Genomic DNA, 121,896 nt, shown 5'->3' on the forward strand with positions numbered 1-121,896 from the left:
AAGTGTGTTTTTGGGATTTTCCCCATTCTTCTAGTATACCTTTGGTGAGCTCAAACACTGATGTTGGACAAGAAGGCCTGGCTCACAGTCTCCACTCTGATTCTTCACAAAGATGTTCAATTGGGCTTAGGTCCAATTAAGCCCACACTAAACCTGCTCATCCATGTGTTTATGGACTTTACTTTGAGCACAATTGACAAGTCATGTTCGTACAAGAAGGGGCCATCCCCACGCTGCCCCCTGACAAAGTTAGGAGCATTGTCCAAAATATCTTAATACCAAAAATGTCCTTTCATTTGGACTAGCAGGTTAGGCCTGGCAATCCCACAACATGATCCAAATTTACACTCAACACAATGCATTCAGGGAAGGGCTGTTCTCCTAAAAGCTGCCAACTCCAGACTTGTCCGTTGGATTGTCATGTAGAGTAGCTTTATTAATCACCTGTGAGAACCTGTCTGCACTGATTTAGAGGCCAGAGGCTGTGAGCTTTACCCTCCTGCATCCAACACTTTGCATTTGTAGATGTAAGTCTTGGATGCAGCTGCATCGCTTTGGAAACTTATTAAAACTTTTCCCTGCACCAATTTTGAAGCTTTTCTGAAGCCCATGTAAAGTTAGCAAGCCTACCACTTTGTGACTGAATTGCTGTCACTTGCATTCACTCCCCATTTTCTTCTTAATACCAGTTGGAGTTGACAGTGGAATATTTAGGTGGCATCCTGGTAACTTTTTGTTTGGTTTTAACAAACAATGTTCATGTGCATACTGTAGACTACATTTTGTGATGACTCTAATTATGTCACAGTGGGAGTTCTCTTATTGGACAAGCTTGACTCAAAACATTGTAGGCGGACTTGAAGAAACATTTTTGATTGCTAAGATGTCATCCGTGCCATCAGAGACGTTAAGCACCCGGCAGACGCCATTTGTACTTTAACAGTACAAAGATCAGAAAGCCCATTTGTGGTTGTAGCTATCTTGACATGTCCATCCAAGAGTCCCAGAATCTTTAACCTCTGAAGCAGAAAAAGGAAATGAATAAGAACCACAGACACATGCTGTTCGTGTTTAATTGCCATGCAGACAGAGGGACTGTGTATGTGCTTATGTCTGTCAGTGTGCGGTATGTGAGCGGGTGAATGGCAGCATGTGTGTGCGTGTGTGTGTTGGTGGGATGGCTAGAAAGAGACAGGCGGGCACATATGGCCTGAACAGTCGGGGATGTAGCTCAGAACTCCCACATGACACAGCAGATAAAAATAAAAATGACAGAGAAAGGCACGTCATGAATGGAGGAGAGAGGGAGTTGTTCTGTGACATGACATAACATGAGGGAAGTGTCATGTGTGCGCATGAGAACATGTGTCCACACTTGTGATGCTTCTGGTGGTGATGGGGATGCTCAAAGAAATGATCAAATGACAATTCTTACATTTGCTTAGACCTTTGCTAATTTGTGTCTGTCAACTGCATTTACAACGCTTTTGAAAACTTGTCTAAATTTTGTCAGAGTACAACCATAAACTACCATGTGTTTCACTGGGACAGCCCAAGAGACAGTAACATGCACATTGAAGGTATGAATAAAATAGTGCATGGTTTTATGTATGTTTTTAAACAAATTAATTTGAAAACCATTTTGTGCATTTTTATTTAGTCAATGTTTCATAAAGCTTTCATTGCAGTACGCACATACAGAAGCTGAAATCTTTGTCCATTCTTCTTACCAAAACAGCTTAAAATCTCTTAGGTTTGATGAAGAATATCTGTAAATATCATTTTTCAAGTCTTTCCTATTTATTTAGGCTCATATCTAGACATTGTGTGAGTTGAATACAAGGACAAATGTGTATTTAAACCACTGTAGAAGAGGAACTTCCATCTCAGTCTAAATGTGCTGTCCCCTCTTATATGTTCTACCAAGATTTTTTTCTACTTAACTCCTTCCACCTTCCCATCAGCTCTGATAAAAGATCCTATACCTGCTGAGGAACAATATCCACACAGCATAATGCTTCCAATGTAACAACATATGATATGATGGTGTTATCTGTGTAATGTGCAGTCTTATTCTTTCACAACCACAACACACAATTTTTGTTTTAAATTCCAGCTTGGCTTCATCTGTCCAAACTAATAAGTTTGGGTATGTCTTCAACATTGCTTATGTGATGTCAAATTTTAAATCCAACTACTTAGGGTTTTCCACAATGACTTTGTCCTTGTCCAATCTTGCATAAAGTTCCAGGATTGAGGAATGTCTGAGTAATGGTTGTCCTGTTGTGGTGGTGTGTGGTAGAGCGAAGAGATATGCACGCTGTTTGTCCTCACAGAAACTGTCTGGGATTCGATACTCAAAGTTGGGTCTTCTTATTATATCTTCTTCCCAACTCTTGGTGCCCATTTCTTGTCTGATCACTGTAAATAAAAGCCACTTGTGCCAGAATAAAGCTCAGGAAATATATTATATATATATATTTAGTTGTTGTCATCTTAAAATCCTCCCACCAGAACTGGGGGTTTAAACGTCTACACCGCTTTCTCCCTGGCCTGTCTGTCGCCTTCCTTGGTCTTTATGGTACTGTTTGTATAATAATGTTCCCCAACAAACTTCTGAGGCCTTCTCTGAAAAGCTCAGCTCACACTGATACTAACTTACATGCATGGATTCTGTTTATTATTTAACTGACTTCCAAAGCGACTGATTGCACGGTGTATTATTTAGGAAACCAGAGTAAAGAGGGTAAAATACATATGCATACCACCCTTTTCAGATTGGCAAAAATGTTTAAAACCATACATTATTTATCTTTCACTTCCTAAATATGCACTAGCTTGAATTGATCTATCACATCAAATATAAATAAAATAGCGTGACAGTGGTGGTTGTAACATGACCAAATGGGGTGATAATATTTTGCACAATGTTGTAGCGCAGACCACCACCTTTGATGAGATATCGACAGTTAAACAGTACTCCATTGTAAATCACACTTAAAAACATTTCTTTAGATTTAAAATGTTTTAATTTTTTTAAATTGCTTGTGAATCAAAGTGTTGAACCATAAGGAATCATAATGTTACCGTAAGAAATTGTTTCTCATGCTGATGTAAATTTTGTGATCTTCATCCATTCACAGAAACAAAGACCAACATCTTTGAAACTCTCATAACTTTCTGTCACTTGCTAAAAGAGTTGAAATGCCTTTTTATTGTAAACTAGTTTGTTCCACTGTAACTTTTATTTTTGACTGGTGTATTATGCAGAATGAATCCATTATGTCTTCAGATAACAACGTGATGGACAGAAGCACATCTTCAACACACTCATCTGATTGTGGGATTTCAGGAAGTACACTCACACATTACCACTCAAATACGCATCCAAACAATTAATCACAGGAACTAACTGACGTAGCTACTCACGCCAGGAGGGTCATCACCTGTCAATAAAAATGAAGAAGATAATTTTCCTACTAAAATCATTCCAGGTGTGATTCAGCAGCCACATAAATATTTCACTGTATACTGTAGATGAGAAAACCTTTCTTAAAATATCTTGCTAATCATTTTTCTGTTATAAAGATATCTACATTCTCAGACGCTGACTCAATGCTGACTGAGATTTGTCATTGAAATGATGCACTTTATGCACTCTGCAGTGATATTTTTAAAAACTTTTCAACTGTGGAAAGAGCTAAAAAAAAAAAATCCCAGTGGAAAGCATTGTCTCTCTCTAGTTGATGGTGAGTCTCAAATTGATAAAAGGGTCAGATAGAATTTACAAATAGCAATGAAATTGTCCAAGTAATAGTAAAAAAAAGAGGCAAAAATAGAGTTATTAACATTCATCTGCAAGCGTTCCAGTGGCCTTTTTGTTTGTTCTGCAGGAACATGTTTTTGTCAAATTCGGTTTTGAAAGGTTTTCCTCAGAAAGAAACGCAAAATGTTCTTCTGTTTCAAGAATGTGCTCAGAGTGAGATCTCTGCCAGAGGAGCCAGGAGAAAATAAGTTTGTAAATTAAAGTGTAGCTTCCTAAAGAAACTCCAAACAAATGCAGCAACTCTTGCCTGTCATCTCTGTATCCACAGTTATGTGTGATGTCTTTTCCTGATATATTGTCCTTTATGAGTTATGATATCGTTTCACGTTTTTATTTCGCAAAATTCCTTCAAGTATGTTTTCTCAAAATGAAGCTTTGTGTTTTGATTTCCTGATTATATTCAAATTATCTGGGATTTATATTCCTTTGGTATATATATTTATATTTGTTATTATATTTATTTTTTACTTTATTCAAAACAGTTTGATTTTTTACTTGATTAATTTATTGATAATCTTTAGTTTCATTATTACCGCTGCGAGTCTATGTATTGTGTATCTGTATTTTGCATCTAGTTAAGTGAATTATTATTATTCTAACAATATAATGTATTTATTCATATGAAAATCTCATTAAGATTCAAATGTAAAGGAAAAACAGAGGTATCTTTGTCATTATTGTATAATAATAATAATAATAATAATAATAATACCTATGCTTTTCTTTATTTTTTATATTTTGCTAAAAATCTCAGTAAAAAGACAAGAAATAAAATAATTTCTACTGGGATTTTTTTTCTTTTCAGTATTTTTTTAAACAACCTTGAGGTTTTTCAGATCAATTTTATCAGGATTTTAATTTTTCTTTTTGTTTGTCCATGTAGTCATTGTGAAAGTGGAATATTTAAAAAATATATATATTTTCCTTTATTTATACTGAAAAGGTCATCTAATTGTCATTGAAATCTGAGGAGAAAATGTATCTATTTATTTATATAAATCGTTTTTCCATGTTGGAATTTTCTCATTTTTAAAACAATTGCCTGCTCTTTCATGGTGCGTGTATTTTCCCAGTTTGCTGTGCGTTGAGCTCTCCGCTCCTGGTATAAACAGAAACGGTGGTAGGTGGAACCGAAGCCCGGTCCTTGAGGAGGTTTCCCCCCTTTACTCTACTCCGGGTTTTCGGGGTGTCCATCAGCGCGGCTTCTCACAGCCGCTCGCTGGTTTTTACTCAACTCTATATCACTCTGCTGGCATGGTGAAGAAGCGGACCTGATTTGATGGTGGCAGCCTGGAGCCACTGACTGCAGACTTCCGCCCCTGGTTCTCATATCCGCGTTTTGCGCCGTCTGTTAAACTCTAGTTGCCTCACAAACGGACTACCGAGGGCGCTTGTGCTCTTTTACCAACTCGGCACCATATTATTCACCGGGATTTCTTTCAAACCAGGAACATATGAGATGCAAGTTCACTGGGAAACTCCGGAGCCTGCTCGGTTTAGACAGCAAAACTTTTTCTCCAAGGACAACAGTGTAGAGCAGCGACAGGACCGTTGCTGCTGCCGCCGCGGCTCCTCTGCGGGACGGTCTGTGTACATATGACCGGAGACTAACCCTTATACTGTCGCTTTATCGCTTTTACCCCCGGAGTTGGTGTTATTGTTTTTGTTAGCAGCGTGGCAGCAGCTGTATTGCTTAATGCAGTTATGAGCTTGTTTTACGTTTCCCTCAGATTGAGCGGTATTTGTGTTGGTTTAGAGCCGGAGACTCGGTCGGTCGCGACTCCTCCGTGGCTGGCAGCCCTTTAAACCCTCGCGGTGTTCGGCCGCCTCGGCTGCTGCTTGTCGCTCGCACCCTCCGGAAGACACGCGCAAGACCGGGAGGACACAGAGAGGTGGAGGTGGCCGGAGGACTCAAGAGGAGGTGGCGGAGGAGAGCCTGACTGGGAGAAAAGTTCTTCCAAAATAGCAGCCCCTCGGCGCGGTGATGGGGGACTTCGCCTCCCCCGCTGTCGGACCCAACGGCAGTATCTGCATCAACAACAGCATGAACCCGGCCAGCGGCAGCGTGGTGCCCGCCGGAGCGGTGGGCATACCTAAGCACAGCACGGTAGTGGAGAGGCTGAGGCAGCGGATAGAGGGCTGCCGGAGACACCACACCATTTGCGAGAACAGGTACCAGCAAGCGCACTCCGAGCAGCTGGAGCTGGAGCGCAGGGACACCGTCAACCTGTACCAGCGGACCCTGGAGCAGAGGGCCAAGAAGTCGGTCGGCGGTGGCGGCAGTAAGCAGCCCCAAATCAAGCAGCAGCAGCAGCAGCAGGACCCGGACTCGGCGTCCTCCACGGAGCAGAGGAACAACACGCTCATAGCGGTAAGGACTTCAGCGTGCAGTCAGTGCAACTCTGTTAAATACTGCACACGCTGTTTAATTTACTCTGCATCTCTTTGCCCTTTTAGAATCCCCACTAACAATCTGCAGCGTTGCAACCTTTTCCATGAGTGTAAACTTGTTGACATGCTCACTGAGCGAAGAGAATTGCTCCCTAAACGCACAGTTTACTTTTTAAAAACAGAACTGCATCAGTTTACACAGCAACATCAGCTCCTTCTCGTTGGGAGAAGACAGCTGATCAGTGGAAAGGCAGTCTGAAAGTTTTGGAAAGCGGTTCTGATTTTTCTTTCTTTCTTTTCTTTTTTTTTTTTACAGCTCAGAAACTTGTTAACAGCGTCTGGAGGAGGGGGTTGACAATTTGCATGAGAAGAGAACTTCTCCTTTTCTGGTTGTTTGTTACGGGGTGGAAGTTGTTCTGCAAGACAGGCCAGCTGCAGGAGGGTTGCAACATTGTTTCCTTGCTCTGAAGCAGCAGTAGTTTACTCCAGCCAGCACTCTCTAACCTTTGTAACATTCTCTCAAAAATCAACAGTTTCCACAGAGTTGAGAGCACTCAATTGCAGCCACCTGTTTGCATCCGAGCTCTGTCACTAACTCTTTTCTTTCAGAATATATCCAATCTTTAGTAAAACATTTTAGGGTATTGTTTTTTTTATTACTGGGAAAACTTTAGATTATTTCATAACATTAGGTTTTTGTCTGTAGGAAATGAATGCAGCAGATCCAATACATTAACGGTGCTACAGTAGTTTCCTGTTGGTAGGGGGCAGTGGTAACATATGGAGGATGGTTGGTGCTGTTTTGGCTCACTGTTTACTGTTGATCAGATCTTTAAGTGATCAGATTTTATTGCCGTGTGTTTGATGGCAGCAGATTGCATGAAAGACACACACTGTGCAGCATTCCCTGTTCACGCCACATCCCCTGTGGGCAAGCTCCAGTTTCCTTTTAGAAAAACACCAAAGGATACACGTTGGGAATGTCAACATTGTCATCCCTTTTGTTGCTGCGATGAGCCCAGTTCCTCCCCTTTTGAAATGCTAAATCAGAGCGTCTTTAATTTTCTGCGCCTGCCTTGGTAAGGTTATTTAAGAACTGAGCAGGACGACCAGTCTCAGCTTGAGAGCATGGCTGTGATTTTTCTTTCTTTCTTTTTCTTTTCTTTTCTTTTTTTCCCCCTCCTAATAGTGCAGGATCTCCCAGCGGCCCTTGTGGACATTATACCGATCCGCCCATTAGATGGCCGGCAACAAATGCTCAGAGAATGGAGGGATTACTGCTTAAAGACACAGCTTCGTCGTCCGCTTTGCTCTGTCCCTTCTCTGCTCCTTTCCCAGTCTCTGATGGCGACAGCTTGTATGCAAACACAACAGTCAATAGCGAAGACACACAGTGCTGCCTGTTGGTACCTCCTTTCTCATTTTTTTTTTTTAATGCTACATTGTGAGTTCTTGGCAGTGTGTGGGTTGTAACGGGGGGGTGAAACGGAGGGAGATGTCTGCAATCCCTTTTCCCGGTTTCCCTCTGAAGAACAGAGCTGCAGCTAGATGGCTGTATGTAGTCACTTCAGAGGCGAGCATTCTAGGAAAGCCAAGTGCGCTGTTGATATCACTACACAGACGTGCATATATAAAAATTCCCCAGAGGCTGGAATCTGGAGGGTCTTTGCTGCAGACAGGTTCTTTGAAGTGTGCAGCTTGTAAGAAGGTGTGTTTGAATGCAGCTTCACCTGCACCTAATCAGTGCAGCAGCAGGAACGATCCAACTGTAGTTGGAGATGTAAAGTTCACAGCGTGAGACTAAAATTACATAAATCCACTCTTAGACTGTGAAATGCAAATAGTTTACTTGTTGTCGGCTGTATAGTTGTATGATTGTTGCAGCGTGTGATCGGGAAAAGAAGTGCATGAAAATTACTGCTTAAAAACTTGTACAGGCAATATTCTCAAACAGTTTCTTAAACTTCTTGTTTCGCTATGTGCATCCCAATACAATGTGCCATGGTCTAATGGTTCTCAGACACACCCACGAAAGGGCAAGCCTGTAATCATGGAAAGTGTGTGTGTTTGTGTTTTATAGACTAAGAATTAGTGAGGCTGGAGAAGACATATGGGAACCCTGTGTCTATTCCCGTCTCCCTTTTTGAGCATTGTAGGAGCTAGCTTAGTCTAGGGACCTGGAAGGGAATGTTCAAGGATGCTCTAGTCTCAGGTGTTGAGCTCAGATGCAGCCGCTTTCTTGATATGTGCATCACTATAACCTCATTATAAGTGGTGGAAGGATTTCACAATTTAAAGGATTGAAAGAAAAACAAGTGATTGGGCGAATTAACCCCCACATGGGTCAAAGCTATATACAGGTTTAAATAAGTGCACACACATCCTCAGGAAGTGGGACCATCCTTTTTATTGTAGGAAAATGAGCTTCCTGCAAAATCTGTACAGCTAATTTAAACTGGATTTTCTGGCTTTTATGCACAGTCCACAATGTGGAGATTGGAAACGTGTCTTTAGCCTGTTTTATCCATTACAAAACTCCCATGTCCTCTTCTTTGTCCTTCAATGACCGCGCTGTGTCCATCTTTCAACCGTCTAGCTGCCGATTTGAGGTGATGTGAATGAAACTGAATGTTTTCCATCTTCACAGATCTATCCACTTTGAGCAGGGACAATCATATGACTGGTATCAAAACAAACCCTCAGCATCATCCTATCATCAACATGCTTGACTGTTGGTACAGTGTTCTTAGATTTGACTTGACTCATCCTGACCCCTTCAGGCATTATAATTAGATAGCTCTGTATACCATTTGACCATAAAACCTTTTGCAAATTGATGTGTTTGACTTGTCCATGTGGGCAGCTAAAAATATTAGTTGAACTTGAAATTGTCGATTGTGGAGCAGGATGTTCTTACTTGCTTGTCACCCTCTTTGTCCACAGTGACGTAAAATTCTCTTCACTGTGGATAGCTTCAAGTTAATGACTGGTTGAGGCTTTGATGGTTTCTGAGTTGTTCTTGAATATTTTAACTATTTTTCCCTTCCTCTGAAAACATTAGTTTGAGTCAGATGGTTGAAACGCAGACGCAGTTTGGTGTTACAGTACGGTGATCTCAAGCACACCTTTGAACTGGTTTCAGATTGGAGGAAGTAAGTTGGCACTAACATTTGAATGACACTAACCTCAACTCTATTGGAAAACTATGCAGTATGTGTAAAACATGGGTCCATAGCTGGACACCAACCAATTTACATGACCAATTTGTGTTTAATTATCTAATCAGAATTATGCAAGAAACTTGTTGACAACAAAAACATGTATAGTCTGGGTGCAGCCAACTAAGGGGGTGTTTATTCAAATGTTATTGGGGCTATATATAAATATATGTCTGCATAATTTTGACCCTTGTTAAACCTAATTCATCTTTTTAAAACCGTTAAATCTGTATGTGAAAGCATAATTCCACCCTGAAATAAGAATCTAAACCATTTTGTTTAAACTTGTTACTAAAGCAGTGTGCTGTTATTGGAAAGGAAGATGATGGAAAGTTTTCTAAGACATGCTATGTCAACAAAGGTTCAAAAAGCAGTTCTAATTTTATCATATTTCTGATGTATATCAACAAAACAAAGAAGCGAGTATTTACCATTTCAGTCGAGGCAAAATAGCTTGTCTGATGGAAATTGTGTCATCTGGCTTTGGTGTATGCAAATCTGATTCACATTGTGAACAGCTGATTATATTGTGCCTGATTACTGATCATTTAGATGTACCTCTTTTGACCAGCGGAGATCTTTCTGGTGAATATTTTTAATTTTATTGTAATCTTTTGTGAGCATGCTCTGGCTCCTTCAACACCCCGTCAGATGGCCACTAACACTGCAGCAGGTTCTGCTGGAGTGTTCTTCCAGTTAATAAAGGGGAATTTTCCACATCCAGTAGAAGTTAGTGCTGAAAATCAATGACTTGGTGCAATCTGCTCGGTTTTCTTATAGAAAACTCTTAAATCAATTGGACTCCTAAACTGAACTCAGCAGCACTGTTTGATAATTATGATCAATTGGAATATACTTGACTTGGATTTTGTCTTTATTATTGAACCAAAAATATTTTTTTACGGTTCTTTGACACCCGTGTTGTGAATTGACGGCATATGAATAACCTGAATTGAATAAAAATGGCTCAGTCTAAAGCCCATCATATTTATTAAGACTGTCCTTACAAAAGATGTTAGTTTGTATTGGTTCTTAAATAATAAGTGGGAGATAAGAGGTGTTGCTACCCATTTTTACACATTTTTTTTTTTGATAGTTTCACCACTATCAGCCAGAGATGTCAATAACGTTTTGCTTGATCTCCTATGAGTAGACTGGGCGACTCATCCAGTAGAGGACTGAATAATTGTCAGATTTTTCAGGATGATGCCTGTGTGATGGCCCGAATTTATGTTTTTCTGTGCGTTAATCTTCCCAGGATGACATTTGACAACCCACAGACAGCAGGTGTGAACTTGTTAATTACATGTGTTGTGGAGAGCGAATTGGTGACGAGAATCCAGCGCTGCTGGTGGAGAGATTAGTTTAGAATTTTTTATTTATTTATTTATCTTAATGAGACCTAGAAGTGAAATTTAAATCATTCTATAGCATTTTTTATCACTAGGATTTCATGTGAAAGTTTTGCATCTGAAAAGATGCATTTTTTAAATTTAAATCAGATACTTGAAGACGCATAAACCTGTCATGTTTTAGTTGTGTGAAGATTACAAAAATTATTTCCATTTACTATCACAATATTGAGACCAAGAATTTTTTTTTTTTTACAGTTTTTTCTTCAATTTCCCTTTTTAGTATGTAGTAGCATTGTCTTTGAAGCCATACTATTTAGGTCTAGCAATTTGCGTGTACTTTTTTGAATTATTTGTCGAGTGTATCTTCAAACTGTTTTAAATTAGCATATTTAAAACATATGCATATTTTCTTCCTGATGTCTTGCCTGATTAGTTTTGATTTTGTTTCACAATGTCAATTAAGGAAACAATGTTTGCCTTAACATATATATCCAAAAGGGACTCTGTTTAACTCAAATGCTGGAAGTAACCCATCTTAATCATATTTCTCTAACTTTAAAGAAAATTGAAAAGATTTCAGCTTTTGTTGTTTTGTTATTCTAGGATTTAACAAATACGAAATAATTTTTGAATTATTTCGTATTTGTCACATTTAGCCTGCTTAAATTCACAGAGAATAAAAAACTTGTCCTTATAGTTAAAGAGCACGTGTAAATATCTGGTTTCAACGTTGTCTGATGCTTCAACAGGAAGGGAATGCCCATTTTCAGAAACTTAAACAATAATAATAAAACTGGCAATGTCTGTTGCCAGGTCGAACTTGTGACCTTTCAGTTACAGGCACGTGTCTCCAAACCCACGACCTACCATGTCGCTTCCAAGCAGTTCCATAAGCTGCCTTTTTTATTTTTTATTTTTTGACAAAACATCCAGTTAGATCTGATTATCTAATCTTCAAGAAGTTTACAGCTGTGAGGACGGCATGCACAGCGAGGGGCTCGTTAGTTCCACTGAAACACGCAAGCCCAGGACGGTCCGTCTTCTGCTCTGTTCGTTCTCTGGCATCCACCTCACGGAGGAATGTCTCTCTCACACACGCACGCACACACACACATGCACACACGAAGGCACTGTTGTCCCACTCAACTCTTGGCAGAGGCCATATGTGGGTGGCTGAGTGTTCATGAAACCAAGGCCTTCCCTCTCCCCTCCCTTCCTCTGTTCAACGCTTCTCCGGTTTCAGCGTTAGCGTGGCGCTAATGTGGCGTGAATGGTCTTCTTGCTAGCTATGGCATTGTTAAAGTCAGCTGGGACTTTTGCCCACTTGCTATATTTAAACCCCTTAGCTGGGGTGAAGCTGACACTCATCAACACGCTTAAACGCACAACGTGTGACGTCGATGCACTCGCGTGACATCAAAAGCGTTCTGTTTTTAACTCGTCACATGCCCGTTTGGCACTCTTTGCCTTGCATCGACGGTGCCTTTCGGACCTTTGCGCATGACATTCAGGTTTCTGCTTCTCTTTTTCTTCCAGTCACCCTCACTTCTCCTTGCACACAACCACACACAAGCTTTGAATGTTTTTGATTTGGGGCGGCTGCGACCACATTCCCTTCCTCCCACGCTTGTTCACATGTTCAACAGGAACACGCACACTTTCAGAGAAGACCCTTGAATGAGAGGGTGAGAAGTTTCCTCATTTGAGCAAGTGAATAACTGTGCTCCTGAAACTGACAGATATGTGGTGGATTGCAAAAAAGTATTCATATATTCAAACGTTCTCGCATTGTATCATGCTACAGCCACAAATGTTCATGTGCCTTCTTTGAAAATGATGTGACAGAGCACAAAATCATGCATAGCTGTAAAGTGGAAGAAGGATACTTGGTCTTATAATCATCACAACTTTTACTAGTTTTGCATATACAGAAACTGAAAGCTTTGCTTCCGATTTGAGATAGAGCTATTTTGCAACACTCAGATGGGATGGAGAGAATGCATAAAAACCAGTTTTCAAGTCTTGCCACAAATTTAATTGTAGCTCTTTTAAGGTTGTTGTATTGCGTGAAGTCAAATGGCTGCCTCCATGACCGCTAACAAATTTTAGCATGACTGCTGACTACTTTTCCTTTCAGTTCACTATAATGTTCTACCTTGGGTTGTTCTACCATGTAAGAGCTCTATAAAAAAATATTTGTAATGTAGCCAATATAAAACTTTGGTAGAAATAGTGTTGCTAGTATGCTGGCTGTGTGTTTTCTGCAAGTTCTCAGGTCTGTGGGACAGTTGGTAGCACTGTTGCTTTGCAGCAAGAAGGTTCTGTGTTTGAATCCTGGCATGGGGTCTTTCTGGGAGTTGCATGTTCTCCCAGTGTGTGCATTGGTTTTTCTCCAGGTACTTCAGCTTCCTTTGACCTGGCACAGATAAGCAGGTAGTGGATGGGTTGAAATTCTCAGTTCACCTGTATTTATTCTGCTTCATCTGCTTTGTTAATAAGAAACTGAAAGCAGCTGCAAATATCTGCCTGTTAATTTTTAGCTTGGTCTTTTGTCCTCAAACATCAGCGTGCAGCAAAGTTTATAATCTTAAGGTACAAAACTTTTTATAGCTAAAAACACTTCCTAAAGTGAGTTTTAAAAGTGGTCATGTGATCTTTATTTTTAATTCCTTTCTGGTTGTATCAAACAAGGGAGTGAAGAGACTGTCTCTGTGTGTGTGGGCGCGTGTGCATGAGTGGCTTAATGATTCAAAACAAAACCAGGCTTCAAAGTTGACTGTTGGCAGAAACCTGTGCTGGAGATTGCAATGGGAAGCTTTGCCATCAGGCAGAGGAAATGGTGATTTACAACAGAGAAAACCATATCTATTCTTCTGTGAGTTAATAAACTCTTTCTCTAACCATTGTACTGTTTTACGTGTGTATTGCGGCAAAGCTGACAAAATGCATTGTCTGGTTTAAACCCATTCAGATTAACTATATACGTGTTTCTCTATTCTGTGATGACCCAATGACATTCTTGGTGGGCCCATATATTTAGTCTGAGACAAATGTTTCCCCATTTGCAGATCTATGTTTTAATCTCTTTGATTGTGGCAGTTCAGATAATGGTTCAGAGTAAGTTTCTAATTGAAAACTCGTTTAAAACCAAATTTCATCCATATTGACAGACTTTAGAAAGTTAATCCCCAGGAAATGACATTGACATTAATTGCACAGAAACTTCTCCTCAAACTGGTTTGCATAAATTATGCCTCTGAAGGACATCAAATGAATAAACAAGTGAGCTGTTATGAGTAGCAGTCATACTGTATTTACACTGTTTGCTCGCCACTCCTACTATGTCACTGGAAACCTTAAAATCTGCTCTTCAGAAAAAGGTGTGTCCTTACCCTCCCAAGTGTCTCCATTACTGGTCATTCCATGCATTAGTTTGGTGTGGAGTGTTTAGATTCCTGCCCACATTAATTTAAATATTTTTGGGAAACAGATTTGTTTTTTGAGTTCATCTTCCATTCACACTTAGCATTTTTGGTGCCAGAGTTTTAAAACCTATGACAGGGGCCACCTTTGTACAGGTCTACTCTCCATTCTTTAAAACCACAAAGACAGTAAAGCCATTTTTTCTGTTTCCTTACTATGGCTGGCTCGTTTGGTCCCAACTCTTTCTGTTAAACTTCAAATGTTGGATAGTGAAGTGAATGACTGGGAGGAAAGGGGGAACTAGAGTGTTTCTCTCCTGACCTGTAGGTGTGACATGCCTTTTTTTTTCAAATGTCTTAAAAATGGATGGAAATCTCCTGTTGTACTTTAATGTAATTTACTTTGACCTTTGAGTTCCTGGTTAACATTACAGGGTCTCCCCCAGTGTAATGTAAGCCTGGCAGGCCACCAGGCTTTTATTGTGCCCCCACCAGGTTTAGCATTGCTTATTTAAGTTTTTTTTTAATGTTTGCATTAAGACTTTATGGTTGGTGTTCAGATATTAATCTTTTCAATCTTTCAATAACATAATTATCAAATTATATTTTCAAATTTCCTGTCAACTTTAAACATTTCTTATCTCAAAAACCTGGCGGGCTGCTGGATGAATGGCTGCCGAGCGTCCCAACCATCGCGCTTAGCAAGTTTTCTGGGAGAAACCTTGCATTGCCATTTTGACCTCTCATGTGGTGCAGCTATAGTAAAAGCCTAATTTGAGAAAATATCACCAAATATTTGATGAGCAGTTTTAGGCTTCTTGAAGGCACCTTTTAGATTCATTTTATTTGGTTTGTTTGAATGAATGGGCAATAAAAATTAGAAAAGAAAATCTTAATATGACTGCTTTTAATTGTGGCTTTTTTATGTTGCCAGATGTCCTCAGCTAACACTGTGATCTTTTTCAAGGTTTGCTGCCTGCTTGATCTTCGCCCCTTATGTTCCATCTTCCTCTTGACCTTTTGTTTGTCTTAGTCCCAATCCCTTGTTTCCTCTCCATCATTCAGATGAACTTGTTCTTACCTTCCACCCTCTCTCCGTCTCACCCACCCCCCACATGTCTGTTGATCTCCGGTTCAGCCTCAGCTAGCAGGCTTAGCGCTCTAAAGCTCTCAGCACAGGTTGGATGGCAGTGAGAAATCCTGTGCTAAGAGGGAGTTACATACAACAAGGACTGAAACGTACAAAGGTTAATTTTCAAGTTTTAATTACGCAGACAGTAATTTTTGTCAAATATTTACATATCTGCATCTGCAGCTGTTTAAACCTGCAACATGTGCCTCTTCCCTTGTTTGCTGGATGACATTTGTTGTTCTTTCTAAGGCTGGCCAGATTCCCCCCCTGCACCTTCCCATTGAGCTGCTGTCATGAATTTTTTATGAATGTTTGTGCATGCGTGTGTGTGTGTGTGAGGGGTGTATGGATGGGGTGGGGGGACGCTGCATCAATAGCCATTAGTGCAGCAGCTGTGGTAATTGTGCCACAGTGGCTGCAGTGCAGGAGGGGGGGAAAATACATTAGCTGATAATACTGCAGAGGGCATAAGGAGGAGAAGATGAAGCGAGGACACAGAGGTACAGCAGGACATGAAGAGGGAGGATATTGACTGTCTGGTGGGGCAGTTAGCCACATGGTTGCTCTGATGTGCACCAGGTGACTCCCTGGTTTGGTTTAGTTTTATGGATTTGACTGCATTCGTCTCACCATTGTTCAGTGAATGCATGTTTGTTTAGATGTGTGGCCACCAGTAAATGTAATATGAGCAGATCAGTATGAATATAATATCTTAAAGTTGCCAAACTACAGAAAAAATGCAAAATGATTCATTTCTTTGGATTTTTGAAAATCCAAGACTTAGTTTTTATTGTTATTTTAGCAGTAGAAATTGTACTATTAGTAACCCAACATTATCAGATTCAAATGAAAGTCAAAAATGTATATTGGGAAACAGCTTGATGCCTAAGATTAAACTGATGCAAGCAAAGATGCATCAGTTTTATTATTTTCCTTTTTGGTTATCTTCAGCAAGATTTTTGTTTGAGTAATCCTTTTGTCTACCTTTGTAATTAAACTACATTTCTTGAGTCTGGTGAAACAGTCTGAGACCAAGTGTAGTTGGACAGTTGTTTTATTATATGTTATTATATATTTTACTATATGTTGGTCCAAAAAGGGGTCATCACAAAATGTAATACAATTTAAATTAAGATTTTTGAGCGATGGATTATCTTCATAGCTTATTCATACACTTAAAGCTGAGGCATTTAACTTTTATTAAAAAAATGTCCCTTGCATCTTTGTCAAAATTAGGATTGTGTTTTAACAGTACAAGACAATCTGTGAAAATAATGGCCTTCTCCATATGGTCTTGCTGTCATCTGAAGAAATACAGTGTTCTATCAGAAACAACTAATCAGAACCAGGAGGAGGGTCTTAGCGCTGTCAATCATGCTCTTGTATACATCACTCACAACCTCCCCCTTGCTTTCTGATGCGCTGCAGTATATTTCTGACAGTACAGCCTGTCATAAATGCCCAGGCTAGAGAGCATGGCCACTGATGATGGCAGATAGATGGTTGTCAGGTTGGTGGACTGGGTCAACTCAAAAGTAATGGGATTTATCTCCAAAGAGTGAAGCATACTTTCAAAGTGCTTTGAGTTTTATCATAGTGAATGTCGGACAAGATGATCAAATTTGCCCAGGCATCAGGAAAAGGGAGGAAAATAACTCAGCAGTCTGATACAATTTCAAACAAAGTTTAAATGTTTCCACCAAAAAAGAAAAACAAAAGCAAACGCAACAGAAGTCTTGTTCTGGTTCCGGATGAGTCTGGCTTGTTTGGTGTAGCTGAGTCCTCCGTCAGCTGCCTGTCTGCAGATCACTTCCTGGATGGTTCCTAAAATAGCTGCTGCAACGATCAGAACCAAGGAAACATGCCAGCTGCGCTCTTTAAGACCACATTCGCTTTTTGCTTTCTCTCCCCTCCTGGTCGGGTATTAAATGGATTTTATCACCAGTGATGCCGGCATTTAACACAGTCAGACACGACTTATAGATCAGTGTTTTGTGTAATGTTGAAAAGGGGAAAATAATCATTTATTAAATACTGGTTAAAGATGTCCCTTTTCAGATATAATCTATGGAATTTTTATGAAACCCCGTGAACCTGCATCTTATTGTTTCATTATATTTTGAATATGACTAAAAAGTTACAATAACTAGAAAAAAAAATACAGATTTCTAAAACATTAGGATATGGAAAAAATATCTACCATTTGTTAAAACTGAAGCTTTTTGCTCATTGATGAACAAGATTCTGTTTTAGAATTGATCCTAATGTAAACAAAATGATAGGTCTCAATCTCTGTTAGAGGTCAGAAGTGTACATACCCCTAAATGCCATGTTTTCAAGATGTAAAAATTAGACCCTAATAAATTACTTGGTCATAATGTAGTTCCCTTTATCCCCTCCTCACCCCATCCCTCAAAAAAAATATCAGAGGGATGAAAACCTCCCTTCCACATGTTTTCCCAATCTGCCATCATACATTTCTTCTGGTGAATCTATTCTTTGTGAATGTAGGTGTTGATTTGACTCAGTTTGATGCTGGATAATGAAATCCTCTCTTATCCTCAGCAACCTGCAGGTTTTAGATCTAAACTTTGCACTGTTAATTTTATGCACCTTGTAAAATCAACTAATGAAAAGTAACCCCACACCACCACAGCTGCCATTGTGGTCTCTTGGTGAGAAGGGTAGTGTATTATTTGTGCCTTTTGGAATTGGGTGTTTTAAGATTCCCATTTGGCTTCATCAGACTGTAACACATCCTTCCCTGTGGTTTTAGGAGACTTTAGTCAGGCGTGGATGTTTTCTTTGAAACAAAGATATTCTTTTTTCCCAGTCCAGGCGTATGGGGAACACACATATACAACCTTTAATGTCACTATGTGCTCTATTGGCAGCCTCATTGACCAGCTTTAGTTTGGTATTTTAATTAGACTGGGAGAAAAGTTTTTGTCATCCAATTGTTGTTTCATGTTTTTCCCACTTCAGGTGACTGAACTCTCACTTTGTCATGATGTTTATATTTAATGTTGTGGAAGTATTATGTTTTCTTCTGATCGATAACTTTTTACAAAGAATTTTTCTTTTGAATCAATATGAACTTTGGCTGTTTGCAAAATGATCCAAACAAACAAGTTTCAGGGAATATCTAGGATAGCTGGAGTTTATTTCTGGTTTATCAAGGTTTACAAAAAATGGATGGCAGGTCTAAATTTAAGAAACCTAAACAGAAAGTTTAGGTTTCTATTGCAATGTTTTATTTTATTTTATTTTATTTTTTTTACATTATTTCTCCTTATTGATTTATTCTGCAGTGGAATTGTACAGAATATACATTTTTGAAAACAACTTCTCTGTATGCCTATTCAGCTGATATGTGCACTTTTTAGAGCAACTTAAAAACATTTGGGTCTTTTAAATATCAGCCATTTCTTTGAAATGAAAAACTTGAATAGAAAACTGCTTCAATTGTCCTCTGCACTAGTAAAGTTCTCTCAGATCTGCTACTTTGTGATTGCAATGTGAAGAATGTAAAAACACATGGATATTTTGTTGCTGCATTCTTTCTGCAAATAGTCAGAATGCTTGGAGTGCAATCGAGACGCTGATGATGTGCAGGTTAGTGTCAATAAAAAAAAAAACATTTACTGGTGGTTATTGCTCATCATGAAAGTTTGGAGCAGGTAGAGAACCATCTGGAGGTTTCTCTGACCTGACTTTTTCTTCTTTCCCCTCAACATTCAGAACAGTTTGACTTCTTCATCTTCTATCAATACTGATTTCTCTCCCTCCATGCATTTGTTCTGCATCTTCACATCTCTCATCTTTTGTGCTCCCTCCGTCTGCCTTTCTATGTTCTTCCTGTCATATCTGGCAGAGACACTGGACTCTACTGAAGAGACAAGACCGAGAGATGTTTACCTTCATTTCTGCCGTCACAAACTGTCTGCCTCACTCTGAAACACCATTCAGTGGAGCACAGCTTGGCAAAAAATAGCCAGGAAGAACTACAATTCCTTGAAGACCTTTTAAAAAAAAATTGGGTCAAATGAGGAGTTGGTAGATTAAACTTGAGCTGAAATTGTTCTAACATTGAACCTGGTATCTCTAAGTTTTAAAGAGAGTTATGATTCTGAAGTATTTTAACATGTTGTCAGCTAAAGAGGCATTACGTTTTTTTAATGGGTCTTTAATGATTGAGGCACAAAAACACTCAGAAAGCCTCTAGAGCGTCTGCACTGGCAGCTAACGGAGGTCCCTGGAGGCACAGAAAAGTCCAAATCTTTGCTATGCACATATGCTAAATATTTTGGATCATTAGCAGTGTGTTTTCCCCACCACTGCTTTTCCAGCTCATTAGATCCATGTGATAAGATTTAAAAGAGCCTCTGTTTTGTTTCTGGACCAGTTTGCTAAGTTTAAAGAGCGTTAACTTTCTTGTTTCTAAAACGGTCCTGGCAACAAAAAAAGAGAGAGTAGTTACTGTGACAGATACATTGTCACATATTACACATGTGAGCGATGTAATCACCCACCATGAAGCAGAGTAGACAATCTTGCCATGTCAGTGTTTTAGAAAGCCACAGTTTCATAACTGCTAAAGGTTTTTCTGTCATACTGTTCCCACAGTTAGACCTTCGTTTCAGCGTCAGAGAAAGTGTCGGACTGACTAGTGTTTTTCTTTTCTCCAGCTGCATGCAGCCTGGGAAACTACAGTTCTGCCCCTCTCCCACATGTTGCTGGGCACTGCTGGTTGAAATAATTCTATGTTTGGCAGACCTGGTTGGTCAGAAACCTTTTTTGACTTCCAAACTAAAGGAGCACAGTTTATCGCTTGTATTAAACCAGCTTTTGAAACTAAACTTGACGAGCTGCAATACACCTGTGTGTATCTACTGTTTGTCCCCACAGATGGCGTCTCGTGACAGACTTGTTTTTGCTAAACACAGAAAGAATCATCATAGCAAAAAGTTAGACTTCAAAGAAGTTACACTTTTGAGTTGTATTAGGAATACACTTCCTCTATATACTCTTATTCTGCTACCAGTTTGTGAATACAGCCAGACTTCATCAGATGTGACATCCACTGACTTAAAAACAAAACAAAATTTAAATAAATGTCCTGGGCCTCAGGTGAAAGTTTTTAAGGTAAGGAGATATTCTTCACACCCAGATTCCATTTAGAAATTGGGCATGTGAAAGTTTATCTGAGGTTGCATTCTGAGAAGCGCTACATGCTGGCTACCTGAGCACACTTAGCTCTTTGCTAAGGCATGGAGCAAAGATTTCTTTTTACAAATGGAGACTAAAAGTGTCTGGTGAAACGAGGTCAAAGTTTGTCTACTATAGCCCTACATTTTGTGGGTTAGCGCTAAGGGTGAGGGAATTTCATTGTATATTTTAGGTACCATAATGGCAGTTCAGATTAAAACAAATGAAGAATTCACTTCAAATGGAATACTAAAGGTTTCAAGATGGCATAAAAATCACCTTTTCGATTAAAAATATTTTAAGCACGTATTTCAGTGGTATTCTGTCATTCAGTGCACATATTATAGCTGGGATTTTAACTAGACTCCCAGACGGTGGTTTCAGGGGCAAAAATGTTGGGCCAAGTTATGGACAGCAATGAACAACCCTTTACAAACTCCCTGGCATGACGCTGATTTATTTACACTCCCATCCTGCTGCAATGGACAACTGTACCCCACAGGAAATCATTCCAGCCTGTGGCCACCAAACTGCAGAACTTCACGCTTCCACAGTCATTCTTTCAATTACGCAGCAGTAATAAAGCAGTTATTATGTACACTGGCCATCGGTTTTTCATTTTATTCCTTCTGCCATATAAATAGTCGGACATGATGACAGACGAGAACGAGAGGCTTTAACTGCAGCTTAAACAAATGCCTCCAAAAAAGTTGTGGAGTAAATGATGATATAAAAACAAACTGAATGTCAGAATAGGACTATTGCTGCTAAATGGTAGTCTTTCAGTAGACAGAGAGGATAAGATTTAGAAAACTGTTACTCTAAAGTATGATTTGAAGTATGTATTGTGGACATTTTGGATGTGTCCAAGTCTGAATCGACACTGGACATGTTGTTCTCCCCTGTGTGCCTTACAGAAGTTTTCTTATAAATGACCCATCACGCCCTCTAACATAAAAAGTTTAAATATATTATCACACATCTGGTAATGGCGTATTACACATTTGGATCATAATAATTTATTAAATTGTAACATTCCTTTTAAAGATCTTCCTCCCCTCCCCTAGTTTGATGCAGTCCAGTTACATTTTCAGACGGGTCCAGGTCAGTTTGGATAAGGCAATCCGAGTCAAGAGGAGAAAGTTCAGACTGTGCTGGCAGTGAGACCTTTCTTCCAGTGTAATTGGACATGAAGACAATGGCCGGGCTAGATTGACGCTAAAATGGATGTTTTGGATGTTTGGGCTCATTTTCTCTCATTTTCAACACAATGAAAACTTTCATGATGACCGGCAAAAATTTATGGAGTGCAACATTTCTTCTGAGTGCTACTTAAAGCAATGAAAGTACCACAAGTAATTCTTCTTCCACAGCTTTGAAAACCAGAGGCTCATAGTTTTATTTAGTCTCCAGTCTTTTATTGTTACCAAGACTTTGTCATGGTTAAATTAACAATAAAAATAAGAAAATATTTATTGTCGTCCATTTTTCTTCAGCTTTGTCTGCTGTCTGTCATGATTACTGGTGCTTGTGTAAATTCTCAGTTATCAATCAGCGTGTCTTTATTTATCGAGCACTTTTCATACACTTAAATTTCCTACGTACTCTAAGTGGGCAATAGACGGGAGGCAATGAAACTTGAAATGAAAAAGAGAGAAGAAAAGATGAGCTAAACAAGATGGAAATGTATAGTTAATGGAGATCATGCTGCCTTGAAAGACTAAAGACACTCAGTCATGTTAATGTTGATGAGTTGACAGCGGTAGCATTTGTGGTCGCTTTATGATGAAAGTGAAATAAGGCTTTTACTCCAAAATAATGGTGAGTATTAAAGAAAAGGTGGCATGTCTCTGAACAAGTAGGTCCTGCACCGTGACAAAGCTGAATCTGTTCACTGATAATGTGTCAGTTTAAAAAAAAAAAAAAAAAAAATCAAAAACTCAAAGACAAAACTGTGTTCTGGTTTGGCTTAAAGACTTTAGTCACTGCTCAGCACGATCTGGGCCCGTTATCACACTTTTTTAAAATAAAAATTTAAACGACCCAGCAGAGTAGAAAAGCAGAAGACTGTGATCTGAACCTGTAGCCCCTCCAAAGCATGCAGTGCCGATTACAGACACTAAAGTCATGTTTGGGATGTTTGTGACATTTGCCTCTTGACGCACGTGACTCTTGGTTTCACAAAGCTACAAAAAGGGAAATGGCTCTGCTCAGTTTGAAGCCTTTATCTTCTCTGGAAAGGGAGCTGAGGATCATGGCACGGAGACGATGCAGCTGCACACACACATTGGGCCTTTCTCTTTCTCTTTGTCTGCCTGCCTCTTCCCTCCACGCCCCTCCCACCCAATGGCAGTTTTTTTGGACGAACCGTTGTCATAGGGACTGTGATGCAGAGAGCCCGAACAGGCTGCCTGTCTGCTCGGATACGTCAAGTGTGTGTGAATGAAAAAAAAAAAAAAAGACCCAACAAAAGCATCAGGGCTCACTCAGCTGAAAGAGGAAACGTTTGGACAATTATGTAATATCCTCTTTTATCCTGGGTGCCCATCTGTTTTAGTAGCTAAAGTGAATGTGAGCTACAGAGCATAATATTACTCTTTAAAATTTAGCAGCAGAAATTTAGTCTTTTCTGGTTTTGACAGCAGAATTCAGTGTTCCAACTCTGTCGGGCAACGCAGGGGTGAAACGAGGCGCTTTCCTGTGTGCAAAGTTTCCACTGAAAATGTAGGCCGTTTGCCAGGAGCCACCACTGTAAACAGGTCGGGGGCAGAGAGGAGGAGGAAGAGGAGGAGTGAAGATGAGAGGATGGGAGGAGAAAGAGGAATTGGGTTGGTTTGAACTCCGAGAGGCGGAGAGAGCGATAGGAGGGGAGGCCGGGTTTAACAAGTGGGAGGTTTCACGAGTCCTTGTGACGCTGCCACTCACCATCCGAGAACCGTGTTATTGGACATCATAAGGGTATCTATAAATAGGACCCGAATCTGCAGAAGGGAGGGCTAAAAATAGAGAGATGCAAACAAGCACAGAGAGGTAGCAGTTTGATTTGTTTTTTCTTTTCTTTTCAAGCTGTGAGCAGAGAAGTTTTAAAGAGATCTTAGAACAGAGAGCTCCTCAGCTCTCGTACACCTCTAATTTGGCCCTAATGTTGCTTTAAGAAGACAACTAGCCGCTGCTGTAGAAAGCACTGCGTGGATTTCAGGATGTAAACACAGAAAGGAGAGCCTTTCCTTTGGAAGTTTAGATAATTTTGATTGAGACTAAACCTCTGTCAAATGTTTATATTCATGTCTTTTAGAAAGAAAGTGAGCTTTTTGAATTCAGAGAGACTTCAAAACCTGTTGCTTTACTTTCCACTGAAGTTTAGGATCTTAACCTAGTGTTGTCAAATTTCTTAGCGGATTTCTTTTTGTAACTTTTGTCCTAATTGAACTTGTCAGATCACCAAGAGGAACTTATTACACAGTATGCTGTAAGAGAGGAACCTATGTAAATCCATAGCCTAAATGAAAAAATACTTTAATTTATTAAAAGGCTATTAAATAAAGTAACTGCCCTGTAAACTAAATAACAGCTGAAGCAACAGCAGCCCTCGAGCTTTTGTGATAGCAGTGACTAGTACTGTAGAGGTACTGTAGAGCTGTAGAGGGAATTTTGTTCACTCTTGTTTACAGAATTGTGCATTCATGCTCAGTATAAGGGATTTCCTGCAAAGTCAGCCCCGTTTACACAGAGTTGGCTTTCAATAAAACCGTAACATTTGTGTTGTGACCCAGCTGCTTGTTTACGTGTCTCCAGTGATCGGATTCCCTAACACCAGTACTTTTTGAAACCAGGTCTGGGATGGAAATTTTTCAGGAACTCTCCCGGTGGAGATGTGAAGTACTCCGCAGGGGCGAAAGTTTGCGCACATGCACAGAACGCCCGTCTGCAGGGTGAGGTGGAGGTTAAGGGTCAAAACCCATGCGTGTTTCGATGACAGGTCAACATCACAGAGCCGTATAGAGCCCTGGCATGACGACTACAGGGGATTTAACGTGTCTTGGTGGTTGTCTAAATGTAGAACTTTTCCCCAAACAACATCCGAAAATGCTAGACATTTCCATAATGCGATCTCTCATTTACAAAGCCTCACATGGAGAACTTTGCCAGTTGTCATATTAAACTGGACCTTACTGCACTGTTTTATATCAGTGATCAAATTGGAATGTATATGATTGAATTGATGATAGATTTCTGTTTGTGAATGTCTTGTAAAGTCCATGGTTTCATCGACTACAGCAAGTTGTCCAGGTCCTGAGGTAGCTAAGCAGCTCCAGACCACCACGTTTGACAGTCATATGTTCTTTTTCATAAAGGTTTTTAGGCCTTTACTGGACAGTAAAGGGACTGGAAATGGGAGGGAGAAGACAGGCAGCAAATGGACTGGGAATCAAACTTGAATTCCATATTGGTTTGATATTAAAGTAATAATAACTCCAGCTGAGGAAAGTGAGGCCTTCTTGGTTTTAGATGTTCTGTGTTCTTTGTGACCTCTTGGTTGAGTCGTCGATGTGCTCTTGCCATAATTTTTGTAGGCCAGCCAGTCTTGGGAAGGTTCACAACTTTTCATGTGTGAATAGTCTCTCACTGATTCCCTGAATCCATAGCTTTGTAACCATTTTCAGACTGATGGAGCTCAATAACAGTGTTGCTGAGTAGCTTTTTGAGACTTTTGAGCCGATTTCAGCTGAAAGGATAAAGAAGTTCTTGGGCTCATCATGTTCAGCACCGGCTTTTTGGCTTTGCTGTTGTTTAGCTGCATGTCATTCAGCTTTCACAGGACATGCTGAACCATCCACCACTTTCTGGTTCTGTGACATATCCTCCTGACAGATGAACCCAGTGACTGCAGAGTCCACACTCAGCTTCTCTTTGTGGCAAGGAGCTGTAATCTGAGGTGTTTATGTTGTGTTTGCTGTCATGCCTGGCTACCGAGAGCCACAGCATGAATTTGATATCTCTCTTGCATGCTTACTGTTTTCATCTTTGAAAATAACCCTTGGTAGTTTTACAATGAAACATTGTTTTTAGTCTAGGCAGCAGATATTTGAATGAGTGAATTATTTTAGTCTTGGGGCCCTGCTTGATGAAACTCCTCTGACAACATTACAGGCAATTAGGCGTTCATTGTGATTGATCGCCCGTGTCAAGCAGGCTCCACATGTCATCCTCTGACATATAAACGCAAGACGGTGCATGACTATACGATGCGTATAAATCCTCTATAAAGTGGACTAGAAACCGCCGTGAGGCAACGGTGGTAAGAAAAAAAAGCGAGAACTACAAGAACTTGTGTGTGAAGTTCCCCCCTGATCTTCAACATATAAGATAAACTTTCTAAACTTCTAATCTCTTCTCTGCCAACCATCCCCCCTTCTCCCCTCTCATTCATAGCTTCCTCAAGTCTTTAATTATGTTCACTTACAGAGGGAGTTGGGCGGGTGGGAGTGTGTGTGTGTACTCTACAGTTGCTTGCATGCTTAAGCCTGTAATTAGTGTTCTTTAAGATGACAAAATTTCTGAGAAAATGTTGGAAAAAAGAAAAAGAGGAGTTGGTCTGAGCATGTGCATGAGCGCAGACCGAGAGGGAAGGCATTCACCGTGGACTTGTTTAAAATTAATCTTTTCCTTCGGTTTTACTGCTTTAGGTTGTGGAAACAAAATTAGAAATTCATAATTTAGCATGAGTCGGTGCACATTTTCATCAGGATATAAGAGGACACCGGCTGGATGGATGCAATGAAGCTGTGAATTCGGCTGTAATGAGTCTATATTTAAAGCTGTGTGTGTGTGTGTGCACGCCTGAGTGTTTAAGAAAGTGACTCATCTTTTGTGTTTGTGCACATACAGTAACCCAACACCCAGACCAGTCAAGCACCAGAGGAACACTTATTATTCTCACCCCCCTCATCGAACCAGCCCATTATTATTCTTGCTCATGATTATGTCCTTCCGTCCGTTTTTTCTTTCCCTGCCCTTTGTTTCAATTTTCTTTTCTTTTTATTCGTATTACTAGCAAACTTTTACCAATCTAATTTTCCCGTGACGTTGCCCTCACACTCAGGTTTTCTCACCACCAGGAGGTTCGCGTTTCATCCTCGACAGGCAGGCAGATTGGATTCACTTCGTCACTTCGCTTTAAGCTTCAAGCCACAGAATGTCTGGGAGGTTTTTCATCAGGAATTAGTTGGAGGAAAGGTCCTAACCTGAAAAAAATGTAACATTTTGAAAATAAAGGACATAGCTGCTGTGTAGCTAATACTCAAATTTTCATGTAAAAGGAGCACGTGGCAGGAAGGTCCTGACTGCTTTCTTTTTCTCTAATGCTGATCTGAGCCCTTTGAAAATTGAGCCTTGACCTGCAGAGTCTCGGTCTAACATCTGAATGTAAAGCTGAGACCTGTTATTAAAATCAATGTCCTGTTTGTAGCTTTACAGCATCTTAGCAAAAACAACTCTTTCCTGCTTGTTTGGCAGCTGGATCTTCTCTTCCTATTGTCACATGGATGTTTGTGTATTAAACAATGTTCTCATCAGGTCTAAGTAGAAGGAAATTTTCTATTTTTGTAGAAAATTAAGCCCGATCATGTCTTTAAAGAATTATTTTAATTTGCTCCATTCATCTAAATAGTAAACTACCAGCAAAATGCCTATTAAACTGTAGACTGCTGCCTATTTAACTAACACAGCTGAACTGTAATTCTGAAGGTTCAGTTAATAATCAACATAAAACAAAAGCACAACACAAGGAATGACTGCGTTTGTAAAATGCTAATTGATCTGTATGAACATTGAACACAACATTACCATATGCTCCTGTGTCGTCTTCCACAGACTTTGTGATCTTGGAGATGCAATTACATGACCTAAATATATTATTAATCACATATGAATATTACTACAGCGGTTTAAAGCGATTCTTCCATAATGGGTGTCTATGTTGATATGCAAATAAGCCATATGCTATGATGAATGCTAGTGCTGCAGTTGACCTGAAACTGTAGGAACTGGGAGCTGAAGATGCCTCAGTGACTCAGATGGTTAACAATCACAATCTGAACCGTGATCTCATAGTTGTGCCTGTATTTAATTTAGTATTTGTTATCTACTAACTTGTAAAAACTTAGTCTTTAAGTTGAAGACTTGTCACCTCTGGTTTTTGAGCACAGTAGGATAACTGGTATTTAGTCAGATAGATACTCTGACAAACATGCAACTTTTGTTTGGTTTCCTCTTCATCCATACTTCCCGCTTTAGGAATCAACCAACTGTGTTTCCTTTTGCTAAGTGGATTTTCCAGCAGCCCTTATTCAAGGGAGATTTGGGAATTGTAAATAAGCGCACAGAGGCCCTCATGTTTTGATCAACACAAATTTTAGTTTGGAATATTGATATTAAAATCGCAACAATGAGAAATCTGAGTAAAAATTGTGAACTAATTTCAAGCCTGATGCATTGCTTTTACATAGTTTTGTTTTGGTATTTTCCAGGTGTGGATAAGTAGGAGAAAATAAATGTGTTGTATTTTCAGACTGTAGTACATATCCTATTCTTTTCTCTTTCTTCTTCCCTTCTTCATTTGTGCATAACTTTCTTTTTTCCTTTCTTTCTTTGTCTTCCCATTCCTCCCCTCTGCCATCATTTTCCTCTTCCTTCTCTTATGGACTTTTATCTCTTTCAATATTTGTCCTTTCTTCCTTCCTTCTGTGCTTCCATTCTTGAGTGGTAGTGTCCTGTCTCCATTTTTTCTTGTGTCCTTTCTTCCTTCCTTGAGTTTATTTGCTACCTCTCCCCTGTGCTTTTTTTCTTCCGTCTTCTTCCTTCTTTCACTATTGTTTCCTTTCTTCCTTCGTATTTTGTTTTCTTCTTTACTTCCTTGTGATCTTTTTCTTTGTCTGTATCCTTCCTTCCATTTTTGTGCCCTACCTTGTTTTCCTCTGTCATTTCATCCCACACTCCCTTCTGTTGCACTTACTATTCTCTTCCCTTGTACAATTCTCTAAATTCATAGTGAATTTTCATGAATGAATGAATGTTGCATGAACCTGTGCAATTATTCACAGTTAATTTTGTTTCCTACTGTTAATAGTTGTTGTTTGTGCTCTAAAAAGAGCAAAACATGCACTGTAGGTACGAGAAAGGCTTTAAGGCTCTTTTATTCAGCGACTGTATCATCAGCACAATGAGGAGTGTCAGAATGGGAACATAGAAAAATGTCCAACAGAAAAGGAACCCATTTGTGAGCAGAGTGTGTGTACACTTTGCTGCTGCTGTAGCCGCTCCACATACTAAAACACCTTTCAAAAATGTGACAATACATTGTGGCACCATGGAGAGTGGGCTCAAGCCCATTTCTTAAACGGGCTTGAGCATTTTTTTATTTGTTTTTTACTCACGCAGCAGCCATTCTTCCAGCTCCCCCTCTGCGTACTCGTCAACAAGGTGAGCTGCAGCTCAACTGAAAACAAGTGCCGGTCTCCAAAATCCATTTAGTGCCTCCTTACTTGAACTACAATATAACAAACTAGAAATAAAGAGAAACAGACAAGAGGAGGATATGTCCAAGTCCTGTGTGATGCTGGTAATGAAATGCATATGATCAATCATCAATGAATATGATCACCTAACTGAAAGGGGGTTTTGTTGTTTTTGAAGGTGTTGTGCGTACAGGTGTGTGTTGACACAGTACCTGGAAGGAAATATTTCAGCAATGACCTTATGGGATAAAAAATGTGAGAAACTTTTAAGGTCCTGCAGAAAACAACCACCTGAAGTCACTGTTTGGCTAAAGGTAGTTTTTCAAGCTGCTGAATTTTGATCTTGATGTTCTCTGCCAAATGTATTTCTGCAGTGTTTCCATGAAATGTGTGAATAAACACTGATCACAAAAAGTTACGGATATTTGGCTTTGGGTGAAATTTCAAGATGAACCTAGAATTCGTGGCTTTTTGGGCAACTTGCTGCTCTCTAACAAGGAACCTTAATGGAAAGCTTCACAACCTGTTTGATCAGAATCTCTACTCTCTTCCTCATGCTGTTCACATTTTGACATCATGAGACCAAAATGACAACAAACAGCAGATCACCAGGACCTCGTCATTGCGAGGCTTCATGCTGGATGTTCTCAGATGGAAGTGTCACAGAGTGTTATCACAGAGAGACTGGAAGAGTGACAGCGGCACAAATGTGGACGTTCTTTGGCCAATTCCCACACTGATGACCGCTTCGTTACGAACAGCGTCCTTTGGAACCAGATGATGAATGCCATTCATCTCTGGCACATTTAATGGTGGTGTCATCAGATCATAAAAAAAAATAAACAAACTTTACACCAGTGTAGCTAGACAACCTCCAAGTGTACCTGAACACACCGCCAGGTGCAGGTATCATCATCTCTTAAGGTCATTTATTCTGGATGAGGGACCAGCGGACCTTCAGGTTGAGCAGAAATGGCCTCGGGACGGCCCTTTGATAAAGCTGGGATGCCCTGCCGCAATATGTCGACCTGTGAACAGCATGAGACGTTGTTGTCAAGGTGTAATTGATGCTCAAGGGCACATGACACATTATTAAGAAACTGGTTTTGTTGTGTGGTAACCAAAAGTTTGAGGAGATTACCATTATATGCTTCTACTTGAATGCTTTCATTAGATAATGTCATTGTCTACATTGTCCATAAATTTCACCCGAAAGGCAAATATCTCAAATATTTTGTGATTTTATTTTTATTTTTTTACTATCTAGTGCACAATAATCCCTGCATTATGCAGTGTGCACTTTAATTAGTATTTGTATTTATAGCTCATTTCTTTTGTTAGTTTTTCTTTATGCTCTAGGATATTTAACTATGGCTGACTTCCTCATTTAAAGGGGTATGTTTTTACATATTTTAGGAAGACATTAATATTTGGGTAATATAGTTAAAATGGAGACACTGCAGAATACTTTATAGGAAACAAGTGGGAGGCTGTATAAGTATTCACTCCTCTCTCGCCAGAGAGGAATTAGTTTGTCTTCACAATGATTGGTCAATGATGAAAATTGTTTAGGACAAGGCTTAGCCTGGATGGCAACTCCTCCTTGTTGTTTACTTTAAAGCAGGCGAGACAACGTGCGAACGTGTGTGTCTCGGTCGGTCTCTGTATCCGTCCTTCTGTTTTCCTTCCGCCTCTTCCTCTCACTCTCTGCCTCACTCTCACTCCCCCCCACCACCACCTCTGAATGTCATTCCACATTTATGACCGGCCTCTGATGTGTACCCAGGACTGACGGGGCCAACAAGATGGCCACTGTTGCCCTGGCAACCGAGTGGAGAGCCAGTGGAGAGATTACTTTTTATTTAGTTTTTCTTTTTAGGTCGGATGTTTAGTTCAGTGGAGAGTCGTGAAAAGTGCGAGTTCCTCTGAAGTTACAGAACTAAATGGCAAAAGATGAAACAAACAAAATAAACAGATATAGACTCTGATCTTGGTTTAGAGTGAGAATAATCTTGTTTTTTGTTCAGCTCCTTGGCTCTGACCCAGAGTTTAACATTTGGCATTGTGGGTCTTTCCAATTCTTGAAGCAGGTGTATGACTGTGTGTGTAAGAGAGCACTGGTTGTGGTCTTTTGCTGTCTTTCTTGATGCCGTGCTGGATTAGAGCAGTTACATAATGCGCTCTGAGCTTCAAGCAGCATACGCTAAGAGGATTACCACAAGTCTACTAAAGACACCAGTCCACAGACACACTTGTGCACACACGTTGCTCCAGAATGTAGTGTCCAATCACTCTGTGCAGCTGTACACACATGCGAGCACGCACGTATAAGAAGTGCAACATGGCACACGAGCTGAGATGTTTGTTTGGGTTCGCACACACCTACTGTGCAGAGAAAGAGGCACAGATGTAGGCTACCTTCTAATGTTGTTATGCAATACTGGTCTTCACATCTCTACCAACTCTGGATTGTATCCACCTTGAACAAAAACACATCGCTCAAATGAAAAAAATAGAAAACCCAAATTACTCAACATCTTAAGGGATCCTTCTTTTTTCTGTGGAGTTTCGTGGAGTAGAGATAAGTAGCGAGTTACTTCAGTGCACTAGAAGGGAAGAAGACATATCTGAGTTTGTAGAATCAGGGAGAACTCCTGCAGGAGTTGGGCAAGTTGTGGATGTGTGCTGTCTTGGGGTGCTTTCACACCAGCCATGTTTGATCCACTTTAGTTGAACTCTGGTTTGTTTGGGAATGTCTTAATACACAATCGAACTCTGATGTGGACTTAACTTCTGTTAAAGTGAACTTGAATGCATATGTGAATGCCAGGCAGAGCAGAGACCACTCCAAAAGCAGGACCCAAACCATAGTACAGGGGATTCTGGGTAAATACAACCAGAACAAATGTGCAAGTCTAAGACTAGCGGGAAAAATGGCTTGTGATGTTTTGCCAAAGACAAAAGAGAAATCCTACAACCTCTAACCACTAATTCTTTGTTTTATATTTTGTGAAGAAGGAAGCTGTGCTCACGGTCTTCTTCAGGTGGTTTCATGTTTTTTCCTTCAGTGGTTCTTGGAGCAGTGTCCCCACAGTTGAGGAGAGGAACAGGTTTTTTAAAGGGTTTAGTTTGTTTGACGGATGTCAGTGTGAACTAAAACTGCACCAGCTGAAAATGTAATTTTGATCCCCAGTCAAACCGAACCTATCTGACTATCAGGTGTCAAAACATCCTTAGACAACTTAGTAAATTTAGTGATTTCTGGAACAAACTTCTTTAGCATAAGAACAAGCTTGCAGCTTATCGCTTTAGGATGGGACATGTTGTTATTGATATTTTCATTAACTGTGACCTTTTTGCAATTCGTCATTTATCCAGCAGCTGCCCAGAGAATGGAGATCCTTACTCTTTACTTTGGAATTTCCAAAATGCTGATATTTCCAAATTTAGTATTTCTTTACATGTTTTAAAGGATTTCTTACAACTTGTTGCTTTCCTGCATTCATTTTATACACCTTACTGATACAGTGAATAGACCTTGGAGTCTTCACTCAGTAACGACATCTACACAACAGAATGTTGTTGTCATTGCAACCTGGTAATTATTTGGTATTGATTTGCTTTATGGATTGCTAAAATGATTGGATTTTTGACTTCCTGACTGGCAGGACACTGATCAGGAGTTTTAGCAAATCCTCTAGTTCTGGTCACTAGCTGATTTCTTCTGTGCACGTCAATGAAAGTTGGTGCTGTTTTTCTTCTCACTAAGTTATTCAGGTTTAGTTTGTGAATCCAGACTCGGACTATACAGTTTTTTGGGGTTTTTTCAGTTGCTTTTTGCAGTGCTGTGTGCACATTAGGGGGAATAATTTAATCAATTTCTGCAACATGATAGGAGTAAAATGTATATGAATGCTATTACACAAACATTTTAGTGAGAGGACTTATAAATTCTTATATAAATTTCTGTTTTTCAGAAAAAACAAATCCACTGCAGGTTGCACAAAGGATATGTTTAGAGGAAAAGATTTGAACTAGAAGCTCTTGGTTCACTGGACCCTTAGCTCAGGGAGTTGTTGCTCATTTCCCTATCCTACTTTCTTATATCAGCTTGTACCTTAAGCTGATATAAGAGAGCAGTTGGCTAAGAAGGTCCTGAGTGTGAATCTATTCCCCATGTAGCTCTTGAATGTTTACGTGCTGCAAGTCAATATTCCGAACAGACATCAGTTTGTGGATGCAGCAACTCCTGCTTCTGTAGCTTCATCACACTCCAAGCAAAATTAGAGGGACATAATAATAATAGTAATACTACTACTAGTAGTAATAATAATGATAATGGTGATAATAATAATAAAAACTTGTGCGGATCTGTGTTTGAAGGAGATTTGAACCAACAACTTCCCCAAAACGGCTCAAGCAGTTCAGTTTTATAGGTGGGTAAAAGGCAATCCTGGCTGAAGTAAGGCCCCCCACCGCCATAGATGTGCATACTCTCCATCTCCATTTCCTGCTTTAATTGACCCATCTCTGTCTTCTCTTCTTTATCCCTGCAATTAGACCATCTTTACCCTCTCTCACACAGTAAAGCAGACACACACACACACACACACTTGGGGAAAATACAATCGATGGCCATTCTTTGACCTGTCACCACATGAGAACAAGAGAGGCAGTGAGTGAGTGGGAGACAAAAGAGAGAAAGAGGAAGTGTGGGGCTGTGTAGGAACTACAGCAGATAAGAGACTTAATTCTCTACAGATTTGTAAATTGTGAGGCTGAGGTGAGCATGTAGGGATTCAATATTGTGGTGGTGGGTTATCATCACCTTACTGAAACAGTGACATATAGGAAGCAGGGATTTTTATTATTTCACTGGCAACTTTATGCAGCTTCTAACTAAGATCAAACTTGCAGGTGTTTTTGTTGTGAAGACTTCGTCCTTCATCATGCCACTGGTTGAAGTAGCATTACTTCAAAAAATAAAATAAAATTCAAAATGGTGGGGGCGTTGCGGTGGCCAGGATTAGAGCGTACAACCCATATACAGAGGCCTCCCCCTTTCCTGTCAGCCTACTTTCATAGTATAAGGGACACTAGAGCCCAAAAAAGACCCCCTGGAGGGGAGAAAAAAAAGCAATTCTACATTAGTGAATATGTGCAGTAAAAATACTAAATGCTGTGTTCTAAACAGCTGTTATTTGGCATTTCAGTGACTCTTTAGACGGTCTCAAAGTACCTTAGCGTAACCGAACAACTTCTCTCCTTCTGACTGCTGAACAGAGACTTTTTTAGTCTTTTTTAGTCTGTTGACTGGTATGTTTTAATATGAGCTGCACTGCAGGATCATATATGGTGGAGTTAACCTGTAGGATTGGATTATAAGTCTGTCGATCACCTTCGACTGACGTGGTTGGTGAATGACCTCTGCAGGAACCATCATTGGAACTTTGAAGTTATCTTTATGGGAATAATCCAGCAGATCTTTTGGTTTTCATAACTATCTTTGAAATGAAGACTTTTTGAAAATAGAATCATGTTCATTAAGCATGTTGATGTGTTTTGCAAATTATTTGAAAATTCCCATAGGAGATATCCATGTATCTGAATAAAGACATGTAGATAGATTAAAAGAACAGTGGAGTACATATTCAGAAAACTGATTTGTTGCCTTGTGCCCTATGTAATGTCACTAGAGACATGTACATGTGGAATCTTGTTTTTGGGAGTCTAGATTTTATCTTGGTCAAATAAAGTTTCATAATGAAAAAGCAGACCAAACAAACAAAAATAAATAAATCTGCCCATGACATGTTTTATAGATTTCAAACTGTGTCAGAGTGAGTTTCAGTGTTTTCACAGAGGAGTCCTGTTTGTAGTTTTAGTAGATTGCGACGTAATCCAGTTTTTGCTGCCAACTTCATGTTTCAGATCAAAGCCATTTTGCTGGTGGAAAATCAGGCCCGAATGATGTGTGTCCTCTTAGAAAATTAAAAGCCATATCCAATTTCTCCTTCTCATCTTGACGATGCAGCAACTTAGCATTCATAAACTTGGAAGACAGATTATATTTTATACATTGGTTGTTTTAATCATTTGTGGACGGTATAAATGTAACAGCTACAAAACTGATACTGCTAACAGGTTTCAAGATAAATGTTTGACTATTTCTTTGCTTATTTGCCTACATGCATGCATGACCCAGAACAAAGGGTCTGATGGAGCAGAGCAAACAGGGAGCAATATTCAGCAAAGGGATTAATTAATTTTGCAACAAGTTTATCATTAACATGTTATAGTGCGAGGCATTGTCGGCAACAGCATGCTACATGGCTGCATTGTTTGCTTCATCATTGGAACATGTAGCTGCAGGTGGGTAGCTATAAGTGTTTGTCTGAGACAGCTGCAGCTCTGTTTGGTCACCGGCATGTCAGGCTGTCTGATCAAAGCCTCCTGTCACCTCTCATCTCCTCTTGAAAGCACACAAATGCTTCTCTGCAACGAACAATGATTGCAGACAGTTGGGTCTTGCCTCTCGGTTTCACCAGCCTGTTTACAACATCTCTAATCTGATCGGAGTCTTGTTATGTTTTCACCACTTGTCTTTCTTTGGACTTGACAGGAAGAGAAAATATAAGTTACAGTGGCTTGCAAAAGTGTTCATAGACCCTTGAACATTTTACGTATTTTATGATGTTAAAGCCACAAACCTCAATGTGTTTTAGCAGAATTGTAGGTGGTTGACCAACACAAAGTTGTACATAACTGTGAAGTGGAAGTAAAAGGATACATGATTTTAAAAATCTGTAAAGTTTAGAGTGTATTTGGATGTGTCCCCCTTTACTCTAGAACCTTTAAATAAAATCTAGTTAGATTCCTTCTGGAGAGAGATTTGGGCATTTGTTGGAGAATATTAGTGAATGAGGTTTGTTCCTTAACAGCTTAAGGGACCTACATTGGTCATGGATAAAGTGTTGAAATACATTTGTTGCAGGGTTTGGATATAAAACAATATCACAACATTTCAGAGTTCTTGTTTAGTCAATTGTCGATCAGAGTATGACACAAAAGCAAAACCTACTAAATCGTAGCTTTGGAGGAGCTTCAAAGATCCACAGTTCAGTTGAGAGAGTTTATAGGACAAGTATTTGTAATGTAATTTGCAAAATTGGTCTTTACAGAAGAGCGACAGGAAGAAAAAAACACAATAAAATGTTCAATTTGCGATAAGTAAATCTTTGGAAAGGGTTTTGATCAAATGTGACAAAAATGGAAATCTTAGACAAACATACAAAACCTGCCGTGTCTTCAAAAGCATCAGTGCAGTATCACAATCCTCATGGGGGCCCAAGATCTTGGCAGAGTCGTGCTCTGGTGATACTTCCTCAGCAGTATCAAGGTGGCTCATCAGTTGACTGGATGTTGAACAGAGCTAGGTACAGGACAATCCTGGAAGAAAATGTATACAAGTCTGCAAAAGAGATGAGAATGAGGTAGAGGTTGACCTATCTAGCAGGACAAAAACTCTTAATATCCAGCCAGAGCTGCACAACTCAGATGAAATTATATTTATGTACTAAAATAGCCCAAAGTCCAGACTGAAATGCTATTGAAAATGTGTGGCAAAACTGGGGATATGATGTTCACCAAGGATCTCAATTCAGTTTGACTGAACTCGAGCTTTTAAATTTAGATGCTAAAAATATGACAAAAGCAATTCTATAAAATGCTGACTCATGGGGCTCCACACAAAGCTGTACCACGTTTTTCTTTGTAATTATATATGCTGTATACTGAAAGCCTTGCATCGTTTCCTTAAGTTTAACTATTATGCCCTATTTTGTGGTGTGTCACGTAAAATCCCAATAAATTGTTTTTTTTACAGTGAAAAATGTGAACAAGTTCAATTGAACAGCGCATGTATACATAGCAGGTGGGGTCATAAATGATGGGAATTTGCTGTTTAGGTGAATAACTTGGTGCTACTTTAATTTTTCCTGCTGTTAAAAATCTCTACTTTCATGCAGCAAGTGAAACCTCCCCTGTCTCCTGTTATTGGCAGTGTTGACAGAGGTTATAAATCTTTCTTCCCCGGGTTTCCATTTCTTCTTGCGGTGTCCATTTTTCTGTCCTCACTCTGTACATCATTCCAAACGCCCCCCGTCTCCCTGCTGCTTGTCGCTAATAAGATGTGCTCTCAGTGTTTTTCCTTTTTAAATGTGGCAAAACAGTCCCGTTTGCCAGAGAGTGGCTTGCTGCTCAGTTTATGACCAGAAGATTCTGGTTTCTGGGAGCAGGAAGGCTCCGAGTGAGAGTGGGTGGGTTGGCGTGTTGAACTTTAGCAGCAGGTAACATTTTGGTTCGCAGGAAACTTTTACTGGAGAGATGCCTCCTGCTCTCTCGGGGTGGATTTCCCAGCTCGTCTTTTAATTTGCTCCGGTTAATCTCCATCTCGCGAGCTTTACTTCCTGCAAATTACCTCTGAGCTTCTCCCTGTCTGTTTCCCAATCTGTGCTGGTCTCTGCGTCTCTCGCTCTGCGCCCAGCCAGCCACAGGAATGCATCTCGAGGAACGCCTGGCGAGACGAGCTGGATCAAACGAGTTCAGAGCAGCTCCGGAGCCCGACTGTCTCTCACACTCTCCCATCCCTTCGCCTCGCTCCCTACTCTTCATCCCCCTCCCGTTCCTCTGTCCGGCCTCTCCTTCTCCGTGTTTTCTCCCCGTCTCCCCCCCCTCTTTCAGGTCCCCCTGTTTCCTCCTTGCTTCCCTGCAAACCCTTTAGCTGCTCTTTTTCTCCTCTTCTCGCTCCTTTTTTTTCCTCCCCTCCTCTATTTCTCTGGCACGAAACGGAGACAAAGAGATCTTTTGAATGCCTCCGTGTGTAGGAGGTGGACCTCAAGGGAGGGGATCATGTGGATGTTTGCCCTGTGTGTGTTAGTCTCTCTTTATGAGCACATATTAGAGCCCTTTAGCCCAGAGCTTTAGCTACACGAGAAGGGAATACAGTTTGATGCAAAGCCACACACACACACACCTTCTCCACATCCGACAGCTCACCGTGTCACGTTCTCCACCCTGTCTGTCAGTCACTCAGGCGGCTCTCATAATTGGCTTATAATGCCCTTGTTACCATTGAGGGACTCTTTTGCCCCGGCCTCCCCCACCTCTGTCTGCTCGCCTGTTTGTAACTCTTCAAAATAGGCCGTCGAAGCACTGGGGGGTGGTCTGTTCGTATCTGTGTTTGTTTGTGTGTGCATTCACGTGGCGTTGGAGGGGTGGGTGCAGAACCGGGTCTCCCCCAGGGAGGGCCACTTGCAACAGGGGATGCACTCCCAGCTTTGTCTGGGGGACAATGGAGCGCCATGTCTGGGTGTGCGTGCATGTTTGTAGACATCCGTAAAACCACTGTTTTTGATCTCTGCAGCTTATGTGTGTGTGTGCGTGCGTGCGTGCGCGATAATTAGTGTCTCATTTGTGCAGTCGACTGTTGACTCCAAGCAGATTCAAGGCCAAAAATCTTTGTCTCATCTTGAGCCGTGCCACATGCTGACTGAGCCGTTCTTCCAAATATTGATGACAGAACTCACAAATTTACAAAAATACTAATTTCAGGATGTCAAGTTGGTAAATATTTATATTGGGAGAAGAGGTGATGTCCCACTGTGTGTAAGAGGAGTCGCTGTCAGCACAGATATTAGTTGATGTTTTAAGCTATCTTCAGCATCCAAATTTAGAAAATTCAAAGATTACCCAGATTATCTAAAGAGCAGTTTTTTAATTATTAAGAAAAAAAGCCATCAAACCAACCTGAAAAAACTACAATGAAACTTTGATTAACCACATTTTGTAGTAAGTTTGGTTTGATTTTACTAGCCACCCAAAAATCAGATCACTGCCTGATTAGTAGAACAAAAATCACTTCATTGGAACTAGTTTGGCAAAAGTGGCTATAAGAGATATAAATCATCACATCCAGACAGACATGCAGTAAAGAACTCCAATGTAAAAAAAAAAGTAAATGAAATCATAATTTAAAACTCCTTTGTCTTTATTAAACATTAATGTGTAGCAGAAAAGCAAAAGACAGGCTGCCATGTGACATAGCATCAAAGCAGGTGCCTTGCTAAATTGAAGTTATTGATCCTCTGCATCCAGTTGTCCAGGATTTGACTTTGTTTTGTATGACTTCTCTTTTCTGCCTCTGCCCATTTCTAGCCCGATAAATGTATTTATTAGTCATTACGAAACTTAGAAAAAAGTACAGGTTAATATTTTTGACAGTGCAATCGCTGAAGCCAATGCTTTATATTGCTCAAGTCTCTCACTTAGATTTAGGTATAACTGGTCAGACAATGTGCTTTGGAAAGGTCTGACTTATGCAGAAAATATAGATGCTGTTGGCCTAGAGTGAGATTTTCTTTTTTCCTGTCCCTCCTCAGTCTGTTTTCATGTTCTTAAATAATTATCCGGTGGCTCTTTAAATCACCTGCATTTTGAAATAAGGAAGTGGTATCCATTTTCTGATTGGCTGATGCAGCGGTCTGTGGGTGGGTCGTAGTCACTGTGACTGAGAAGGGAGTAAACGCCGAGGCAGGCTCTCAGTTTTCACATCTCCCATCTCCCAATGGCACAAAAATAGGAAAATCTGTGTGGGTGAACATGAAGACAGACATTGGAGAGGAAATATTACTCGAGTAAAATAGAAGGGACTGTAGGACTGGATGAAAAGTGAGGGAATAAGGAGGCATAAATAAGCAATTTAAACAAGACAAGAAGCAGAAGATACGGTAGCAGCAGACAAAAATTGTCAAAGGAGATGTCACAAAGTGAAAAACCAGTCAGAAAATGTGTAACAAGGCAAGATGTGCATGTCACAGCCGGAACGAGTGAGGACACAGGAGAGGAGGGGAGAAAATGGTACATGTGATCCGGAAGGAGGAGGGAGGCGTCGAGGTGGGAGGAGAAGAGCGGCGTGTGTAAGCTGGAGAACAATAAGAGGCGTTGATGACATGTCTCCAGGGGTATCTGCTTGGTGTGTTCCTCCTAATAGAAGCTAAAATAATTAATAACTTCCTCTGTTATTTGCCCGCATAATAACACCTGCAGCTCGTCCGACGTGGCGAACACAGTCACTGCAGAGTGACGAGCAACTCGAAGCACACACATCCACGGTGACAAAGGCAGGGAGACTCCTGCTGGAAAGCCTTCTCACAGTCAGCGACGGCTTCAAGAGGCACCAGCATAAGAGAGTTGGGCGTGTGCAGACGGACACATAACTCTTCAGTTTGTGCATGGATGCTTCCTGTTGACCTCAGAACCAGCTCTCCCTGACAAAGCCAATCACTAGTGGTGTTCTGTGTTGGCGGTGTGTGTGTGTGTGTGCGTGCGTGCGTGTTCATAGCATGTGCGTGACATACGGATGTTTATGGCCTGGAGGCAAGAGAGAGAGAGCGAGCATGAGGAGGAGGAGAAAGAGGCAGAACCTAATATAAGGAGGGAGGAGAGGAGAACAAGGAGGACGATGCAGTCATTGAGATGTTGAAAAGCGAGCCGCAGGCAGGCTATGTGCTCCCTCTCTCTTTAATTCTCCCCTCCCCTCTTTTCTTTTCCCCCCTTTTTGTAAACCCAGAGAGCAGATAAAAGCCACCCTCGTCTTGAGGACAATACCGGCCATCACAGCTTTGCAGCAGTTGGCGTCGCCTACCTGCCACCTCTTGTCTACGGAGCTTGAAAGAGTGTCTCCGGCATGAGATTTATGTAAACGCTGCACACCGTCTGTCTACAAAGATGTTGCAGTGCTCCCACCTGAGCTTAGTGTGGCACTAAGCCCCTCAACCCCCCCCCCCCCACACACACACACACACAAGCAGCAGTATCTGAGTATCGGAGCTCGTCTCTCGCTCACACAGAAACACACACTGTAGGTCTCACTCTTTGAAACAGAGCAGATCCAGATGACATGGCATTATAAGGTGAGCACTTTTACCTGCTGCAAAAAGAAACATGGTTCTGTTGTCATTTAGTCTCCTCTGACCTTTCCACTTTACTGTGCGGTACGCACAAAATATTTTGCTGCAGAGATAGAAGTTTACAGGGCCGCTTTTTATTACAATATCTGAATCTATAACAATGTTATAGCACTGTTCCACCACATATCTGAAAACTACCATGGCAACCCATTTGTTAATACCCATTCATTGGAGTGACTGTGGTAGGAGTTCATCCCGTAATCGGTGGGTTGCTGGTTTGATCCACCGCTCCGTCCGCCCTCTGTCGTTGTGTCCTTGGGCAAAACACTTCACCCGCCTCACCTGCTGGTGGTCAGAGGGCTCGGTGGCGCCGGTGGATGGCAGCCTCGCCTCTCTGTCAGACAACCCCAGGGGGACTGTGGCTACAATCCAGTAGCTCAACGGTCGCTCAAAAGATATGCATTGCAATTGAGTTTGTAAAACTGATTTTTTGTTGCAAAGAAGGGGCTAGGAGTTTTACAACAATTAAAACATTAACAGTGGAAGAGTAAAAGTTGTTGAAAAACATTTTGACTAAATTTCAGCCTTTTTTTGAAAAGGAGCAGCGTTGATAAGATCAATGTACTGAGATTGGGAAGTTTGATTTCTTAAGTGCCTGGTGTATCTAGTTAGCATCATTTACATGAGGTGCAATGTTCAAACTAATCACCTGAAATTAATTGTACACCTTTTTTGACGAACACACAAAATATGTTTCCTTCATGTTCAACATGCTGCGCCAATAAACACTTGGAGTCCCAACACTGTGTCATAGGCATGTCGTGTGTTGCTGTACAGGAATAACATGAATATTGTTTCCTCACAGAAACACCAACTGTAGCGGATATGAAGTGGTCATTAATAGAATAATAGGCGCTGTTCTAGGTGTGAACGTTTCACCTTGAGCAGGTTTTTATATTCTCACAGCCTTCTTATACATAAATACACATCTTTCCTTTTTAGTGCACACTGGAGGAGACCACAGTGATTCCTTGAAGTGTTATTGAATTTGGGCTTTCACCTCCTCTTGCTGTCTACTGTGTGTTGTTTCCAGCCACCTCTGCTCCCATCTTTCAGCTTTAACCCAATCAGAGTACAGTTAAGTAGCGGCACAGTATACCATTTGTGAGGTTAATGCCATTTCGTGTTGGGTGCGTGTGGCATGTTGAAGTCTGCTGTGTATGAAAGTGTGTGTAACCTATACATATATATATATATATATATATATATATATATATATATATATATATATATATATATATATATATATATGTGTGTGTGTGTGTGTGTGTCACATTAGCAGCTGTATTTTGCTGGAAGTCATTTATATGGTAATGATGTCATTTACCTCTGAAATGCATCTTCCTCAACTCTGCCAAATAGGGCTTATCCATACTGGCACAGCTTTGCGAGTGTGTGTGTGCGCGCGCGTGTGTGTGTGTGTGTGTCTGGGTTTGGAGGAATGGTGTAGGCCTGCAGCACCTGTAATATATTAAGATGAATTGTATCTGCTCCATTTGTTTGTTTGTGTGGACCCATCTGTATATGTGTGTGTGTATGCACATAGCAGTTTGTTTACCTCATGTTGATAAGAATGTGAAATTGCCACATTTGGAGGGGATGCTGAAGCTATTTGTCCAGAGCGACCGAAGCCCAACCTTCACAAACACTTATGTTTGTATCAAGCGACATGCAGGGCTCATGGATTACATCACCTTTGCTGGGACATGGCATCAGATTCCTCATACATGCATGTTTCTTTGTACACAAGGAGTTGCATGAACTCGAGTTGCTCCGAGTTAACAGGAAATATTCCTCTTGAGGGGAGGGGTTGACCCGATGAGCCGCTCTGCAGACCTCACCTTCATTTGCTCGCCGCCCCACCAAGCCTCCAAACCTGTGTGTGTGTTTGTTCAGGCTGCTGGCCACTTGCTGGTCTCCACAGGCCAGGAATAACCACACAGAGCCTCTCACTATGGCGATGACTATCATTAACATGCTGATTACAGCTCTGAGCATCTTAAAATAACACTTACACACTGGGGTAGTGGATCAATACTTGCATGCTGGGGTAATGAGGGGTCTGCCTGCCCTGCACAGATGAGATGATGTTTTACCCAGGGGTGAGATGGGTAGATGGATGAATGGAGATGTAGTGAGAGGATAGCCACTGGGAATATAAGTAGGGATGGGTGACTTTAGAGAGAGTGGCAAGGAGTTTAGGAGAGAAAAATAGTTTAGAACAGAAGAAAAGAGTTTTTAGGTTTAAAGGTCTGAGTGGGAAAAAATGAGCAAAATCCTGAAATGCATTTAGTGGTGCAATTGGTTACAATTAAATTCTGTTTCAGCAGCAAGCATATTTACTGTCAAATTGTTGAGCAGTGGATTCTACTGCAGCATAACTGTGAGTAAACTACCACAGTATCACAGTAAAAGGCTGGTGATGGCTGGTGTCCGGATACTTTCAACATCACGGTTGTTTTTCTTGCCATGAAATATTTCCAAAAAGCACAATTTATTGTTTCTGTATTCAAGGAAAAAGTTTGAGCTTACTTTCAGCCAGCTGACTGACCATGCACAGCAGCTGATGGGGACAAGAAGGTGCACCATAGAGCAGGAGAAAACTTAAAAGGACTGCAAGCCAGAAAAATTATTTGATGGAGCTGAAGTTCAAGTCAAATAACATATTAGCTAAAGACTACAACTAATACTCAAAATCTATACTATTTTGAAAATCAGGTCTTTAGCAGTAAACGTAGCAATATTTATATGTTTTTTATGTTACAGTTTAACACCTCTTTGTCTCCCTTTTTTTTAATTGTTTGGCATTTTCAACTTGAATCATTTTTGTGCTCGTTGGTGCTTTACCTTGATCAAACCCAATATTTACATTATAATTCTGTTTTAATTTGACGTGAGTAGGAGGAGCAGAATATAAATTTGCTTTGCTGCTTATTGCAGTTCAAGTTGGTTTGTGACATTGGTATTTTACATTTGTTTGCTGTCATATTTCTGTAATATTTTTTATCAGTTTCTCAGCTCATCCTTATCATAGTAGGTGTTCAGTTTGATGGCAACGGGTGATTAAAATTGCATGCAGGTTGACAGACGCACTGCATAAAAAAAATTATTTGTCTCACTGCATCTGGCATTAAATTAGACAAAACCTTTTCTCTTTTTGGTGAGTTAGGATTACCAGAATTATTCCAATTTACTAAATAGTTAGAATAACAGGATTACTTTCTTCTGATACCAAAGTTTACATAGAAGAGCAATAATTATGTCTTTAATGGCACTCGGTGAGAAAGAAGCCATTACTCTACAAGCAAGGTAAAAAAGCCAGACTGTTGAGGACAAAGATGTTAATTTTTGGAGAAGCTAAAATTAAATGTTTGAATAAAGGCAATTATTACTGCGTCTGTGGAAAACTTTTAGAGTAGGAACAAAACCTACAGAGATACACACATTTGGGATTTTTTTATCCCACAGTTTCATTTTTATGACTGCAAAATGACAAGAGAACACATCAAAATAATAATAATAAAAAAAGTCATAAAACCTTGGTCTAAATAGACACAGTCACCTTACTCATGTACTTGTGCTTCCAGACAATGTGGCTGCTCCTTTGTTTTCTTAGTGTTTACACTACTGGCAGATATGAGGAGTAATGTCGTCTGGAGGTTTCCGATGACGTTCGCTTTGGCAAACAGACGAATCTGTCTACCCTCGAACCCTTTCTCTCATGTGACACATTAAGCACTTTCAGGTAACGTTTAGGTGCCTCATAGTCTAACATCACTGGTTAGCAGCTCTCCGTCTGAATCGTCACTACTCCTGCACCATGTTGAAATATAAAAAAAACAAATGAAATCGGCACACGGACATAAATTACCTCCTCCTCCACATTACGAAGGACATAAATTATCTCTGTCTTACTCATTTACCATGTGTGCTTGTTTGTGTACTTGTGCTCTCACTTGGATCTTGCATGCACACACTGCATTGAACTTTGTTCCTTCCAGATCTAGTGGAGATGTGTGTTTACTGTGTAAATACATGTGCACACACATTCAGAGAATCACAGCAACGAAGGGGGAAAAAAACCAGCAGTCTACTACTGCGTGACCTAGATATGCACACAGTGAAATGACAGAAAAGAGCGAGTGAAGACAGGCAGGAAGAGCGGAAAGGAATGACGTTGTTTCATTTTAACAACATCCTGCTGGGCTGGTGTTTAACCAGAGATATGTCAACATAGTAATGGTAATGGGTTTCTTTATTGGCAAGAGATACTAAACCCATCAATGAAACACATGTCTATTACAGACCATGCTTCTTTTTTATTATTTGTCCTTAGAAAGATTAGTACCAAACAAAATAAATTACAGTATTTTACCTGAAACACCAAGAAATCTGATATGCATATGAATTTGTTGCAAATGAATCTGCAGCTTTCTTAATTAACTTTAAATGTCAAATAAGCTCAATAAGTTATCAACATAAAGCTTATTTATTGTATTAATTCAGTTCAAAACCTAAAATGTGTATATATAGGTTCAAAAACGTTGACCTTTAAATTTGGCAGCAGTGGCAAATTTTGAATATAAAGTCTCAACGAGAGACAAAAAGATGACCAAGGACTTGGACATAATGACTCAGGTTCCGGGGCTATGCTCTCTTGTGGCCATTGATCTGCATAACTATAAGGACATCTGGATCGCATGCGGCTTCGTTACTCTCAGAAAGCCTAGGCATGTCCTCTGGTCAACACGTACACACTCGCACACCCATCTACACTGGCCCTTAACACACACAACGCATCCACCCCGATGTGTGGGAGCAGCCAGTGAGATTCGGCCGTCGCTGCCAAGTAGCCATCAGGGCCTTGCTGCTCGCTGCCACAGTGATCTGTTACCATAGCAGCCTGTCTGCCTCTCTGTAGTCTCTGCACTCTCACTCTTCCCCCCTCGGCTCTGAAGCAAGGCTGCAGAGAGTGAAAATGAAGGGGGGGAGGCTGGGAAGGGTGCTGTCATTCCTGCCATGAGAGCATCCATAAATCTCTGTGTGTGTGTGTGCACCAGTCTGCCCTCATGACTGGCTCTAACGGAGGCAGAAGTCGACTTGATTCAGCCAATCGCATTCTCACGTAAATGAGCCAATCAGAGAACCCATACCTAAGCAGTCAGATACTGAAAAACTTGATATTAGCATGTTTGAAACAATCGACTTGACGTAAAGAAACATTCAAATCCATAGATTTTTTTTCCCCTTATAGCTCTTGTCTTCGCTTTGCTTTGGAGTCTCTCAATTTCTCTCTAATGTTCTTTGTTGCTCACATTGAGTTTCATTGTCACTCTTCTGCTGTGTCCGCAGCGGACAGGTGTCGGATGTAGTCTGTCCCGTCTTTTCCTCCTGCACATGTACACACTGAAACCTGCATATAAACTCAAACACAGCTGCTGGACCCCTCGTGTTGACCATCTGGCCAAGAAATGAGGAGCACGACCCCTCCCTTCCTCGTCACTCCCTTCATCCAATGTCAGAATGGTAGCGCTAAAATAATAGAAAATGGCATAAGTTTTGCTTGGATGTAGTCAAATGTTTGAAAACTGTTTATTTATTGAAAACTAATATCTATTTTAAACAGCGTTTATAATAAATAGATATAATAAATCTTGGAAGGTAACTTTTATTTAGCCAAATGTTTGTATCAGGAGATGCTGACAAAGTGACAAGTTAGTACAATTGTACTTCAAATGAAACATCTGTATTCTTATAGACCGCAATTGATCAGTGCATGGATAGTTGAAGTTTTATTATTCAGTCAAGCCATTGCACTTGACAATTTTCCTTTTGACTGCTTGCTTGTAGAAGATATTTTGATTTGTTTGCTGAAAGGTTTTGCTGTAAAAAAAAAAAAAAAAAAGACATCTTACAGATTTCTTGCAGTTTTTGCATTTTTGTCAACCTTAAATATGTATACACAAAAAACATATTTAAATGTAGATTTTATGTATTATAGTGACAAAGCTACCCAAACCAACTTGGTCCATGTGGAGAGTAAAATGCCTCTTTAACCTAATAACTGGTTAATTCAGCTCTGGTGGCAGCAAATCTTTTGTGGACGAATTTCTGTCCACTTTTCTTTACAGAATTGTTTTAATTCAGCTACATTGGTTGGTTGGTTTTCTTTGCATGATAGACCTGTCTAAGTCACACAACAACATCTCAATGAGCTCTAGGTACCTACTTTATGCCATTCAAAACCTTGATTATTTTTGGAGCAATTCATAGTTGAGCTTGCTGACCATTGTCCTGCTTCATAATCAAATTGTTCTTCTGCTTAAAATGTCAAACTGGCGGGCAAACATTTTCTGATGGACTGAAGAATTTGCAAAGCGGCTCTTCACCTTGATACTATCACCAGAACCTTTGACTCATTTCATGGTGTTCATTTTCTAAAATACCATTAGCTTCACCTAAGGATGCAGACACCAGTTGACAGAATATTTTCCCCAAAGTCTTGGGAACCATCAAGCGCATTAAAGCCTTCTGTTGGCTTTGGTCAGCAGTGGTTTTGGATTCTGAACACACCCATGGGTACCATTTTTTTTCCTAGGATCTTAGTTATTATTGTTTTATGAGCACTGGCCTTCAGTGAGATAGTGATGCTTACAGTATTTTAGACGTTGTCGTGGATTCCCCTGTGACCTCCTGGAGGACTTTGGAGAAGCAGCAAGCTAACATTTGACCCCATTCCTTCTTTTATGATAACGTTTTGAAAATTCTGCTCAGAAAATGTTTTATTTCTGGTTCCTAACATTAATGTACATACAAAACTCACAGAAAGAAATGATCTTTTGCTTCATGAGCTAAGTGCTTTCCTTTCAGCATTGTAATTATTAACCACTGGTGTTAATACCAAGCAGTGTGCTGTGCTCAGGTCTCTCCTGCACAGCTGTCAGATGATGACTGAATGAAATTCACTGTAGTTTATTTAAATGGCGCCAATTCACAACAAGTGTCATTTTGAAGCAAAATGAAGGGCAGACTTGATCTGGATCGACTTGCTATTCTGTCCAGATCAAAGCCCAGATTTTGAGAATCTCTGAAATGGACAATATTATAACTCAAAGTAAAAACATCCAAGAGAAATAAAGTCAGATTAAAGTCACAACACTAGGCTATTATGAAGTCCTACATGGACAGCATTGAGGGCACAAGCCTTTCTTTAATCTGAGTTTCTTTGCAGCTTAAATTCAAGAAATATGTGACATGAACTTCTTAATAAGGACATTTTCTAATTTCAGCTTTAAATGTAAAAAAAAAAAGAAAAAAAAGCAATTTCCCTAATTATGCTCTTTAGTCCTTCCTTCTTGCTTTCTCTGCCTCTTTGGTGTTCAGTTGAGTTCGTAGCTGCTGAATGAGGGAGGGAGGGAAGGCAGGAGAGAGAGCAGTGAGAGCAAGAGCAAAGAGAGGGGGTGGATCTGCTCAAGACCAGTCTCCACTCCCACACACCCTCTCACATTTCCTCCCCCTCCCCTCCGGCTCCACCCCCTCCCAGCGTGATGGTGCAGCTCCAGAAACAGGAAGGAGCTGCTGCAGCTCTATAAATAGAGAAGCTGCTCAGCCAGGAACCGCACACAAACACACACACACACACCCACACACACACACACAGTTTCCCCTTCTTTCATCCCCTCATTTTCTCTCTCCTCGTCCTCTTTCTTACTTTATCGCACACGCAGACAGATGCTCGTTCAGACTGGCACGAGCACGCGCTGTCCTCGACCCACTGGAGATAATTAGTTGTGCTTTAAACGCTAATGGTTTGTAAGAGTGACTGGTAGCACACTCCGCTCCTTGTCCTTCCCTGTGTTTCTGTTTCTCTTCCTCCTCTCCTTTTCCCCTCCCCTCCAAACACAAACATATTAAAGTTATTGAGTCAAGGGGTCGGCGATGGATGAAGGAGGAGGTGTTGGGGGGGGGGGGGGAGTGATGGTCCTCTCTCCACTAGCTTTTTTTTGTCAGGTCAGCAGGTTTAAAACTGCTGATGACAGACGGACACGCTCTTCTTTCTCTTTTTGCCCGCGCACACGCACACCAACATGGTGTTAAAATACCCAACAAAGACTGTTTATTTGTGTGTGTTTGGTTCAATAGGTGTGGAGATCGTTTTCCAAGTTCTTGTGTACATCGTCGTCGGCTCCTCGAAGCACAGTGCAAACGCCACCACTTGCACATAGTTTTCCTATTGTTTTTGTGTCTGTGTGCTAAAACGCCAAATAAATGGTGAAATATAATGTAAAGGATCATTGTTCTCTGATTAGATCACTGTGTGTGTGTGTGGGTGTGGGCGTGTGTGTGTGTGTGTGTGTGTTCAAATCAGGCGTGTACAGGCCCCTTGTGTACAGGAGGCAGACTGGCAGGCGCTTTCTCACATGTACATACACCCTTCTCTGGGACGGCAGCCAAATGTTTCTTTGTTTGCACCTTCCTCTTGTCACTCTGGAGTTTTCTGTCCTTCACTCAAGCAGACGCTTTGTTTTCGTGTTCTTTCCACTCACACACTGCTCAGTTTTACAGGGATCTGGAGGCAGGGGAAAGCCGGAAATGCATTCATAGACGGAAAAAAAAAGGTTGATATTCAGGAAGTAAGTCTTTGTAACCCAACAATAATAATTAATGTAATGTGAGGATGTGGTTCAGTAAATGACTGTGGGCATGCTGTCTTTGATAAGATGCTCAAACAAAATTTTCAACTTAAAACTTTCTTTCTTTTCTTGAATGTTGAGGTCAGTTGATTTGCTTAATTTATATGTTTGGTCACTAGTGGCCTTTATTCATGGTAGCCAGACAGGAAGACACTCAGCAAGCCTCCCAAAGTCAGGAATCGAACCCCAGGCGGCTTCTCGCCTCCATATTTGGGGCACCCGCTCTAACTGTACCAGAATCAAATAGCAGTGAGTACTGGTGAATCCTTAATGGTGTTTGAAGTTTATTTGAGTCGGGATGGTCAACTCATACAATTTATTGGCACTCCATTGAAGGAATTATCTGTTCTAGTTTTTTCTTGAATAATTGTCAACAGAGACATATTCATCAGTGATTTCAAATAAAAATAACAAACCATAAAAATGCAATAATCCAGTTAAAGATTCCCTGTGCTGAATGTGGTGGAATCTAGTGGTGTAAATTGCACATTGCAACCAAATCAATAAGATTTCCTCGCCAGAACCACAAGTGGTTGTCTTCCTGTGCTGGTGCTCAGCAGGTTCTTGTGTTTTGGACTTTGGTCAGAAGCCGGAGTTCCCAGAGAGAATGAATGTATGAGAAGGGTATTCAAACTCAATGCAGAGAGGCACCTTTCAGGACTGAATCTGATCACAGGTCAGACATTCATAATAACAGTTTGTCTAGTTGAGCTGTCTCTGAACTTTGACCTTGTCCGAAATTCAGGAAACATCAAAATCAGGATTAAATATTGACCTGAGATGTTTCTACTGACATTTAGCTGGCTATGGAAACCCAAACCAGTTTGTTTATAAAACCAGTAAGTGCTATAACTTGAAAAGGCAGAACTACAGCTGAGTTTTACAGACACGGGATATTCTCTGTCCTGCATGTATTAAACATCTCCCTGCTTCAGTACGCCTGATTCGACTGGTTTGGTCTCGAAAAGAGTTCTGTTTTAACTTTATAAATGCATCAGGAGTTGATTCAGTCATTTCAACCGAGAGTGTTGAAGCAGAGATGCATCTAACTTCACCATGGGGGTTAGTTTGTGAGGGCCTGGATTTGGAAGCACTGTTTTAGAGCAGTTTTTCACTTTGTCTTGAAGATAAAAGTTCTCTGTTTTTTAAAATTTTTTCATTTCCTTTATTTAACCAGGTAAACCCCGTTGAGATCTAGATCTCATTTTCAAGAGGGACCTGGGCAGAAGTCTGCAATACACAGCAACCTGGTTACAAAATAAAACTAATTTTACAAAAGAAAACTAATTTAAACTATGTATCAGTTTTTACCAATTAATGGCTGTATTTTTTTCATACTGGAGCTGGGAAGACCAGAGCTTCCCTCAGCCAGTTAAACTGATTCAGAACCCACTTCAGTTTCCTTTCCAGAACCACAGGTGGTATTTAATACACACCAAATGCAGACGGTGTGTGTGGACTGTTTGCATGAAAGCCCTCATCATCCCTGGTCTCAGTGACTTGCTCAAGGGCACTTGAGCAGGATGGATATCTGCTGACGTAGTATCCTTGAGGTAAAGGACAAACTCCTGATAGTACAGCTGGTTTTTTTTTTGTTCTCAGGCTCCATGTGAGATCACATCGTCACATATCTAAAAGACTTTGTAGGAGAGTTTATTGCAAACAGTAATTTAAAAACAATATCTGATTCTTTGGAAAACCTAAAATAAGCTATTAGTTCTCAAGACCTCACTGGGCTGACATTCTGTTGAAAGTGTGAAAATCTCAACATTGAGGAAGAAGGTTGAGTTTTAGCTCTGTTTTTTTATAACTCCAAGCTTCATATGATGCTCACTTAAAATAAATAATTCAGTTTTAAACCATAATGCAAACTCAAAACCACTTCCGCACATCAGCATCTCAGGACACGTCGTGGGCGTCAAAATGTGGTTATGAACTTGAACTTTGAGCCCCAGTCACTGACATGGCAGTGAGCACATTTACTTAATACAAACCTGTTTGATCTAATTGACTCATTTCATGGTCCACTGGGCCAAACCAGAAACAAATATGCAGACACACACAGTTTTGTACATGCTGGCCAACACCAGGAAGATCTAACTAAAATTGAAATTATGACTCATGTGTGTATTTGCCTGCTTGTGATTGAGAATATTCTTATTTCTGTCAGATAAAATTGTAAAGTTTCTCATTCTTTTTTCTCTTAGTTCATTGAATATAACAAAAAGGAAATAGTTGTTTTGTTTTGGGAACATTATAGTCAAAAGTTGCCAATGCAGAGTTGGGTCACTTCTAAGGCATTTATTTTAAAAACTATTACATATGAGTATATGATTTGCATTTAAATACACACATTTTGCCTATCAGAGGTGAAAAATCATTAGTTGTTTATATAAGGAGCAGAGCTGATGTCTCTTTGTGAGTCACTTAAAAGAAGAAAATGCAAAATAATTACAGAGTTAATATTTTAAACTGAGTTTGTCTTATTTTAATAAGTAAACACAGCCAGCACCATAAAAATGTTGGTACTTACCTTGACTCAAATACTTTCAAATGCCTTGCCTCATTTTCAGATCTAGCATGCTCCATGGTGGTCAGAGGTTGAAAACTTTAATGGAGGAACAAAGCTACTTCTGTACTCCATTCCACCTTCCTGTTGTCTGATGAAAGTCTTGCTCTCTCTCCTGTTCTAGCAAAGGTTTTTTAAACATCTGTAAGAATACTAATTCTATACTGTTAATTTAAAAGAACCAGTGAAAAACTTAAGTTGTTTTGGTGTGGTTAAAAAACAAATTGGTGTCATCAGTATATAAATACATTTTGCCTAATAAATCCAATAAAGTGAGGTTTTTAAGTCTTTCTCTTGTAGAATATGTTGGATCATGTTCTGGATTTTTGCCTTGCTAGTTTGTCTATTACTGTCTGGACTGTTGTGCATTTCTGATTCATTTCAGGAATAATGTTGTTCTTGTCTGATAAATTTTTTTAAAGGGATTTTGTCTTCAAGAAACCTGCAGCTTTGGTTTGCAGGACAGACTGCTGATCAAAATCTTAAGATCAGGAAAGAAATGAGTAGTACTTGCATTTTTCTGTGATTGATTGTAACCGGGTCGCAACTTCAGAATATAGCAAGAAGATACGGTAAAAATAATAATAAGAAGAAATTAAAAGGATCGGTAGTTCAGCAAAAGTTATCGCCGTAACTTTTGCTGATCTCTTGAAAATTTTGTTCAGAAATGTTTGATACGTTTTCTGCAGGCTGGTGTCATAGTTACTCCATGACCAACGCCTTCAGCCATGAGGGATGGTTCTGCAACATCTCCATAGCCAGCTGCACTTTGACAACCTTGCAGAACCTGAAACTCGGCTGTATTGAAATCTTCAACCACTGTAGCGTTGCTCAGCTGTGCTGCCTTGTTATTTTTTTTTTTGCCTTTCATCATCAGGGGGTCCTGAGTGCAAATGACATGAACAGTAGTTTTTTAAAACTTTTCATCAGCTGATGAATAGCCTGTTTGAGTTTGAATGCAATAATTTGCATCCCCAATTTGTTTGGTCTCTTGCTTCTGTTCTTAATTTCTCTTGCTCTTTTGATTAGGATTGTTTTTAATTAGAACATCGATGCGCTCCTTTTAATGTTGAGTTTTGTGTTGCATGTGATGCTCAACCTGCTGGAGGGAGCAATGTAAAGGCAGCAAGGGAAGAGAAGGCGGGGTGTTGTGAGCAAGTGAGGGAAAGAGGAGATGGAGGAAGAAGGGAGGATGCGCCGCACAAAGCAGCAGAGCAGCAGGTTGCTATAACAACAGCACCTTGGTGCCTCCATCTCTCTGCTCTTCCTCTCTGATCACCCTCTCATCGTTTGCTCCCTGCTGTCATTTGGCGCGATATGCCTCTCCATCAAGCCACCTATCCCACTCTTCCACCCCCCGCTCTCCTCAAAACTCCCCATCTCCTCTGCTTCATCTTCATGTTCTGGTTGCTCCCTCGCTCAGAGCGAGGGGGAAAAAAAACAACAACAGAAAAACAGACCATCTGCTGGCAAATAAATCCCCTCTTCCTGTGTCTGTCGGCTTCACCTTTGTTTCCGTGTGTCGTTGTCGTTTGCCGCGTGTCACGGTTAGCAGGCAGAGGAGCAGTCACCAGGTGTTTGTGTCAAAGAAAACGCGCAAGAGAGAAAATAAGCGGCGATCGCTCCTGTCTTTGCTCTTTTACATCCTCTTGTCCTTTTTGCCGTCAAGCTCTTTTCCTCTTTCTCCCTACCTCCACTAATACACTCCAAAGCAAACTTCTTCCCAGTTCTTTGTCTCAGAATCAAAGTCTTATTCTGGCAATCAACTGTTAAACAAATACAAATATTGTCGCCACCCATGAGCAGGGCATGACGGGTGTCTTGCAGTTGTTTTTAGAGGTGTAATTAGGTAGCTAATTGCACTGAAAGAAATGAATGATTAATTAGAGAGTTATTTGAAGGTATTTATTGTAGTTGCTTGCAGTTTTGTCATTCATTCTGTCATGTTTCCTCTGGCTGTGTCACACTGACTCGCGCAGACAAAACCACAATCCCTTTCCGTCAATGCAGTCTGCACTATATCAGCGAGGTTAAATGGATAATGTTGTTTTGTTGGTGGGTGGGTGTGTGTGTGTGTGTGTGCGCGTGCGTCCATGTGGGAGGGTGCCGCGGTTCACACCACCTGGATAATTGTGGGAGTTTTTATAGGTGGGCTTTGAACGGCGAGCCTGTTATTATCAATGTGACTCACTGGCATTTAGGGAAAACCTGAAACACACACGCGCTCACACACACTTTTGTTCAGAAGACTTGAATTATTTAAACCCATTGATTACAGGACCACACATAAAGCAGGGGAAGGAATGGTGTTGGTAGGTGTTCTGGGCTTCTCTGTGGAGGAATCCAAGCCTGAAATCCATACATGTCCACAGCTCAGTGTTATTTCATACATTTATATTAAATCTTTTTAGTACAGAGTCTATGGCCACGGCACAAATTACGAGTGTCTGGGGTTGCCTGACCCAACTAATAAAGGCTAAGACCCCCCATAAAGAGGTAGAAATAACATATTTCATGGTATTTTTATGCAGGCATTTACACTGAAAGCATCAAAAATAAGTGAAGAGTCTTGCATTTCGGGACTACTGCAAGATTTCCAACTTTTTCCCGCCAGGGTATCATTATGCCATAATGCAAAGTCAATTTGAGTGTTAATGCTAACCTTTCTAACATGTTTCTCAATACCTTGCTTATGCATCCGCTTTACATTTTAATGGTTAGAAAAGTAAGACTCTCACATACTCGGGGCTTTCTGTGTGACTCCTCGCACTGTTCACCAACAGCTGAGATTTCATTGTTCAAATGCCTCATTGTTCCAATATCCTCTAGTAAAGTAGAATATAATATAATAGAATAGAATAGAAATATCCTCAAGTAAAGTAGAATATAATATAATAGAATAGAAATATCCTTTAGTGTCCCTCTGTGGAGAAATGTATGAGCCAGCAGCAACTCCAAGGTGAATACAAACATGCATATTCAAACTGTGGTGAACAACATCGCTATAAAAAAATAGAATATGAGATTCTGCAGAAAGGAGCATATTTACAATAAAAGAAAATATTACTGCACATTCAGTAAAATTACTTAACATTAACTCTTATGCAAACTGTTTTCTTGTGTACTGCTTTGTCAACCAGAGAAGTGACATTTTTTTAAATTCTAGAATTTTATAAATGAGGGCTGAATTCTCCCTGATTTACTGGTTTTGTCCTAATTAGGGAAGATAAAATATTGTCATATTATAATTAATCACATTTTTGCTCTAAAATAGAAAGAACCTATTGCCTTTAAAAGTTGTTGGTAATAAGAATTTTGCTTATTATCGACATCGGGTTTGAAATTTTAGTATGGTGGCAACTTTGAACTGAGTTTGAGGACGGCCTTCACTGAGTTTACCAGGCAAATGGTTGTTGAACAATGTTTCCTCTACCAAAGGGAAAAGGGAAACATATGCCAGGATGAAATTGTTTTCTAAAGAACTAAGTTATTTGTTCTAGATTGTGTAGGTACCGAATCAGTGAAAGGAGATTTCTAACTTTGAATGTAAGTACACAGAACATAAGTCAGTTGTAATTTCTTTCCTTTCTGCATTAGCCTTAATTTATATTCTACAATATATATGTGTGTGTATTTCACTCCATCGCTCACAGGCTGTAGTTTTTCCTGTCGATACTAACAGCGTTTATCATTTCATAACGATAATTAGGCTATCTGCCAATCAATGTGCAGAACATGAGGAGGAAACCACCTCCAGCACCTCTGCACCAGTCTTGCGCTCTCATTTACTTTCAGAAAATTCAGAAAAAGGATGGGGTGTTTTTATGGTGTGTGTTTCTGCTAGCTTGAATGGGTCCACCTCCAGGTCAGAATACAATCTGAATATATTTCATCTGCTGTTCTGTCTGAATAACAAAGAGCTAAGTGTGCATTTACACACGTATCAGAAGAGCTTCCTGTGTCCTCCGTCTGTGTTTTTGACTCTTTCACATGTGACAGCTGAGAGTGTAGATTTTACAAAATATTTCCCTGCTTCTGAGTGCCTTTGTTTTACAGCTGCCTGTTTCAAATGTAGATGAGCATGATGGATACGACTTCTGAGTGGCTATTATGAATGTGAACATGTTTGTGAGATTCGGCCTTTATCTTTGTGTGTGTGTGGGGGTGGGGGTGGGGGTGTATGTGTGTGTGTGCTGGGGTTAAAAGGAGCAATGGAGTGATGTTTCAGCAGAAGGGGAAAATTTGTGTCCTGTTTTGCCTGCTTATTACATAGTTATTACTTTTACTGTTGTGCTACTGATCCATTTAAAATATGCAAAATGAAATATTGCAAATCTTAGTGGAGAATCTGTGTGTATAATATCATATCCACAAAGCATCAGCTGGATACACTATTTAGGTCTTCAAAGGTCTCCATAGCGCCCCCTGGTAAAGACCTCAGTGTCCTCAGCGGGTGGTTTGGTCTGACCGTTCCTGTAAAAAATGACTTGTGATACATAAACAGCTAAACAGTGTTATTGTCTTTACTTTAGATTCATATGAAATGTAGGTCTCAAAGTGGTATGTCCAGCTAGTGTGTAAAAAATCTCTTTAATTGAAAAAAGAATGCTTCTGGCTAACTCTAGTGTTTTGCTTTGTTTTTAAGGTTTTTATGGCACTAGTAGCCTTTATGCACCAGGACAGGAAGAGATACAGAAAGAGAAGGGAAAGACATGCAGCAAAAGGCCTGATGCTGGGAATTGAACCTGGGACTGTAGCCTCTGTGTGTGGTGTGTCTGGACTACCACTGATCCATGTGGATCCTGATTCTAATTCTGCTGCTTTGTCACAGAAACAACTTATTTCTAGTTTCCTTAATGACATTTTCTGCTGGACAAACATCACCAGAACCTCACTGGCCTACAGGCCTTGAATGCATTCCTGGTGATACTGGCATTGTGTCTAGTGATAGCAAAATTAGTGACATGTTGTGCAGGATGGAAAACAGTCAGAAGAGTGAAAGTGAGGAAATGTTTTTACAACCGATTGTCATCTTAATATGATACATTAATGATTTTTGAACATTGTGCAGCCCTAACAGAAATTAAACAAGACTTTATCTTGAGAGAAATTAGAAACAGGCACATTTTTTTGCTACCAACATCTTTTTTTTGGATTCATGCAGTAAATTTACTGATAAAGAGGCCTGACCAAGTATTTAGTGCACATACTCTACCAGTACAGGACATACTTTTAATAGGCCAACATTTCGGTTGAATACCTTGCTTTTTTTTTTGTTTTGATCTAAGGTCCACATTACAAATCAGTAATAATGTCATCAGTAGAGCTATAAACCCCATCTCAATGACATTTATTATCAGTTTTGAATCTCAGCACTGCAGTGTAAGCTAACTGGGCTTTAACATTTGAAGGGTGTCTTTTCAGGGAGCAGATCTGTTGATAAAAGGCCAAAGTGGAAAGTTCTTTAAAACTTCTCATGTTGGCGTGAACCCTTTACTTTGTCTCCACGTTCTCTTTTCATGTCTCAGATTTTGTTTACTGTTTGTCTGTGCCTCCTCTCCTCCCTCCTCCAGGTCTATGACAGTGATTACCTTAACCACCAGCCAGGGTTTGTTAGCACCCCGTTGTTATCTAGTCTGTGCTCCGGCTGAGGCAGTGAGACAGTGGAGCTGGAACGGTGCGGTGGCTGCCCACAGTAAGGCTAAGAATGGGCTGCAGATTTCAGAGAGGGAGCTCATTTCCCTATTGGCTGATGTTAATGTTGGGGAGAGCGCAGCTGTTGCTTTGATCTCTCCATTCTATTGAAAACAGGTCTTCCCGTTTTTAACTTGTGTTTCTATACACATGCACATCTTTGTGAAAAAGGCGCCGGAGTGGTTATTATCTTGGAAATACAACTGGTTTATTTTTGCTTCTGATGACTATTTCTGGTGTTAGGAGAGAACAGGTTTCTGTTTTTAATGATTTGTTCAGTCATTAGGCTCCTTAAGAATCTGAAGTTTTGATCGTTGTTCCTCTGTGTTTCTTGCAGCTCCAGGAGACGGTGAAAAGAAAACTGGACAGCGCACGATCACCGCTGAACGGTGACCAGAACGGCATCTGTGATGGCGGCAGCTACTCGCCAACGGGAAAACGGGTCCTAAAGGACATCCCCGGCGGTTTAGACTCTCTAACGGGTCTTCCCAAGAACAACAATAATAATGTGCCACCCATTTCTCCTCTGCATCATCAAATGGACATTAAGCCTATACTGACTGGGCCAAACACGTCTACCGGCAACACTACAAACGGCAACGGCACCCATATGGGCAGGGCGTCCGACGATCTGGGGAAGAACGGCAGCAGCCACCTGCAGGACATGAAGCTGAACAGCTCCCTGGACTTGGAGGACAGTTTCAGCCTCCTCAAGGACCTGAAACAAGAGCCTCTGGACGATGGGGCAGGAATGGAGACCAACGAACCGCAGTCCCTATCTAACCAGAACAAACTATTCTCTGACATCAACCTCAATGACCAGGAGTGGCAGGAGCTGATTGATGAGCTGGCCAACACCGTTCCAGAGGATGACATGCACGACCTCTTCAATGAAGACTTCGAGGAGAAGAAAGAGGCGGAGTTTGGCAGGCCAGCAAACAGTCAGGCCGAAGCCCCGCATGAAGCTGCTGGGAGTACAACACCTGGTGTCGGGGCGGCGTCAACGGGATCCTTGCCTCCTCCTCCGCAGGGGGTCCCACAGGTTCCCATTGGTTCACCACAGGTCAGCATCAAGACTGTAAACATGGCGGCTCCTTTATCCTTAATCTTGTCCATATGAATGTGTGTATAGTTGTCTGTCGTGTGTGTTTCTGAATTGTCCTGTGATAGACTGCAGACCTGTTTCTTGTGCTATGACTACTGGAAATGGGTACCAGCTTCCTGCGACTCTGCATAGATGAATGCAAACGGAGAAGTGGATTTTGCTTCCACTTTGTAATTTTGCACAATTTTGTGTTGGATAATAATAATCCCCCCAGAAAACACCATCTGCCATGGATACAACCAGTCATTTCTGCAGCATTTCTTAAATCATGTTGACTGGATCCAGTGATTTGTACTTGGATCACTTTTAACCTGGAACTAAATAAAATAAACGTAACATTTTTATATGTAATTCATGTAATGTGAGATACAAATTACTCATTACTGTTATGATGAAGTATATTCTTGCTTCGAAATATCTTTGGTTTAGAGCTTTAAGCAAAGTTCTCATTTTGCTACTGCGCAGAATATCCAAAACTGAAGAGCAGCAACATTTTTTTCTTAACATCACTACTGATGCACTACTCCTATCATTTGGACCATAGCTTAATGCTGAAGATCAGCAAGCAGCCAACACTGGTCATGTCTGTTGATGATCAGTTAGCACATGCTTTTATTAGGTGGAACTGAATACGACTGTTTCACCAAAAGTTTTAGTTCTATTTAATGAGTCTTATTGAACTCATTAAATAGAACTGAAACTAACTAGGTGTTTATTTTAGTTTGGTAATTGTTCTAAAAGGTAATGCATTCTGAAATGTGAAAACCACTATCTTAGTGGCACTGTTGATTTTTTTTTTTTTTTTTAATTGACCCTGAATTCATTCTGTTGTCCGGTGCTTCTGGCTGTAGTGGTGCTCACAGACTATGGTAAAGAAATGTTTGTGAAAAACAACATGGTACAGATTAATTTTAAGAACAAGACTCGGAAAATGCATTTTTTATTGTTTTGTATTAAGACAAAGTAAATCTAAATGTGAGCATATAAAACCAATGTCCCGTAAGATAATTTCTGGTGTGTCTGAAATAACTGCTTTGTTTCCTCCCCTCAGGTGCGACCGTCGTCATCGGGGCCACAGTTTGCGACCACCGCCAATGGGACCCCTCCCCAGCAACCCCTGCAGCAGTCTCCAGCTGTTGCTATGCCGTCAGGTTCACCGTTGCACAACTGCGTAGCTCGCTCACCTCAGACTCCAACCCAAGCTCAGACTCAAGCAGTCTCTAGGCCTGGGAATGGTTACATGATGAACCCAGGCCCAGTTAATCAGATGGGGTCAGCAGGGGGCCCAGGAGGGGGTGGTCCAGGTGGGAGTGGCCCAGGTGGGACTGGCCCTGGAGGTCAGCCTGTGGGCCCGGTCACACCTGAACTGTCTCCAGCAGAGCAGCTAAAAGCAATAGCCCAGCATCATGCTCATCACAGCAAGATGATGCAGCATAAGCAGCAGAAACAAGCAGCTAACTGGTCACCAGTGGGTGCTCCAACCAGTCCCTACAATTCTGGTCCCTTTAATCAAGACAAGCCCAACAGCCCCATGATGTATCCATCACAAGTCTTTAACACACCACAAGGCCCTCTGGTGGCTGGGATGGCTTCGAACAATGGGCCGAAAGCCCCCATGAACAACTACCTCCCTCACAACCCCATGGGCATGATGGGACAGCAGCAGCCAAACAGCATAAACCAGAACGCTCTGTCCAAACAACAGACACAACAGCAGCAGCAAACAGCCGCCATGCTGTCCTACAACAACACAAAACCGCTCAGTCACTTCAGCGGCAGCGGCGTGGACCACATGGGTCAGAGGATGACTCCGCCCATGGCAGGGAACAGTCAAGTCAAGAACCCCATGATGCCGCCCTACATGGGAGGTGCCGGAGGAGGTGGTCAGGGACCGGGGCAGACACAGGGGCCGATCCCCGGACAGACAGCCCACCTGGGGGAGGAGCACAAGAGGATCCTGATGATGAAGCAGAAGGTGTTGAACCAGAACATGCCCTACAGCACCATGCAGCCTCATGGCCAGGTAAGGGAACTGCATCGTCTTTATTGCCTTGTGATGCAGCTGAAGTGTGGGTGATTCTGGATTTTTTGGTTCTCTAAAAATTAAACAAAGCAACTTAGTTGTTCCCTGTTCATCTTTCTGGTTGTCTGTCGCGACAAGTTTCTTTCAAATAGCTTATCATTTCTCTTTTTCTCTTACCTGTTTTTTTTTTTTTTTGCGCAGCTCACTGTTACTGAAACTTTGAGTTTCTTCTGTCAGCAACAAGTTCCACACCATGTGTTGTCCATGTCCTTGAAGTGCCCAAGTGTGGTGCATTTACCTACTGGAGAAAAATTTGGTATTTGAGATTTGGAGATATCAGACTCCAGACGTTATGGGAGTTAGGAACCTCAAGGACATACAAATAGCATTTGATACCTTCTTTTTTCTAAAAAAAAAAAAAAAAGAAGTTGATAAACCAGCATGCTACCAAATGTTGGGCCAATGTATAAGACTGTAGACAAATGATTAAAATGTAATAAAATATCTGCATTGACATGGGTATAAGAAAAAGAAACAATCTAAAAAATGTTACTCCAGTCGTCTATTTAGGGTAGAAATGTACATTTACGATAGTCTGATGGAAAAAAAAGATTAGTGAATCAGTAAGCTTTGGCTCTGATTTTAACTCAGAATGCCCACTGCTACGGGTTTAGTATTAAAAATACTTGAGGTTCTTTGATTTTGGGAGTTGTTTCAGATTGCTCTTTTTACAAAAAAATCTTCCAGAGATGTAGCCAGGGAAGTTAAAATGGTGGTAGTTGCCCCAGCAACAAGCCAGAACTGGGAATAGGCATAGGAAAATGGCCTGTCGAGAGTGTATTGATGCCTCTGCAACACCAGCAGCCCTGATAGCCCTCCCCCCAGTGTTCCTTCTCCTTGTCCACACACAAACGTGCACACTCACACACCAAGCAAACACCAGAGCTAAACGGCTCCTTAGCTCATATCCCCAATCTGTCACAGCTGACTGATGGCTGAGATTGGACCACTAAGCCAAGCTAGCTGCTGTCATTACCCAAAGCCCACCCCGGGCAGTTTGTTTCCCAGCGCAGCCCACTCTGAACGCTCCAGCAGCTCAGCCAGGTGTCAGGTGGTCGTAATAATGGTCCAAACAGTGTTGTTACGATGGCGGTGAACTGTACCTTTTTTAAACAACACATTCACTCCTTTTTTGTTGTTGTTGTTTTGTTTCTGGTGCTGCACATTATCCCAGAGCTATTGGTTGCTGACTCTTATTAGAAATTAGTAATGCCTGCTGTAACTGTTTAGCTCTTTTTCCTTCCCGTCTCTTGTCCTTGCTTCCTTGTGAGGATGAAATGGCTACAGTCACTTGGTCACCTCTTCTTCCTCCTCCTCCCCTTCTGGTGATCTCCAATTTTCCTGTCCTGTTCCCCCTTCCTCTGTCTCTGCCAGAGACTCTCAGCACCAATAAAGCAGCAGATTTATTAATATAAGGCCTTTGTGGCTGCTGCCTGGAGGCCTGTGTGTTTGTGCATAAGTGCAACACTGTGTATATGTATGTTGGGATGTTTCATAGATTTAGGAAGGTAGGTGAGTAGATTTATTTGTGCAAGTGGAGGGGATTTGAAGACCTGGAAGAGAGAGAGAGAGAGAGAGAGCAGAAGGTGCAGAAAGGAAATGCCGAAAGGAAAAGATTTATTGAAGAGTGAAGACGGAGCAAAAGATGAGACACGACTGAGCAATGCAGCGTTTGAAATACAAACTAAAATTTTAAATATATTTTGCCCAGTTTAAGAGCAAAATGTTTCAGTAATTGAAATAAATCACATCACTCTTAGTGACATCTTTAAGTGAAAATACAACCCCAGGATTGTAAAATGTTCAAAGTTGCAGTTCCTGGCAAAAATATTCTCACTCCTTTAACTTCTTTACATTGTGACGTGACAATCACAATCTTCAATGATTTTTAATTGGTTGATGGACCAACACAGCGCACTTTGTAGAAGTGAAGCGAAAGAACAATGACACAAGGTTTTCAAACTTTTTTAAAAATGATCATCATAAAAGTGTGGTGTGTATTTGTATTCCGCTCCAAAACGTTTAAGAATCACCTTTTCATGCATTTACAGCTGCACGTTTTTATGAGTGTCTTTATAATGCTTAGTTTTCCACATCCAGACACTGAACTTTTGCCAACTCTTCTTTGGAAAGTAGCTCAAGATCATTGAGATCAAAAACATCTGCTGAGATCCATTCCCAATTTTTGACACAGAGTCAGAGTTGAATATGCTTCGATTCAAACCATTCAGTTGCAGTTTTAGCTCATCGTTTAGGTTTGGTGTTGTGCTTGAAGGTTAACCTCAACTTTGGCTTTCAAGTCTGGCAGCTTCTATCTTTCCTGTCCTTTATGAAGAAAAGCATCCCCCACAGCATAATTCTGCCACCACTATGTTTCAAAATGGGAATGGTATTTACAGGGTTTTTCTCATATATGCTGTATGTGTTTATTTTGGATACTTGGCTTTTTATGTGAGTTTTATTCCCATATGACCAAAGAAGAACCGCTTAGATTCTTCTTTGGTTTTGATTAATGCTTACCTCGCTTGGTCTGTAGGTTTTAGTTAACAGTCAGCTCAGCCTTACTCTTTACATTTCCAGATGAACAATATCCTGGTAGATCTTCAATCCCCAGTCTATTGATTTACAACATAACCGTTCTTTAGGATTCTCCAGAACTTTATCTCTGAACTGTCTGTGCTATTGATCTAAATTATGCTGCTTGTTCTCTAATTAAGCTACACATGAAGTTACATTGACGGGTAACTTCAGAAGGCAGTTGTTTGGAGTTTATTTAGGGACATTGAAGTAAAAGGGGCTGTAAACAAATGCACTCCACACTTTTCAGATGTTTCTTTGTAAGTATGAAAGCATCCATCATTTTTTGCTTCGTCTTTGCACTGAAATTAAACACATTGAAGTTTGTGAGTGTAACGCAACAACATGGGTAAGAGTTAATGGGGAATTAATGCTTTTACAGGGCACTTTGTATGTATGTTTATTTACAAGAGTCTTTCTGAAATCTGTTGTTGATATTTACAAATGAGGATCGTATCAAGTGGTAAAACTGTCTTCTTAAACAGTTTTAAAACCATCTCTTTTCACCAGAAGGCAAAAAAATATGTCCTAACATGATATGCTCAATAATGTGTAAAATTCAGCTTTTAAATGAAGTGCATCTTTCAGAGTGGAAAAATATAAACGCATCAACCAACAGCATATGCTTTGATGCACTGTCTGACTTTCATAAAAATCAAATAAAGGTTGGGGACACAAGCTTTGATACAAAGTAGGAATGATCTCATTATTCCTTAATTTTTTTTTTTTGTTGTTGGATTCTGAACTGTTGGCTTTTTTGTCATTTATGGGTTATAGTCTTAAATAAAATCTGGATCAGTTAAATTCAGAAAGAGCAGGCTCAACCTCAAAGAAAAGCAGGAAATCACGTTGGGCAGGAATCACCAAGTCGCAGCATTTCGAGTTTATATGGCCATGTCAAAAAAATTGTTAAAATAACTTCCAGTTATACAACCAGTACATCTGAATAAATACATTTCAAGGAACTTTCCGTAAAGCTTAAAATAAGGAATGAACTTGAACAATCTACACTTATTCTCACTTAAAAGGGCTAAATTCACACATGGATATAATTATATAAGATCAGAATGATGAAAGAATTGTAGTTTAGCATTCTGAAGGAGGTTTGCTCCTTTTAAACCTCAGACATTTAATTTGACATTCTCCTTATTGCTGAAGTGGGAGTCAATGCCATAGTGAGACCAAAATTTCTGTCTGAGGCCTTGAGAAAGAAGAATGTAGCAGTATTTTAGTATGAAGATCATAACAGCATCTGAAATCAGCTGCTTAACTCTGTGGAAAATAGGGGAACATTTAAAACAATGTTTTAAATGCGCATGTGCTGTGACAGAACATGCGCAGTTCTGTCACAGCAAGTTTATTCACGCAAGAAATTAAACCAAGTCCCTTGAGCACCCAACGTGTCACCATCGGACCTACAGCAAGCTCTTGATGCTGTTGAGGTAAAACTGCATGTCTGTGCAATCTGACAGAGGAAAGCTTTGAAGGCTAGACTAAACTTTCTCAGAGGAACATAAATGTCGAATAGGACGTCTGGAATCATGTTTAGTTAACAATCAAGTCTGAAAATGAATTATTTAAGCAACAGAACACATAGCATGTTTAGCGTAAACCAAATGCAGCTTTTTAGGAAAAGAACCAGTGACCAACTAGGATGTATGGAGGTGGAAGTGTCATGATGTGGGGGAGCTTTGCTGCTGAAGGACCTGGTCAGCTCACTACCATATCTTTAGGAAAAGAAGAAACAGTATTAGATACCATTATGTGACCACGTCCTAATAAAGAACAGAATGTTTAATATCCTATTTTTGTTTTTCAAATGACCCTATGTTCTGATAGGATTTGTTGGGTTTTGACTCAAACCTTTATTTAAATTCAGTTTTCTTCCTGTACAATTCTTGTGTTTACGTGTGCGTGTATTAGCAGTTTTTCTGGGTGCATCTTGTCTCACAGGTGGTGTTTAAAAATGTGCCCATGCCATCCTTTCCCTCTCTGTTTCCGCGTGCGTGTGTGTGTGCACGTGTGTGTGTGTAGGCTAATCCTGTTAGCAGCTGCTCAGGGAAACTTCAGCCTCGCTCCTCCAAAGCTCGTTAGTCAAGCTTTAATTGTTGCTCCCTCGCTTTGCATATTGCCGTGACGCTAATTTATGCCCGTTGTCGCGGTTACCGTCGCCACGGTGGTGAATGTCTGAGAAAGCAGTGGGTGGGGCTGGAGGAAGCCTCGTGCACGATCCGGTGTGTGTCTGTCTGTGCGACACGGCGATGGTGAGACGGATGTGGCTTCTTGCACAAGCAGCTGTGCGAGGCTGGCAGTTTGTAGGCGGGTCTCTGGAGTTATCTGAGTGATGATTGGATGAGAGTCGACTGACAGGCGCTGGCCTCAGTGGAGGGCTGACGGATTGAAGCGGTAGGTTTGACTCTAAATCGGCGTGTGCAGGAAATTGTAGCGCGTGGAAGAGCTGAGGAGCTCGTGCTGCTACAAAGTGGTTGATTTTTAGGTTACAATACATTTTGTACATTTTCCTGAAGCTTGTGACAAAAGAAGAGCAGACCAAGAGCCTCTTGAGTAATAAAATCTGAATCTCAACTCATGCTGTAAAAGTGAAATACAGGAGTTTTGCAGAATACCTTTCAAAAAATGGTCTCTTGTGAACACCTGTCTTCCTTTTCTTTTTAGTGTTTAGCCGACCATCAGCATTTGGTGCCTCCAGAAGTAACTTCATTAGTAAATGAGGTTCACTTTTTGTAATTTAATCTGAGTTTACACATAGGTATCTTTAAAGGCCTCAGAGTATTAGCAGAAAACTAACACTGCACAACACCCTGAACAACCATTATATGAAACATGTTGGTGGTAGAATCATGCTGCGGGGATGTTTTTCTTCAGCAAGGTTGGTCAAGCTGGTCAGAGCTGATGGAGATGGATTGAGCTAAAAACAGGGCAATCTTGAAGGAAAACTGAGAAAGGGTCAAAGGAGGTGGGACTGAAGCAGAGGTTGACTTTAATGGATCCTAAACCAGCCTGAGGTGCAGTTGTCTCATATCACTTAAAATATGTGGAATTAATCAGTTTTTTCCTTTTCCTTTATTTTCTTTTTAAAGAAGAGGTGAAATCTATGATTTTTTTCACTTTAGAATCATCCACCTGGCTGAATCCCATCTCATTCTTACCCCCTTATTCTTCACTCTCAATCCTATGTTGCGAAGGTGTTGGGTGTCCCAGCTGTCTGTGGATCAGGGTAAACGCTGTGGGCTGCTCTCTAGCTTTTAAAAAATGGATCTTTCTCAGCGACCCACTACAGTACAAAGGTGTAGGACCTGTGTTTGAAATGTAATCATCACATGAATATTTGTATTCTAACACATTACGTTTACTTTGCTGTCATTTTATTGTTTATCACCATAAAAAAAAAAAAAAATATATATATATATATATATATATATATATATATATATATATATATATATATATATATATATATATATATAATTATATAATCAGTGGATAAAAAGTCAAACGAAAAAGTATAATCATAATTCTGTTTAAAATACATTGTCGAGCCAAAATCTAAAAATACTTTAGTCTGTATATCTAATTGTAGACAGACTAATCATTAGTATTTTTAATGTGGACAATTTGTAGGACAGTTTTTGTGAGTGTAATGACAATATATTATCACAATCATATTAAACTTTTCTTATTCTGTAAATGAGGCACGTGATATTAAACGGTTTTGTTTTTACTTCACAGGGATAATAAAAGAGTCGAGAGGTGGATGCATTGCAGACGCCATTTTAACCCATACACATTTGTGTAGTAGAAACCCGTGAGAACTGAAGTTTGAGCTTTGTACAGGACTTGGCCATTTTTCAGTTCAGAATTTTAACGACAAACTGAGTTAAGAGAGAGAGGGTGAGGGATAGATGCTGCTTGGAAATGGAATCCAGTCTTGATGTTGTTCAATCACATAAAATTTGATTGGAATACCCCGAAGTTTGCAACGTGATGAGATGTGGGAAGATTCAAGGAGAACGGATACTTTAGCATGGCGTTGTACCATGGAAGACTAACCGATCCCCCGCTTCCCCTAACAGGAGTAGGAGATATTACCTCCCCACCCTCACAAAAACACATTTTATCTCCTGCTCCCTCTGTCACCCCCACCCCTCACCCGCCTGCACATATAGCATCAACCAGAGTGACAAATAAACAAGTGAATGCTGCTCACTCTCCCTCCTCCATCTCTCTCTCTCTCTCAGCCACACGTGTCAGGGCTTGAGCTGAGCCTCCCTAAGATCCTATGGAGAGACTCTGGGGATGTCGAGAGAGACGAAGGAGGGAGGGAGGGACAGAGGCGTGAGGGAGGCGTCTGGGTGGAGTGGAAGGGGCTGACTGCTGTGTTCCTGTGTGTGTTTGCTCTCTGGCTCCTCCAAGATGCTTCATGTTAAGACAAACACAAGACAAACAGCTCTCTCTATGTGCTCCTGCTGTCCATTCCTCTCTTATTTTCTCTCATGGCTTCCTCCTCCCCTCCTTGTGTCGCCTCACCTTTACCTCCCTCCTCCACCTTGCCTCTTTAACTGCCTCTCATGTGCTCAGAGCGGGCGGCTACTGCTGAGCTGCACTGCTCCCAATCAATAGCATGTGTGTGTGTATGTGTCCCTTCTCGTGCATCTTCTGGGTGTGCGTGCTGTTTGCACAAATCTTTTTTTTTGCCTGCTGAACAGTACAGATGCATGACGGTGAGTTTAATATGCAAAGCATCTACTGAGGTGTGTTTGTGTATCCACATGTGCATGTTTGAGCAGCATCAGTAGCAGCAGGAGGGAAAACAATTCCCAGCCTCGACTCGACTCGCCACAACACACAACCACCAAATTTGTTTGGCTTGCTTCGACCGCGGCAGAGAAAACACACCGAGACAGACCATCTCCACCCATTTGACACGCCCCGGAGGTGTGAGCGCTGGCTCCACGAGGAAACATCAATACTCGCCTCCACCAACAGGCTGCCTTTGGAGAGGATTGTCCCGATATGGCGGAGAGCTTATTACCAATGTGTGTGTCTGTAATCAAGCTTTTTTATATATCAACCCCATCTACAGCGATGGCCGACCTGCAGGCCCGAAGGTTCAGAAAACGGGTCTTGATGGAATATTTGTGTGTGTGTGCGCGAGTGGGTGTGTGTGTGTGTGTGTGTGTGTGTGTGTGTGTGTGTGTGTGTGCGTGTGTGTGTGTGTGTGTGCGTGCGCACGCTTGGGGGGTATTCTTATTCTGTGTCTGTGGGCCAAAGGGAGAGAGGAAGGCAAATGCAGTCAGGGGGCTGAATACTAAACAGACTGCCATCACCCTGCCAGCACCTCACTCACACACACACACACCCACACACACGCCCGCTCAAAAATGCATGCATGCTTGGTTGCTCTACCTCTTCCGTACGCAAACGGTGCACACATGAAACAAGAGAAGCGCACGCTCTCTCCTCATGCCAGCGGCTCAAACTTTGGCTGCCTTGCTCGGCTGCCGGTTGCCCTAGCAACCGTTGCCCACAGCACTTCGCAGCCCAATCGAGACGAGGGTAGGCGTGTGTGCTCATGCCCGTTGGTTCGCGTGCGCGTGACAGCCCGTCTCCCTGTCCAAATGTTTCAGGCGGTTGCGATAAATAAAGCTCAGGATCGCACTAGGATCACTGAGCCGGACTTAAAGGGCTAAATGAGCGGTGATGCTGGGGTCGCTGTGGAGATGGAGGAGTAAATAAAGGGCTTGGTTCTCACCTTGATGGTTCTGATGGGTTAAAATGTGTCCACAATGCTAGACGACGCACGTGCAGAAATGTAAAGACACAGATGTCGCCCTGTTCTCATCCCTAAAACAAACCGTCACATGTTTAATAAGATGCTGACGCACACACACACCCCACACACACGCGCACGCCCACCCCGACACACACACACACACATTCTGCCACTCACCATAACACTTCTCTGGTTTCCGTCATGATCTCATTATGCATTTGCTTCTTTTTTTTTTTTTTTTCAAATATCTTGAACCTTTTCAGGTTTTATCACATTAAAAACACAAGAAAATATTTTCTTAAGTGACTGGCCAACAGAAAACATTGCAAAGGCCGAAATCATGAAGTTTCACAATTATTATTGTAAAAACTAATTAATTTTTATTTGGTCTTTTTTACCTGCTCAACAATAACCTTAACATGAAGTATCTCAATGAAACAGAGTCATAAAAGGTGATTGTAAATCATTTTCAGTTCAAAGCATGTTAGGGTCTTATGAAAGTAAAGGCCCTGGAATTTCTGCCATTTTTGTGTTTGCTAGTTTCTTGGTCTTAAAAACTGTTTTGGACTAGAATAGAAATGTCATTTATTGCCCTACAGAGGGACAATTCAGGTGTGACAGCAGCATAAAGGCATGTAGGTTCACACGAAGATTAAAAAATATATCAACACAAACATAATTAGGAACAACATAATACACATTAAGAACATGATTATAGCTTGCATAGTTTGCAGTTATGTCATACTGCGATCCAAAGAATGTGTATTTTTTTAGTGTGTTTTCTGCAACAAGAATGAGAAATAGGTCAGTGTTTTCTGTGGCAATTGTCTCATTAGCATTTAGTTAAGCTGATGCACCTATCTGAGTTAAAGCTGCTGAATAATTACTTTTTATATCTACTGTGTTGTAATTAACAGTTTTCTTTTAAACATCTGTTAAAGCGTCTTATAATCATCATCAGCCTCCAAAGCTGGTGGATTTTGACCACTTTTGATCTGCAGATCTTCAGGTCACACTTCACCCAAAGTTGAGTTTCATTTGGAAGTGGAAGCATTACGGTGTGGGGAGGATTGTCTTCGCAGACAGCAAGGCTGGTCAGAGTTGATGGGAAGATGGATTCAGTTGAATAAAGAGGGAATCCTGCAGGAAAACATGTCGGAGGCTAAACACCTGAGATTGAAGCACGGCAGAAAACTGCTCATAAAGTTAGTCCCACAGATTTATAAGCACTTTGAAAACTGATGTCCATATTTACCCAAGTAGATGGAACAATAAGGGGCTAATATTTCAGTCATAAAGCAGGTTGATACCCTAAACACTTTCTGCTGTAACTGCAGCAAAAGGACGTTATAATAAGTTTCAGCTCATGGTTGCTTTCCAACAATGATCTTTGTTGTGTTGGTCTGTCACGTACATCCCCGTCTACCAACACAAACACACTGCCACAGATAATTGATATGAATTTGGAGTGTGTTTGTGACGTCCTCCAGCAGATTCTCTTTCATTCTGTACCATTCCTTACTCCTTATCATTTGTCTGTGAGAGCTGAAGAAAGCAGGCGTTGGAGAATCAGGCAGGTAAAAGTGAAACAGAGAAGGTAAAACAGACAGGAGTGGGTGCAGGACAAGAGGGGGTGTGCGCCAAGGATTTCAGGATTACTTTGAGAATTTTGACTCTGTCTTACTGAGTAGAAATGAGGAGGTGGCAGCGACGGGGGTAGATTGGCTCCTCGGAGCAATTTACCTCAAATGGCTCCGACACAGCTAATCCGCTCTTAAAGGAGCCTAATCCAGCAGACTTGTACCTGATACTGAGGGAAGACGAGGTGGGAGAGGGGCGGGCAGGCAGGCAGGCAGACGACAAAAAAAACCGAGAGAAGCAGGAAGGAGGCTGTAGAGAGAGGCACACAAGATCAATTTTATCGTGCTCAGACCATAGATGTTCTTCATTTGCAATTGAAATATGATGCAGAATTGAATACAGGCTGAAGCCCTCTGCAGAAAAGCTGGTTATCGAGGCTCTGTCTGCATCTAACTGCACAGAAATTAGAAATCAGAGGCACAAGATTGATAAGTTCTGGGATTTTTTCTGACATTTTACTCAACTCTCACGCAGTGACAAATCTGCTGCATTTAGATGTGGTCCACTTTGTAGCGGCTGCGTTACCTGAATTTTCTATTTCAGACTTAGTAATAGAATTCCATTGTTGTGTTTTTTGTCGGAGAAAGTATTTTAATAAACAAAAATTAGAAAAGAAACTTAAGAACAAACATATGCTAAATTATTCTATTATGCAAGTGATTAGTTTCAGAGCTTGTTCCACACTCAAATCCTTCCATTTTTCCTGTGTATTGGTCCATATTTTAGGATGTTCTAAGTTTTTCCTGTCTGCCATCCTCTGACTTTACGCACCATCTTCAGTTTCTTACCTTATCTGACCTATAAAACCACGTAAACTACTGCTGCAACTTCATAATGGTCTCGTTCGACACTCTCTCTAGCGTTAACAATTTATTTATGTCTCAATTCCCTATAATAAATGTCTACGTGTTTGTCCTAATCTTTGTTCCGTCACCAACAAAGTCTCTACATTCAGTCTGCTGGCCAGTAAACCAGAAAAATCTAAACTGTTCATCCTTTATTTAACTCCTGGTGCCAGAGAACAGCCATGAGTCTTCAGAACTGGCACAGAGCCGGAGAGCTCAAGTATTGCACATCTCTGTATTTCCTTTGTCACTAAGGCTGTTCCACCAAAACCAGCTGAACAAACTCAGCTCAGTCAGCAGAATCATATGAAACCTTATCTAAAAAGACCAATAAATATGGAATACTGGTTATAAAACAAAACAGCCATCTGTTTAAACCCAAACATATGCAAACTTAGACCAACTGTGGGCACCTACCAAAAACATAGTAGTAGGTGTTTTAAGAAGGTAACACTGCAAAAATTCAAAATCTTACCAAGTATTTCTGGTTTAGTTTCTAGTACAAATATCTTAGTACACTTGAAATAAGGCTAAATTAACTTATAAGTATCTTAACAAGGCTTAAGGGCTTGTTTTAAGTCAATTTCTTTGTATTGCTGAAAAAGTAGTAGCTATATTGGCAGATTATTTTAATTATAACATGGCAAAAAGTCTTAAGTGAAATTATCAGCCAGTGGAACAAGTATGTTTTCATCAATATTAAGAAATTACTGATTAAAAACAAGCTCCTAAATCTTGCAGAAATGTTTCTAATAAGTTTGTACGCTTGAAATAAGACAAAGCCAAGATATTTACATTAGAAACTAGACCACAAATACTTGGTAAGATTGCTCTTTAAATTATACATTTATTAATTAAAAAGAAGAATTAATGAATGCATTTCAAAGAATACATTACTGTGTACAGCCATCTTAAATTATGATAAGAATGACTTTGAAGACACTTTTAGTCTATGAAATCTAAAAAGTGAACCAAAAACAACAGCAGCACTAACAGCAGTTAGGTGCCAAATTTTTCACTGTGCATAAAATGCACTGCTACTTTTTAAAATTCGTCTCACAGCCACATGAGGTGACAGCAGATCAAATTGAATGTGAAGTGAATCTCCGGATTTTTGTTATATATTGATTGTGATAATCCCTCTTTTTCTTTTTCCGTTGGCCAGTTCTAGTTTTCTCTGTGGATCCTTTTCCGATTCTTTTCACACTTCTTAGAGTTTTCTCCCTTCATTGTTGCATTTATATATATTCTCAGGTCAAATAGTTTTCAGTCATTTAGCATGTTTGCGGAAAGGTTGTTCATTTTTTTTCTTGCCTCCCTGCACAAATCTTGTGCCTTTCTCCACACACTTCATGTTTTCTTCAACATTTCCCCTCCATGTTGTTTTTTTCCTCTAAAAAATGAAGCAAAATAAACTTAAACCCCAGGAAGGTGATTGATGGCAGCACAGAAACTCGCTCACTCTCCATCATTTTCCTTTTCCCTGTCCTCTCTTTATTCCCACAGTCTGTGCTTCATCCTCCTCCTCCTCCTCAATGTCTCCCACTGGTGCCGTGGCTCCTTCTCATACACGGAGACGGTTTATAAAGTTTGATTAATTATCTGGGTCTGGAGGGTGGAGCCCAGACAAGTAGTTTTTATAAAATAGATACACTAGTGTGATTAGCTCTGAGATTCACTGTCGTTTCAGATGTTGTTAGCTTATTTATTTCTAATTCTGTTTTAAACTGATGCTGTGCAGACACCTACAAAAACACGTCTTTTATCTAAAATATTATAATTATAATAATATTAGTCTTTGGTCATATAGCAGTCATTGAACTTGCATCTCGTAGCCTTCCTCGATCTATGTGCGTCTCCATCCGTTCACAGGTTTGTTTGGCGTGTGACTGTACTGGCTGATCACATCCATCAGTTGCCGTGACAGCTGCGGTGCATGGATCCAGGCTTATCAGGCATGCACAGGACACCTATCACGGGTCCTATTGTCCCAGCTGCCATGATAAGCAACACGGGGGAGGAAGACTGAGGAGGGCTGTTGCAGGAAAATTGTGATGTTGACAAGTGCTGGACTGATTGGGGAACCAAAAAAAAAAAAACGTATGTCTTAATATGAAAATGGAATGGACGGCATGGAAAGCATCTCTGAGAAGAACAAAAAAAGGTGCAAATAAACAAATTTCCACGTGAATCTGAGGATAAAATGCCACCTGTTCTATAAAGATGAACAATCTTGATCTGTCCTCTGAGTTTTCAGCTTTTGCTGATTTAAAATTTGATTACAGAAACCAAAATCAGGACCCTTTACTCCTCTCCAGGGTTATGTGCACAGCCGATTTGTGTGTGTGATCAAGTTCATTTGCAGAGCTCCATCTCTGCTGCTCACTTTGTGTTTCCTAAAGTTCCCAGGATCCTCTCCAACTGTACATGTAAACACACACACACCCTCACTGAGGAACACATCTTTCCTCGATGAGAAAGTTGTGTTGTCAAGCGGATTGCAGGGCACACTGATCCAGACCTGTACTCAAATTTAATGACTTAACACAAACATCTAACGCTGAGTTTCATTCAGGTGCCAGTTTCACTAACGTCAGGTCCTTTGTGGGATGGTTTTACTGTCAAATTCTTTTGTTTGGTGTTAGTTGTTTAGCGCCGTTTGGGTTCTTGTTTTCTTCCTGCTTGGTGAAGTATATGAGTATAAGTATATTGTGACTGTACAATATGTTGATGGTTTGATAATCCTGAGTAAAATTAACATCATAGCAAAAAAGTTAAAACAAGAAACTAAGATCTTAATTGTTTTTATTTAAAATAGAAAGTACAACATAATGATTATAATGGTTATTATAATGTTTAATTTAACTTGCCTATTTGGATTTTGATGCTTCGTTTAGCTAAGTTTTTTTTTTCTGTGCTATGTTCTATTCATTAATTATATCAACAAAAACATGTTTTATAGCTGGGGAAAACATATGGACCACCTTGCACTAATAACTAGTGTTAGTTCTTAGGTTTAGATAACTTCAGTGAGATACTTCCTGCAGCCATCAGTTTGAGGAAAGTTAATACCTTTTCAATTTCAGCTGGGCGATGTTTGAGCAGTTTCCTGCATGTTCAGCCCATTTCATGTCGCCCACCATCATCTCGATGAGATGGAAACCTGGGCTTTCACCTGACCAGGGCCTTTCTATCTCATTCTCTGGCTGATTTATTGGCATGTTTTGCGTCGGTTGCAGGGTCCAGTCCCTTAATTTCTAAGCATCTTATATTGTTTTATTGTAATAAATGTATTGTTTAACCTTTAAGCTTCTCTTTGCTTTTAACTCACTGTTCACCGTTGCCTGAGTTTTACTGAATTCCCAGTTCAGAATGGGTGTTGTTGTTGCTGAACAATGTTAGCAACAACACTTAGTAACATTTGTATTACTGCTAATTTCCTAAAAGTAACAGCGCCACTCAACCTGACCAGATGCATTTCCCAGCTGCAACATTCTGAATCTCGCAACACTCCACAACATAGGAAAATATTAATCAGCTGACTGCTCAGTCTGCTGCTAAATGATGAAACAACAAACAAACCAGTGCGTCCTCCGGTACTGCTGTAGTTGATCTCAAAAGAAATTGTATAGCGCTGCTGCTGAATCAAACAAATTCCTGTTTACAAATATGCCTTGTATGCTCCAGATTCATCTTCGTTTTGAAACACAATTTATTTTAGTGTAGAATTATGTTTTTGTCCCTCAGTTGTAACATTTATTTTGTCAATAACAAGTGTCAGGGAAATGAAATCAAGCACTGAAGATAATCATTTCTAATAAAATAAAGTCACAGCTAAAGACTTCCATGAAGGATATTAAAACTCAATAGAAAGGCCCTTTATTGTCCCACAATGGGAAGATTCAGGTGTGGAAGCAGAAATTTCATGGTGAAAAGAATTGTGCATATTCAATCATTGTGTAAAAAAAAAAAGTAATATATATTTAAAGACAGAAGAGACTGTACAGTAAGGAGCAAATTTACATTTGAAAATAATGATGAACACTTATTAACATTATTTAACATTAATTCTTATAAGTGTTACTGTTTGGCTTAACAGGGAAGTGACATTTTTAAATGGTTTTGATAAAAGGACTGAAAATGTAAAAATGTTATGTTGTAATTAATTATAATTAATCCTATTGTTTGCTGTTAGCAAACACTCCTGTGTCTTCAAAAATAAGCTGCAATGATAATGAAAATAGTCTCAAGTATCAAGTATTTGTCTTGGTATTGGTGTCAAGTTTGAAATTTTAGTATCATGACGACCTTATGAGGTTGTTTTCTTGGACTGCTGTGTTTGGTTCAAGTCAAACATGTCCTCTCTGTAGGTGTCAAAATATTCAGACTCATCTGTCCAAAGAACATTATTTTATTGTGTTGCTAAAATCATCTGTCTGAAGAAGTGAGGAGCATTGCTTTGAGATTTTACAGGATCCACAAACCAGCGATCTAGAAGGGCTTTTCTTTTGTGGTTTTTTTTGCCTGTGAAACAATGCCGACTGAAAAGGAAATTTCTAAATGAAGTCTTTGTCGAAAAGGACATTCAGCCTTGCAGCTTATTCTGATATTTGCACTCTATATGTAAAAAACAAAATGTAGATTTATGGGCAAGCCTTCCTTTTCATTTCTAAACAGTTATTGCTTTCCAGCTCACTAAGCTTCTAACACGGGCCTTTTTGCAGGGAAATGTAAAATCTTCAGAAGAACCTCGTGATTATTTTGTGATCATCATACTGGCATTTCATAACATCCTTAATGTATTTTATGTTTACATTTTATCAGCTGCATCTTTACCACTATGCTAAATGTAACTTGAAAATGCACTTTTATTTTGCTTTCTGGTGTTGATTTTTCACACCACTTAAGGAATTGGAACCTCGGTTGCACAGAGTAAAGATTGCGCTGAGGAACACCTTCATCGAGGTGTCTTCATAGCTTGCTTAAAATAATTATAATAGACTCTGATACTGCGCCAGTTAAATCAATGCAACACCAAATGTTTAAAAATTTAAAGGCACATAATTTATTTCTACATAAGAGTCTGCTATGTGCTGCTGCTGCCACTCCTGAACGGAAGAGAAGTCAAACCTATAAGATGTGACCTTTTGACACAAAAAAGTGAATTTTCTGACCTTCTGCCATTAATCTACAATCATTTTGTTGATGGTAAGCACTAAAACATGTTGTCATTCTCCTTATCTCTCTCTTTTTTTCCTGCCTTTGCGTTCCATCCCCCTCTATCCCAGTATCCCTTATTGAAGCTTTTGCGCAAGAAGGCAGAAAATCTGCTTACCTCACACACACAGGGATGTTTGGCAGCCTCACACCAAGTTCAAACTGCTTGGGAAAGCACAGCTTTACCTGCACTATCAACAGTAAACGTGTGTGTAGATCCTGTATGTGCATATATATCCTCCCCTGTGGTTGTGTATAGCCGGCGTGTGTGCGTGTGTGTATACAGTAAACAATACCAGCACATTTGTGTGTGAGGCTCTGCCTCCCACAAACAGAAAAAAAGCTTCAGCGTTACTGAAGGCACCACTTTAAGTGAAAACATGTAAAGTGACTATTAACACCTTATTTTTCTGTTTGACAAAGTTAATTACCTTTTGTTTTGTTTCACACTGCTACACGGTTTGATTTAAAATAGCCATCATTCATTTTTCACACTTTGTGCAATGCAGAAACACAGAGCTATTCTTTAAGGCAAATTGGAAAGAGATTTCATTTCATTTTCAAGTTTTAGAACTGTTTTGATGAGCAAATAAAATGAATGAGAAGAAATAGTAATAGTGAACAGAACAGGCAATTTATCAGCGGATGTTAATATTAAGTTTCCTATAAACTAATGTCAGTGTAGACCAGTGAGGCACCAGCAGTGAATGCTGCATTTTGTCATTGTTAGCAGTGGGAATCCTGGGTGTCGACGGCCCCCAGAGAGTTTCCACACCCTGGACCGTCCTGAGACCAACAACAAAATGTTATAAATACTTTAGCTGAAGAGTAGAGGGGGTTAGTAATCCTGCTGCAGGAAAAGTAAAAAAAAATACAAGTTTATAATAATTTAAATTTCTCCCCTTAGAAGCATTTTGTGTTTAGTCTAAACATGTTATGTAGGTTGGGGCCCTAAAATGCTAAATATCTGCAATTTAATGTTTTTTGTTCTTAATGAAACATGCAAAATGGGACTTTAACATTAGAGCTCCACCAATATGGAATGATGTCTGACTTTGTTGATGTTTTTTTATTATATTCAGACAGGAAGTCTGTTTTTCTTTCTCTTTCTATTAGTCAATTTTGACTGACTATCGATCAGACGTTCAACCTTTTCTTATGGTTTGAAACATCCGTGCCCTGGAAGGCTGTTATGAGCAGCAGGAGCTTTTTTCTCCTTTTGTTCCTTCAGTGCAAATTTGCTCTCAGCAAGAAATGGTTTCAGGTGCAGTTAAACTGAATTTATTCATGTTCATAGATTGAACTATTTCAACTAAGTTTCACATTCAGTTGTCATTCATTCAATTAATTTTTGAATAGTCTGTTCTCATCTTAGATTTCAGATATCATTTTTTTTTCCCCATAAAACTTGTTTTAATAATTGTCCCCAATATTTAAGCACAGTGAGAATGGTTTTCCACATCAGCTAGCAAAACCTTCACTGACTTGATACGTCGTCCATCATCTATACCTGCTTATCATCGGGTGGCCGGTGCCTATATCTGGTGGTCACTGGGTGAGCGTACTCCCTTGACAGGTTGCCAGTCCATGATGGGGCAACCAACATTGCACACACACACAATTCACACATTTTAGAGAGACCAATAAATCTCAGTCATGTTTTTGTTTAGTAGCCATTGCACCCATTCATGGTGAGAATTTGCAAATATTATCCAGAAAGACTAGGATTCAAATCCAAGACCTTCTTGCTGCAAGACAAACTGTGCCAATGTGTATAGTATGTGTTAGTTCCAGCATGAATTAGGTCTTGTTTGAGCAGCTTCCGACAAACCCACATCTGGTCACACTCCCTGCCTGCAGCAGGCTCTGCTCAGTAGCACAAGAGCCCAGATTCAGATACGTGTCAGATAAATCTTTTCTTTAAGGCCTAACAACACAAAAATAGTCACAAAGTTATCACTTTTATGGGTAAATGTCAAAAACGTTTCCTGCACAGTAACACAAACTTTGCCCTGAAAGTCTCTCAGTTTATAGAGCATCTACTGTACTCCCAAATGGAGGACAATGCAGTGACACCAGGGAAAGCGGCACTCAATTCAAGTTAGTCAAGTAAAAATCAGCTTAATAGTTGCTGTTATGTCAGTGCATATCCAAGGTGGAGATATTTCAGGTGACTCGAAAACTTTATGTTTTCAGATCTGTCCCATTCTGCACCCGGTCTCTGAGGGAGATAACATCCAAGCTATTTGATCTGAGACTTTCCTCTGGTTAAGTCTCACTGTTCATTGTGCTACAGCTGATTGAGAGCGTAGCTTGGTCCCCCAATTACTGTCGTTAAGGGTCTTCTTTGACATTGGTTGCTGTAATACCAAATATCAGGCTTACTTAAAGGCATGTCTGTTGTCATTAAGTACATTTGACATTTCTACTTGCACCTGAGACATGCTTTATTCAGAACCTTAATTGTAGCCCCTTAATATTTAAGAATAATTGACATTTCAAGCCAAAGCACCATTCAATAATCTCTGTCAATTAGTTTGGTATTGAGTGAAAGAACAAAAACTTTGTAATCACCAGTGTCACTTTTCGCAACTGATTTGTTCCCCTGCGTTTATTCATACAATGCTAATTAATGTAGCACTAATAAAAGGTGATACTGAACACATCCATTCTAAGCATAGCTGACAGATGGTGGCATATTATGGTTAATTTAACAAGTCTGTATCCAAGAGGGCTGATGTTAGTAACCGGACTAGTCCTATTTAATATTTCTGTTTAAAATAAAAAATAAAAAAAACTGTGCAGTGAACCTCACTCCATGTATTAACACAAAAACTTTTAACTTATTTTCTATCGTGACATAATGATCTTGTCTAATTCACTCACTGAATTTAAAACATCCTTTTTGTGGGGGAAAAAAAAAACCTTTTTGGTCCTATACTGAATATAGTAAGCTAACATTAACAGGTTGATTAACCAGCATGTATGTTCACTCATATAGCTAACCTGCACTCTGCTGCTAAACATATGCCACTTCAACCTTTTAGCATGCTAATAGTACGGTACTTAGATTTTCTTTTTTCTAACCTCTAAACAAAGTGCATCAACGAAATCGCTCTGTTGGTGCATTTTCACAGTGAAAAGGTGGGACAGTTTTACTTTTGTTGCCTTTTAATAAACAATAAAAAAAAGTCTGATTTTCCAGCTTAACAAGTTGATCACTGCTCAAAACTGTGTAAGGAAAAATCTTTCAATTGTGATCACTAGACGATTGATGCATCTGTAGAAACAAATCTTTTCACAAAGTCTGAATGCCACAAAAGGCAAGACTGAGAAGAGAATCCATACGCCAAGCTTCCCGTTCCAGATTTAGCTTGCGGTAATATTCCTGCTCACAATAGATTGCCGATGTGTGTTTTGAGAGAGAACAGTGATGCAGACAGAAGCACAAATGGGCAACCATCAGTCTTCAGTAACAGTTTGACACCAGGACTCCTGGATGGCTGCTATATTTCGCATCATCACAAGGACATTCAGGTCTCTTTAGGCCTGTTTTGGACAGAGTTGCTCGACAGAATTACCCGCTCAGTTTATGTATCACAGTGCCATCCTCTTACAGCTTAAAATAGAAAGGTGGCAGCAACAACTGCTGACCAGGTGCAACATTACTGATGGACACAAACTGTGAGCAGGCGAAACAGCTTCCATATCTACAGTTTTCTGTTTGATGGTAACTAAAGTTTGGCAAATCTAGGAGACCTACTCCAACAATATTGTATTTATTTTATTAGTACATTTTAACATTTGATTTGCTGCTATATTGTATTTGGCATTTTGTATATTTTAGTAGGTGCAGCTGTTATTTAATGGAAACTTTAGAAATTATTCCAGGAGATGGAGGGTTCTTAATGGTGACCATATGATAGTAAGGCATCTGCAGCCTGCAGAGCTGTACATCCTAATGGCAACATTGATGGTTAGAGGTAGATGGAAGAAATAAATCGCTGTGCAGAGTGAGTCTCCGACAGTTATTCCAGACTCACTGCTCACCGGAGCGGAGGTTTGCTACGAGCACATCTATTTGTTTTCCTACTCCATTTCACCTTGACATAGGCAGCAGGCCTGGGTTTATGACATTGTGTGTGTGCGTATGGGGGTGTGTGTGTGTGTGTGTGTGTGTGTGTGTGTGTGTGTGTGTGTGTGTGTGTGTGTGTGTGTGTGTGTGTGTGTGTGTGTGTGAGCGTGCGTGCGTGCGTCCTAAAAGGCAGGCTAGTGTGTGATTTTTATTTTTATTTTCCTTCTTGTAGAAAGCAATCTCCCTGTTGGAGCTCATGAATCAATCTTAGGGGAACGGGAATGAAGAGTGCATGCGAGAGTTTGACTCTTTCTCCAGGCTTATACCTGTCATTAGTTGGTGCGTGGGCATCATGTGCTCGCCTTGCCTGATGGTAGAGTTTTGTCTACAACATGACTGCTATGTCTTGAAATCTTCTTTTTACTTCTCAAGTTGCTCCACTAGTTTGCTCACAAGCTAAACTCCTCCACCTTAACCCTGCAGGTGTTTGAAAGGACAAAGTTGTGGTTTGTGCGTGAGGCAGAGATTCTTTCTTTAATACACTGATGATAAACTAATTATGACTTGTTTGTCCCTTTTGTTCTGGTTTTTAATTGTTCCAAGTTACTTTAAGTTAGCATTTCTGCTTCATGTACATTAGACCATTTGAAAAGCAAAATACATCAATGATGCTGAGTGAATGATATGACTTTTATAGTGTTAGTACAGCCAGTAGAAACATTAAAAAAAAATAATTATTGCAGAGAGATCATCTGACACTGCAGAGTGTCAAGATTTGGAATTTGAGCACATTTATTCATCATTATTTAAAAAATTCTCAAAATTGCAAATGTCGAAATTATTGGTACTTTATGCAACCTGCTTTTGGCAACAGGATAGCACTTACTCTTACCCATAAAATTTACCAAGATGGGAACATACAAAAGACTAAAGATTTTTGCTCATTTTTCTTTTGCAGAATATTTCTCAGGTATCATGATTTAGGTCTGAAGACTGAGAATTTAAAATTTTTTTATTTATTTTTGTTGAACACATTTATCTTCACTTGACCATATGTTCTGGACCGTTATGCTGTCCATGTCCTGCTTTCATCGAAGGGTTTGTGATGCCATGTACTCTTAACAATGTTCTCAAATGTCTTCAGAAAAGAAACGGGCCCAAAGCATTGCAGATCCTCCACTTTTCATAACAGTAAGAATTAATTTGCTTTATTTAAAACGTTAAAAAAAATTCCAAGATAAAATCTATTTTTAGATAAAACCTACACACAAAGGCAAGTTGTAAACAAGTTATAAAAAAAGAATCGTGATTTGAATCTTGATTTACATATAACCATTTCAGTTTTGCAATTTGAGATTTTATGACATGCTTTCCCACAAATTATTTTTTTTGTTTGTTTTATGTCAGACCTGGTTTTTCTTTTGCATTTTAAATCTTAGTCTGATCTAACCAAAGCATCTACTTTCTAATAAAGCCCAATTTCAGATTAGCAAACTCTGCAGGTTTATGTTTGTGATGGTAGGACAGAAGAAGCTTGTGGCCTGCATCAGCTGGTGGAGAAACACAGCGGAGCGTTGAACCACTAATATTATTGTGATAAAAGAGTAGAGTACCGGTACATGTAGTTACTGTCTTTTAATTATGTTGTCCAGGAAGGAGGCACAGGATGCCTGGATCAGGTGCATTTTCTATGATGAGAGGAAAAAAAAACACTCAGTCACAGCCCTCTCCAGGACAGAGACATAGCTAAACATAAAATCCCCGGACCATTTGTAGCTGCTGTGTAATGACAAAAAAAAAAGAGAACTCAAAGTCTATGGCAGCAATAACTGCAATAAATAAATAAATATATTGATTAATTAAAGTATTAAAACGTCTCTCATCTGTAGCAAATTATTGCTGCAAATATTTTCCCTCATTTTTAATTCTCTTGGTGAATCTGATTTCAGAAATGAGCCTCAGCGTCTCTTACTGACTGATCCAAGCTTTCGGTTCCTGTCTGCATTTCTTTCCTCATTTCGTTTCCGTTTTTCCCCCACGCCTTATAGCGTACGCTACTGTTTTCCACTGATCGAACGTTGGCTTGGATTGGCCATCACTTTTTGTTTGGTTTTCTTGTTTCTGCTAACAGCAGTGCAGCGCCTGAAGGATGCTTGTGTACGGTTTTTCTGGTTTAATACAATGTAAGCTCTCCTGTCTCACTATTGTCAAGTAGTCTTAGGAGTGCTGCTTATCCAAATGCTACACCACTGAGCTGATTAGGGAGGATGTATGGGTTTGTGGGTGTGTGTGTGTGTGTGTGTGTCTATTTGTCAATCAACCTTTACATCATGCTAGCTTGGCTCGGGTGAGTTTCATGTGTGTGGAAACGGCTGTGAGAACTGTGTTTCCACAGATTGTGTGCACGAGTGGAAGTGTGCGTCTTTTGAGGATTCTCAAAAGCAGCCCTTTCCCCTCTCATGTGGCTCCTCTGGTATGTTTGGTATTTCACAAAGCCTTAGATCCTCCTCTCTTCAACGACTGGGGGGAGGTGGGTGTGTGTGTGTCTCTGCTAGAGAAATATGCTGGCTAACACACACACACAGACATTCATAGATCTGAAGTGTCATTTCTCTGCCTTGTATGGAGGAGGGTGGGGGAGTGGGGCTGTAAGCGAGTGTGCATGACACTGTGATTAACAGACACACTCTCTCTCACTCTCTTTCTGGTTCTGTCGCTCCGAGTTCCTCTTCTCGTTAGTGTGCATGGTAGGGATTTCTTGGTTGGCTGGAGAGGCGGCGGTGGTTGTGTGTTTCAGTGCACATATGCTTTTGTTGCGTGCATTGGTGTGAGCGTGCGTCTGAGGAGACCAGAATGTAATTAGACACAATGGCAGAAGCTAATGGAACAGCTGCCTCTTTGTAAATGTTGCTCGCCGCAGCCGCGTGGCTGCACAAAACGCTCGCAGGCACTGCGTTGACCCACCAGCCGCTCAGAGGATCTTCACTCTTTGCTCTTTCTTTCTTTCCTTTTCTACTTTTTCGTTTCGTTCTCACCTCTGTCACATCCACATTTTTACTTCCTTTCCTGCTTTTCTTGTATTTTAACTTTTCCTTCTGCTCTTTGAACTTCCACACAAAGAAGCCCAAAGAAGCATTCAATCTCATTCTTCCTCCTTCTTCTCGTCTCTCCCTCCCTCCTTCCCTTGTCTTCTTTCTCCTCAGGCTGTCTCTGTCTTTCTTTGTGTCTGCTCTGTTCCTTTGTGTGGCACTCTCACTTTTCCTTCTCACTCCCTCCCTCCCTACCTCACTTTTTTTTTTTTTTCCTTGGCTATCAGACCATTTTTCCAGCAATGAGACTCGTCACCCCTCCCCCTTTCTGTCCTCTCCTGCCATACCCTCCCTCCTCCTCCTCTTCCTCCTCCTCCTCCTCCTCTTGTGGCAGCGCTCCTATCAGAGAAATGATAACACTACGTCACTGTAATCTGGCACAGGAGGGCTGCTGCAGCACACACATGGAGCTCTTTACTGTCTCCATCACTGCTGTAGCAAAACACCAAATCTGTCTTGTTTTTCTTCTGTCACTCTCGCTCCCTCTCTAATTTTTTTCCTGCCCCTGTCCCTCCCTCTCCCGACGCTTTACTTTCTGGACCTTGACGCTTGTGTTGGATAGTCATAACGGCCTCCTTTAAACATCACGCCACCATAAAGCCTTCACAGAGAAGTGACCTTGCCCGTTCCACGTTCCCATCCCTCCATCTTTCCGCCCCCCATTTCTGTCCTCTGACAGGCAGCTGTCTGGGCCAATTGATAAGGAAGTAAATCTCTGTTTGACCTCGTCGTAGGCGGGCCCTGACGTCGCTCTGCCTTGGCGGAGAGCACAGAAGATAGCAGGGGTGGGGTTGTTTGTCTACATCTAATGCAGGGGGGGTCACAAATGCGCTCGCTTATCCTCCCCAGTCGTATTCCCACCGAACCTTCAATCATTCCTGCCATTTTAGAGTCTGGAACAGTCCGCCGTGGAGCGAGCAGCTTTAATTGACCCCACGATTTGATCATGACATCTTGAAGCGGCTGATCGTTTAATGCCTGCCACATCCATGTCACCTCAGCCCTGAATGGCACAAACAGTTCCTGCAGAAATTGCACAAACTTGCCCTCCCCCCACCTTGTTATCAGCCTTGATCGCTGTCTTTTTTTCTCTCTCTCTTTCTCAGCCTTCTTGCTCCCTCACTTAGTGTGTTAACCCTAACCCTACCTGTGAGGATAGTTGTGGGTTTTTTAACCTCTCTGTCACCTTTTGCTACAGCTCACATTTATGGCTGTATTTAAGTGTTCAAGATTATTGGCCTTTTTTTTATTCTTGGCATGTTATGTGAAGGGGAGTCATTTTGCCATTTTCAGATCTCAGAAAAGTGGATTTAACGAAAAAAAGGACATCAAATGCGTTGTTCTTGTATTGTACTCAGACCTGTTAAGGCATTAGGCTTCTTCAATATCCAGCTAATACTTCCTAAATATTTTCAGCTAAAGACATACAGCTTCCTTTTGACAGTGATGATGCCCAGGTGAGTATCATATTCACCACCAGAGCAGTTCTTCATTTAACACCGTCTATAAGGCAAGCATGAAGCCTCGCTTCTTCCCTCAAAAACCAGTTTGTTTCTCAAATATTTTGGTCACATAATTGGACGAAGCACTCAAATCTTAGTGAAGCCTAACTAAGTCAAGCAAATGTTATAATGTTCTTTGCAAAACACTGTGAATTGTAGGACGATAGTCAATGATGTAAGTGGAAGTTACCAATTTTATTTTAAAAAAATATATATATATATACAGTATATATATATATATATATATATATATATATATATATATATATATATATATATATATATATATATATATATATATAGATTTGTGTCATTGGTGAAATCATTATCCCTCAGTTACTAGAAAGATTATCTAGTGATAGATTATCTATCGAGAATTCTTTTTCCTGCTCTATATTTTTGCTTAAGAAATGTTATTCACGATAGAATCCATCACTGGCTTTAAAACTTGTGATTTGAAAACTTTGCATTTTCTAGCTGTCGTTGAGCTTAAAAGAATACAGGAAGTGCTAATATTGCATTGGCTTTTTCTTCAGTGAAAGTGGAGCTGCTTGTGTTTATTAAGTGCTTACATTTAAGACAACTCAGTTGTCGGATTCCTCTCATTGCTGCACCATGCAGTTGCTTTGTTTGCACTGGTGAAGATTAACTCAGTTTGGTATGCCAATTTTTGAGCATCATCAGTGAACGGACGGTCCGACCAGTTTTCAGATAAATTAAACTAATAATTTTTTGTTCTCGTAGAATATGTAATGAGTACTAACATTTCAACCCCAAACGGCCAGGCAGTCAGTCCATGTGAAAAAGAAGAGTAAGGTCGTGACGTCAATGAACCTTTCTCTGTCCTGACGTAGTAGCATGTTGTACATTTTACACCCTTCTGGACTTGAATTTTCACCGAACAAAATGCTCCATCTCTTCACATTTAGACCTTTCTTATCTCGCCATACAAGTGTGATCTGGTCATTTAGAGAGCAAGATAAGTAACAGTGTGACAGCCACTTTCAATACAATCTGAATGTTATGTGTTGATAAAGGACTTTTGTCTTGGTTTTGTGTCCTCGCAGCTTCTTTTTGTGCCTGTTTTCAAATACACTGGCGTTAATAATCTGCCTATTTTGAGATGAAACTACTGAACTTTCAAGGCCCAATGGACGTTCAGTTGGCTTGCATTCACAAATCTTAGTGTTCGCTTTTGTCGTGTGACACTTTTTTTTTTTTTTTTTTTTTTTACTTTTCAGAAGACGAGGCAACATCGCTTAAATAAATCCATAGTAGTGACAATGTAGCATCCTGAGTAGAGAAATGCTTCTGCATACGTTTGAGCAGAGCTGAATTAAAAACACATGTACTCATTTTTGGAAGCGACGTGAACATGAGTATTTATTTAATGACAAGCTAAAGTTTCCGACTCTGCTTTTATACTGGAAGGAGAAATACAAATATAATTATGTAAACAAAACCCAGAAACACATAATGGACATGCGTAACTCTCATTACCACACCTGAAGCATCCGTTTGGATGTGATCAGATACCTGGTGGGAAACACCAATATGACCAGTCATGTGAAACCCAAGCATAAAGAGCACAAGCATGGCCACACACCAAACACACCACTGGTTTCTCTCAACTTGTGTGGGCCTGGAAAACGGGCAGGAGGTGTGTTTTTACTCCTTTTACATTGTCTGTTTTATCTTCCCCCTCCTCTCACCTTTCCTCTGCTTCCTTTTTACTTCCAATAGTTGTCTCCGTCAGCTTCCCCCCTGCTCCCTTCTTCACTTTCCCACCAGAAGGTCAGGAGTGTCTACACACTCCTGACCTCCTGAAGGTATCGCAGCATTACGCGATACCTTCCTTGTCCTCTTGACAGCTTCCACGTTCACCAGCAAGTGGAAACTCTTTTTTTTTTTTACACCGCAGCATTGTTTGTTTCCACCAGAGAAAGGTTTCTCAGCCCTCTTTGCTATTATACTGTCATCATATTACATTTTTGGCATCTGTTTCATGGCCTGTAAAGTTTATAGGTCACCATCACCTCAGATTTGCAGTTCGGATCCCTCACACTCTTCCCCTCTTCCAGCACCACCAGCGAAAGGAGGAAACTGCGTTATTCTTCTCTGGAATGTTGCATGAAGCTAAATTTAGAGCTTTAGTTTCCGTTCCTTCTTCTCCTCCTCCTCTTCTTCTCCTGGTCCTTCTTTTTTCCACTCCTTCCAGCTGAAACTGAAATGGTTAGCATTGTGTGCTAAGATCCACCTGAGAGGACTGGTCGTAAATTCTCCCACTGTCAACTTCACACGCCCTTCACATGGTGTCGTATTCACCAGACCGAGTTCACCTGACATCTTTGACCTTTTTAAAATCTAATACAACACATTTTATACGTTGATAATTGAATAGTTTGTTCTCATGCCCATGTTGTATGTTTTAAGAAAACCCTGTAGGATTAAACCAGTATAAAACCATTTTCCACCTTAGTGTCAATATTGTAAATTGTGTTGGCTGTACAACTGTATTCAATAGAAAAATCAGTTTTTAAATGTATAGTTTTTCTTTAACCATCTTATGAGAAGAACTTGATTCTTCATAAAATTTAAAAAAATAATAACAACTCTGCTCTTTAGGAGGTGCTCTCTCTGACTTGGATCTTCCACCAGAGGGTAGAAATATAGGTCAACAAGATTAGGATTTGATGCAGCAGGATTATGAGGAAAATACCAACTTTGTTAAAGAGGCAGAGTTTTTGGGAATATGCTTAAGATAGACTTAAGATGATCTCTGTTGCACCTCTACATAATCTGCAGTATGTGGTGTTTTATTTTCCAATTTGCTTAATTTTTTTAAACATTCTGTTATTCATCTTTTGTTTTTGTAGTATAGATTGAAAAATAACTCGGTGAAGTATCTATTTCCTTGTAAAATCTTGAAGAATATGTAACACAATTTGACCTTGGAGCACTATACTCTTCTGTTCTCTCTGGCCACTTCAAGATTTAATTCTGGTAAAGATTTTGTAGTTTTGAAACCATAACTTTAGACCACGATTGATATATCAAGCTCAGGCCTGGTAACATGTCATAGCGTTAGATTGCTAAATCATTCCTCCATTTATCGGAAGTCTTTGAAATCCTTTTACTCATTCTTGATCATTAAGTGGTTAATACCAGGTGGTATGTGAATCCTACTAATAAACAGGATTTCACTAAATAGAAAAACTTAAAAGTTGACGTTTTCCTGTTGTAATAACTTTCACACTGAAGAGTGTTGTCAGTACAACCTTTTAGTGCCAGGTATGGTGGCATTTCATAGCATCTGTTAGCAATTCGCACAATAAGCTTTGCTAACTGTGATCAGTAGTGTCTTCTCCCCTGTACAATAAACAGATCCTTACCTTAAGCGAGATATGTCCAAGATATTTCCAACCCGTCTAACATGTTTGGTGACCTTTCATAAAGACAGAAAACGGTAACTGTGATAAAATACCCTCAGCTATTTCCCTAAAACTTCCCACGTTGTGGCAACCTGGCTGAACAGTCAAGTTGCTTGTTTTTTTTGTTGTTTTTTTCTTCTGACTTTATTTTGAAACACCTCAGTGATAATACATATAAATAACCAAGTCTTCTCTTTTTTCAGGCTAGTGTAGTACTTGTACACACTTGTTCTGTGATCATGTCATTGTGGTACATATTAGAGGGGGTTTTGTGTTATCTTAGAGTTGCTTAAATAAGCATTTACTGTTAAAAGAACGACTTCTGCATTTGCGTCCCGCTGTCCATTGTTCAGTGTTGGTGTGTGCAGGTGCTTCAGTGTGTGCTGGTGCTCATCAATACGGCCTTCTCTTGCAGCCATTACCTCTGATTCATGCCTCAGCCCTAATGGTCAAATCATTAACATTATTTAGACCTCAGGGTGATTGCAGAAGGGAGTCCTTGTGTTTACTCATAAGGGAATATTTATGTGCTTATTTTATATATGTGTGTATGTGTGCTTTTTTGTCTCCATCTGTCCTCCGGCTGCTGCAGGTATTGATCTACATATGGTCAATGAGCAAGGCTAACAACACTACAATAGTCCTCTCTCACCCACTCTTAATCGATCCCGGCTACCATGGCGTAAATGGTTCTCCTTGGTGTGTGAGGCGACCTGACGCGTTAGCCTTCTTCGCTGGGATTAGCCAGCATTGCCGCACACTCCCAATATCGGAGGATTAGCAGTTAGTTGACTGTGGCTTATCACGGCAGAGTTGGGATGTAACTGTAAATATCCACTAACAGTCTAATGTAAATATTCAAAAACCTGCTCACAAACACGATGACACCGACATGTGCTGCTAGCCGTTTCTCAGGTAGGAGGGCTGTGTTGTCATTGATTTCTCTGAAGCAAAAACTGAAGGCACAGCATTAGTCTCCCAAGAGAAACAGACAAACGAAATACGGAACATATCAATAGGCCGGGTCAATGGAGCGGGATATCTCATCTGTTTAAAGGAGCATCTGTTTTTGGCTTGGGAGGGAGTGGAGGATGGAAAGTCACAAACAGGGGAGGAATCGGTTGATTTGCAGGGATATCCCCTCTTCCTTCCACATCGTGTTCCTCTCTTCCTCCATCTCCGGAGGCTCGACAGGAAAAGCAGGCAAACAAAGAGAAGCAGAAATGTTTCTGGTAGCATTCACTTTCTCTACCGGTTACTAAAACCCGTACTGTACAGTTAAACACTCTTGTACTCCATCGGTGACTCAGAGCACTCTCCCAGCCCCCATTTCATCTCTCTTTTTTTCTCCTCAGACTGTTTAAGGCTTAAATCCCTCCATACTGAGCGACTTAACCCCTCTCTTTCATTTTGCCCCCTTTACTAGTGCTTGTATCTACCAGCACCTATCAGCTGCAGTGTGTATATGTGTGTGTATGTAATCAGTAAAGTGAGGCTTTAAGTGCCACGTTCCCGGCACGTGGCTGCCTCACGGCAATGAGCCTCACAGGATTGCCTGAAACTCCCACACATTCTTCCTCCTGTAAGTTAGACTTTCTCGTTGTCTGACGATTTGGGTTGCATGGACCTGTCAGCTAACGTATGCAGCCCTTGGGCTTAAATACCCCCACAATTTGGGATCACTGCATTCTCTTTGTATCCTTGGAAGTCCTCTTTGCTAGTTGTGTGTGTGAACAAAAGCACAGATGTCTTTAGAAATCGTCATCAATTATTGCAGGTAAACATTTTTGCTGCAGATATCTGTCTACAATTTTGTAAGAAGGCAGCCAGAGCACAGCGCACAAGAAACGCACATTTTTGACTGTGTGAACCGAAGTCGATACAGCGAAGTAATAAAAGCAGGTTTTGAAAGGGCAAATATTCGTGTTCAGAAGGTTGCGTATGAAGAAAAAGGCTCAACATCCAACACACTAACAACCAACACGCATCTATGCTTGCTTATGTGAAATTACATTTAAGTGATTGTACATCCATTCACTTTTAATGTTCATTCCTATTTATTGTTGTGTGTTCTTATACAAAAAACAGATAAAAGCCTTCAATGCTCCTGTCAGACATTTTAAGACATTAAGGGAAGCTTCTATGGAGCCAGTGGATAATTTGGATGAATAAACCATCTGAACCAATAAGGGATATTTATATATATATATATACCACATACTCAACATCATTTATTAATCATACCAAAGGAAATGGATTTTCTATAAAGGAAAGAAATGCAATTTCTGCATATCCAGGAGACAAAAGCTGAAAACAGTCAGGAATCACATCAGTGTGACACAGGAGAAAAGAGTCCAGGAGCCAAGTAGAAATATTTACTCTAACAGGAATTATGACCATAAAACAACAAAGAAAACAAGCACAAACAGGAAATGTTAAGTGGATGTGTAATATGAATATATTGCTTAATGTTCATGTTCAGACTGATTTTGTTGGTAGAGAAGCTATTTGGGTTGTACAGAACCTGCTTTGAAATCCACCAATTTCCATTATTTCCTACAATCGCCTTCTGTTCTGCTGTAACTGACTCTAATAAATAGTTTACTTGAGAAATTTGATTTAGATTTTACTTGATTCTACTGGTTTAATTGAACATGCAGGGTTTTTTTTTTAAAGATTTCTGTTTGACTTTAATTTTTTTTTTAATCATGTGAAACTATTACACAATTATAAAGCTAACTTATTGCTCTTTTGAAATAAAACCCTGCATGAGGATATGAAATGCATAATTTGAACATAACCTGCCCTTTCAAGGGGCTTAATGTTTCAGAGAAGTGGGTTGAAAATGACAAACTCGTGGAGCTGATGGGTGTTAGTTCACATTAGCTATCTGCAGCTCATTAAATTAGCCAACAAGTGGCTGGCAAATTAACAATTACTGCGGACTCTCAGTTTTATCTGCAGCACCTATCTCCCAAGGCAAGGACACAGTGGTTTGAAGTATTTTCAGGGATAAATCTGTGACCAAGCTGTATATTTGTCTCATGAGAGAAGAAACCGCAGCAAGCAGTGCAGCAGAAACAAAGAAAATAGAGTTATCCAACATGGGGAGCACAAAAAAGAAGAGTAAACAGATTTAATGATGTGGACGTTCTGTCTTTTCAAGCAGCATTAGAGTACAGTCTTCTTATTGACTTGGCAGTGTGTGCATAATCTTCAGCAGTAAGAGCCTAAATGAGGCTTTTTAATTGTTGGTTTATGTAAAAGTGGCTCAATGCATGGGTAAACAGACGTCACGAGTTTATCCCCTGGGCTTCAGCTCCTCTCTCTGTTTCTCTTCGTTTCTCATTTGATGGAGTGCTTTCAGATAACTTCAGGCGCTGCCACCTCCTCTCTCTCTCTCCTTCCCTTTTTCTCTCTTTTTTTCCTTCTGTCCAGCTCTATCAATCTCACCCCTCTGCCCACCTCCATTGCTTCCTTTTTTTCTCCCTTCCCCTTCCTCTCATCCCTTCTTCTGCAGTTCCTCCCACCCAAAGGCCATCAGTGTGGCGAGAACCGTTCGGTAAACGTCTGGTGCCACGCAGAGTTGTCAGTAAAGCTTGAGCTAATTAGCAGAATCACAGAATAATTAGTTTTTCTTCTTGTCATTTAATTCCCACCATCCCACATGAACCGCATCCCTTTCTCATGCCATCTTGAGCTCCAGGACGTTTCTGCTCTCCTGTTCCTTTTTATCCTCGCTTTGTCTTGATTTTTCTCCTTACTCTGAGTCTCCAGACTGCGCCTTCGTTTTACCTCTTCTGTCTCTTTCTACGTCTCCCGGTGCCTGTTTCCCTTCTACATCTGTCTCCTCTCTCCCCGTGGAGTGCTTTCCCGCCCACACCTTTTTCTCTATTGAGGTTTCTCTTGCCGCTGTTAACTTAGACACATGGTCGAGCTTGTTTTCTCACTCTGCTCCTTCCTCCCACTCTGCTTCCATCCTCCCCTCCCTTTTCTGTCGTTTTTGCTCACGCTCTCTTTCCCTCTCCAGCCCAGTCTTATTTATCTGAAACGCCAGTGTTTGTTTACACATCTATTTCACCCCCCAGCTTGGCCAGTGATCCATCCCCTTGAAGTATTAGTAAAAAAAATGGTTTCCAGTATATATTTGTTTTACCTTCTTCTCCTGTAATTTCTCTTCATCACCTGAGGTTGTCTGTTTGCTCCCTTCCATCATCAGTAGAAACTTTTTCCCTCCATTCCTCATGTTTTGTTTCTGCCCACCTTGTTTTTCAGGTTCCCAAAATTACTCCTCTGTGGTACTTTATTTTTCTTTTTAGAAGTGAGGAAGACTTTCTGGTCAGAACCTAGGAAACTGGAGCTTTACATCTCTTGTTGTAAAAGTCCTTTGGTTGATCTAGTCAACAAGTAGCATTTTTTCAAACCATTTTATAGATATTAGAGCAGCATAAAGATGCTTTATCTGATAGTTTTCAAAGCGTCTGCGGTCTGAACGGTCATGTCGCATTTCATCCGACTTTATGTCATTGACAGGAAACGTGTATCATAATTGATACCACACTGGTGGCTCTTACCGCACATCCAAACAGACTTTTCTAAAAATCTCCACTAAAGGCCACCGCTATTAGTTCTGCTTTCTTTTTATTAGCTTATTTCATTTTATGCTCATGTGACAATACTGTCGTCTCCCAATGGCAAATAAATGGATCCATGGATGACGGCATTCATTATTACTACTGTAAACAGTGCGCTGATGTGTGACATCAGTATTGTTGTTCCATGCGTTCTGGTCGCTTTGGGGTCATAAACCGTTCATACTAAAGTCTGATTGCTGTCATATCATTCAGTAGTGTGAACGATCAGCCAAAAAAATGTCATTTATATCTACTCTTTAGCTGTGGATCTTATTTGTTGTGTGCATCAATGGTGACAAGAACACTCCCAGTCAGAGGGTGGCAGCAAACGCAGAGCAGATATGAAAATGATGAGTCACACATGAGGAGAAGAAGAAAAACAGAAGAGCTTGTTGACTGGTGCATGTCTACCAGTCAACAAGCTGGTGGACCTGCACCATGTGTTGGAATGTGTTATCTTTAATTGGACATTAACACCCAAATTATTCACATGCTGGTTTAGATTTGTGCCATATTAAGTCCAAATTGCATCATTCCATGTTGGTGCTGTATGTTTCAGATAAGTCCAAATTCACAGACATTCTGCCTTTTAAATGTCAACTAATAATAATTAAAAGGGAGAATACATCTTAAAGTTTCTCCACTGGTTTGTTCTGGTCCACTAAGTGCCAAATGTTTATTTTCAGCCTAATTAGATTTCCTTGGATTTGGGGTCATGTTTCACATTGCCTGGTAATCAAATTGATTGAGGCAGACTTGCTGTCATAAATCACCTAAAAATTGGGCTTTTAAGTGCAGTTTTTTAGCTACCTAACTTTGTGCAATATATCTTTTCTTTGGATCACTCTGCCTATGAGCCATTTGGAAAACCGTTTTTTACAGAATTCAACAATAAGAGAAGCCAAGATCAGAGCATATACCGTGGCTTTAAATATATCTACCTTGCATCTATGTATTCTAAGTACCATCGTGATTCCAAGCTCTCATTTTCTCTGAACTTGCTCACTTTTGCACAATGCACTCGCAGTATTTCGCTCCTTTTGTTCCATCGACTACAGTACACCTCTGTCCTTGTGTCTCTTCTGTCCATCTGCTCTGCTGAGTCGTGCGATCAGGAGAGGCTCCATACATCACCTCCCCACCTCTCCAGGGACAATGCTGTGGAGGAGGGGAGGAAAAAAGAAAGGCTGTGGAGATTGGACGAGCTTTCCCACACACGCACACTCTCGCGCGTGCACACAGCACCACCAGCTGTTAGCAATGACTGCAAATTGTTTTCCCTGCACCTATTTGTAGCACACAACTGATTGCAAGGTTCTTTCTCTCTAAACACACATTCCTCTGCTCATATGTCTGCACAAGCGCATTGTGGAGTTGTACCCGAGTTTGTTTTGTTGTTGTTTCTTTTTAAGTGCAATCTGGAACAGACCGACACATGGGTTAATGCAATTTCCATTTTCTACTTTTTGAGAGCGCGGTGTTCTCTGGCGACGAATCGACAAGCTCTCATTGGGAGTCGAGAGATGGCGAGAGACGAGGAAGGCCAAAGATCGAAAACAGGCAGAGTGTGTGACTGTATCGGCGAACCAGCGGAGTGAAAGAGACAAACAGAGCAAAATGAGGAGAATTTAGAGAAAGACACAGTAATGCACCCGATGTGGGAGGGAGGGCTGCAGACGGAGAGATGAGTAGAATGCAATAATTTGATAAAGCAGCTGAGGAATGGAGGTTTTTCTACACTCTGACGCTTTTAGTCCCATTTCTACTTTTTTACGGCAGATTTCATCATATTACCAAAGGCCATTTTGGCTCTATTGTGGATAATAGGGTGCTGTGGAATTATTGGAGATGCTGGCTTAGATAATGGTCATTCTCTCTCCGTCTCCTCTGCACTGGAGGGGGAGGAAAAGGCACAGGAAATACAGCCGCAGGAGGAGGAGAGATTAATGGCCTACAAAGATGAGCAGAGTTGGGGGCGATGAAGATAGCAGAAGGTGCTGCACTTAGGAAGGCAGCTTAATGTGCAAGACAAAAGGAGGTAAAGATGGGTTGTTCTTTTCGCAAAGGAGCGTTTTTGGGCGTGCTGATCTCTGAATGTTTACTTCTAATGCAATAAGTGCACAAGAAAACCGGATTTCTTTTTCATTATTTGCCCTTACAGAAGCAAGTGTACCAACAGAGCAGCACTATAGTATATAGTCACTTAAATATGCATCTTCTGCTGAAGTATTTCTACAACATCTATGCCTTTGCATAAAAAGGCTTATTGTGAGGAATAGTTGCAGCAGTTTTTTGGCTCAACTAAAAAAAAAAAATGCCAGTAGCTATTTTATTAGCTGTTGCACCTCATGTTATAGCTGGATATCTACCAGTTGTAGCTTTTGTGAGGAATGAAATTGAGTGAAAAGAATTTTTAATGGCCATTTCATGTATATTGCAACTGATGGACACTTGAACAATGTTTAGTTTAATCTCGAACCACATTCAGATTTGAGGACTTCAATGGCCTCATGTATAGCCTCAATTGTTTGAGTCCTTCATCCATCGAATGAAGACAGAATGATTCATTCATGGGAAGCAACTCAAAGTCTTTATAAAGTCAGGTTTACAGCAGATTAAGTCGAAAACATTTTTTGGATGGTACAGAACAAGCTTCTTGACTACACAGCGGTGTACTCGAGACAAGTTTTGGATCATTTTTTTGGAAAACCAAGTAACGGTTCTGTGTGAAAATCCCAGATGATCAGCGGTTTCTGAAACATTGAGGCCAGCTAACAACACTGCTCCATTCAAAATGACCTAAATCCTGTTTTTCACCATCAGGAACCTTTTGTGTGAACTTCAAGTCATCATCACCACATTCAGATTTGTAAGTCCACTGTACTATCAGCCTGGTCATTATCAGGCTTGATAAAGATGTTGTATTGGATTGGATCCATTTTTAGCATTTTTGAAATGTTTGAATGTTTGTTAGCGACAGGAAAGAATCTAAAGAGATTTTGGTTTCATCCAACTTAACTTAATTGAATTTAAATAAGTGTTTCATACTACAGTGACCTCTAACCACTATGCAGCATTGCACGCAGCAGAGTACTTGTAGGACGAAGCAAAAGCTACAGAAGGGTCTCTCACTGGAATATGGGAGAACAGGAGGAATGACTCGGGTCGCTATAGGAATGCTGAAATAAGATGGAGAGAAGATGAGGAGGATGGAAACGGAAGATTGTCAAAGGATGTGAACTCGGTTGGGATGAAGAGCAGGAAAGGAACACAGAGATGGAGAGACTGAGGGATAGAGGGAAAGAAAAGAAGGGAGGGGGAGGGGGGTCTATTACCCTGAGACTAGAGCAAAGTGAGAGAAAAGATAGAGAGACAGAAAAAGAGTAATAGCCTTACAGCTGCACCTAATGGCTTCTCTGGAGAGGAGAGGAGAGATGGAGGGAAGGAGCGCAGAGGAGGAGAAGACATAATGAGGAGGCTATGACAGGCTCAGATGGATTCAGACATGGAGGAAAAGACAAAGAAAGGTGAAGGTTATACAGCTGTGTGGTAAAGATGGAGTCAAATAAATGAATGGGGGGAAAAAGCAAGAGTGAAATATGGTTGATTCTGAGGCAGAGGGAGGACGTCGATGCTAAAAAAGCAACCTGGAGAATAAAGATTAATGAGCTCAGATGAAGAAAAGCAAACGTGAAACGATGCAGGAAAAACAAATGAAAGCTGCAGAATCGGAAGAGGAGCAAGGAGGAGAGTGAACAAAGGAGGAGGGAACATGGGGAAGACGGATGGAGCTGAAGGGTAGATGGAGAAAGAGGGAGTAAGGGGTGGAAGAGAGAAGGAGGGAGAGAGAGAGAGAACAGTGGCAAAGCAATCAGGTGAGGAGGAGATTGAGAGGGGAGCACGGGGAGGGTGGCACGATGGAAGAGGAGGAAATTGAAGAGGAGGTTTTCTGGGTGGATAAAAGGGCAGTTTTCTATGTGTGGGGGAGAGAGAGAGGGATGGGGAGGGCGGATGGATGTGTGGAGCGTATCTTCACCTCCGTTAACAGCCGTGTAATAGCGCTGATCGCAGCTGTGAATAATTCAAAACGGCTAGTCGGTGAATTCTCGTTCAGAGGAGAGCAAATAATCACCACGGCGATAGGATAACCTTACAAACACAAACACAGGTGGTGTTGAGCGTCCGTAGGGTTGGGCTCTCTTACCGCTCAGACCCGTCAGTAAAAGATAATGAGCAGCAGACAAGAGAGGTTCCACGACAATTAGATTAAACAGAAACACCTTGCCTCATCAGACAAACACTCAAATCTCCCAGTTTAGAGTGCACAATTACATCACTTGGCCATTTACAACTCATCGCTTCCACAGCTCCTGCCTGCTGTGCCTTTAAGGTCGCCATGACGACCGTTTCCAGGGTGATTTAGTGTAGCACCTGGTCCCTCTCAGGGTGGTGAGCTCTTCTGCTCGCCACCAGTGATCTCATCCCTTCGCTCCGGTCGCCTTCCAGCCTCTCGTATCCGCGTCGGGTCCGAGGTCTCCCGTCAGTGTTCAGTCGGCCGGCCTGGAGGTTTATGAAGCTGCTGGAATTTGATGGATGCACATTGAGGCTCATCTTGTGACGGATCAAGCAGTGAAAATTAGTGGTGCAACAGAACATTAATGGCATCAATAGCCAGCGAGCAGGAAGCTAATGTATGCATCAAGATGCTTATGGTTTCTCACGTGAGCCTCTGTCATGTTATCCAGTTAGTTCTGTTTCTAAATAATTGTAGCCATGATGCCACTCTTTTTGAACACTGTGGGAAAAAAGTCTATAGTTTTGCTTTTTGTTGTTGATATGTTTGTGTGTTTTATCATCATTCAAAGCAAAAAGTGATTGTATTTGTGTGGGAAATTAACATAGAACTAGTTCTTGTTGAGGATGAACTTGCAGAAGTGTCTCTGAGATTCTTTCCTTCTCCAATCATTCAACCTTTTTGGCTCCCAGGCTTGTTAGTCATGACAGCCACCTTCTAAAAAATACTATTTATCTACTATTCTAACTGAAGAAACTGACATTTGTCAAATCTCTCTGTTGCAGTAAGTGTTGCGTGTTAAACACTCAGTTCTAAGACGTTCAGCTAATATACACTGCTCAAAAAAATAAAGGGAACACTCAAATAACACATCCTAGATCTGAATGAAAGAAATATTCTCATTGAATAATTTGTTCTGTACAAAGTTGAATGTGCTGACAACAAAATCACACAAATATCATCAATGGAAATCAAATTTATTAACCAATGGAGGCCTGGATTTGGAGCCACACACAAAATTAAAGTGAAATAACACTACACGCTGATCCAACTTTAATGTAATGTCCTTAAAACAAGTCAAAATGAGGCTCAGTATTGTGTGTGGCCTCCACGTGCCTGTATGACCTCCCTACAACGCCTGGGCATGCTCCTGATGAGGTGGTGGATGGTCTCCTGAGGGATCTCCTCCCAGACCTGGACTAAAGCATCCGCCAACTCCTGGACAGCCTGTGGTGCAACGTGACGTTGGTGGATGGAGCGAGACATGATGTCCCAGATGTGCTCAATCGGATTCAGGTCTGGGGAACGGGCTGGCCAGTCCATAGCTTCAATGCCTTCATCTTGCAGGAACTGCTGACACACTCCAGCCACATGAGGTCTAGCATTGTTCTGCATTCGGAGGAACCCAGGGCCAACCGCACCAGCATATGGTCTCACAAGGGGTCTGAGGATCTCATCTCGGTACCTAATGGCAGTCAGGCTACCTCTGGTGAGCACATGGAGGGCTGTGCGGCCCTCCAAAGAAATGCCACCCCACACCATTACTGACCCACTGCCAAACCGGTCATGCTGAAGGATGTTGCAGGCAGTAGACCGCTCTCCACGGTGTCTCCAGACTCTGTCACGTCTGTCACATGTGCTCAGTGTGAACCTGCTTTCATCTGTGAAGAGCACAAGGCGCCAGTGGCGAATTTGCCAATCCTGGTGTTCTCTGGCAAATGCCAAGCGTCCTGCACGGTGTTGGGCTGTGAGCACAACCCCCATCTGTGGACGTCGGGCCCTCATACCATCCTCATGGAGTCGGTTTCTAACCGTTTGTGCAGACACATGCACATTTGTGGCCTGCTGGAGGTCATTTTGCAGGGCTCTGGCAGTGCTCCTCCTGTTCCTTCTTGCATAAAGGCGGAGGTAGCGGTCCTGCTGCTGGGTTGTTGCCCTCCTACGGCCTTCTCCACGTCTCCTGGTAGCGCCTCCAGCCTCTGGACACTACGCTTACAGACACAGCAAACCTTCTTGCCACAGCTCGCATTGATGTGCCATCCTAGATGAGCTGCACTACCTGAGCCACTTGTGTGGGTTGTGGAGTCCGTCTCATGCTACCACAAGTGTGAAAGCACCACCAACATTCAAAACTGACCAAAACATCAGCCAGACAGCATAGGTACTGAGAAGTGGTCTGTGGTCCCAACTGCAGAACCACTCCTTTATTGAGTGTGTCTTGCTAATTGCCAATAATTTCCACCTGTTGTCTATTCCATTTGCACAACAGCAGGTGAAATTGATTGTCAATCAGTGTTGCTACCTAAGTGGACAGTTTGATTTCACAGAAGTTTGATTTACTTGGAGTTATATTGTGTTGTTTAAGTGTTCCCTTTATTTTTTTGAGCAGTGTATATAACATACAGCTGAAGTTATGTTATCTTCTACATAACTTCTATATCTTTCTCTGGGGAATTTCTTTGTAACTCTAGCTCACCCTTATAAACTAGTTACGTTTTAATACGTTTTTAAAAATAGGCATTTATTTTAGATATTCTGTATCTGTCCTTTTTAATATCATTTAGAGAGCAGTTCACATTAACAGAGGAAAAGTCCTGTTTAAGATTGAAAGAATTGTTCCTCCCTATAGCATCTTCCTCTCTTCTTATTCAGCCTCAAACCTTAATGCATTTACTGCACATCAAAAGGGCTGATGAAAGTTTATCATTATTATTATTATTATTTGTCTACAACAACATTTTACTTGAATCCCCTACCTGGCAACATGTAGATGTTATGTTAATCAACATTTGTACAAGAGCTTTGCAAAAATAAACATAATTGTGGCAGTGTCAAGCCACTTCAAAAGAGGCTGGTCAGAGTTGGAGGGAAGATGGATGGAAATACAGAAAAATCCTGGATGAAAACCTGTTGGAGGTTACATACGAGTTGAGACTCAGGAAGACGTTCACCCTCCACAAACACGTAGAGGCAAACCCCAAACGGCTTGAAGCTGTAATTACAGCTAAATTTATTTGTACAAAGTATTTACTAAGAAGGGCACGGATGCATATGCACACCACACTTTTCATAACTCTAAAATAATTTCAGTAACTGAAGCCAAACTACTTGAAACGTCAGCGGATGTACTTAAAAGCTGTGGTTAGCTAGTCACTGTTCACTGCTAGAGTAACGTAGTGCTATCAAGTGTCAGGTTAAACGCTAACTGAATCTAGCTAACTGTTTGTCTCACACACAACAGGGCATAAATAAGAGGAATGCAGTTAAACGAAATTTACTCATTCCTCCCCTGCTAATCAGCAAAAAAGAAAGCAGTTGCAATGACTCAAGGCAGGTGTGGAGACAACGTGGTTGAACAAACAGTGAGATGAACCAACTTCATTTGCAAATACAACCGTCTTCTACAATAAGCGTCTGACTTTACACTGGAGACAGATTACATGTGATATTGGACAAGCAGATGTCACATTTGTAGAAACAGATATGCTTGTCTGAATTGGGTGTGTAATGTAAGTGCACGTCACCGACTGTAAAAATAAACACCAACCAATAGATTTGTTGTCGCTGAAATCGGAGTTTAACGAATTTCACGCTACACGACTGCAAACGAGCGTGGAGTGACATTCCTTGCTGTATGCCGTCTGTGGGTGGCTGTCTGTCTCTGCAGAGAAATCACTTTGTTAAGCACAGCGCCTCCAAACAGAGCTCCTGCTGCAGGGATTCATTTACTTAAACTGATCCCCTCCTGCATGCCTACATGGATTTCACAGTGTCCCTGCATGGCATCATCTTGCTACAGTTATGGTTTTGGGATGATCCCGAGAACCCCGTCAGGCGACCTCTTTATTGCCTTTTTTTTTTTACACTCCTTCAGTCTCTGATGGGGGAAATTCATGGTAAATTTTAACTTTGACGTTAGCCTGAAATAACGTGTGTGCGCCAGTGTGCAGATTCAGAAGATTCAGAAATAGGCCAGTTAGGGTTTAGAGGAGAGAGATGTTAGAGATTAAACAGACCTCTGTGGGGAGCAAGGCTCTTCTTCAGCAGTTTAAATATAACTCCCCTCTGGGGGAAACTGTGCAAGTTTGTGTGCCGGTGTGTTTTCAGGGGCGGAGTTAGGGGAGGTGAATGGATGTGCTGTTCTAATCAACAAGGCGTTAAAAAAAAAATAAAACTTTTACCCATTGTCCATGTTTTGTGGGCATAGATTGTTTATCCTGTGATTTAAATGACACAAAAAGAAATTAGTAAATTCTAGGATGTTGAGGCTAGTTTTGGAAGAAGACCTGAAAAATGACGGTAGACAACATCAGTATGTCAGAGTGATGTCTTCTTTACTTGTGGCGCTCTGGGAATAGTCAGTTCGGTGAGGTCTGTCTCCACCATCTGCTCAGGGTTAGTGTGTTTGTGTGTTTTCATATGTGACTTTGTGAATCAGTCAGCAGGTGGTGCACAGCATGCATAGTAATAATGCTTTAACCATGAGCTCAAATACCCAATATCCCACCCGGGCAAAATATGACCCGAGAATCAGAGGTTTTAACATTGAAAAATCAGCGGTTTAACCAAAAACAAGTCTGTGGAAACTACGTCAAGTTGGTGAGTCTTCATTTAAATCAAAACGGCATTTTAAATGGCCTTTTTAATTAAGTTCCTAACTATGTTTTCTTCGCCTTGGTGGGAAGGTTGTTTTTGTAGAACCAGACAAAGAGAGTCCTGGTGGCTACCTTTCTTTACCATTTCATTCTTTAGCAGTTTTCTTTTCATACTCCAAAAAATTTTGAGGTCAAGAAAAGCAGCCAACCATTGGATATATTTTTGTTTTGTCTTATAACCAATAAGGTTTTGTCTTTGCTTGAGCAGCCATGGTCTTTCTATAGTTGGTGGTAGGAAGAGAGCATGGCAGGAATTCCTATACCTTTACTCCTTAACACTTAAACCGACAGGCATGCCCCCAAATTATCCAGATTTAGGTCTAAAATTATCTTTTAATTTTTTTTCCAATATGTTTCTGCTGGCTAATATTGGCTAGATTATTTTTTTTATCTGGTCATCCTAACATGCGAAAACTTGATTTGTGTTGCCTCAATGTCAATCATTTTTTGTCACTTATCTGTAAGAACTGTCTAAATAATTTTTAACATGACAATTTTTTTAAATAAAATGTAAAGAAAAAGTATTTTTATGTTCTTTTTTTTTGAAAATTGACAAATCTTTTACATTACTTTATTCTTTTGCATAGTTTGAAATATTTCTTAAATAAAACATCTTCAGCTGCACAAACATGAAAGATTATTTTCCAAGCTCATTTCTTCACAGCGGGGTTAATAAGTCTAAAATCCCCCTACCACCAATTTGATAACTGCATGTTTTCTGAATGAGGTCAAGATAAAGAGCTTAAAACAATAGGAGGTAATTTCCTTTTTCTTTCTCCAGCAAATCCATTAATTCTCTGTCATTGTGATCATTTTCATAAGTTTTTAATAAGATGTTTCTTTGAAGAAACGCCACACTGGATTTTGTGGTCCTCTCTCCATCAGTCACTGGTTGTGAAGGGAAACCAGTCACAGACCGTGAGCTGGATTACCACATGTCTGCACCTTCTCCACGTCCACAGTAGGGTCAGGGTGTGAAGTGTGATCCTGTAGGACATGGAGGCATTGGTGAGCACTGGCTGTGAAGCGTGCCTTTCATCAACCAGAGACGACACAGACGCATTCCATGCAGCCGCCGCAGCACAAACCATCCCCAGCTGCGTCGCTGCTGCAGATCCGAATGCAGACGTGAGACGTCGTGCATACAGATGTGCTTTTCCGTTCGCCATATCTGTGATCTTGCAGCTGTATTCTCTGTAAGAGTCTCCTCACCTATCCAAACCTCTCTGCTTCCCCTCTCTCCTCTTTACACCGCCCTCCTCCGACTCTTCTCTTTTCTTCTCTTCTCGATCACACAAGTGGGTGACAGATGTGAGCGACTGTGTGGAGCACACAGACACCCTATGCTCTGTTGCCAGCCACCGCTGCTCCTCCAGGCTGCGCGTATATGTGTTTTCTCAATGTGCAAGCTGTAAGGCTTCATGCAGTGCTGTTTTAATCTGTTTGTTTTTTTATTTTTACTGTGGGCGCTCTTGATTTAGGTGTCTGCATGTGTTATTTCATAGTAGCAAACGCAACCTTTAATCTCTCTCCTGTGATATTCATTTCAGGATGCAGATACACCTTTAAATACACACACACACCCACACACACACACACACAACAAATGCAGTGGCCATGTTTCTGCTACATGAGACCATGACAGTCTCACTAACGCACACGGGCAAGCACACGCGCACACACTTCCGCTCACTTCGAGTGTAATGAAATCACCTGGGCTCTCCTTGCTTCCTAACTCAATAAAGCTGACAGGCTGCAATACACACATACACACAAACATCCTCCGGAGTGACCGGTAATACATTCAGCATCTCTTTGATTTCATCCTTCTTTCTTATGCTGAGCAGCAGCTAAGAGAAGTAGCTCCTGTTGTGGATTGCTTTGAAAGTTTGCGGTCTGAGTGGAGCTGGTGGTGTGCTTTTGGGGAAGGACTGAAGAGATGGAAAAAGATGGAACTGGTTCGAATCAAAACACACTCTTTAGAAACGTTTTGTTTTAGCGTTAGAGGAGTTGTTCAGGATTTCTAAATTAAGGTTGTGTAAAAGGGTTATATGCAGTCAATATCTTCCTTTTAGTAGATAATTCTCATTGCATCTAGGCCTGTTGCAATAATCAATAAATCAATTAATCGCATGATAAATTAAAACAAATTCAATCATTTCCACCGGTATGATTTATTGTTTATCTCTTCTTTTTCTCTCTTTCTAAAATCTCAATGATAAAAGTCTTCAGTTTGGTGCTTTGGTCTCAGTTAACCCTTTTTTGAAGGACAATTTTGTCTACAAATACTTCAAAATTAATTTTAATTGTTGTTTTATTTATTTATTTTGGATATTTAAAATGTTTTCCATTTCCAGTGTTAAATGTTCATTAGAACTGAAACTTTACTGATCTTTGAGAATGTGTTATTGCATTATTATTTTTTGCCATTACCATTATATTACTTAAAAATGGTCTCCAAACAGCAACATTATTGTTTATCACAATAGCTGCTGGAACAATTTATCAACCAGCAAAATCTGTTATCATGACAGGCCTAATTTCATCTTCATTTAGTATCATTGGTACTGAGGCTGAAGCTAACGGCTAATATCAAATTCTATATTTATACACTGTGGGGAATGATCTAGGTACTACAAGTACCAAGTGACAGTTTTCTTCAAAAGGCCAAAATAGCTGGAGGTCCTAAGTATTTTTGTGATATGGCCACAAGAAGTAAAACTAATTTTATATTTTTGTTTACATCTTATATTAGTAATTAGTAAGGTTTGCACAGTTAGCATAACTGAAACAGATGTCTATGTATTCCTGAAAGAAAATCATAAGACAAATTAAGACATTTTCCACTCCAGCATTTCCATAGCAGACTTTGGTTCAAATGCCTGAAGGATAAATAAGACAACTTTTCTTTACACTGTTCAGCCATCCTGTTATCTGTTCAAGCTCTACTCTCTCTCTCGCTCTCTTGCAGTCAGAATAAACTGCAGACATGTCTCAGCGTGTCATAAAAAATTGTGTTGTTACTGAACGCCTAGTACGCATTACAGAAAAGATTACTTTTTGAGGCTGGTCAAGCTGAAAATTGCCTGATTTTCAGTGATTCTCTAATGAGGCGGTCTTCACTTAAACTGCTTTTAGACTTTAAGTCTCTCCGTCACTTTATCAGATCGGAAACCCTTCAAATGTTTTATTCTCGAAGTTCACTAGTCTGCACTAGACAGAAGTGTTTCCTCTCTGATTCAGATTTGACAGTGGAATAGTGTACACTATTGTGATGTTGTGATGTTTTTGGGTATGGAGTGTATTAAAACTTGGCTCTTCTCAGATTAGCCATTAGCTTCAGCCTGTGGGACCAGCTAATCTGTATTTATAGTAAATGAATACACAGAGAGAAGAGAGCTACAGAAGTGATCGTCTGATAAACTCAGTTAGGAAAGATTACTAAGGACTCTGACTTGAGTGTAACTCTGTCTTTTTTGTATGCACACTGTGTGAGATTTGTTGGGGTCTGCCCAACAAATCCGTGCCTCGTCGAAGGGTGACGAGGCACGGCGGCCATAACCGGTCCTCCGAGCGCCATCTGCTCATCGCCGCAGCTACTGTTGCCAGGGTACCTGCTCTCCTCCCTTCCATGGCTCATCACCTCCAAGCTCAGACTTGATTTTTTTCTCCCTAAACGAGATCAACACTCAAAGTCTCCCGCTTAGTCCCTCATCCTGCTCTCCTGCCTCCTTTCTCAGCTCACACATGGTGATTTATTTTCTCTTTTCTTTTCCCATCAGGAAGATGCATTACTTCCACCAAAAGCTTTTATTCCGTATGTCCATCTTTTCTGTTTAATCCTTATTTGTGCGGACATGATGCGGGCTCCCTCTGTTTAGAGGGGGAGATCTGAAGAGAGAAAGGAGAAAGAGAGTTTGGAGGAGGCAATGTTTAGAGAAAAAGGAAGAAAAGAGGAAGAGTGAGATGGGGAGAGAGGGACAGATCGTAGATCAGAACCGTCATGATTGAGCCATCTGCTGAGAGGAGGCCACTGAGACTCTCTCTCACACACACACACCCCCACACACACACATTCCTGAGATTAAAGATCTCCACTGCCACCTGTTGGTAGATTCCCAACACCGCATGCTCTGCAGGCAATCATCTGACTGCTCTGCCTCCATCAAGGCACAAACAAGCGGCGATGAGACACGTATCTGTGAACATCGATCAGTCTGGTCTGTTTGTCTGTTAAGCCGGTCTTGAGCGGCTGACTCTGTTTGCTCTGCAGGGTGTTTTGGTGCTCTAATATACAAGCTTTATCTTTACCTTCCTCCTCTCTAAGAAGAGCAGAGTCTCAACACGGATTATGAGGCTTTGACTCATTCAGAACATGTCGAGGACGGTTGTATTTTAGAGAATTTAACCGAGACTATGATTCGGCACCATAATCCCGGTTTTTGCTGTTTCCTGCTCGCCTGCAGGTAAATGTGATTTGTTGTACAAAGTCTGATGGCCTGTGTTTTTGCCATTTTATTTCTGCAAAGTGCAAACACTTTGCATTGGCCATGAAATGTTCCTTCTGCTTCCATCTTTTCGATTGCTGGCAAGCCTAAACGTTGTCCACTCTTGCTCTGCTGTCTAACCTTTAATAGACCCATAAACGCTTCACTCCCATTGGCCAGAGCAGGCCATTTCATCCTATTACAGATTAGCATACGGCCGAGTGGAGAGGGAAGTGCTCTTTATATGATAATGAGGAGCTAATGTATGCAGAGAGGACAAACCAACGCCCCACTGGGAGGACTCAGGGTGGCCCATGTCTGTCTTTAGTTTTGACTGTCTCTCTTTGTGAGCTGAAAACCACCAAACACAGATGGAGTAAAGCTGCCACTGTACGTTGATATGGTTTTGCGAGTGCACTGAATATTTTTCTCATCTCCACCTGATTCCCGTTGTGTCGTGAGCAGTCAGGGACTCGGAGCAGGATGTTTTCATCGCCTGAAATTACTTCATTAAGCGATGAGACTCTAATGGGACTGTTTTTATTGGGTTTTACTCACTGTGCGTAAACAAGAACATAAATAAGACTTGGAAATTTTAATTTCTTTTGAGTGAGAGAGGATTACAGTTCCCCACTTTTCTGCATCGGCAGAGAGAGAATAGAGGCTGTTGAGAAACCGATCCCAGCATCGCATCGCCAGTTTGTACCAGTACATTAGCATTACGTTCCTCACTCTTCACATCTAAAACCTGTAAACACAGTACCCATGTCAGAACCCTTTGCATAACAGTTTATTGTTGTTTTTAGTTTGGTACATTTATAAATTATGAAGATGAGTAAACATAAAAATGCCAAAATCATGTAAATCATTTGCTGAAAAGCATAATTACACCCAATTTCTGTTTAATTTTATTCAGATGCAAGTTGAAGCTTTTGAAATATGACATGACTCTAAACAAAGCCTTTTTGAAAGCAATATAAACCTTATTTGTCTTCAATTTAGAGCTGCTGCCAAAGTAAAGCTACATTTACTCATTAGTTTTTTGCTGGAAAAATGTGACTCATGCTTCCATTACGTCACATCCAGATCGCTGCAGCGTATGTCAATCTGGGTCGGTTACAAAGTGTGCAGATTAAACTGGCTTCCCATATTTAAATTGAATTCAGGATTTTTATTTTATTTTTTTTTACTAAAGGGTCTGATCCAGTCTGACTGATCTTTTTAACATCTGCTCACCAGTGAGAGCTTTCTGAATGCCTTGTATTTTCCAGGAACTGGACTGAAATGTGAAGGTGATCAGGCTTTTGCAGCAGCAAAAGGTTTCAGGTCCATTGTGGGTGCACTTCTTACACCAGAAATATTAGTGTCACCACATAATGCTCATTGGTTTCGCTTGGTTTTTGCTCCAAATAGAGCATAAGACTATGGCAATGGCTTTTATTAGTGACTTTTAATTGTCATTGCTTGATTGTCTTTAAAATGTGCTTTTTGAATAAATTTGTTATTCAAACTGATTTGTATGATGAGGCGAAGAGTAAGCTGACTTATTATGAAACTACTGCTTATTTGACTGTGTTTAGTGATGGTTTGTTTATTCTTATTTGAATATTTTTTGTGATCTATAAAGCTCTTTATAGTTGCACATGTATTTGATAAACACAAAATAAAAGCTGTGTTTAAGACAGTTATAGTACATTTTAATACATTTTTGCTTAGTTGTACGGCAGTAAAATGTTACCATATTACATGTTACAAAGTTTTAACTGAAGGTGTAGTAAAAAGAGATGACTTGTTTCAAAGATTAAGCATTTAATTTTAAAACTGCTCACCATGAAACAAATCCAGACTGCTAAAAAGTCAGATATGAGCAAGGAGCTTTAGAAAACCTAGTTTTGGTTAGTGTTAGACTAATTCTCCCTCTTTTTTCCTAAAATAATATTTAATAAGACACAAATATTTAATTTGTCAAAGCTTTAGTGTTAATCACATAATTACCTGTTCAACAGTCTTCCTGACCCGTTGCTTTCTTCTTCTGTGATGTTTCAGGAGCAAGGCGTGGTGGGAATGTCCCGGCCACCCGGTGCAATACCCCCTCCTCACCCAGCTGGGGGCGTTGCCTCTGGCGTGGGCCCCAGCCAAGGTTCAGGTCCACCTCCAGTCTACCCCAGCAACCAGCAGGCGGCCATGATGAAACAGATGATGGTGATGGAAGAGAAGAGAATGCAGATACAAATGATGGAGCAACAAAAGATCCAGAGGCAGCATCTTCTGGTCGAACAGGTGACAGAAGGACTTTGCAGTCGACCTCTGCTTGTGTGTGTGCAGCACCTAACCCTCTCATGTTCCTGACTGAAGTCAGGTTGCAGGTTTAATTACTCACATCCAGCCCGCTCCTCACCATTTCCTTTTCATCTCTGTAATGTGTGTGTGTGTTTGGCTCACAAGCCTCCTGCTGTGATAATGTAGTGTTTGCTTTTTATTTCTCCTTCTGAGAGAAATCAAGTGGTAAAGAGTTCTGAACTATGATGTTGCCATCCACCATGTGTCTTTTAATTGGATCAGCAAAAAGGAAACGCACACAGACCCGCAAACACAGGAGTGTGTACTGAGAAGCCACACTGCTGCCGTCTGACTGAATATTAGGGCTGAAACATTTTTGTTTTCTTTTTAGTAATTAATGTATCAGTTATTCTGGCAATCAATCAGACCAAAGGAAGTGCCATATTCTGCCAATTTTTCATTTGACAACAGAAAAAGACGCAAACAAGCAAATTTAGAAAATGCTGTACATTTGCCTAAAATACAATAACATACAATTCATTTAGTGTTTGACCATATGAAGCAAATGATGCATCTGCATGTGAAAACCTCAACCCTTCCTGCTTGATTTAACATACAGTGAAGAGCTAATCAGTTGACTATTTTTGGACTACGTAATTAATAATATCTATAGAAAAGGGTGCTTAATAGGATAATTTTTTAGTTTATTTCTCTTATTACAGAACTTGAATAAGTTGAAGCTAAAACCACGTCACTTCAGGAGTTCAGGGTAGAAGATTCTTGGAAAGGTTTTTTTTTGTTTTATCTTAAATGCAAAATATTAAAGTTTTTTTGTACGGTTTTGATTCAGTCCACTTTATATCATAATTGAAGGTGTCGTTCGGTGTATGTCTGTGCCAGCTTTGCATTTATAGACACTGAAATGTTCACCCATTTTTGTTTACAAAATAGCGAAGGCTCAAGCTGGAGAGCAATTTTCATCTCGTCCGATATCTTCAGTTGAATTAAATTTAACTATGACTAGGGCCTTTCTAACACATAAATATGTTTTGTTGCTTTGACTACATGCTTAAGATCGCTGTCCGACTGGAAGGTGAACCAGTAGTCCCCGCATCTCCAGATCTGTGTTCCTTGATCTTCATGATGCTGTGTGTTCACGAATGATCACTAACAAACATCTACTGCCTTCAACAAACAGCTAGACTTGTGTTTAAATTAAAATATACAAAGATTAACTTTATTAGATGATATTTGAAGGCTCTTATTTATACAATGTTTAATTTAGGGGTATCAGATTAAGGAGAGATGAAAACCTATGGAGGCCACATCTTTCAGATTGCAAATCAAACTTGCAGAGCTTCATGTTGGTTTAGCACATAAAAATAAAATAAATGAAAGTATGTTGCAAGAGAAATTTCAAGGGGCTTCATTAATGTTGCAAGGCCCTTTTCTCCGATTCAGCCGTTTTCTTCAGTATCAACTTAACTGCCATCTGTGCCCAGCAGTGCCGACACCTGTTTCTAACAGGTTGAACATCTGTCTGAAAGAAGATCAACATCTGTTCATATAGTATCCAAGACCTGTCTGCTCTTTACTGTACCAAAGTCTGTGTCTTCTGTATCAAGCGCCTGTTTGGCCTCAGATACGAGTCCAGTCCTCACAAGGCCAGTGTTTATCTTTGCTTTACCAAACAACTGATTAACCTCAACTCTACCAAGCATCTGGCTTACATTTACCTTAGCAGCATAATTTGCTGCAAGTGTCTGCCTAACTTCCACTGCACCTACATCTGTCTTTTTCACGTAACATCTGTTTCAATTATCCGGTACCAAACACCTGGATCATCATAGCTAAGGGGCTGTGAACCATCTCACTTTAAACTAATCTTACATCTGTGGCATCTCTAGTTCCAGCGGTTGTCAACATCTGCTTAATTCATTTTGAAACAAAGGTGTGTCACTGAGTTGCTCAGCTTTTATGGTAGATGTCTCAACATATACAGTACAGACCAAAAGTTTGGACACACCTTTTAATTCAATGAGTTTTCTTTATTTTCATGACTATTGACATTGTAGATTCACACTAAAGGCATCAAACTATGAATAACACATGTGGAAATATGCACTAAACAAAAAAGTGTAAAACAACTGAAAATACCTCATATATTCTAGTTTCTTCAAAGTAGCAACCTTTTGCTGTGATTACTGCTTTGCACACACTCTGCATTTTCTTGATGAGCTTCAAGAGGTAGTCACCTGAAATGGTTTTCACTTCATAGGTGTGCCCTGTCAGGTTAATAAGTGGGATTTATTGCCTTATAAATAGTCATGAAAATAAAGAAAACCCATTTTAATTAGAAGGTGTGTCCAAACTTTTGGTCTGTACTGTATGTATATATATATATATATATATATATATATAGTGTGTTTATAAAGTACATTTTGTCTTGGAGAAAAAAGGACCCAATTTCAGATTTTCTTAGCTGTAAGAAGTTGGATGTAGTCATTTTCAAGATGGTAGTTGCATGATTTGAGATGATTGTTGGAGTTGATCTGACAAATTTAATAAAATCTTACAATCTTGCTGCCTTATATAATGTGTTATATTTTCACAGTCTTGCATAAAGGAAGGGGATATCCTGCTAGTTTACCCTGGATTAAATTAGTGCAGATCAAATCAAAAATAAATGATAAACTGTATTGAAATGCCTGGGACAAATCATCTTACAATGTAGAGCACAAGGTCTTAAAGGAAGAGGCGAAATTTTGTTTGGCCATCGGCAAACATACCTTAACCAATCCTGTGCAGAGTACCATCTACTATACGGCATAAAGTCATCATCTTTAAGCAGGTATTGTGTTAACATAAGCAATTTATCTCTGTTATAGAGATGCTGTAGAGCACAGGTGTCAAACTCCAGTCCTCGAGGGCCGCTGTCCTGCAGTCTTTAGATGTGCCACAGGTACAAAACACTGGAATGAAATGGCTTAATTAGCTCCTTCTTGTGTAGATCAGTTTTCCAGAGCCTTAATGACCTAATTATTCAATTCAGGTGTGGTGCAGCAGAGGCACGTCTAAACGTTGCAGGACACCGGCCCTTGAGGACTGGAGTTTGACACCCCTGCTGTAGAGATTAAAAAAAGATTAAATTTAAGTTTTTGAGCATTTCTGGGGATCAGAGATCACCAGTCCTCCTTCCTTATATGCACTTAATTTAACCCAGATTAAAACTGTTTAATGTTTTGTTCTGAAGCTACAGAAATCCTTCCCAGGGTTTCACTCAGAAACATTTTTGTAATCAAAATGCTTCCTTCACTCAGTTGTTAATAAAATTTAAATCCATACTGTTAGGTCTGTATTATATTAGGAAAACATGTCATGAGCTTTAGGATTTTGGTCATTCAGATCTACAATACAGACCAAAAGTTTGGACACACCTTTTAATTCAATGAGTTTCCTTTATTTTCATGACTATTGACATTGTAGATTCACACTGAAGGCATCAAAACTATGAATAACACATGTGGAAATATGCACTAAACAAAAAAGTGTAAAACAACTGAAAATACCCCTTATATTCTAGTTTCTTCAAAGTAGCAACCTTTTGCTGTGATTACTGCTTTGCACACACTCTGCATTTTCTTGATGAGCTTCAAGAGGTAGTCACCTGAAATGGTTTTCACTTCATAGGTGAGCCCTGTCAGGTTAATAAGTGGGATTTATTGCCTTATAAATAGTCATGAAAATAAAGAAAACCCATTGAATTAGAAAGGTGTGTCCAAACTTTTGGTCTGTACTGTATGTCAGGTACGGACACTTGCTGTAAATTTCCTCTGTGTCAGCATTTTCAGAACGTGCTGTTGGTCCTAAATAGTTAGTGTTAAATTAATCTTTGGTTCATACTCGAAATTGATCTTATATCTAAAGTGAAAGTTTGTTTTATTTGGGTTTTCCACCCCTTGATTTTTTTTCCATTAATGGTGCTGCATGATGATGTCAAGTCCTAAACAGATGGATCTGACCTGAGAGAGGGCTGTGCAGTTCCAACATGTGCTCATAATTATTTGTATTTGTGTGTCTTTAGCTCCAGCAGCAGCAGCATCTCCCCAGGCAGATGGGCCAGGGCCAGAGGAATCCATACCCCCAAGTCAATCAGTACCAAGGTAAAACACACAAAATACCCGAGCTCATTCCATAAAAAGATAGGCAGACAGACAGTCTCATCTACAAGGCTCATCCTCACATTTCATCACATTACAACCACAACCTCAATGTATTTTATTGGGATTTCATGTGACAGACCTACCAAAGACAAGTGCACTTTTGTGACACTGAAGGAAAATTACACGTTGTGACAAACACTTTTTCTGGGCAAGACGATGATGCTAAATATCAGTCCAGAGCTACAATGCAAAGGTTTAGTTCAAAGCATATTCATGTGACGGTCTGGCCTAGTCAAAGTTCAAGCTTAAAGATAGCTGAAAATCTTTGAGAAGATTTAAAAATGAATCTGCCCAGAAGCTTTGGCTATTTTGCAAAGAATAGACTGTAGTGGAGACACACACCAAATATTTGCAGGTGTAATTAAAGTAAAACGTAGTTCTGAAACGAGTGTAAACTGAAGGAGTCAGAATTCAAATGCACAACTTACTTTTCAAGAATTTTGTTTGCAAAATATTTTGAAAACTATCATTTTTCTTCCACTTCTTACTGCTTTGTATTGATCTCTCAACATACAATAAAAATAAAATGAGTTGACGTTTGTGGTGATAAATGCTAAATGTGAAAATGAGTCCTGGTCCGACTGACTGTATCTCCAGCTGTAGCTTGTCTAATAAGTTGATATATAATACGGACAACCAGCATAAAACTGTTTCTGCATCGCATCCCGTCTTTCACGCTACTAACTCAGTTCACTGGTTAGAATCTAAAAGCAGCTCTGACCAAATATTCCTGTCAAACCCATCCCTGTCGCTTTTATCTGCCTCAGTCAGATATATATCCGTCATCTTTGAGTTGCTCTTTCTCCTCTCTTCTGCCTCATTCTCTCTGGGAAAAAAAAATCCTGATCTGCCTGTTACCAAGGCAACTTGTCCGTCCTGCATCCCCCAGAGTTCCGGTGAAGTCAGTGAGATGGATGAGATGAGGGAAGTGAGAGGGAGGGGGGGGGACTGGCAACAAGAGGAAGAGGTAGACGGTCCTGGTAGGTAGAACCTGAGGTTGGGAATGGAGGAGGAGTGAAGATGAGTGGGTGAGAGGATGATGGAGAGATGGAGGGGGGGGAGTCAACACTCAAGCCATTTATAGCCATTAGTCTGTCTGTAAGTCTGGGAAGGTAAGGTGGAGAGGGAGATGATTCCAGATGAAACTATTGCAGATATACAGCCAGAGTAAAGCTGTGCGGTATTAGGAAAACATGTGGCATATTGGTGAATGTTGCCATAAATAAACAAATCATTAATAAGTGTTAATGTTCATAGAAAACATAGACCTCAGAAATTTTGTAAACAATTCAGCAAATTTCCAGCTTCTTTGGGATGGTGGTCAGAAGTTTCTCAAACCTCAGTGGCATGAGTCAACAGAAACTCAATAAAATACCTTCAAAACAATTTGAGCAACTTATGCTGTCTTGTTGAAAATACATGTTTTACATTAAGGAGGTTTTACATGATACTAAATAGTGGGGTTGAGGTATATCTGAGTTATTATGTTATGTTGATGGGGGGAGCAATATGTGGATAATGTCTCCATTTCTAAAATCAGCTGTGAGACAATTGATGGATAAAACTGAAGAATTTAAAGAGTCCTGCACTGACCAAATACATATACAATTGCTATAATTATTATATTGAAGCGTGTATGCATACCCTCTGAAATATAGCATCTAACCAGTCTACTTTGATTGCGGTATTGCGCAAATTGTCTTAGCTGGTAGCATTCATGAGTTTCTTCCTACTCGTGAGCCTGGATTGCATTATCCATCAAGTTCTTACTCGTCTGTTACATTTCAGGTCTGAGCTTTAAGAAGAGGGATTAGTGGAATGGTGTCAGTATTGGGTCTATTAAAGGATTTAGAGCCATTTTCATGTCCTCAAGCTCCTTCAGTTATGCTTTAATAGGAGAAACTGTGAAAATGAGTTTCTGGCGCTCAACTGTGTTCATCTGTGTCATGTTTTGGTGAACCGAGGTAGATGGCACATATTTTTGAGATTCAGGAGTTCATTTGTCACACGCTCTGTTATGCATGCATAGCATACAGTGAAACATGCCCTGAATCACTCTTTGGCTGGAGGATAGACAGAAGGAAAATATGAAACTAGAAATCACAAGAGGCAACCCAGGAAATATGCTGAGGAATAAGCAGGAAGGAAAAATGAGCAACTGTGACTGTTGTTGTGGGTAGATCACTGGCTGAACACAAACTTTCAGTGTCGTCTTTTATCAACAATGGATATTGCACCTGAATGATGAAATAAATAATAAATAAAAAGACGGTTACTGGGGTGGGAAGCGTCTTTGATCATTTTAATTATTCGATCCAAAGGTCCTGTTGGTTACAATTCTGAGATGTGATGCTGATGATCAGAATGATTTTTACAGCGGTCATGAAGCCATGTGTCACTGGGTGGTAAATCCACTTGTGACCTGAGAAAGTATGTAAATAGAGCAGGTGAGATCATCTGTAAGATGAATCCAGGTGTGTGATACTGTTCATCTTTTCCACTGGACCATCTCCAATGAAGAGAGGAGAAGAGAGTAGAAATGACTTCTTTCTGCAGTGGTCCACCACCGTTTTATTCTGACATTCAGGAGGAACTGGGTTTTTTTTTCTGGTATCGTCTGACCTGTATCTCCACATCTTCCATGAAATCTGGCTCATGGTTGTTTGAACTATGAGGAGTCATAGTGGAGTCCCAGAAAAACCTTGTGGGACTCCAGTTTGGAGGGTGATGGTCCTGGACAATTAGAGGCCCACCTTCTCTACAGGGGGGACTATCTGAGGGGAAGTCCAGCACCATAAAAACAATTTTATAAACATAGTTCCTAAACCTCAGCATTTATTTGTTGATTTTTTTTTTGTCCATCCCCATTTGTCTCTCTTTTTTATTGTTCTAACATCTCTTTAATTTGCATTCACAGGTCCTCCACAAGATCTGGCATCCAGAAGCCAATCACTCCAAAATATGCGGTCCTCTCGACTCCTCCAGCAGCAGCACAACCAGCCGCAGATGGTCCAGATGAATTCTGTTCAGGGTCAAGGTGGCCCAGTGGGACCTCAAGCCGACATGGGACTATCCTATGGCACCCAGGGGTCCAACCAGGGTGCCTTATATGGCCTCAACCCTTCGATGAGCCAAATGATCCACCAGCAGCAGCACCAGAACCAAAGCGTCCAAGCCTCCATGGGTCTTCCACCGCAGCACAACCCTGCCGGAGGGCCTCCTCGGCAGGCAGGTGCAGGTCCTGGACTCGGAGGTATGCCCGGGGGCCCTGGGAGCAGCGGGGCTGGAGCTTATGGAGGGCAAGGGATGTTAATGAACTCCATAACTCAGCAGCCCCTCAAAGGCCCTGCCAAAGCCCAGTCTCAGAGACTGCAAAGCATGCTAGGAGGTGGAGGAGGTGGAGCTGGGATGGCGGCTGGTGGCTGGCCGCAGCAGCAAGGACAAGGTCTGCAGGCCATGGGGGGAGGAGTCGGAAGGACTACAGGAGGAGCAGGAGGAGATATGGTGGGGTTCACCTCCTCCCAGGGTTATGGTATGCAGCCGGGTCAACCTCCACGTATGACCAAGCAACACTTTCCAGGTTCTGGACAGGCTGGCCAGGGAATGGACCCCAGAGTGGGCAACCCGGCTGCAAGTATGGGCAGCCCAATGATGCGCCCTCACATGGGTAATCAGCCGAGGACCAATCAGCCCCGACCCATGGTCATGAACCAGGGGATTAGCCAAGGGATGATGGCTCAGGGGATGTCTGGGATGGGGGCTTTTGGGCCAGGTCCAGGAGGCCCAGGAATAGGGGGAGGAGGAGGTGGACCCTATGGACCAGGAGGAGTTGCAGTTGGGGGTCAGCCACAGGGCTACCAAAGGACAGCCAATCAGGACATGTCATCCTATGGGTACGGGGGCGGGCCCTCAGGAGGGGGAGCCTTTGGTTTGGGTGACGGATCGGGGGCGGAGCTGGACTCGGGCGACGGGTGGATGGACGAGCTTTTCCAGAACCAATAGCCAATGGGGAACATTTTTAGAATGAACTCAACTTTGGGACATAACCTGAGAAAGTCCAACAGAAAAGATGACATGACATAGATTGGCATGTTTTGTTTTGTAAAACATGAGAGAGATTATAAATAAGTTCTGGTATTATGTTTTCTGTGTGTGTGCGTGTGGGGGTGTGTGTGTGCGTGTGTTTGAAATGGAAGGAGCTCTCACATGTCTTGTGCATAATATTGAAAAACAATATAAGAATTAGGAGGTGTGTTTTGTTAGTTTCACTCTTTTCTCCCCTGGAGTAAATTTTCCTTACGTTCTAGTGTTTAAAAGCTATTCCCGTTTACACCGCTTAACTTTGAACCCAAGCTTTTCTCCAACCGCAAGGCTGATGAAGAGGAAGACTATATCATTCTCAAGACGACAATTTATTTGTGTGACACCCTGCTCAGTGCTTCAGATCTCTCAACTTTATCCTCTTAATGCTCCCATTTCCACTCTCAGCTCTGTTCCCTCCACATATATACATACCCTCTCACCCAAATCTGTACCCCCACTCTCCCTCCAGAGACTCGTTCATCACTCGCAGCACTCTTTTCTCTGTTTATATTGGGCACATAACAACAGGACAAATGATGTTCTGTTATTGTGCAACACAAGCACAGCCTAGCTTGCGCCTTTTGCTAAGCAGCCCACCCATAATTTCTCCTCTCTTTTTTTTGAGGGAGTTTGTTTCATTTCCTGCATTGTGTAGCACTGTATGATGGTTTTGAATGAAGAGAACAAAGTGAAGGACAGGAGTGGGATAGGACAGACAACTACAGCACAGCATACACAGTGACAACAAACTAAGACGCTAACATGTGGACCAGTCTGTGGGACACAAGCTTCATCCCATACATCAGCCAAAAATGATCACTGGGCACTGAATGTACTCAAACACCACAAGTGACTTTATTTTGTTTTGAGGGGAATTCTTAGAGAAGCTCACCTGCAGTGCCTTGCAAAACTCCTTCAACTATTTCATATTTTTGTCATGTTACAGTCCCAAACTGGATTTTATATTATTAACCAACTCAAAGTGAGGCAAATTTGGGGAAATGGAAGGAAAAGTAGACTGGGTTTTCAAAATTGTTCACAAATAAATGTTGTAATGTATGGCAGGAATTACATCAGAGGGATGGCGTTTGTAAAAAGTCTTGCCACAGATTCCAAATTGGATTTAAGTGTGAATTTAAATGTCCAAACTACTACACTGTGTCTCTATAATGTGGTAGTGAATACAAATAGAAGAAAGACCATTCAATATTTTTTTTTATTTTGTGAAATTAAAAACCATGCATCATTTTTCTTCCAATTACAGTTATGTGCATCGCTGTGCTGGTTTATCATCACATAAAATCCCAATAAAATAGTCTAAAGTTTGTGCCTATAATGTGAAAGAAATGTAAAAAAAAAAAATTGAGGAGTACGAATACCTTTGCAAGGCAGTGTAGTTTATTCCTGCTTTTTCTCTAACATCATCGCAGGCTCCGTCCTTAGCCTACAGTATGTCTGTCCATCCTCCTGTCTCAGTACAGCCTTCCCATCAGCCCTGCTTTACACCACAGCTTCTCAGCTGCAAACTGTGCTGCACTATTAGGAAAAAACACAAGCATCCCCGTTTTAGTTCACAAACCACCGCTCAGAAATTTTGATTTTGGCCTTACAGGCCAACAATATTTACCTATAAAGGCTCTCAGTGGTTCCACTTCCCTGTCGGAAACTGTTGGCTTTACGTCAGCTGCTCATGCTTTTATTCACCATCACCTTCATCAGACTGCCTCATCTTGAGTCCTGAAATGTAAACAGAAAGCTATAACATAGGTTTTATTGCTGTGGTTCTTGTCAACATGTTGCATCTCTAAATGTTTTGTATTATTCGGTGAAAGACAAGAGTGTCTGTTTTTAGGACAATGATGTAACCTACAAAACCAAAAAGCCTTCTGTTCTTATGGTTGTTGTCGTCGTCGTAAAATCCAGCCCTTTAATAGAACTCAGTCGTCCTGTAAGCGTTGCAAATGAGGCTCTATTTTTTTGTTATGTTTTTTTTGTCACATGCGAATATGTTTGTGGGGTTGTAGCACTCAACCAGTTTTCATCAAGGAAAAATGGTTGAATAATTTAGACCCCGCATCAGCGCTTTAAACTCACAGATTGTCGAGTCTGCTTTCCAGGACGAAGACAAAAAAGGAATTTCATTCTTCCAGAACTCCGACGTGCGCCCAGGCAGGCTCGGACTTCAGTTCCACGCCTAAGTGGAAGGAGAAAGGTGTTTGAAGGCCCTCTGTGTCTGTCTTGTCCTTTTTAGAAGTGAGAGCTCTGAGATCTGGTTTGGAAATAATTTCAGGCAGAGAACAGAAGCTTCCTCCAAATATCACAATACTGGGACCAAGTCTGTAGACAACATTTTAACAAAAATGGTTGTTGTTGATGTTCTTTGTTTTTATTTTATAATTTTTTTTTACTGGTGCTGACATATATATGTGATTATGAGAAAAAAGTATATAAAAGATGATGGCTATTTGTAAATATGTTTTTACAGGTTTAAATACATCAGATATTACAGTCTCTACTCTGTAAAGAATTTACTGTTTGTTGAAAAATAGAGAAGTATTTTTATTTTTTCTTTTTCGGTTTCACTTTTAATCCATCTGAGCTATGCCATTGCACTTCAGACAATGTCTTACTACTAATTTGTATTGTAAACCTCCTCTCTTTTTTTTTTTTAGTTTGAGATTTTGTTCTTAAGCAGTGCTTACTTCTTTTTATCTTGTACAGAATATTGAAATGTTAACAAAAGAGAATTACAGAAGATTTTTTTTTTTTGTTTTTTTCAAAAAGATACAATAAAGAGAGAATGTTCTCGCTGGTCATATTAAACTGATGTTCTGTTGTTTATTGGGTCCCTTTGAATTGTCAACATCTTTAGGTATCTACAGTCATTCTTTGTATTATAAGAAATCATGTTTTTTCCGGAATATTGACACTTTTGTCCTCACTCTTCTTTAAAGGACTCGTATGTTCATTTCACTCCATTTTTATTTAAAATAAGCAATTGTCAAACAGTTAATATGCAATACAAAAAGATTCCCTGTGTCTTTAAGAGAGAAACAGGCCCACAGCATCACTGCTCCTCTGCTGTACTTAACAGAGGGGTTTTCGATCAACATCAACTTGTTCATGCTTCATTTTTTGCCAAGCTGTTCTGGAGTGTTGCCAAAATGTTCGGTTGAAAAGAAATCTTATGTATATATTACAAAAGCACTCCAAATACAAAACTCAGGAAGTAAATTCCACAACTACAAAAGAATGACCAGCATCTGAAAAAAATAATCTTATGTTCTCCATTCTGAGTTAACATTTTAACAGCAAATTTGTGTTACTAATAGAGGTGATCACACAATGCATTAAACATTGTTGCAAATATCGAATAATAAAGGCGGTAGTATTGTATGTCATGGTAGCTGTTGAGTATCAATAATTCAGCTGCATTTGCTCATTTAGACCTGGGATTAAAACTATTCAGCAGTTTGTTCGGGGTCTTGCCTCTTTTAGACTAACAGTCTAAAAGAGTTAATGCACATCATGCAAAATCACACTACAGTTACATGACAGTCTTCACCAGCAAGGGTTTTCTGTACAGTTCCTGTACATCAAGTTAAATGACAAACTTCTTAAGATCTACCTTTCCTCAACATTCAGGATGGATCTGTTTTTCAAGCCTTCCTGTCTTGTTTGCCTAAACATAGCATCACTGCCAACAAACTATATCCGGAGAGCCTCTTGAATCCTAATTAACAGAATGGATGCATGTGTTTGGATTGTCACTTGGATCATCACCGCTATGATAACTGGATTGAGTACTTCCTCTGTTTGCAGAAAATC

The 121,896-nt window shown here is 40.6% G+C and overlaps 1 protein-coding gene across 1 annotated transcript; it reads left to right on the forward strand.

Annotated features, from left to right (window-relative positions):
- Positions 1–4,969: 4,969 nt before the first annotated feature.
- maml3 (mastermind like transcriptional coactivator 3) lies at positions 4,970–120,878 on the forward strand. The gene is made up of 6 exons (XM_005803065.2): positions 4,970–6,197; positions 58,391–59,116; positions 60,210–61,181; positions 109,529–109,762; positions 113,847–113,925; positions 116,903–120,878. Exons 1-6 carry the CDS (start codon positions 5,811–5,813, stop codon positions 117,985–117,987), a joined length of 3,483 nt encoding a protein of 1,160 aa, XP_005803122.1. The 5' UTR covers positions 4,970–5,810; the 3' UTR covers positions 117,988–120,878.
- The last annotated feature ends 1,018 nt before the right edge of the window (positions 120,879–121,896 follow it).

Source organism: Xiphophorus maculatus, chromosome 5 (genome assembly GCF_002775205.1).
Source record: "Xiphophorus maculatus strain JP 163 A chromosome 5, X_maculatus-5.0-male, whole genome shotgun sequence".
In the NCBI taxonomy this organism is placed as follows: Eukaryota; Metazoa; Chordata; class Actinopteri; order Cyprinodontiformes; family Poeciliidae; genus Xiphophorus; species Xiphophorus maculatus.

Coding starts and splice junctions, on each gene's coding strand:
- maml3 (XM_005803065.2), top strand. CDS start 5,811: ATGGGGGACTTCGCCTCCCCCGCTGTCGGACCCAACGGCAGTATCTGC. Junction 6,198..58,390: donor GGAACAACACGCTCATAGCG/GTAAGGACTTCA, acceptor TGTTTCTTGCAG/CTCCAGGAGACGGTGAAAAG. Junction 61,182..109,528: donor CCATGCAGCCTCATGGCCAG/GTAAGGGAACTG, acceptor GTGATGTTTCAG/GAGCAAGGCGTGGTGGGAAT.